This window comes from Anguilla anguilla, chromosome 3, assembly GCF_013347855.1.
Source record: "Anguilla anguilla isolate fAngAng1 chromosome 3, fAngAng1.pri, whole genome shotgun sequence".
In the NCBI taxonomy this organism is placed as follows: Eukaryota; Metazoa; Chordata; class Actinopteri; order Anguilliformes; family Anguillidae; genus Anguilla; species Anguilla anguilla.
In genome coordinates this window covers 25,264,306-25,408,484 of record NC_049203.1, presented here as the reverse complement: position 1 = coordinate 25,408,484, position 144,179 = coordinate 25,264,306, and the positions used below count along the sequence as shown (strand labels likewise).

Sequence of the window (144,179 nt, the reverse complement as noted above, 5' to 3'; positions counted from 1 at the left end):
TATATTCATACACACACACACATGCACACACACACTGATATATATCTCCATTTCTCCTGTTTCCCAATCCAGATCTTCCAAAGCTCTCCTCTCAGGGATAAAGGATAATTTGCATAGGGCAAAAGCACACCATCCAGTACTTTCTGATGCTCCGGGCTTGTGTGCATTGTAATGTTGCCGGCTACTCTTCTGACAAAAGAAAAAAGAAAATGTCCACTAAGGTGCAGTGCAGATAAGATGCGCGCAGAAAGTCAGCACGGAGACATTATCTCTGGCCCTGAGCGTAGTCAGCGGCGGGCTATTTTGATGCAGCTACAGCACACAGCGCAAGGCCTCGTTTTGTTTGACGTTTTAGCATTTGTAGCAGCGGGCTTCCGAGGCGACGGCGGGGGCTTCTGATCTCGCTGCCCACGTCACGGCTACTCGAGCGCAGGACGGGGGCTGCTAACGAGCGCCTCTTGTACAGAAACGTACAGGCTCTGATTAACTCTGGAGGGAGAATAATAAAGCCAGTTTGAGTCCAAGCGGAGCACTGCATTCATTTACTTTAATGTGAAGTGCTGTTCACTGCAGCTCCTTTAAGAGATAGTGTGATAGATCCCTGGTAACTGCTCGTAGTTTAAAGACCCTATGCAACCCTGTTTCTTTCATCTGTATGTTTAAAGCTATGAGATACAGATGTGCCTATTTTTGTCAAAATTATGAACAAAAAAAAAGATGTGAACATTTCTTTTTGATGTGAAGTATGTCATTTTTAAACACTTGAGGTCTGGCTGCTTCTTAGTGGATATTCACTTGAAGTTCACTTCTGATTAGTGATCTGCTCCGATTCATGGACTACAATGGATTGTAATGTAATAGCGCTAATGTAATAGCTTTGATATTGCAGTCTAATAGCATTTATACTACAGTGTAATAACACTGATGTTGTAGTGTAATAGTAATGATATGATTGTGTAATAACATTGATACTATAGTGTAATAGCAGTGATACTGTAATGTAACAGCCTTGCTATTGTGGTGTTATAGCATTGATACTATCGAGTAATAGGGTGAATGCTTTGTTTTAATTTCATTGATACTGCAGTGTAATACCACTGCTGCTTGTATTGTAACATAGATGAAGGCTGCACATTCATATTTAGCTCTGGTTGACAAACGATCTGGTTGTCTTTTGGTCTCAGGTCTTCCTAAGGGTTCACCAGCCTTTGGCGCAGTCTTGGTACGCATCGCTGTTTTGAGGTAAGACATCCCCAGCATTTCTTCTTAGTTTTTAATGAGTTCTTAGGTGTTAGAAGAGTAACTTTATTAGACCAGTTAACTTTAACATTTTCTGTGATAGGGAAGAATATGTGTATACACATCCTGAACTTCAGCTGTCTTTGTAGAAGTGAAATACAAACAGACCATTCAGCCCAACTAGATTTGTCATATAAGTGCCTGTAGTCTAGAATATTGCATGAAGCATGATCTAAAACTATAAAAGAAACTATTCTTCCTTTACGTGTCCTTCTGAGCTCCTCACAGTGTTAATACCTTGATATACAGTGCACGATATAACAGTTCTGGGGCCATTATCATTTAGCAGTATTTCACTGGCCTCACTGCCCGATATTGATGATGACAGCTTGCTGTTTCATAATTTAGCAGAAATGCAAACTGTACCCAAGTTTCCACACTCATTGAAGAAGTAGATGAGAAGTGACATCAATTTAAAGGAAAGGAAAAATGTAACATTTAGTTTGTATGACAAAATATTTGAACTTGCGTACTTCATTATAAAGCAGGAAGCATGAACCTTGAGCTACCAAGTCTCTGTGTACCTTTACCCCATGATGGAAGCAGGTGCTTAAAACAGAACCCTACGTAATGGCCCAGATGGGGCCCATGCACAGTAAAATGACCAGTGTCAATTACGCTCTAACAGAGTTTATATGATTCCAATAGGGATGGACACAAATGTAATATATTTGTGTAAAATGTAACACTGAATAATTTACAGTATGCGGGGATGAAGTCGCTGTGGGGCTTGGGAAAAATGAAGGACAGTGATGGGAATGCTGGAATCCAAGGGAGGTCAGTCATCTGTTCAGGGTGAGCAGAGGGAAGAAAACAGGGAGGGAAAGAGGGAGAGAAGGAGTCAGCAGTTTCTTTAATAGAGAAACATAAGTGTCAAGTGACCATCAGCTGGTTAAAGTATGTTTAATACAGTCACAAGGTTTCAGGTATGCAGTTCCTGGAATGGAAGCCTGCCAGGCACTCTGTACTCAATTCCTCTACTTTTTTGTTTTCTTTTCTTAATGTCTCTACAGAAATTAATAACAATAAGCTAATGCATTTTAATACATTGCCCAAAGTGGTTTATGTTGGTGTATAAGTGTTGAAAGACTGTAGCCAAAGGCAAGAAATGACAAGTAATCATGCTTAATGCCCACAAGGAAGAATACTTCCAATATTTTTCATTTAGCCAGTGATTATCGGTATGTGAAAAATAAAAAAATATTTTTGCATGGATATTGATTCAGACGAAAGTATTCTTGCTTGTGGATATTGAGGGAGAGTGCTGTCCATGCCTTGCCTTCATAAATGAAGTCAAAATATTTTTTTAAAAATACTGACTTTTAATTTTTATTTCTTATTGAAGGAATTCTTTGCTTATTCTTTTTTAAATATGGCTTTTTTCTGGAAAGTGCTGGATTAACTGGTTTCCCAGTTTACGAACAAAACGAACACTCCTTGTAAAGCAAAAGAGAGATATCCCTGTTTGATAAACCTTGCAGTTGAGTGATGGCCCAGTGCTGGCCCACACTGTCCACTTCAGTTAGCCCACATTCTGCCATGGAATGATGGTGATGAACCCATTCAAATCTGCCTGCCAGAATGCAGCCGCAACTCAACCTTGATGGGACCATGTCTCAGTTTTGACATGCATCATGCATTTTATATTGGCCCGTTTGGCCCAAAATCCAAATGCAGTGATTCACCTAAAATGTGGCTGTACAATTATGCCACTTTTGTCCCAAAATTTATATGCTGCTCAAACCATACATGTGGTTGGTCGCTTTCGGGCCACCTCTGGCCCACTATACACTTGCCATCGCCATACGTAACTGCCCATTGAGTGCCAAAACTCATATTTGGCTCGGAAACATCTACTATCAATGACATGAAGCTAGTTCCATTTTATTTTGTAAGAAAAACCTTAACCTTAATATCTACAATGCATAATTATTTTATTTAATTTAATTATACATTTCATGCTAAAACATGACAAAATACAAGTGTAGTATTGGATTATTCATGTGTTATTTCTGTCAGCCTTTAATAGTGAACACAGTGAGGAACCAGGTATTGAGTTCAGTCTAAATATAAATGGTATGCATCCAGCTGACGTCACTGGGGACTTTCAAGCTGCCAAAATCTATGAAATATGCCTTGTATTTTAGTAGGAAACTGTCTAACAAGCATTCAGTTTGTAAAGAGTGTACTATCAAATTTTCATTTTTACATTTTTGCTTGACGCCTGTAGATGGTGGACAACCATTATTGCACGCAATAACATTTTATCTCAAATAATAAATCTTTTAATAAATTAAACCATGAATTTTAAGGTTTTGTTGACCCCCAGGCCCAAAAAGATGGACTGTTGCCTGCCACCATCTATCAGTTTATATACTAAGTACATTTTTAGTTGGTCCCTGTACCCGTTCCTTATATGTGTCCCTACAAGTGCTAAATATGTGCTCACAATGTCCTTTGGAGCATTAAGCTCTCTCTCTCTCTCTCTCTCTCTCTCTCTCTCTCTCTCTCTCTCTCTCTCTCTCTCTCTCTCTCACTCACTCACTCACTCACTGCTCCACTGTGATTGCTTCAGTTGGCTGCATTGGTCGAGTGGGTGTAGGGGCATGACGGTTGTCAGTAACAGTAGCTGAGTGGTTATGGCCCTTTTACTTTTTTTTCTTGATTGTCTAAAAAAGCTCCCTCCCCCTCTCCTTTTTTCTCTCTTCCTCTCTCTCATTTTAGAGCAACTCGGAGGAAGACTGGAGGCGAGGATGGTACACTGTGTTCTGGTGCCCATGAGTTGCTCAGTAGTCAGTGTAGATCCTGTGTTGCAATCAGTAGCTACATCTGGCTACTGGGTCTCTGATGGCATTCCCCACTTCCTGTTGGCACATTCCTCTCAGACTGTGTGGTATGTTATCACAATGTGGGCTTCATCCTGTGACTGGAGTGAGTGGGACTCTCTCTCTCTGTCTCCGACACGGATGTTAAAAGAGGCCCTTGTCAGGGCTTTCTTTCGGCCTCTGTCTCTCTCTCTAACTCACTTCGTGTAGAAGACCTCAAATCTCTTCATTAACTTGTTCATCTTTGTCTGTCGTGTGTGCTGAAATTTGCCCTGGGTTGCGAGGAAAACAATGATTCTGTTTGGAAAGTGACTACAGATTATCCATCATAGTATTATCACTGCTTTACCACAGAACGAACACTATCTCAATATTCATTTAGAAAGGTTCTCAGTTTAAGTTTTATTCAGTCTGATTAATACATTCGATGTGTAATATAATGTATTTATTATCTGATTTTGGTAAAATCTAAAAGGCACTGTACAACAAGTAGGGAAGATGTACATAAATGCAAATATAGAGATGTATAGACCTGCTTTAATGCGCCTTATGTAAGCCAATACAAAATCCACCTGAGCACACTTCAGCCATATGAGTCAATGTACTTAATTGCTTTTTTCAGGAATGCTTTGTGTATATTGTCTCACTCACATATATGCATGCAGAATTATTGTACACAGACAACACAGTAAAAAGGTATATCATAAAACATGATTAATAAGTACAATAAAATAAATTCATCTTAAAATAAATGTTCATGCAGAGATACATGTAGTGCATTTACATTTGCTCGTTCAAATGATAAAAATGACCTTTCTGTTGTCTACATCTGTGACCCTGGCTACAGTATGCTACAGTATGTTTGAATGGCTGAGCTAGTGAAGACACTGTTTAAGTACTATACACGTTTACTTGTGGAAGTGGAGGGCGAACACCGAACGTTGGCATGGCCTGAACCTGGCATACAATGTAGATTTCTGTGTTGTTCAAGCTACAGCTACATTGTCTGCTGGGTTTCAGGACTTCCAAACAAGCCACCCAGCAGGTTAGCCCCTATTGGACCACCATCGCTGCAAGCTGTCGATGTGCCAGTATTTTGGACCCCTGTAGTGCCGATTTGAAAAATGCTAGCGGTCTGATATCTGTACCAGCAGCTAGCGGGTACTGTATGTTTGCTGGCGCTCTCAAAAATGTTCTCATATTTATAATCTCTCCGCAGGTAAGTCAATATCCACTTCAATTTCTGACTCAAAAACCAATTTATGTATTTCATCCCTAAAAAAGCAATAAAAGAATAAAGCTGTTGAATTTCTGTTGTGTATTAAGTTTCTAAATATCATTCAATGTGATGAAAATAAAACAAAATGGAGAATGATTGTTATACTGGAAGCACCACAAGCATAAGGAAAGGACTGGTACTAATTTTGTCCCCAAAGACTTAGTTTCCATATGTACAATAAATATGTAAGAAAGGATTAACAGTATAACCTTGATAAAACAGTGTGTCCACAGTTTAACATTCCTTATCTTCTGCATCCATGTGTTTGGGCTCCTGAGAGTATTATTTACCAACACGTACAGACAGAGAAATACACACATACACACCAAGGGCTCACATACGCAAATGTGCATACGCACACACACACACACACACACACACACAAGACCCCATGTACACATGCATGCCCACACATACATGCACATACACTCAGATTTTTGCATGCACACACTTACATACACATATACACACACAAACACACAGATTTTTTGGTATAGTGTACAATTGGGGGAAATCATGTTATATTTAAACCCAAGAATGTCACGTGACTCCTTATTCAATTGAAATGTCTGTGCATTTGTACAAATGGATAGAGCCATTGCAAGGGCATGCTCTAGGACGGTCCCACTAACTGTGAAATTCATTCCACCGCTTGGCTACGGGGCTAACTAGCAATAACCCTCATTCCCAAGCAACCACCTAGACCCCACTGGCTATGGCTGTTGGCAGAACGGCAGTCTGGAAGCAGCAAGAATGTCCTTCAACTATTTAGCATTCTTTAAACAGCTGATCCTAATCAGTACTTCCTCATCTTGATTGTCAGCAAGCGGACCACCGTAGTGCCAGTTCACAAAATGCTGCGAGGCTGAGAGCAATGCCTATAGCGAGCCGCTAGCGGGCTGCTTTATGTTTGCTAGCTGAGCAGTGGCAGCTTCATCAGGGAACGAGCTTGTCTGTTGCATGTGATGTGCTGCAGAAATGAGCACGGCTGATATTATTTTCCTTTTGCTACTGCATTGCCACCAGGAATGTGCGTATGCAAAGGTATTTCACATTGAGAATTTTATGATAATGTCTCCCTTTTATGAATGTCACTCAATCTTAAAAAAAGGTCAGGAAAAACCAAACATGTAACTTCTTCCCTTCAAACAGCAGCCCCCCCCCCCCCCCCTTCAATAAACACACACAAATAAACATGTCCAAATGTCAAACATGATCATGAACTACATTGCACACTACAAAAGTGCTGTGATTCAGTTCAACCATTACTCTGATGTACTGTCTGTTTAGGTGCAATACATAACAAATGTAAAAACAATTATCTTATTCTTTTAATCGGAATTTGGTACAAGCAAGAATGATAACTTTTTTTATTAATAAAAAAACATGCATATAAATAAGTATCTGAATAATTTCATTGGTTAAGTATGATCTTTGTGTTTAAAAAGGCTGAGAATGGCTTGCAATTGACAGAAATGCCATTTAAGTGGCCTGTTAACTACTATACGTCCAAATGGGGAGTGTCCATGGTCAGCAGCCTGAGAGCCACAGGAACGAGAGCCACAGTGATCCTCAGTGATCCCTCAGTGTGTTTGCTGGCTCTGAGCCTATAGCAACATCAACGGAGAATTCATCTTACACTGAAAAATTGAAATGTTTGATCAACTTCAAAATTCTTAATGTTCAGATTGAAAAAATTTTGTTTTGACTCCCTGACGAAAGCTTGATGCTGAAACGCGTCGGAGTTTGTTTTTTAAAGGTTTAATATGACCGTGCCACAACAATAAAGGTATTTTAATTGTTAAAAAAGAGAGTGCCTTGGAGTTTTCTTTGATTTTGATGTCTATACGTATCCCATCCAAAGAGCACCTCAAACAAACTCAATTTTGCGCTCCTACCAAAACATTGTTTGATCTAAAAAAAATTATTTGACTTGACTAAGTTAAATTAAAATGTTAAATAAATAGGTTCATTTAATTATATTTACCCTAGTTTAGTGAAAATATAATTAGTTGAACCAACGTTTCACTTTTTTCAGTGTACCATCCTGCATGTCTGTGTCAATTCCCCATTGCCATTTACATAAGCCTGAATGTAAAAATGATAAAACGGCGGCACAGTCTAAGACCGGGGGGCAAAGGTGAAGGCGCCGGGTTGGGTTCACGCACGGCCGAAAAACGAGCTCCTTCATCGCGCCGATGGCGGTTGACAGCGCTGACGCACTCTCCGTAGATGCGCTCTTGAGATTAAAGGGCGAGACATCACAGGCGTCCTCCCGCGCACGCACGCGCTCGACTCCGACGTGTCACCGCCGTGACAAATGCGAGCGCGGCTGACGTCAGGGCCTTTCAGAAACGCTCTGCTCGGGAGCCTTCTGCGCACCAGCGGGGGCGGGGATTTAAATAACGGGCTGGCGTACCGGTCACACGGACCCGCTTATCTGGGACATCCCTGACCTTTTCATGTCCCTGCAAAAAGGGGATCACACGGACGTTTACTTTGGGTGTTAGAAATGTTTCCCACTTGCGTAAAAAGTCCTGTCGTCTGTGTCACGAGAGGATGGATTTTTGTGCTGGTGTACGCTCTGGTTATCTCAGAAAACAATACTGAACTGAAGCTGGGAGTTTGTCACTCAGCTGAAATTGTGAGGCCATTGTGGGTGGGGGGGGAGGGCAGTGCAGCGATCGTGGATCATGAGGAGGTAGCATTTGTGAATGACTATCATGAACACGACGCATTCCCCTTGGTTTGCCCCCCGTCCAGATGGTTGGCACCGCCCCCCCCCCCCCCCGAACAAATGGTGCCCTAGTTCAGTGGCAACCAACCTTTCAAGCCCAAGATCACTTTTTATTCCAAAATGTAAGCTGAGATCTACCACAATTAAAACCCCACCACAAGTGAGACTGTTCATTGTCATATTTATTTTTGCAATTTATGTTACAACAGGCTCAATGTACGTGCATACATACACACAAAGAAAGACACAGTTATGCAGTTATCTGTTCAACGCACAATATTCATATTTACAGTATCTCTTCAATGCACAATATTCATATTTAGTTTCTCAGTTCAATGAATGATATTCATATTTACAGTATCTGTTCAATGCACGTGAAAAGAAATTCATGCTCCCATTCCGGGTGGAAATAATACGTTTTTGATTTATTTTTCGCCGGACCCTCAGCCATATCGATGTTGTCATGTTAGTTAAGGTTGGCATCACTCGCAACTCCCACTGTACAAACTGTTAGCATTAATGTTATTACTTCCTCTACCCTTTTTTTTTACCACACCCACAATTGCATGCAGCCATTCATAGACCTCAGCGTATCAAATAACCAATTAGAGATTATAAGTTAACATATGACCTATGCATGATTCAAATCAACGAGCCAGAGTTAGGTCTAAAAAGCTTGTTAAAACAACCAACCAACCAGACCATGAAATTTTTTTTATTTTTATTTATTTATTTTTTTTTTGAAAATGCTAGGGATCGACCAGTCGATCGCGATCGACCTGTTGGTTACCCCTGCCCTAGTTGACTGCCTATGTTGCCTATGCCTAGAACTGTGCAGAATCCAGCTTAGAATTATTATCCACTTTGCCTGTCAAAGTTTCAAACATCATGTGGAGACCATTGCATGTACACGTACTGTAAATGTACCTGATAACAAAGAATTTTGAGCAACAATTATTCCTCTTAAGCCCTGTCAATTATTGGGAACAGATCATTCACTTTCCTCAGAAACATATTCTTACCGATATCTAACTGATTGCTTTAAAACAAGTTACGCAAATTATGCCATATCAATTGTAATATTATAACATGTACACTATGTAAATTGTATTATTATTTCAGGACTTGCCAAAGTTTTTTTGCCAGTTGGCCAGATAACTACCAAACATCATTGAGCTGGTGAATGCTAGAATGCTGAGGTAGTGGAAATAAATGAAGAAAATGACAGTTCTACGATGGTAAAATGCCGTAACTAGGATACTGCTGTTTGCCTTGGTTTTTGCTTAATTTCTTTTTGTAGATATTGCCAAAGCTACCCTCCCATTTGTGGGTTATGGGGTGAAATTGATTCAGGAAACCTCAATAGCACATACATAAGATGCATTATAGGCAATCACACCAGGGGTGGAAATGGGTGGGAACAGGTGGGATCAGTGATCCCAGAGACAAAATACAGACAGACCTCCATTTCCATTGAACTTCCAAATCAAATTTTTTTTTTTTTTTTTTTAAATCACAATGTATTCTTTTACAGTTTCTGTTTGCATAAGACATCACAAATGCCCAGGGAACCACTCACAAGACATAGAGACCCAAATGATAAGGCTGAACTGTTGGAACAGTGAAATACTGGTCAGTTATTGATCAATTCCCATTCAGTTTATGTCCTACTTGCAAACAGTATAAAAACTCCCCATACTCCATTGAACTTTTAACCCATTTTAAATTAGTAAAATTATTTTACTGGCTAGCTAGCTAGGGCCAACTGTGTAAAGTGACATCCAATATTAGCAACCAAGTCAATTAGCTAACTAGCCAGTCAAAATGCTTTATTTTTAAGCATTAAATACTTGTAAAAGTTATTTTTGCATGCTAGTCAGCCAGTTTCAAGTGAAAACTTTCCATTTCCACCCCTGGTTACAAGTGAGTCAGTTTTGGCAAAAATTGCAGTTGCTGCTGTTAGTCAGCCAGAGATGAGTCATCTACAGAACTGATCAGCAGGGGGTCTACCAATGCCAGCAATAGCAAAAAAAAAAAGACAAAATACAAATGTGTCATCTTTCCACCGAGAAAGTCAAAATCATTAAAAAGTAAAAAAATAAATAAATAAACAAAATCACACATTTTTGTTTAAAAAAAATAGATTTTTGGAAATTACTGATTTATTTTTTTAAATACATCTGACATTATAAAACTAGTGTCTCAGAATAAACTAGAATACAAAAAAAAGCTTAATTACTGCATAGTCATCCTCTCAGATCTGTAGTCTGGTTTGAGGGCTCTTGCTTCCTAGTATCTAGGATCCAGCAAAACCAACAGTGTGAAAATGACCATAAAGATTGCATGTGATGATATCATCATCTCAGTGAGGTGTTCTTTTCTCTCAGGTCATACCCTCTCTTTGATATTGCTTGTTGTGTTTGTAAGTTCTCGCTAGGTCAGAAATCGCAAGCTGAGAACTCTCCAGAACACCATCAGTATTGTGCTAAAGCAGCCCAGCCTGCCAACCGAATAAAGGCAAAATGATCTTAATATTATAGCAGTGGGTCTGGTGTCGGATTCAAGCCATGCCTCTTGCTAGCTCCTCCGCACAAGAGGTATATCAGCCCACAAAGGCTTGATAATCAACAGATGACATCACCTCACTATTATCTCATTAGACGATAATGCTTAATCAGCAGTCCAAATCAACAAAACACAGTAGATACTTTACTGTTAAAGAATTGAATTTATACTGAACATTTTTCAGTGAACATATCACGGTCAATCAAGAAGGATTAAATTATCTAAGCCAAAGCTATCTAGTCTCATCAATATCTAAATCTTTATTTTTGTAAATATAGACACATGCAAATATAGAATGATAACCGTCATCTTTGACTCAGTCTACAATATCTTGATATATATTTTTCCCAGAAAGTCTGGGTAAATTTACATTTTTGTGTAGCGCTCTCTCACAATGTGATTTCTCCATTTCGGACAGTGTGGGTGTCATTGTGCTAATAATGGCAATAGAAAGGCAGAAGGAAGACAGAAGACAAAAAACTTTATCTAGCTGTATACCACCTTAAATGAAATGAAAATGAAACCCAAACCCTTAAATTCAGTATTCGTTTGATAACAGGGTTTAGGACTGAAAATGGGACTACTGGGTAAACAACATGGGGAAGTGTCTTCAGTGAGAAACAGGAATCTCACATAGAGGACCCAGAGTCTCGGTGGTTTGGTCGGTTCGGAGCATGTCTTCCTCACAGAGTGGCCAAACCCCAGGATGATTCACATGGGGCAGGTGCAACACACAAAATGAGGTTCGGTTTCTGAGGGTTTGGCTCCTTCAGAGCCTCGGCGTAGGCGTAAAAGCGTAGTGACGCGGTTGCTCAACACCTTCCCTTACGTAGGTCTCTGATAGCCAAGATACGGTCCCTTCTCACGCAGACAGGTCGAGTCCTGTCACGTGCAGCGAAGTAGGATGGCCCAGAATGCACTATTCAGAGTTTTGATCGCACACGGGCATGCTCAGCTCGTGATAAGGGGGTGCGTTAGGCACAACGAGGTACGTGGCAGTTTTGCGTCCAGCGGTACCTGACTGCGGTCGAACAGAGGAAATGACAGAACGGATATTACAGGCTAACCAGATGGCAGCAGGCAGCACAAGACTGGAGAACGGATGCAGGGCTTAAAGGCTCAGATAGGCTCACAGGTTGGCAACTCTCTTTGGATTGAGACACAAACTTTCAGGCTCTATGTCACACTCTCGCAATACCCAAGCATGTCACACCAAATAAAATGGGTGTAAAGCAAAAACAAAGCTGCACCCTCGTTAAATAAATTATGTATCAGCTAGCAGAACAAAACAAAATAGGTTACCTATATTTGACACATATAGGTGTGTCAAATATAGGTAACTTATATTTACCTATAGGTAAATATAGGTTACCTACATTAGGTAACCTATATAGGTAACCCCTCCCCTACCAGTCCGCAATCACAATACCCCATAAAACCACACTGCACCAGCCAGCCAGCTGATGAAAGTTGGCAACCCTGGTCTCATATCTGCCAAACTCTGGTGGTTATTTTGGAAGATGCATTAAATTGGAATATCAACAGACAACAGACATCAATGAACTTTCAGTGTCATGAGTTATTATCTGGTTAGTCTATGATAATATAATATATGATAATACAATATAGTCTATGACCCCACCTCACTAGTATGTTCACAAACTGTAGTTTTGGTGATAAGTGATGATCAGTTACCCAATACCTAAACCAGCTCCCACGCACTGAAATATTCAGGTAGTACAGAAAAGATGTTTTGGTAGATAACCAGACCACATGGTCATGTGCTATTACAAATATTGTATTATATCCAAGTCTCCCTTGCTAAAGAGATTTTAATCTCAGTGAGACTATCCATCTATACTCACTTATTCCAGGTCACAGGAGGTGCTGGAGCCTATCCCAACGCGCACTGGGTGAGAGGCAGGAAAGCATCCTTCCCAAGGCACACACACCATTCACTCACTCATACACACACTCATACCTAAGGGCAATTTCTCTCCAAATAACCTAACCTACATGTGTTTGGACTGTGTGAGGAAACCCCCACGGACACAGACATGCAAACTCCACACAGAAAGCCCTTGACCGGGATTCAAACCAAACACAACAGTGTGAGGCAACAGTGCAACCCACTGCACCACCGTGCCACCCTCAATGACTAACCTGGTTAAATAAATAAACTGTTTAGCAACTACATATAAATGTTAAATTAGAATGTTCTGAATTCAATTAATTGGAATCTACAGTAAGGCAATTACATTGTAATTACACTGTATTAATGATACCTTTAATTTAAAAAAGTTGTATGTGCAGAGCACAAGTTTGTGTTTGGTGCAGTGCTGCAGGCACTTGCTAAAGGAATAGACTTAGACCAGTTTTTTTTTTTTCTTTTTTTGCATAACCATGACCTAATCCTCACCTTACCCTAACCCCTAAAACAAAACCATACAGTAAGTTGCTTAAACAGTGCTGCAATTGGGTATTTAATGCATACTGGGTGTGCACCTGAGCCTCAAAGGCTGCACAACTCGTACATTTAAGATGCAGAACGTGATGAATCTTGAGTTTTTAAGCTGTATCATAAGCTGTCTTATCTAGCAGGCTAGATAGACCTAGCAGCCCCTTTAGCAGACTGTTGGCAAGGCCCCACCGTCCAGGGTTGTGTCCACATCCCAACGGAGTGGGTCATCTCACCTCTCCTCTTTCCGCTCTCTCTCTCTCTATCCCTCTCTCTGTCTCTGTCTCTGTCTCTGTCTCCCTTCCTTCCTTCCTTCCTCTCTGATTTCCATCACAATCCAAGGTGTTCCACACATTCCACACAGTCCCTGGAGCAAACTTTCTGTCAGCCTGGATCCCTCCTTTTACTCTCCAACAGCTTCACACAGCTGTTACAGAACCAGCTGCGAAGGGAGAGACCAGAGGAACACCAGGACCTGGTGACCGGCTTCCATGCTTCCGTTCCATTGAAATATCCGTAGAATTTATCTGTGCATATTTACCATTTGCATCATGATTGGTGGTTGGTACAGTTAACTACTGGTTTAATGATGTTGCATATACAGTGTCATGATTATCCATTATTGCATATTTGTCACACTGAGGCTAGAGAGGTTCTCTGGATGTTCTTCTGGGATCTTTTATAACTTCCTGGATGAGTTTTCGCTGTACCCTTAGATAAATTTTGACAGGCTGGCCACTCCTGGGAGATTCACCACTGTTCCAAATGTTCTCCATTTGGAGATAATGGCTCCCACTGTGGTTCGATGGAGTCCCAGAGCCTTACAAATGGCTTTATAACCCTTTCCGGACTGATATATTTCAGCTATTTTTTTCTCAACTCTCCTGGAATTTCCTTTGCTAGTGGCAAAGTGTGCTTGTTGAAACCTCGTGGTGAATAGTTCGCTCTGATGGTAAGGATCAATATGAGTGAGGTTTAGACTAAACCGGGCTGGTTGCAAACAACCCTGGCTGTGTTCAATCAGCTACTGTAAATCTAACAATCAGTTAAATTGGGTTCATTGCTTGATTGATTGACTAAGGGGGCAATTACTTAAAAATGTTTTAATGTGTTTTGCGTTTACTCATTTTCTCTTTGTCTAATATTACATTTTGTCTAAATATCTGAAACCATTCAGTGTGACAAATATGCAATAATAGAGGAACTCAGGAAGGGGGCAAATACATTTTCATGGCACTGTACACTCACTTGGCTAGTAATGTTGATTGCCAGGTCTGGCTCATATAACTCAGGTGAATGCATCTATGCTCTTACATTGTAAGTCTTCTCCAGAGAGCCTGCTAAATGATGAACTTATTATTGAACATAATGTACCGTCGATTTAAATTAAACCAGTGACAATGGCAGAGAGAATTAACATGTAAGGTGGGGGGTGGTGGGAGAGGATAGATTTCATTGAAGAATCATGTAAGGTAACCAATTTTCAGCTCACCAGTCGCCGCTTCTAAAACGTTATGTAGCCTATATGGGAAATATTCAATCCTAGCTTAGCTCTACTGACCAGCAACCCGATTTTGCTCAAGCAATCAAAGTTGTTAATAATAGCCGGCGTTCGTGGGGGCTGTTTATTCATCTCTCTTTAAAATGTTGCATAGATTAAATTACATGTTAATGAAATTACCTACCACGTCCGCTTCCAAACAATCAAGACAATCAACAATATTTTTCTTTCTGTGCCTGTCTATATAAACTCCTGTTCCTCCTGAGTTTTTTTTTTCTTCGGATTTTTGATTGGTTGAGCGAGTAACTGGCAAGAGGGAACACATGGACTGGAGCATATGAAAAATGGACTGGATTGTCATAGTTATTTGTAAAACTGCCAGTCAAAATTATTTATTTATTTACCGAAGATGTGTGGATGCCGTCCACCCACGTCCACCCCCAATTTAACCCCTGAGGATAATACATTTTTTCAACACTTTTCAGGAGTAGTAATGTTCAATTGTTGTCACACTAGAATTGAATTTCTCCCCCAACACTGTAATAACAATAACAGCGACGATGACAACAACAACAATTATATTATTGAAAAATGAGAGAGCCAGTGTCGGGAATATTGTCAGAACTGTGCAGAATTCTCACCTGCTGCTTTCATTTGGAAACTCTTTGGGATTGAAGACCCATAGATCCACTGGCTGGTACAGTGCTTGCAGGTCATGTGACCATTCTACAAGTCCATCAACCATGCCACGAGATCACGTTTCACCATGTCTTGCTCTGATATTGGTTTAGAATTCTGGAAAACAGATAAGGTAGATAATCTTAAATCCATCAATCCATCTGACCCCTTTGGTGGACAAAAAGGAAGCTTCAGTGTAATTGGGGCAAATGACCATTGGTAGTGTGGGCAGAAAAAAGAAGAGGGAGGAAAAGAAATAGACAGCACATGACCAGAGAACAGCAAATTGTCCCTCATCTGGTTAGAAAAAGAAACACTGTGTCAGCCCTTCATTGATATAATTATATTAGGAGCCACCTGATGTCAAAAATGTACCAAGGCTATTATTGGCACCAATCAGCCTAATGACTCACTCGGAGATGCATGACATTTGTAAAACAACCTTTTTCAAATATCATGTCCGCACAGACAAAAATGTTATATTTTCTTTCCTTCTCTTAAATGTTCTTATTTTATTAAAATATTTTACTGACAATATCACTGGGTTTTCTTATCCTTGATTTGCAATATTTTTTAAACAAGCATCCCACATAAAGCTGAGAGTGAGTTTGGAAGCCTTTTGTGACCATTACAGTCGCCAAGCAACAGCCTCGCGTTACAGTTTGGCTCTTTCTCTGTATTCCACAATTAGCTGACTGCACTTTTCCACCATGATGGATGCATCGGCAGTAATCTCTTGTGAAAACTCGTTCCACTCATTAAATCCAGGAGCAGCTCTCCCTTTCACCCATTTGCGAGGGAGAGCGTTACCTGCGGGGGGTTGCTTGTTTTGTGTAACAGAGTGTGTAGGCTACGTGTCCCAGCTGCCTGTGGGAAAAAGTCACAAGAAAAGGCAGCCCTGACACGAGGAGGCCCAGCTTACCTATTGTGGGGGAGGTTTGGGCGTGAAGGAGGCACAGCAGCACCCCTCTGGGGCAGGGAGGACACCTTTCCCAGCCGAGCCGCACCACTCTGCCAAAAAAATAAAAAATGGGACAACTGAGCTCTCACACTACTCAGACTTCTGGGTAAGAAGATCTCTCTCCAACTCTGTCTTCCAGTAAACTTAACGGGAGTACAATAATGATGATGTAAGGAAACATTTAAGTACAATTGAAGCAGAAACTGTTTATACAAGGATTTAATTTTTTATGCACCTCCACAAAATAGGAATTTTGTTTAACAAATCTACTCAAATATCGTAATATCATATGCTATTCCTACAATTAGAAATACTCGATGTTTACACATTCACATTTCCATCTCCAATTTCTGAGTTGTGATAAAAAATAATTTAATTTGTCTTCTTGGTGCATAGATAAAAAACTGACAACCACAATAAAACCGCAGAACAATGTACAAAAATAACGACCATATAGATTCACATGAGATACGCATATATACAGTACATGCCATAAGAAAGGTTGGTATGCTAAAGACAGCTGAATACAAGCCAGTAACCCACAATGAAAGCATAGCTGCAATGCATCACTGTCACCCGAAAACCTGGAAATTCTCTTCAGCGCTGTACTGGAAAAATTGTAGGTTTGGCAATTTTTTGAAAGCCAAGTAAATATTACAGGGCTGCGATACATAAACTGCCTACCAGGATCTATAGAGCGATCAATTCTAAATCAATACGTGTACAGTATAGCCACGAGGGAATTTTTGCCAGTTTGGCATTTTGTCTTGTTTTAGGGCTTCTTGCAAATGGCTGCTTTGAGAGCAGACAGACAGCCTGGATGGGAAGCTATATGTCACATTCAAGGAGTTAATCTTGCTCCAAAAGCAAACCGTTTGCACAGAGAGTGTGGCAGGATGAGGACAAGGGCCGGATATTCTCACTTCTGCAAATGAACACCCCCCCCCCACTACCACCACCATTACTACCAAAATTTACACCCCCCACTGCATTGCATTTGGAAAGGAAGTCTGTTGACAGGAAAATAAAAAAAACACCTGGGCACTAAGCAGTTAAATTCCACTGCCAGAGATGTGAAACTCGAGGCCCCATGGAGGAAGAGGAAAACAGAAATGGGGGAGCTGGGTTTTTCTGTGGGCTCGAGGAGCAACTCAGCCCCCCCCCCCCCCCCCCCCCCCCCCCCCCCCCCTTCATAAAGAATGTGAGACCCGATGGGCCAAGCTCAGCTGAGTGACCACTTCATTGTTCACGGTTCATTAAGGACGACGCTGCTCTCGCCTGACTCCTACAGCGCCGTCGCGAGAGACCACAAGCACCGCTCCATTTCACACAACCACAAACGGATCCCGGGTTTTTTCTCTCTTTTCGCTGCTCAACTGTCAAAGGTCCGACTTCCCGAGCAGAGCTGATTCAGCCTCCAAAAATGCAGAACGCTGAGTCACACTTCCTTCTGTATATGACAATGCCTCTTCCAGACACCCCCCACCCCATGCATGCACACACACACCTACACACACACATACACCCACGTGCACGCACGCACACATACACACACTTGCGCGCACATAAACACATACACATGTCCACACACACACATACACACATGCATACTTGCACACACAGTGGTACATGCAACCAAGAACCTACACACATATATATTGTTCCCCTATTGTTTTTGATGCACTTTGACTTGAAACTTGGACTCCTTTGCATGTCCTATGTGCTGCCCATCGTAAAAGTCATTGGACATTTGCCCATTACCATTTTTCTTTAGCTGGAAACTAACAGTAGCTATAAAAGGACACAGTGAACTAGACACACTTGCTTGATACATAAAGCTCTATTTATAATGCTGACTTTGCACTTTGATTTTAACGATCACGTTTCCCTCTGTATCAAACCAAAATTTTCTGTGTAAATACCTCTTGAGAGGTTAGTATCCCGTCATTGTCGGACAGACAGAAACACAATGCCGGCAGATTTAATGGCTTGGATGATGATGATTTTGCACTTCCCTGGATAAAAGGCTGCATTACACATTCAAAAATGTTAAAATTTTACATTGAAAAATGTCAATCTTTTTTTACTTTAAAACTTAATTTTTATTTATTTACATAGAACTTTTTCATATACTGTATGTCTTTATTGCAAAGTGCTTTACGTAAATAAAACATTAGAATGTTCTAAGAGGATTCTGATCATATACTTGCGATCATACACTTTAATGGATTAAAGACCCACTCAGTAATTTTGGCTGCTAATGGCCAAAAATTATGCAGATGGTAACTAAATACCTACAGGATTTAGTTACCATCTGTGGATCATGGTACTCATAGTTTTTAGCGTCTTGCACTAGCGCCTTGGTAACCTGGGCAACAGTTTTATCTTAGCCTTCTGAACCATTGCTACTATTGTAGTAACCACAGCTACTATAGAATTGTAAGGCTATTGTGACAATGTCAAATACATCTGAGGTACAGTAGTTAGGCATGATTTGTTTGGCAAAACCTTAGCTAACTATTCCTTCCAATATCTTATCTGACTAGTGAGTGATTAGTTTGTTTCCATGGTGATGAGCTGTGCAAGGACTACAAAAACACACATATATCAAAAACAAAGAAGAAGAATAAAATGCGGAAGATAGAAGATGAACGAGGAATTGTTTATAAAATAATTTAAACATTTTTTGCCTAGAAGTGCTTTTGACAGGGATCTTAATTGTTATTTTTATCTTAACAAAAACATGTTTTCAATGTACAAAAATGCCAAGTCACTCATACATACAAAGCACTGTCTTTAAGTCATTAATTAAAACTTGCAAAACCAAATCCCTGCCCAGCAACCAGCCAGGGTATAATACTGCTTCTCACGCAATGCACGCTGGGATAGGCACCAGCACCCCCCATGGCTCTGACCAGGAATAAGCAGGTATAGATAATAGATGGAAGATCTCATTGAGATTAAAATCTCTTTTACAAGAGAGACTTGGATATAAAACAGTATTTGTAATCACATATGACGGCGTGGTCAGGTTACGTTAATGAAAGATGAAGTGTTTGTCATATTTTTAAATGGAAGTGTTTAAAAACACACACATATGGAGAATGCTTCATACTTGTTTGCAATTTTCATATTTTTTGAGTATAAAAATAGAATTTTCCATTTTAAAATCCATATACAGCATTGAAATTCTTTCCCCAAAAAAGAAAGCAAGCAACTTCACAAATGTAATACTAATCAGTATTCCACTCATACATCAAAAGTGATGTCATTTGAAAGTGTTTGATGTGGAACAACTGAATATCGTGAAATTCTAGGTCTATTTGCAGGATGAATGATCTTTTGCATGTATTTTGTTGGGGGGGGGGGGGGTTGGGTTATTCACCACTTCTGCATATTTTATCTAAAATCAATTCACCCAAAATAGGACATGCTTACTCTCATCTTCTCTCAGTCCTTCTCCCTCCATAGCTCTCACTCTTTCTCTCACTCTCCCTATCACTCATAAACACACACACACACACACACACACAAACACGCACATACACACACCTGCATGATCATTAGCTGAGTCGCAGCAGCTGTATCTTATTTGTAAAACTCATCAATGATGCAATCAAATGAAAGAAATCACAGTAATAAGCCCACAAATGACTCCAACGCGGTAAAGTAGAAGTCTGCAGTTCCATCGCAGCACATTTCCAACACATTCACAGATTTACATGCATTCTGGGACACATTTAGTTAGGAAATACCTAATTAGTATATTCCCTGTTAAGAAATGCAACTGTTATCACAGCAGAGAAAATGTTTTTAAATTAACAATCCATACAAAGTTCACATTTTTATGTTTTGGCTGCGTCATATTCATGATTTTGGAAATGGAAAATGCTACGGTATTATACAATTTTACAGATTGGCAATAAGCAGGCATGTGCACACACACACACACAGAATAAGCTGGGTCCTGTTTTTTAAAGTACACATGATAAGCACACACTTGTTTAAAATTTTCTTTCCACTCAACACAAAACCTTCCTTTGTGATTTACAGTAAAACCTCATTAACACCAATCATGGTCTGCCCATTCAACCGAATGGGTGTTGGAACCAAAATGAGCATATGCTACTAGATAACACAAGCTCTGTATTATCAGTAATGCAAAAGAATGTGAACCTTTAAAGGAAATGAATGTCAAAATTAAATGAATTTCAAAATTATAAAAAAGGGCACTATTGCTAAAGAATAGAGGAAGCCTCAGAACTATTGCCTAAGAACAAAATGTGGAAAATCTATTGTGTTTCCTATAAAGGGCCAGAACAAAACCAGTTTGTGAAAGAGCCCATAATAGCAGGTTCCCCTACAGTTTAATTTCTCTGTAAGTTCTATTGGTAAACTGTGTGAACAGTAAGATCTGTGACTCAGTGGACATGTTTCTTTTTTTACATTTTATTTATCCTTACTTTATTTCTTATTTATTAATTTTTTTTTTTTTTTATGGAACCCCAGCCAAGTAGATGCAGCATAAATAATTCCACAGCATGAAATACAACACAGCACAATACAATACAAATAAAACAATGAACATAAAACAGGAGCCTTGATTACAGGTCTAAAGGCCGTTTTCTATTAAAGTGAGGCCACAGTTGAGCTTTTATGGTTTGTAACAAACCTTTAAAATTAAGCAAAGCAATAACGTGCTGAAGCTGAGCTTTGTTGGAGCAAGTTCCAATATCACAAAGCATAGTACTGTAACTAAGAGTGGAAACATAGTATATCTTCCCAAAGTTAATGTCCCCTCAAAGAAGAGGGGTGCAGTGAAAGTTCACCTGTCAGTGGTGTGGGACAAGCGTGGGATGGGATGGGACAGGGAGCGGGTAGTGGGAGTGGCCACGGTTCATCCGGGCGTGTGCTGATGCTGGTGAGCAACTGTAGCCCTGCCCTTGGGGAAAGCAGCTATGGTGATTCATCCTGTGCTGTGGCTCAGACCTCAAACCCATTATCTGAGCTGCGGTCCACCCTTCATTCCTGGCATGTCAATCCCATGAATGGATCCGGCGTCTGCCCGCGCTGCGCCACCGTGCCGGGAGTCAGGTGACCCAGTTTTCCCTGGAGAAGGCGTGAGGAGGCGGTAACTGAGCCGTTCAGAAAACAGCTTTCTTACACAAAGCAAAAATGTCAGTGTTCAATGAACTCTTACAGGTTTCAACAATAATGCTTTCCCGCCTCCCCGCAGCAAGTAAAACCAGGTTACTGACAGGTAAAACTGCTCGGCAGCTTACCCAATCAGGCAAGTGATGATTCACATTCACATCTCTGCTTGGTGACCCTAAGCTAGTACCGAAGTCCTGACACGTTGAGTGTGAGAATAAAAAGGTTACAAGGCCAGGGTCATGTCGATTGTCTACTACATTCACCAGAATCACATTATTACAGTAGACTTGAGCATGAATGTACAACATCAAAGATGTAGTGACATAAAGCAACAACTTAATGGAGACAAACAGTCCAAATACAATAGCATCTTACATTAGTTCATATGGTTGGTATCTTATCCATTTTTAAAGATTAGGCTTAACTACAATGCAGGAAACCTGAATACCTTTCATTTAATTTATTGTTGCTATCTTTAATGACTCACTTATTAACTAAACTGATGCTGATGTATAACGCTAATAGGCTACTTGGCTTACAAAGAACACTTAATCCAGCTAGCTAGCTAGTTGATACACAGAAACATTAGAAAGTATTTTCTCTTCAAATACAACAGATGAAACTGAGCTCAAAATCTAACTCAGACATGTTCATGTGAAAGTTCATTTTATAAATGTTAAAAAAAAAAGATACTCAGTCTAAGATTTTTAAAATTCTCCTAATATTTGATAATTTAAGATAATGAATAGCAAGCTTAAAGTTATTGCAGAGGCTTTTTTGTCACTTACTGTGATAGAAAGACCAAGCCAATCATCTACCCAGCAGAAATGTATTAGATCCGGACAGCGTTAGCCTGTCAGGATTCTACCATTGGGAGATATGAACAGCTATTAAAGTCCATCACTGACAACCTGCAAATCCTCACCGTAACCAATCAGCGCCATCCAGCAGGAGACTCTGCATCTGCTGTGACCTTCTCTCCAGAGGCAGGGAATCGCCATCCTCAGAGTGAGCCACAATTGCATGCGCCTGAAAGATTTGAAGAACAGTTGGATGAAGGTTGAGGGTTTCAGACCCAGTGCTCATTGGTGTTTGAGTTATAGCCACCTATGTTTCCCACAAACTGTGGTATATATTATTTTCCCATTATCAGGTAGAGCTCTCGTCAGCACTATGGCACTTTCAGTCCCCTGGGTGTTCACACATTCAGTTGTTCATTCAGAAGATGAAAAAAGTCTTTAATCACCCGCAGTAGAGAACAGGAGGCTGCCAAAAGACTAATCTTTCTCTGGCAGGGGGGCACTATGACCGACTACAAAGAGTGAATGGAATGGGGACACACTGTCTTTCAGCAAGGGCTTTCTGACTTCCTAAAAGACGAGTTAGCATACAGGGATCTGAATTCTAACCTGGATTTGCTCATTGACCTCTCCATTCGTATTGACGGTCATGGTGAACGGGAGAAGGAGATGGTGACAGCTTTGGGTCTGGCTGCCCAGCTTCCTCATCTGTCTGGACCTACCTCCCAATATTCCTTTGAAGGTCCCTGAATCACTCCTCAGGCTCCTAGCCCTACTCAGCTGGGTAGAGCCTATGCAGCTGGGTAGAACCTGGCTTTTGCCTCTGGAAAGTGACCGGTGCATTCAAGTGCTGCATTTACTGGTATGACCACTTTGGTGTTTCCTGCCCTGAACTGTAATGAAACGGGCAGACTCATCAGGGATCGGAGACTCATGACGCGCCAGCTCAGTCCTGGACACTCTATCTCTTGGACTATGCTCCCCACCAAGCTAAACTTGACCAATACTCATTTGAGCAAGTTTTCACTGACTCTGGGGCCTCAGGAAACTTTTTGGAGCACTCTCTGGCAGTCAAGTGGAAGTTGCCACTAGTTAACCTGTCTGAGCCCCTATTGGTTATGGCCCTGGATAACAGACCTCAAGGATCTGGAAATATTAAACTGCTAACCTCCCCCATTCAGCTTAGAGTTGGTGATTCTCATCAGGAAACTATCCAGTTCCACCTTGCAGATTCCTCAGAACTTCCCTTGGTTCTTGGACATTCATGGTTATCACTACACAGCCCTCACATTGATTGGTCTTTGGGGTCAGTGTTTTCATAGGGCATAGTTTGTGCTACTAACTGTCTCACCTCTCCTTGTGTTCTGAAACCTGTCATCCAGGTTCCACCCACAGTCCAACAGGCAAACAGAATGTGTTGACCATGACTTGGATATGATCCTGAGGTTCCAGGTGTCAGCTAATCCCTCACCATAGAGTCGACTACCTGGGCTGAGTACGCACACAATAGCCTCCAAAGCTCATCCACAGGCCTTTCCCCCTTTGAATGTCAGTTTGGGTTTCAGCCTCCTCTATTTCCTGAACAGGAGGGAGAGGAGGAAGAGCCATCAGCCCGAGCCTTCATGAGTTGCTGCTTCCGGATGGGGCTACGAGTTTGCACGGATCTTCAACAAGCATCGGCCAGGCACCAATACCAGGCCAACCGCCCTTATCGCCCCTGCTGCCCTATTTCAACTCAGACCAGAGGTTTGGCTGTCTATCCAAGATCTGCCCCTGTAGGTAGAATCCCGAAAATTGGCATCCCAGTTCATTGAATCTTTCAAGATCATGTGCAGGGATAATCCTGTGGCCTACTAGCCCCTTCTGCCGCAGTCCATTCGCATCCTTCCCATGTTTCATCTGTCTAGCATCAAACTGGAGTCCCCTGGTCCCTCCTACCCCAGTAATACCAACTCCTTACAAGATCAAGGGTCAGTCGATGTACACTGTCTGCTGCACTCTGGCTAAGTGCTGGTTGAGACGAGCTACGCCATGCCTGGTGGACTGGGAGGGCTATGGACCTGAAGAACAGTCCTTGGTACCAGCACAGGACATTTCTGAGCCAGAACTCATCCGAGAATTCCACGGGCAGCATCCTAGTGATCTTGGGAACATCAAAAGCCAGTCATGGGGGGGGGCGGGGGGTTCTGTCACCGCGTTACTTTCTCTGACCACCAGAGGTCACCAGTTCTTACTTTTTCCCCTTTGTTTGGATAGGTCGCCAATCTATTTCAGGGCATGAATATAATCTAGGAACTTTTTTGTTATTCATTATTTCTGTATTACAAGATTTTCACTTGTTTGATAAACAGAAATGAATATTCTGGTGCAAAGTAAGACTTGCAAACAGGTGTAATTATACTTATTCATACTTATTTTTTAACACAATTTCATATGATTTTGCAATCAGAAAAAAAATAAACGAATTGGCTTTATCAATTGAGAATAATTTATTTTGGAGCAAAAAATAAGAATTAACACAAAAAGAACAGGTCTGGCTTGTAACAACCACACTTCCATTTGCATTTAAATGAATTGAAACAGTGACCTTTCACCTACTTTATTTCACATGGTTCACATGTGTATTCATGCAGCAAGAATGTAAGCTTAAACAAACTACTGAATGACTTAAATAAGCAAGGTGTGCTTTCATCTGACAATTATCCGTTTCCAAAACCTACTGCTGAAAACTAGATCTTATAAAACGTAATCAATACAGAAGAACTGACATGATGCCAAGTTGTCGTCACCAGTGGTATTCACATCTTCACATGATTAAAAAAAAAAAATTCTATTGCCGATGTTAAATTGAAAATGGGAGAGAAAAACACACTCTGGCTCTTTCACCGACGATAGCCTTATTTGACATCAGGGACATGAATAATGCAGTACAAGAGAGACCACACGTGCATTTTGCCTCAGTAACATGCAGGTGGAGCTACTGCCCCCATGAGGTCTACTCTGGAAATTTCATGGTCTGTCATCTGAGCTTCAGTGCAGAATGTCCACAGCAGTCAAACAAAACTCGTCTTGGATTTCCGTAGTTATGATTCAGCCTGGGCGTTGTTTTCTGGTGGGATTAAAAAATCTTCAATCAGAAGTCTGAGGATCTGCAAACCACAAAAAATGACAGTTTGTAGCTATGGGTACAAAATGAAAGCGGTCCATGCCTGCCACCCACCCCCCTCCTTGGATGTTTCCTCAGACCTTTGTTTGTATGTTATATTACATTAATTTTGCTGATACTCTTATCCAGAGCAACTTACAACGTAAATGAACATAAGTGCATCCATATGAGTCATATAAGCAACAGACCTGGCTAACAACACTCCTTGAACATACACTGCGAATGTATATTATTGTTAAAGTGCTAATGACTATTATCTATGCAAACTTAAATCCATGCAATTGCATATAATACTGTCATAACAACAGCTATTATCTATTATTCTGTATTATTACTTACTATACTCTCAATAGTTAGCATCATCAGAGGGATGCATGCTGACATTGTGCCTGGACAACAGCAGATGCATTTGAATTTTTTTTTATCTTCTTGGTGACAAAAGGGCCAGGAATGGCAGGTGACATTCGACCCTTGCTTTACTTCACTTCCACAAGCATTCAGATAACAGCTTTGTCTTAAAAAGCCCCTTTCTAGTCCAAACTTTAATTATCATTAAATTATTCCCGAGTATTACCATACATTACTCCCCCTCCCCCGAGCATTGATTATTTCTTGTTTTTCTGTGTTGCAAAGTAAAATTAAAATATACTGAAATGCGTGTACTGTATGTATATATGTAAATATTTTGATTCACTATTCATTTTTTTCTACTCCTATATACGTTACTCTGTATAATGTCAAAATGAAATTAAGTACTTAGATGTCTTAAGAATTATATTCAAAACAATACCCTGACAATGATTTAATTGATAATTTTAAAAAAAAAATGTTATTTAACCTTTATTTACCCAGGGTAGGTTCACTGAGCACGGATGCTCTTTTGCAGGAACGCCCTGCTTCACACTCATACACATTCATACCCGGGAGCTGCCCAATACAACCACAATCCTCTGTTGTTGGCCACTGAGCAGCTCCACTAAGTATAAGTATTTACCTCCTTTGTATTAACAACTTAAACTGGGTCAGGTGTATTTCCCTTTTCGTCAGCGACACTCAATACATTAATGAGGTCCACTTATGTTGATTTTGAATCCACCTGTATTGAATTGTACGATTGCAGAATAAATGATTTCAGAAGTGCATCCAGTCATATAAGCAACTATGTGAGGTCTCACAATTGATTAGCATAATCTAGACTCAAGAAGGGCAATCTTCAGAGAGGTGATCAAGGTGCCAGCTACAACACAAAGTTGCAGAGCTCATTTGCTGAATTGGGAGAAAGTGTCCACAGATCAACAATCTCTTCAGCACTTCACAGATTTGGCCTCTTTGGGAGAGTGGCTAGACAGATGCTACTTCTGAGAAAGGCCATCAGGGAGTCACACGTGTAGTTTGCCAGACACCATGTGACAGTCCCTGAGACCTTCTGTAAGAATATTTTGTATTCCGATGAGACTAAAGTAGAGCTCTTTTGCCTGAAAGCGAAGTATTACGTTTGCCAGAACCAAAACACTGCCCATCACCCGGGTAACACCATTGCTACCATCGATTGTGATGATGGCAGAATCATGATATGGGGTTGCTTTTCAGAATGAAGGAATGGGAAGCTCATTGTCATCAAGGGCAAGGATGGCGCCAAATGCAGACAAATCTTGAGGGGAAACTGTTTCAGTCTGCAAGAGATCTGAGTTTAGGACTCATGTTCCAACAGGACAATGCAGATGGAAACTACAAACAAATGGCTTAAAAAAAGGAAGGTCGGCATTCTGGAATGGCCCAGCCAAAGCCCAGACTTAAATCTCATTTAAAATTTGTGGAATTACCTAAACATTTCTGTCCACTGAAGTTCTCTGTCCCACCAGGCAGTTGAAATAAATTTGCATGGAAGAAGAGCCAAAGAATCCTAAATCTGAATCTGCAAAGCTCATACAGACATATTTGAGAAAACTGTATATAATTGCTGCCAATGGCCAATCTACAAATTACTGCCTGAATTCTTTCTCAAGGCACTGTATGTGTAGTAAAGGCTCTTAGTAAAATGTTTTATTGAATTTTCATAGGCTACACAGATAAGTAAAGGGTAAGTTGAGTATTAATTCAAGTATGGCATTCTATATTTATCATCCATGAATTGACAGCAAACTAATGTATATTGTAGCGATTTAAGCAAGAAATAAGCTAGATGGATTGCACTCCTGAGCCATTGCACTCATTTATTAACGCCAAAAGAAAGCAGCTTAGACATAAGCACAGGAAAAACAGAACTGGTGGATGCGCAAGCTGTTTTCTCTTTTTATACCCTCCCCTGCCACCCAAATTCAAACCTGCCAAACACAAAACAGAGAAAACCTAACTGTTTTGTCTTCTCAAACACGCATAACTATACACAAACTATACGCTAATTAACCCGCCAGCCCCCACTACACATATATTGCTCTAACAGGATTGAGTACAGCTTTCTACTGTAATAGGGGTTCCTTACAATGAATCCTAGAACCCACAGAAATAGAAATGAATGTGCTGTGGTTCTTGATGCTTATTGAAAATTATCCTCACATACTGCACCAATGTCAGCATTTTTTTTAACTGCCAAAAAATACATTTAAGGGAATATTACTGAAACAGTTAGTATATTACTGAATTCAGTCCAAAACCATTTTCCGAGTTCATAGGCATGAATGAAATATTTCCTTGAGTCTGTAATTATTTTCAGTTTCCATGTTGCCTGGGTCAGGGTGTGGAGCATCCTGGTAATTGAAGGTGAAGGTAAAATATCTAAAATCCCCGTTCTCTCAGAGGATGGACAGATGCACGTGGAGCAAATACACATTTTTTTTTAATGCTACTGGTGGTTTCAAGCTAATTCAGATGTAAACCGAATCTTCCATTCAACAGTGAATATCTTAATGTGATTGCGCCCCAGACATTCTATGTCAATGACTCAGAGGAAATAATTGTGGGGGCCTAAAATGACCTTTGACCTCCCCTGTTCTTGCCATGGTCTTCACGCACATTAAAATTCGAAGGAATGCACAGAGGCAGAGAACCAATCGGAACAACATGTGGAGACAATATTCCTGACGGAGACCCAGGAGCCCCGTGTGCAGGCAAGAGCAGCGCACGGGGCTCGTTTCTTACCTTGTTTAAATCTCTTCAGTTTGGGGCGAGCGTGTGTGCAACGGACCACAGCCAGAAACATAACCCAACACTTCCCGTGACTCACTCCTGCGAGCGTGTCCATTCACCTGACAAAAATTCTGGGGGATTTCTGCTCCATTTATCTGTACTCCATTATCACCAGGTTTATCCCACTATGAGTGCCCATAGGTGTGTGCTAGCGGCTAACCCTAAACCTAACCCAGGTAAGATCCTATTCATCATCTTGGATGTGATGCTAAAGCAAGATCAAGATCCATCAGATTAATGGCAGACCCGTTAATAAAAATTTTTTTAAAGTGCTGTGGGGGAAGTGGAGTGTGGTGTGCGTCTTCGTTCATCTTAGTGCCGACAAAGAAACCAGCATTTCTAGACATGGATTTCATGAAGTGGAGGTCGGTTTAGTCACTCAAGGCAAGACACTTATACTTCCTTGAGCTCTCAGAGCCGACCACAGCATCGATGCTGCATGACTCATCAACACAAATGTATTATAAGCAGTAGCCTATATACAGACAGAAACAGTCTGGAACACATGGTGAAGGACAACAGTAGCATGCTTGACTCAGACACAGTTACAGCCGAGTAACTTGAGTTCGGTCAAGGAAAGGACTCAACGTCATTGAGTTAAATGTTTGCAAAGTATTTATTATGGGGATATTTTGAACAATAACAAGCGGAGGTGCAAAGCAAAATTATGGCTGTGTCTATACATTTATTGGTTTTAGCACAGTTATTCTACATTTGTAGCCACATATTCACCTTAAATAGCAAGGTAGTGGTATATTAAATGCGTTAAAATGCCATCATAAAATTAAGATCACTCGTAAAATCTGGTCAGTCATGGAATTTGTACACAGTAAGATTTTCAGTGTTAAATAAACACTTACAGAGTATATATGGTGCTGCTCTGGTCTGGAGTGGGACCATATGTTGTCTACTCAAGAGCTGAATTAACACTGGAAATTGTACTGTGTTGCTGGCAAAGTTCCAGCCATCTGTGGCGGAGTGTTTCAAACTAAAATATAGCTGCAAGCAGCGATGCACAGGGTCAAAGCACAATGAGAACTTTGTATGAACTTTCTTGCTACATCCTGAAATTGATTGGGCTATTGTGGCCAAATAATAGGGAGAAACAAATATCTTCTCATAACTTTTAGTTATGGGATTCCAAAGATGCTGCATAGGTGTCCCATCTTTTGACATCTAGGCATCATAAGTAACGGCAGGTAATAGTCTAGAAAAGATTTTGTCTGTTTAGCTGATATTTCTTGAAAATTGCTGTTGTTTTGAACAAAAGTGCTACGATATTTGACTATTATTAAGCTGAACATTCTTAAAGTTGAATCAATAATGGGGAATGAATATAGTTCATCAAATGTTTGCACATTTTAAATAAAGATGAAAAAAATCTGTTGTTAATTTGTGCTTTGAATGTGTCTTTATTACATTCCATTATTATTGAGCAAGTCAAACAAACAGAAGTGTTTATTTAATTAATTTATTTAATACAGACATTATTCTGATACAGTTTTGGATTGTGAAATCATGTTGCATTTATGTGTTTTGATATATTTCCATTTTTTTTTCAAAACGGTTACATTTACATTTACATATTTGGTTTAAATTGGCTTTAACTTGGTCATTGGTTCAAGTTGTCCTTTTAGACAAGGCAAACACAACTGGAAAATGTTCAACACATATTTATCTTTATATATTAATGCCCAAGCCATGCTGAGTATTTTGAAGGCTGATAGTAGATGGTAGATGAACCAGATACACCAGAGGACACTGGACTATGTATGGTGGCAGAAGGATTACTAAACAATAACAGTGGAAAAGTACACAACACCACAAACTATATTAAAATATAATGGCTGATATTTATGTAATATATGTAGGTATAAAATAATACACACACAAACAGAATGTCCAACACCCTATACAGGTAAACATAACTTTTGTTAAGTGTCAAGTTTAAGCAACATTGAACATGAGCATATAACACTGTACTTGGTACCAATTTACCACTGTTTTGCATGTGAATCAAATCATACAGATATATTCATACTGGGAAGATTAGTCAGGGGAGCAGGTTTGAAAACATTGATGAAATAAATGAAATAAAATAAAATGAAATAAAAATGATGGCTGTCCTCAGGATTGAGCTATCAAGTTTACTCTCTTTATGTCAAACATTCTTGACTTCATTAGCTGTTTTAACAAGTAGCCAATCTGTGCCAAAATCATGCAGTGGCCAAAGGAAGGTACCCTGTACATCTGTGTCAAGTTGCATAAGTCTCACCCATGTGGTTAGGCCAAAACTGGGGACTGAGAAAAATGGTTAATAGCATTTCCAAAATGGCGGCAATCCAAGATATTGGCAACAAATAAGATACAGATATATGTTCCAGATGAGGAAATTGATCAAGTTAAAAATTAACAGCAAGTTAAAAAATTTTTATGAGTTCATAAATTAAATATAAAGCCACCATGTGATTGGGCCAATACTTTAGGGTTGGGCTCAAGATGTGAGTGCCAAATTAAACAATTTACATCAAACTGTTTAGAAGTTAACATTTTTGACCGCATGGCAATGTGGTCAAGAGCTATGGCTTTTTAAATATTGAAAATTCAGTTCACTGATATAGCGTCACCAAGTGGCCAATCGGTGCCCAATGTATTCCTGCACTATTCTATATAACCATCTACAACAATGCTAATTATCAATAAAATCTGAAAAGACCAAAATATTAAAAATGAGCAAAACATCATAACTCAGAATACTAGTAATTACTCCTATCCACTGTGGCCCCCTAGTGGTGATATATATATATATATATATATATATATACACACACACACACTCCATTTCAGATTCTGCGAGCCACAGTGTCTGTAGTATTTGCTTCAACCATGCACTATACAGCACCTGATTTCACTAATTATTTTACTGAATACTGATGGGGCAGAAAACTTCCCCTCAAACTGATTTATTGCCTTATTAATCATTCTACTTACAGCCATATATCGGTCAAAGCTAACAAAGAAAGAAAGCTGAGAACCTGAAGCGCCTTGTCTTAACAATAAAACCATGCATACTTATCAATAAGTGTCCTTTAGTAACCTTAGCAACAATGGAACTAACTACGTAATGATTCCGTAGAACATAAACATTAAAAATATTCTAGTCAACCATAAAAGAGTGCCAGCTGCCTATAAATAATGCAGAATATATAGGCTACTTTTCGTTCTGTGCACTCACAATCAGAGAACATCGATTACAAAGGTCTACAATGTGCAAATCTTGAAACGTAAGGTGTGTAGCCTTTATAGAAGGTTGTACTGAAGGCAACAGTGGTAGATAACAGACTGGGTGCCTTACTTCATTACATGTACTTAGTGACTAAAACTGTTTTTCTAAATTGAATTAGTCATTAATCTCCCAAACATAATGTGAAGAGAGAAGCTGCATGCTAACCTGCAAATGGATCATTCAGATCATTGGCACACTTGCTAATCATTGAAAATGAATGAAAACAGGTTGTAACCAACGATCAGTTTAAAGGGGAGGTTTCAGCCTTGTCTGTTTTCAACTCAGCTACTGCCACTGTCAGGAAGTAAGCCCATTGGTGAAATCTGGTGGTGTACTGCATGGTTGGAGCAAATACTTGCAGACCCTACGGCCTGCAGGACCTGGAGTTGAGTAGTGCTGATATTTATTTTAATTTGGCCAATGTAAATAGGCTTAAACCCATCCAAAACCATAAGGTTCTAGGATGGACACAAATTTAGTTGTAGTAGCAAGCCAATGAATTGCCAGTAAGCCAATTAGCCAAATTTAGAGTTAATTAACAAAATCTGCATAATTTATGCAGGAATATTTTTTATTTATTTAACACTGCAGCTATAATTTTCTAGATAGAAACTTTCTTCATAGACCTTTAAGAGAAAGAATAGATTGACCATGTTAGCGCAAGTTTGATCAAATTTTATCAGCCTGAAAAAATGAGGAAACCATAACAAAACATAATAGCAATAAAACCTATTAAAACATTAGGATTCAAGTAGCTTTTCAGCTTGGACACAAAATTAGCTGTAGTTTCTAATTCTTTTTTAAATCTTAAAACACCATTCAAATTTTGTTTTATTCAGACTAATGTGCCCTACAAAATTAATACAAGCAGCAATCCTATAAACCAAGTCTAGAACTAATGTATGAAATTTTTCACATGGAAACTTTCTTCACATTATTTTTAAAGAAAACTGTGCTCTGACAACAATAATGCACGCTTCATACAAATTGTTCAGTTGCCTTCAGAGGAGATGCTGTTCAAGCATTTTTCAGAAAGTTTTTGTCTGCCGTAAGGAGAGTAATCAGTAGTCCGATTGATTGCTATATATATTATATAATATGTTCCTTATTATTATTATTATTATTATTATTATTATTGTTAATATTAATAAAAACAATAGGGTTCCAGCACCTGCAGTGCTTGGACCCACAATAATAATAATAATAATAAGAAGAAGAAGAAGAATAAGAAGAAGAAGAAGAATACCAAGCCAAATAGAAATGCCCTGTTTAATATAAAATCACAAAAATAATTGGATAACTGCGCTGATATCTGAGTAAACCCCAGAACTGCTCTTTTTACTTCAGTCCATGTTCCTTTTTGGTAGGGTTCCAGTTTTTACTCAGAGCAGTTATCCGGCTAGGTCAGTAATGCAGCTTTGTGAAATACCCCCAGTGCATTTCCTTCTTCTCCTTTAAACACATATGTTTTTGAATATAGGAAGTAGCAATGCGTCACAGAAGACAAACTGCATAAAAGTACAACACCATTGGGGCTGGTTAAATCACATGGATGGAGGAGGTTGAATCACATGTACGAATAACTTGGTTGGATGCAATCTTGAACACGCAGCTGAGATTTTAACTCAAGACTGAGATTTCTGAATCAATTTGAACTGAAAACCAGTGCCATAGTAAGTATTTTTGATGAAGGGCGACACCTGCTGGCCATTTACCTGATCCCTTCTCCCCATCCAAAAAGTTGCAGACACCATTTAAAGATGTGAAGTACTAATCTTTGGTTTTGTCACCAGTCACACAGCAAGATTAGACATGATTCACTGAACGAGCTTGTGTAAAAAGAGACAAAAGGACTTATGGAAGTGTATTGTTATGTACAGGAACTCACATAGAAGTAATGCTATACAATAGTAATTCTTTAAGCATAATGTGATCTATGCTATTTTTTTCCTTTTTGGTTCTTCATAACAAATCCCATATCAATGTAGAATCAATTGTACGGATACCAAATTCCATATTTATGGGGAATCTAATGAACACCTCAGTCTAATTTGACTGCAGGGAACATGTGTACCCTCTAATAAAACTGAACACCAATTTGCAGACAGCTGCACAGAAAGTGAGAGTTATTTGCAGTTACCACAATTTCGGGAAAGCATGAATTCTTTCTGTAAAAGTTGCAGATTCTCTTTACTGAAGATGTCTGGAGGATAAGGCGTCCAGCAATACAGTAAGTACATTTAACACCAACTGACACAGACTGCTGTGAACAGTGCTGTGGACATGCACCCTTAGCCTTGCAATTCTACCCAGCATGCCTGCATTTAGTGACATCATCTAAAAATAGGCCAGCCTAGGCCAGGATATCCCACCTTTGTGGGGGCTGTTATCTGGCCTGTTTCAGGAGGGTGGGACAGACCTGGGCTGGCAGGGTGTGGGGGGAGGTGTGCAGCAACATCTGTTGGGGGGCCAGGAAGCGTCTCCGTGGCAACGGGGTTATCTGCATCCTCCATGCGCTTCCTTGCGTCGGGTGGAGGCGTAGCGGAGGGTGTAACAGAGCGAGAGAGGAGCCCGAAGCTGTGCGGTTGTGTTCGTCTGTGTGCAGAGGGGAGCCTTCGCATTTCGGGGAACCCCCCCACTACCCGTCCCTGATCTCCCCTCAACTCCTTGTCCCGAAGGAAGCGACCTGTTACCATGACCCTGGGATGCCCCAGGAATAGGGCAGCAGAGGTCTGTGGCGCACTGGCCAGGATCTGGGTCCTGTTTTGGGCGCTCGGGGCGATGGGGTCTCCCCCTTCCCCTGCGGCCCCCCGCAAGGCCTACACCTTTGGGAGAAGCTTCCTGGGTTTGGATAAATGCAACGCTTGTGTGGGGACCTCAATCTGCAAAAAGTTCTTCAAAGAGGAGATCAGGCAAGTTAAGCGCAGAAACTAGCTCTTTGTGGAATAATCCTGGTCAATTTACTTTTATACAATTGAGAATATATCAATATTATAAGTTATTATACACACTGCATGTTGTATATTAAAACTTCTTAAGCTGTGTTGTTTGACTTGATTATTATGATTATAGTAATTATGGTATCCTAGTGTGTCCAACGGGCACTGAGTAGAAATACTCCTCATTATCAGGCCAAGATAGATAATTATCATTGGAACTGTAAGTTGACCCAATTTTGTATTTTTTTTTTGTTTTTAATCTTAAATGATCATATCCCTCCTATCAATCAGACATTCAAGCAAAAACCAAACGATTTCATTCAATTGTTTACAATGAACATTACTGTATTAGCTGACCCAGAACAGAAGCCACTCCCAGTGGAGTATAAAAACAACATCATCTTTCAGCCCTGGCCCTAGTGAATTGAGAACAGACACTGAAAACAGGTCCCTGGAGGTCATCACCCATATGGAAACTGAAAATACAGCAATATATTGCAATATCTGAAAGTAGCAATATTTTTTCTGTTTGCCCATACATCATGAAGAGTTACAATACCTTGATTATGTACTTTACTTGAATATACTGGCTGTGCATTCCATTCCGCATTTACTGGTTAAACCTAGACAACTTGTTTGTTTGATTAAGGAGGTAATTATGAAAAGGAAGGTTACACACTCATCTCTCCGAAATCAAATACAATTAGGTTTAAATTATATTAAATTAAGTTAAACTTTTAACTTATGGTAAGTCTCAAAACCACTTTATTGCGATTTTAACTGCATGGAGCTAATGCAGCAATGATATCTTCTGTCCCTAGATCAGATGTAAACACCTTCATTTATTGTGTCAACACTGAGGTTGATAATGATGATGTCATAATGAAAAATTAGCATACCAGGTTAAAGCAGAGAGGAATATGTGGCAAAGAGCAAAGTTTTTGAACTACCACAGTACGTAAGAGTGCTGTTCTGTTTAGAATAGGGATCAAAATGATCTTTTCCAATCTTTCACAAGTTAGCTATTGTTAAGATTAAACAAGCCATATTTTTAATAAGTGATTACTAATGTGTGGATTGTAAATAAAATATTTTGTTGAAATCTCATATGTAACAATTTTGAAGTCAAATCAATTTTGAGAAATACAAATAATTTTGTATGTCATGATTGCCATGGTACGCAGTGCAAGCTCCGGAACATTAATGAAATACGTTTGACATTTTGTTAAACAAGTTATTTTGCCAAATTGAATAACTAAAGTTGAATGAAGGATTGAATAAATCCATTCAATGTTGAAATTCATTCAACATTGTTTGTGCTGTCACAATCCCCTACATCACCATCAAACAGACAGCTAGCTTTCGATCTAGTTCACAAAGCCATTTTTTACCACGTAATTATCACATACAGCATGAATATTCATGCAACTTTTCATATATTTTATTAAGATTGTTCTGTACTCATCAACAGTGTTACCTAAGGAATGGCAAAGTGATGTCACATAAAATATGGCTGCTAAAACACATGAATATTAAATTCAGTGGTGGACTATGCTATTGATGAAAAACATATTTACATTGCTTTTTGTCAATGTTATACATTTACTTCAATAACAGTTATGACAAAACAGTGAAGTCATCTAGCTGCAGGGGTGGCCTGAACACAGGATTATGTGTCCTTTGAGAGAAAGAAAAAGAAAGAAAGAGGACCACAGATGTGTTCTGTGTTATCAAAAGGCAGGTTTACAGTAGATCTATCGATGTGACTCACATAGAACTTATCCTAATACAAAATACACACAAAAAAGGAAACGTCACAGGTGTCCTGGTGGTATGCAATGCCTGTTGGTTTCCAATGTGTTTAATCATCGTAAAGAACTCACAAACCTTATTTTCAAGGCCTTAAGTGGCTGCTGTTTGAAAGGAATACCTGCAGGCACTGTGGAATTCAAGGTTGAGTTGTGACTCTGCCCAAAACAACAAGAGTAGCGTTACCACAATTTGTAGACTTTTTGGGTTTTGTCTGTGGGCATGCCAACAAAGTAAATGCACCAGGAAAGTCTTATTTTGATCTGATGCGAGCAACACCAGAGTTAACAAACTAACTACTAAATCACAAAATATTTCTTAGGCTAACCAACTAAATCCCAAATTGTGTTCATATTAACCCTTTCACAAAGCCCCCAAATGGGCTAGTAGAGATTATTAAGACAATCCTTATTCCTGCAACCAAACTATGAGTGGAAACAACAAACTCTGTGTTTTAGCTTCATTAGTACACAATACACTACAACAATGCTAAATGCAGAGTTCCTAAGTGCTACCATTGTCATGTAAGTCATCCATTTAACAAGCACCCCCTCCCTGTTGTCTAATCTGCAACTATACTCCCCAAGCATGACACACTGAACAATAATGTCCATCTGGGAGTTCATAAAAATATTCCTTCACCACCAAAAATTCTTATTCCATCATAACAAGATAAAGCCAACAATAGTCTGAAGGTATGCTAATACAGCTGTGAAAAACACTGCTCATGGAATAATGAAATAAACAAGGGGGGGGGTGTGGAATTATACCACATCATTCTAATATCAATATCTATGACTAAATCTGGAAATATGGAATAAATATACAATCGTACCATAGGTTTTACACGGAAAGATGTCCCTTTCAAGATTCATTTATTGTCTTGAATAAACCATTTGAAAAAGAAATATGCACATAGAAAGCGGGGGTAGGCACTTATAGTACAATGATCACATGAAAAACTCCATTCGGATTTTACACCGATATAACTCCTTTTAGTTTTAGTATGGAATGGAAATTGCATGGAAAATACTCATTCAAATTTACTGTGTTTTGATATGTGCTAAATTAAAGTAAGTATCTCATAATAGACTAAATATGTCTCATCCCCATGAGACACAAGATTACATCTTGTAGAGTATAGAAAAACATAAGTGTAAATGATATATTTAGGCATGTGTACCACAGTGTGTCACAATGTTTTTGCATTATTTTCAAATCTGACATAAATTTTTCATCTTAAACCATTATTTATATGAATTATAATGGACAAAAAGCATCTTATTTGGAGAGGATTTGAATAGGTTTTTGGACCCATAAATATCTTTGACCCCTGTACTGCTGAAAAGATAGTAATTCTCACTAGAAATATATGATTATTTTATGATTTATAGCAATGCACAATTTAGATATTTTGGATAGATTTGGAGACAGTAAGGATCACCAGGGTTACATTTTGCTTCATAGATCTTTGGTAGTTCCACATATCACCCTAAGGTTTGGCTTCATTTCAAACTGAAGAACAACTTCATTTTTGTGGGACTTTTTTCTACCTAAATTATGGATATAATCTAATATAAGTTAGTATTGTAAATGGTATAAGTGCCGTGCTTTATTTAAGCCATTTACCAAGTATCTGTGACGCTCATATCTGGATGTTAGAAATCCTTAATTAGAACACCCCCTAAATGGGTGAGGATTAGCCATATTTGGTGCAAAGGGTGCACTGTCACCTCATATTACTAGTGCATGCATGAAGAGATAGGTACTCCTCTCACCCATTACATAAACTATGACTGATAATGTTAGTTTAAGTTAATATATTGACACTTAAAGCAATAAAGCTAGCCAGTTTAGCAATCGTTAGGGTATAATTAATTGTTTTATTAATAATAGATTTAATCATATTGTTAGTGTAATATTACATATGTTTAATACATTAATACATTTTATTCTTTTGGCTAGAATGCTAAATGGCTAGCAGTAAGACTGTCATACATTTATCTTGGTATAACAGAACTGTGTTCTGTAGCTTGCTAGTGGTGTACCTTATGCTATTTAAGGTTAGCTATTCATTAGCAAACTAGCAAGCATCAAAGAACAAACAGTCAGGACACTTACATGCTTAGAAACACTTCTTAATAGAAACTGGGTATGAATTATGACACAATGTGGGAGTGAATATCAGCACTGGACCAAGTGATAATGATTTTTTTCTTCTGTTTTTTTAATCTATTGCAATGATGTTATTTCAACTAGAAGTGTGTGAAACAGTTCCAAAATTTGACAATGAAGCGGAGGTTTAACCACCGCCATCCCTGGTCATATCCGAATGAGACCCCTGATCAAATGATATCTAGTTCTGATGGACTACCAACTGGCTACAACTCGCAGGCATTTCTTTTCGTTATCTGATTATAATGAATGCATCTTGTCATATTCTCTGCCATCTTTGGTCAAAGTATGTTCCACACCTTCTCCTCCCACTTAGGTTTGAGAAGTGGCTGTCCCCACAGCTGATGCTGCCCCCTGTCTACAGGAGGTGGTACCTGGCCAACTACACGGATGACTCTGAGAACTGGCGGCCTGTGGTCCTGTCGCGACTCATCCCCCAGCCACTCCACGAGGCATCGGACCGCTCCATCTGCAGCTCGGCAGGGCGAGCTCACTCCTGCAGCATCGAGGCCGTCCTGAGGGCCACGCCCCGTTTTCAGGACTGGGCTCGATCTCACCTGCTGCTGCCACGCATGGTCCAGGTTTGACCCACCACCGGTTTCACTTGGCATGGCCACAACACCTCCAATACAAAAGAACATCCCAGAACAGGCCTTTGTGTGGGGGGTGCCCACACTTTTTTGGCTTGCAACCTAATTTTCCAATGACCAGCACAACCTGATCTACTGGGCGGGTCCATCTTGGAACCGATGTCGGAAACCGGGTGGGGGGGTGGATGACGTCGGACCACAGAGTCATTGACACGCAAATTCATTACAAACTACTGGTCTCCCATCAGTTACTCATACCAGACATTAGAAACCCATAGCTTTCTAACTACACTAGTACAGCAACATATAATATATATATAAACATATAATAGCAAACTGAACATAGCTTTTCACTATGTCACATCTACAATCAAAAAGTACATCTTTGGACAGTGGTTGCACGCAATATTATTCAGTAAGCTGTGGTTAAGGGCTAGGCTACAATATGTGCGCTAGTGGTGTGTCGTTCATGTACGAATCGTTCTTTTAGAACAAATGTTATTAGTGCACGACAGGAACTCACCTCCATGTAACGATTTGTTTGATGTAAGTTAGCTCTGAGTAAGTTGTGAACTTGACATTCACTGAAGCTGCAGCTACTTCTATTTACAGTTTTCACCATTGGGCTCTGTAGTAGCATTAGCCAATGACAGTATTGATCCTCTTGAGCAAGACCCTCCTGTCAGTGTGACCATAAGCAACAGTTCCTGAACTGAAAGTGGTGGTGGTGTAACTGCAGAGATGGCATCTCTGCACAAGATGCATCCATTCAGTTCTGGTGCAGCTATAATTTGGTTGCATCGACCCCTAGGGAAGTGAAGCGGAAGTTTCGGGAATAATTCAATTCAATTCAATTTTATTTGTATCCATCATGCTTTTTTGAGTGTGGTAGTATATCTAGTGCTGGGCAGAGCTTCTACCTTAAATACATTTTCCAGCAGGCCTACTTACTTAAATGGCCGTGAACTGTCAAATGTATCGTCATCTTGAGTCTATGCTTTGACTGCCGCATGTAACATCACAAAATGACAAGGCTGCCAATGCACCATGCTCTTGTTTTGTCAAGTAGGCTAAATGTAACTGTTATTGCTGTGGGCCTACGACTGATGCTAGCTATACAGTACTGAATCCAGTTAGTTAATGTTAGCTCCAGTCATATAAAGTTGTACAAAGTCATACAAAGATTCACAATGACAAAGCGAAAACTGACCGGAAAGTGTTAGCGATGTTACAAGAAGTGAGTGAGATTGAATCAGATGCCGGGGAGGAAATGAATGTCAATGACACAGTGCCTGGAGAGTGACAGTGAGCCAGAGATATGGAGGCAGAGCAAAGAAAGTCATCTTTCAGCTATCAAAACAGTGATTCTGTGTAGCTACAGCTCTTCCAGTTAGCGTTATGCTGTCGACGTCAAGAGATTCCATAAAAAAATTTCAAATAAATAAGCATGGCCTGTGGCAACACTACTAAAGTATTATTTGAAAAATTGTTAACGTTAAATGCAATGTTTTACACTTAAGGTAGTATGGAATTTAAACAGTTCCAGTGCCTTGTCTTATTCCAATACTTTGGTTAGCCAATGCTTCCAAATATTATCCATGAGAACACAATCGAAAATGTGTTTGATATTAATTTTGATTTATTTGAACTACTAATATCACTTTAGGTCAACATTTTATGTCAAATTATTGATTGATTGCTTTCATAAGGTAGCCTAATTAACCGTGCAATAAACAGGATAATTCACTTGGAGGTGATCAGCTGTCAAGAAACAATGACCTTCATGGTAAAGGGTTCTTCGCTTCCACGTTGGTCACGATTTCTCAATAGCTATGTACGTTGTTGTGGATTATCACTCACTTAGTACATTACATTACAGGCATATAGCAGACGCTCTTATCCAGAGCGATTTACATAACTTTTACATAGAATTTACATTGTATCCAATTATACAGCTGGATATACACTGAAGCAATGCAGGTTGCTCAAGGGTACAACAGCAGTGTTCTACCGGGGAATCGAACCTACCACCTTTAAGTTACAAGACCAACTCCTTACTCATTATACCACACTGCCGCCCCCACATCTTGTTTCTGTAATGATACAGAATGCAAAGTTGGTAAGGATCAATCATTATGAAATTCCCTCATAGATTTATGAGCACAAAGATGATCTGGAGAAAAGCTAGGTAATTTTACCAAGGGAATTAATTTATTAAATTATTAAAAATGTTTAATAGGAGCTCTCAGAACTCCAGTCCTGGGGGGCAACAGTAGCTGCTGGGTTTTGATGCGTTTCAGTAGTTAATGCATCATTAACTAAAGTAATTGATTAGCTAAATAGTCCAAACATCACGTGTCCAAAGTCTAAATTGCCTATTGATTGGAAAGAAATCACCTGCAGATATCACAGCCCTCTAGGACCTGAGCTTGGGAATTAATAGTCTAGTAGTGCTGTTTCAGTTTGGATTTGTTTTTATCACATATTCTGCCAATTTATGCCTCAGTCTGTGTTAAAAAAAAAACTACTTCCTGATATTAGTGCAAAATTTGTTCCCCCTTATGCAACTTACAGTATTTATTGTATTGTCCATTTTGTTAATAATTATATAAGCTTTTTAGGAGTACTTATGTATGCAATATAAAAGGCATTCTGGATACTTAGATCTGTGATCCACAGGTCAGGTTTGTCCCAGGGTGTGACATAATGCACACACAAATAATATTTTGTGTGGTTGTAATGCATTAAGTAAATTTTTTAAAAATGTTTTAATTCATTTTAATCTGTATTTTACCAAGAGGATGTCATCAAGCAAGTCTAGTATGCTCGTAATGATTATTTATGGAAGATCTACTCTCTTGCACACCTAACATGTTAGAATTTTATCACAGAGAGAGTAGTCAATGTGTTGAATAACTTGCCAGGTCAAGTAGTAGAGGCAGAAACTGGGTATTTTCAAGACTAGGTTTGATACAGTGTTAGATACTATCTAGTCTGTAGGTAATCAGACCACTAGGTACAATTTAGTCCAGAAACTGGTGAGCACTGTTGAGCTGAATGGCCTGTTCTCATCATTATGTTATGTAATATTACCATTGAACAGCAGAAAAACATAATCTCTAACACGCACATATGATTGGTTGGAAGAACATCCCCACCAAAGCGTTAGCATATTGAAACTCCATTTACAGATTTCTGGAACCATTTACATGTTTGTGGAACTATTTACATGTTTGAAACCATTTACATATCTGTGAAACCCCATTTACAGATGTGTGGAACTATTTACATATTTGTTAAACCCCATTTACAGATTTGTGGAACCATGTACGTATTTGTGGAACTATTTACATATGTGTGAAACCACTTACATATCTGTGAAACTCCATTTACAGATTTGTGGAACCATTTACATATTTGTGGAACTGTTTAGATATTTGTGAAATCATTTACATATCTGTAAAACCCCATTTACAGATTTGTGAAACCATTTACATATTTGTGACTTTTGCTACAAAAATATCTCCATAAAAATTGTTCTGCTGTAGCCTTGGATTTGTGAAGTGCACCCATTGCATGATGGGAGAGATCTGATCTTTACTGATCTTTTGATTTCAGCCTGGAGTTGTTTGTGAGTAGTCGCACAGTGTTGGCCGTGAGGCTTGTACAGATTCATCCTTTACGGCAATGTCAAGGGCTACATTTCCATCAGAGGCCAACACTGCTGGCCTTTGAGAGAGGTTGAAAATGCTCAGAGCAATTTAGAGTTGATGTACTGAATGTGTGAGAATTTACCCATCCTTGTGCACGGGTGGTGTAATACAAAATGGCAGTGTACTGTAATGTTTAGAGAAATGAGCTTGTAACTCTGTGATTACAGATGCAATTCCCAATAGGGCACTGCGGTTGTACCTTTGAGAATTACCCTGAACCGATTTAGCAAATACTATTAGATTGTATGCAAAAATCTGCTGAGATGTCTACCTTCCAAGGGAGCCTGACCAAGGGAGCAGCATTCATAAATACAAAGCCTGTGACAGTGACATTAAAATAAATCAAATAAATCTTTCAAACCTGTTAAGGCTGTCATGTCATACTGTTACTTTTAAATGAATTATGCATTTTATTTATTGTATTATTTGTATAGCACCTTTCCCTTAACATTTGTTACAGTAAGCTTTACACTGGGCCCCAGCTTGAAACCCACACAAACATAAGCCAACGGTAATAGTGTCAGAGAAGAACTCATAAGGAAAAACCAGCAAAATGTATCACTATCTTACTAATTTTATCAGTTCCCATAAGTGACCATAAATGCCTAAATGTGAACGTGAACAGCTGATGTTGAAGCATGGATCCTGTGGGAAAGGTTTATTCACAGGTGAGAAGCATTACTGTAAAACAGTGTGTGTCTGCAGGGTCTGGCCACGCCCATGATGCGCTGCCCCTCCCAGCGGCTGCTGGACCGGCTGGTGCGCCGCTACGCCGAGGTTACGGACGCCGGGAGTGTGCAGATGAAGCACTTTGCCGAGCGGGACAAACTGCGGCTGCTCTACACACTGGCCGTCAATCAACACCCACTGTTACTTCAGGTAGGCCAATAAGCACCCGCTGTTGCTTCCGGCAAGCCAATAAGCACCTGTTGTTGCGCCATGTAGACCAATCAACACCCATTGGTGCTGTTGCATCAGGAAGGCTAATTGGCACCCACTGTTGCTTCAGACAGGCCAATCAATCAGAACCTATTGTCCTTGCTGCTTCAGGCAGGCCAAACAGCACCTGGCATTTCTGTTGCTTCTGGTCAGCTAATCAGCACTCACTATTGCTTCAGACTTTTTCTGTAGATGGAAGGGAGGGAGGTTTGGTTTGAGCTGGCATGATAGGCACCGCCAGGGGTGTAGGAAGTGGGGGATAAGGGCGAGGGGGGGGGGGGGGGCAGTATTGGCCACATTTACATCGCCTGGTAATAGTGACCCAATTCCGATTTTTTGCTCACATGTGGCACAAATCAGATATGTATTATGAACGTGTAAAGAGGAATAAAGCACATGGAATCGGATATTTTCAGATCCATTTTGGGCCGCATTCATATATGTAAATAAATCCGATAGGAATCAGATAACTGCCAATGTGGCACTTAAAATGTGATATTCTCATACTTTGTTTTGCCTTTGAATGACGCTTAACATACACCACATCCACAAGCACTCTCCACTGGTAATGGTAGGCCTAAATGTTAAAGGAAGTTGAATGGAAGACCAGTGGATCCAGTGGAGAATACCAAGGCTACGTGCCTTTTAAGTATATGGGGCGAAGAGTTGGGAAAGGCCAGAATACAGGAGATGTTTGATGCGGACCTATATATATATAATATCCGTGAAGCACAGTTCCTGTTGATTAACCTCTTGCCTCTGACCCTTGACCATAGATGTTCCCAGGCACGGAGGGCTGGCCTTTTCCCAAATACTACGGCTCATGCGGCAGGATGATGGTGTCGGCCACCACCAGGCCCATCAGGAGCACGTACGACTCCGCGCTGGAGACCCGAGCGGACATCGCCTACCAGCTGCTCCACGTCGCCCAGGGGCTGAGCTCCAACAGCCTCCGGTTCCTCCTCTACTACACGCGCGTCTCCGAGGACATGTTCGCCACCTTCGAGGACGGGAAGCTCTTCATCGTGGACGCCAGTGCTATCGGCATCATCGACCTGCTGGAAGGTACGTTTGCCTCTTCTTTTGAGTGGCAGACAATCGCACAGATCTTCAAATCTAAAATCGAAATTTGTGAGGTGTGCGGCGTAAACTGTACTTCTGTTTATATGTGTTTATATCGATTTTGCCAAAATTACGTTTGAAAATATATCAATGTCCCTTTATTTCTGTCAAGAAATACACCAATTTTGCCTAATTTTCATCATATGTGCAACATATATGAATTTCATCTAATGCCCGGTTAAAAATATTTAAAATTCCCGTTATATAAAAAAATAATATTTAAAAATGATCTTTACAGATATATCTTATTCTCTTCATTTCCATTTTTAAATATCTAATTGTCTCATTTTTCTTTAAAATATACCAAATTCACTGCCTAAGCCCTTCAAAAATCAGCATGGTTCCTTTTGCTGAAATATGTGAGATTTTTGGAGCTGGTTGTGCGAGTGTGAGTTTAGTTCTCACACCTGCTGCATGGAACTTGAGATCTGTGAAGATGTGGTATACAAGTGCACCTAAAATAAGTCTTTATTTTGTATGCATGCCTGTAGAGGAATTAACATAACCTTTTTTAAATACCCAGGGAAGAGGTTTTGTTGAATACATCAAGACATAAATCAATATGGCAAGGGCATATTTTTCAATAAGTTTTATTAAATTGACCATTTATATGCCTGTGACATTAATTGTATGGAAATGCCACTGCGGCTGCTACAAACATTAATTTCAGAAATTTCTCAGATGCAGTAGATTACAGACAAGTACCTGAACCTAAAGCAGCTAGAGTTCCCATTGTTATAACCAAGCCAAAATCTAATTGGTTAGAGCTGTTGCACCTAGGTGAGTAGCACTGAAATTGCTGCTAATATGAATTATCAGGTCCTCAGTCAAGCGGTTGTGATAACAGTCCCCAGTACAGAGTTCCAGTTTGCATTTGTATTCTTATGCAACACATGACTTCTTTACAAAACCAATAGGTGTCACATTTCATGACTGCAGCATGAACACAAGAAATCTGATATGGATCCGATTTGAATTGTATATGGAGGCAGTCCAGGTTTGATTCAACCAGTATCATATCTGAATGTAAACACTCCAGCATGCATCGTTATCCATTACCAACCATCTACCAACAAGTAAGCCATAATAAGCATGCAGTAGTTCAGCGTGCAAGATACCCTGCTGTAAATGTGTTCCTCAAGGATGGAACACTGAGAAATGGGATCTGAGATTAAATGCCTGGAAACTGATATGCATAACACATTTTTAAAAAAATCAATTGCTAACAGATGGCACCACATAAATGGAGATACATAAATACAATTTATCAGATATTAATGCAAACAAGACCAGAAGGGACACTTTGTGGCTTCCTCTCAAGTTTTCAAGTTATTTGATTTTTGAAGTAGAAGAGGATTCTACTCCAGGTTGTTTCTCCCAACTCACACTTTGCCTCAGTTCCAACAAACGTACCCGGTCCACCCCACCCCCCACCCATAGAGATAGACAGTTGAGTTTTTGTTCCTTGTTTTAGGGGCGTCATACTGTAGAGAGCATTTGTGTGACGCCGTTATTCAAGCAAACAGGAGGTTATGAAGATAATAATAGAGCAGAACTCAAGGGATTTTGGGGGGGGGCGTTGATTAAGACAGACGTGTGCAAATGCAGACAGCACAGCTGCATGCTTGCCATTTAATGGCTAATGAATACCAGCTCCACTCCCACTCTGCTGAACAACAAGCGTAAAACAGAGAAACATGACAACGTCTGAAGCTCACGGAATAGTCAATTTGTCGAGTTCTTGTTCCTAACATGGGTCGTTATCCACGATGGAGAGGGCTAACAAAAAATGACCTTTGTTAAATTGTGGGATTCAATCTATAATGAAGGTTTGTTTGAAGGACAATTTTGAGCAAATGGTTGTATCGCATACTATATGCTGCTCAGTACATTTTTAACATTGCTTTCAATGTTGCACTTATGTGCTGCTGGCCAATTCTGAAAGTATAAATGTAAATGTAACAAGTAGGCAACGGGAGAAAAATGATCTGAATAGAGAGCGTCTCCCCAAGATGCTTCTCAACAGAAGAGTCCAGAGTAAGAACTGCTATTCACATTTTGTAGTGCGGGTGTACTAGATCTTTGCAAATAGGTTCCTCTGTGAAAATGATTACTTCCATATTCTACTCACCAAACGTGTTGTACTGAATCCCCCTTTGATTTCTTTTTAGCAGAAAATCAAGTTGGCAAGAAGTACAGATGATAGATACCAGCACAGCAGTTGCACTGACCTTGAGCATAAGGCAGTCAAGTAATAAAGAAACAGCAAAAACTTTCAGATATTGTTTTAAAGGGGAGGATAAGGCAATGCATTCTTACTGCAAAGAAAAATTTCTGCATTCACAGAACCAGTCAAGTCTCCAGTGCCACGCTGTATGCTCGACATATTATTTCATTGTAGGAAGCAGCCAGCATTTCCTTTATCCCAAACTGTAGTGGTCAGTGCCCAACCCTGTTACTGGAGATCTACTGTCCTGTTGGTTTTCACTCCAACCCTAGCAAAGCACACCTAATTCAACAGCTAGAGATCTCACTGAGCTGCTCATCAGTAGAATCAGGTGTGCCAAATTCGGATTTGAAATGAAAACCTACTGGATGATAGACCAGGAACAGGGTGGGCAGCCCTGTATAAATAAGGTGACAAGGCCAAAAAACAAAGGATCTCACATGTACAGAACATTAAAGAATTCTCATTATTTGAAGTTTTTGAACTTTAAATACAGTGTGTAAAAAAAGAAAACATACATGAATTTAAGTCTGCAGTATATAAACAATCAAAGGGCAACAGGACTTTTGAATAGTCAATATTAGGCATGTGTACGTATTCAGTATTTTCAGTTTACATATCTTCCAGTGATGAAAATGAAGCTAATGCTAAGAGCCAGTGTTTGCTGAATGAACTACAGCCCTCACACAGGAGCAGACACTTCACACTGAGAGCATGTGTCTCTGCATTGCGTGCAGGTGTCCCGCCCGACTCCGAGCCGGAGCGCGAGGACGTCTTCTCCTGCCTGAGCACCTCCTGCGCCCGGCCCCCGCCCTGCAGCTCCGTGCGGCCCTCCCAGAGCTTCTCCCTGCTCTGCCGGGACCTCCTCCCGAAGCTGCTCACGCCGCGGGACACGCGGGCGGGGCGACTCCACGGGGACGCGGCCCGGCTGCTGGGGGTCTGCGCGGACGGCGCGCGGGCGGACCGGAGCGTCGCGGACGCGGCACGCGGGCTGATGGGCCTGCTGAAACCGCTGCGGCCCTGCAGCCCGCAGCTGGCGTACCGCTACCCCGAGTGCAGGTACGGAGACCAGTTCTGAGCTCAAGCGCCGGGGACGCCTGGGACAGCCGGGGATGTCTGGGAGGACCCGAGAGACATGGAGGACATCCAGCCAGAACTTAGGGACCGCCAGGACTGAGCTCCAGACGAGAAAAGGGGAGGAACTGCCTCCTCCCACACCCACCCCCCAGTGATGACATCACCTGACATCCACTAGGACAACAGGAAGAGCCACGCCTAAACTAGGCTGCATTCAGATGAGGAAAAAAATCAGTTGGCTGCAAACTGTATTCATACACTGAAAAGGTGCTGTAGATTAAATGTCCGGCTGCTGACAGGCTGTACGCAGTTACACTCATTCTTAATTACCCCACTTGTGGTTATGGCCTACCTGCTCAATACAACACCCCTGGGAGAGGGTCAAGGCATCGCGACCTGCAATGGTCCAAAATACAAAGGTACACTTCAAAACTAAGAGTGAGGGAGAGATGCAATGGGACACACACGGGGGCAAAAAGATGGAGACAGAAGACGAAGAGGCTTTGCAGCAGCTGATGGGATGGGACTGAACGTCCAGTCGCAGCAGACTGCAAGTATGGTGACGAAGAGGCTATTTGCTGTGGACCTTTACATGCTCTCTCATTGTACTGTTTCCACTCCACCAATCTACTGGAGCAATCATTATTGTCCCCTCAACATGGTTTTAAAGCCTAACACATCTTGAGAAAACAAGACTGAACATTCCAAACTTAAATATTCAAAACTTAACAGTTTGCCTAAGGAATAAGCCCTGATGTGTTCCTTTTGAAGAGCAACTTGCATCTATCATTACAGTGTCATATACAAGCAAATGTCTCAACATTGCAGTTTTCTTTAGTCCCATATGGCAGCCTGCAATTCAGTTGACATCCACCGTGTGTCACTAGCATACTTTTCTAATTCAAAACAAGTGCATTGGCTATGATAAACCCCAAGATAATTCAGAGCAAACACAGGTTTATCTCATGGAAATCTGGGTTAAATGCAAATCAAGAGCCGTCAGAAAGTCCCACAGACACATTCTCATTACTTCCTTTAACACCTAGTCTTGAGTGTCACCCAAATTTGATGCGCTCAACAAAAAAAGAAAATTATAAATGGTCATCATCAATCATTTTTAATGTATGCACCAGTTGCCTTGGCTGTATTTTTCAATGATCAAATAAATACTTTTGTAAATAATTGAGTGCAGTCCCCCCAAAAATTATGCATATTTGCTACTGCAAGATGAAGGAAATTTGTTTCTTGGGCTTTCTTGGCTGTTAATTTTATGTACAAGAGTGCCTTGAAAAAGACTCCAGTATGGTTTTGACATAATAAATGCACAATGAGGAAAGTCTGCGAGACCTTTATTTTCTTGTTTCAGATTGCACCCCATTTGTCAGCACCTTAAAAAAAAAAGTTAGTGTGTGAGATCTCCTGCACCTATATGGAGCATGACAGCAAAGTCTAATGCCCAACAGTGATATCAGAACTTCAAGCAAAGACAACTAATATTAAAATTCTCAGGTATTTTAATTAATATAAGACTTTTTTTTAACTCACTAATAAGTCAAGGTGAATGATACCAATATCGTGACAACATAACCACACCTACTTTAGGTAGTCTTATTGACTGTGAACCTGGCCAGACTTTTCATTTTATGGCCAGGGACATACTGTCAAACAGATCAAATTGGTGCAAGTACACCTCCGGCGCAGTTCTGACATTGCTGACCTGCTGCAAAGGTAGGCCCGTTGAAATGTGGCAGTTCACCAAGTGTGCAACGGCTTATATTATAAAATGGCCCTTCTCCAAGTGTGCTGTGTCACAGTCAAGTATATCCACTGGTTGTGTACAGGGCTTTCTATAGTGTACCATAGCACAGGCACTAGTGTTGTGTACAATCGTTAAACAGTGTGTAGTGCAAATACATAGAAAGTAATCATTTGGATAATATGGTAACAATTTTGGTTTAATAACTCATAAAACATCCTTCAAACAATAAAACAATTTTCATGTATCTGTACAATGCTTACTAAGCAGTTTTATTTATATATAGAAAACATAACAGGAGTAATAAAATTGCAACTCCTTAAAATTTCATGGCAGGTACTCTGGAAAAAATAACAGCATTCCATCCACAAATATTTTCAAGCAATAAATATGTATTTATAAATAGTGTAAATTTACATCAAGATTAGAAACAAAACAAAAGAAATCACAACAAATTAAATTGTCCTTAGTCTATGTGCAACTCGTTTTTCTTTGAGCCTTGGCTGTTATTTTTTCGGATTTTTTCCCTCTTAAACTAACAAAAAATAAACATCAAAATAAGACAAACATAAAAGCCGTAAAAAAAAAAGATATCACCTAAGTCTTCACATTACAAAAATTTCTTCTTTTTTTTTTTCCTTTTTTTGATTTTGTTGCCCAAAGAGACTTCAAATTTCTATCTATCATACAAAAGACCAGCTAAGCTAGTACTCATTTGAAGGGGAAAAATTTTCAATGAGGAAAAAAGGTAATTTCTCAGCCCATAAACAGAATACAAAAAGAGAAAGTCAGTAGTCTGTGTTGTTGCCAGTTGACATAATATATACAAAACATTTTATCATATTTTATTTACTTTTTAATGTAAGTAAGAGCTGAACCAGCTTTGAAATAGTCCTGGAGAAGGAGCAGTACCCACTCCCGTCCAGTAGGGGTTGACACTGCGCACTTGGCAGGTTGCATAGACACAGAGCTTTCAGCCAGCAGCCTTGTGGGATAGCTACAGAAACCAGTGGTGCAGAACCTGGTCCCTTCCTGAATATCAGAAATGGTTCATTTAGTCCGTGTGTACTGCCCACAGAACGATAAATGTTAATGTCAAGATGAGGATGAGGGCAATGGAGGAGCCTGTGGAGAGAGGAAAGGGAAATCAGTGGATGCACACACTTTTCAGAGTTACCAGACTTTGTCGGCTGCCGTGACAGACCACTATAAATTTAAAACTTTTTGTCTTCACAGGCATTTCTTAAAAATGTAGATGCATTGAAGACCACACATGGACAAATATAACCACAAAAGCAGAAAAATGGGAGTATTATGTAGATCCTAAAACAAAAAACTAATCTAGTTCAGCAATTTCCAGTAATGTGTGTCAGAAGGAACGCTATGAATCTATTATCCAGCATGCTACAATACTACCTGTTTTAATGAATGCACTAATAAAATCCACATGGCATGGTTTTAAAAGGCTGCAAAAAGTGAGATTGCCAAATAAACAGGAAGTAGCGGCAGTTAAGGAAGTATGGGAACCCTGTTAGGGCACTGCATTGCCATAAAAACAGCATTTGTGATGTGCAACAGCCCAATGAACACACTGTGCAAATTCTGCCTTTTAACCACCCCCATTTAAGCTCTATAATGTGCCAGCCTGGGAGCCAGCTACCTTATAAAATAACTCGGGAAGCCATAATAACACCGGCTTCGTAAAGACAGGAAGGTACCAGCAAGGTACCTACCTGCTACCAGCTAAGCCCCCTTCACAAAGGCGAAAAGGACTCGGACGGGAGCAGAACTGGTAATAGTTTTCTTTTTGAAGTTGTTTGAACTACAGTCCAACTGACATGGGATTTTTGAGACCGATACAGATACCGATTTTCGTTGGGGGGGGGGGGGGGGGGGGGGGGGGGGGGGGGTGGGGGGGGGTGGAGATTCACCATGGCGATCGATACTGTGAATTTTTGAGCTGGAATGAAAATAAACCTTTTTCTGTGTTGATTGTGCACCGATATGACTATGCACAGGCACTCAGAAGGCTGCTTGGTTAAATTAAAGAATATTATGGTTATTAACACTAACACTGTCAACCAATTTTACATTGCGATCCAAGTAAACACCAGTGTGATGAACTTCAGTCCACTACTGTCCAAGAATACTGCCAGTCATTTAGTGACACATGATAAAGCAAGAAGCATAGCTTCTCTGCATTTGCACCTGCCAGGGAGCTCGTCTTGTCCTCATAGATGCTCCACATTGTGCTAAAAATGATCTTCACAAAAGTAACATCGTATCTGTTTCTATGTTTTAAATACATTTACTCAAGGCTATAAGAGAAAATGAGCGGAGGTCCGACAGTAAGCCTGCAGACAATAATCTGCGATAAACAAGCGGCGAACGAGCGGGCATCTACCTGAAAACGCTCTGAATCCACCAGCGGGCCACTGGAAAATGAAAATGAGCAAAAATACCAGAGAACCGCTGGCTGATTCTGCCACTGGCCCTCAAAATTTCCCTCCAGTGGACCATGGACCACTTGAGACTCATTACTCTCTGCTATAGAGTGCCATTAGCTTGCTATCGAGAAGAGGTCTGCTCCAAGCCTGCTGTCGGCTATTTAGCCGTCTACGCCACAAAGTCAGCGGGCTATATTGACAGCACCAAAAAAGTTAAAATTCATTCGTTATTTAAAAAATATATATATATTATTTACCTCACTGCACTGTCGAGAGTCGCTGGTTATTCTGTTAATCGCCCCTTTATGACATGGGCTCTGCAGACCTAACATCAAGCAAGTCCCTCAAAATCACCTAAACGAGTCCACACAGATCGCTCTCTGAGCTGTCAAACCGTGCTTCAAACTAGCATTGTTCGTTCCCCAAAGAATACTAGTATACTCAAACTCCAGGCTTGCAAGCAGTCCATGGCAGGCCTTCCCTGAACTAAAATGGCAGGTCAGTTTTGTTTTCGAATTGTGTCATCGTTGACTGTATTTGACGAGAAAGGGCTGAGGGGAAGGGGGGGGGGGGTGGACAGAGGATAGAGGCGGAGTCAGAATTTATCTGCTGTGACGAGTCTAAATGACAATGTCTGCAAATAAATCATTTCGTCTACATTTATGTATGTATTTTGGTTGGGCTCCATTTGAACTGGGCGAGAGATTCTGACCCAACAGGCATCCAGCAGGCCTAATTCAAGATGAAGGGAAATCTTCACCGGTCTCTAAACCCAGACTGTTTAACAGGGAAATGAAACCGCAGTCCAAGAGGGCTGCAGAATCTGCAGGTTTTCGGTGACCTTCAGTACTTAGGTCCTTAACTGAAGTCAATGATTGCTGCACAAAGCTCATTATCAAGGCCAAACCTGGCTACTGATTGGAAGGAAGCTTGCAGACTCTGCAGCCCAGCAGACAGCAGAGTTTCGTGCTCCAAACCGAGACGGGGGAACTTACTAATGTGAACTGGTCGTAGACCTGCATCAGGTCCTCCAGCCTGTACTGCTCCAGCACCACGAGGGAACTTACTAATGTGAACTGGTCGTAGACCTGCATCAGGTCCTCCAGCCTGTACTGCTCCAGCACCACGGGGGAACTTACTAATGTGAACTGGTCGTAGACCTGCATCAGGTCCTCCAGCCTGTACTGCTCCAGCACCACGGGGGAACTTACTAATGTGAACTGGTCGTAGACCTGCATCAGGTCCTCCAGCCTGTACTGCTCCAGCACCACGGGGGAACTTACTAATGTGAACTGGTCGTAGACCTGCATCAGGTCCTCCAGCCTGTACTGCTCCAGCACCACGGGGGAACTTACTAATGTGAACTGGTCGTAGACCTGCATCAGGTCCTCCAGCCTGTACTGCTCCAGCACCACGGGGGAACTTACTAATGTGAACTGGTCGTAGACCTGCATCAGGTCCTCCAGCCTGTACTGCTCCAGCACCACGGGGGAACTTACTAATGTGAACTGGTCGTAGACCTGCATCAGGTCCTCCAGCCTGTACTGCTCCAGCACCACGGGGGAACTTACTAATGTGAACTGGTCGTAGACCTGCATCAGGTCCTCCAGCCTGTACTGCTCCAGCACCACGAAGCTCTCCAGGTCGGCACTGGCCTTGCGGGCGCAGCCCTGGCAGTGCACCACGTAGGTCTTGCGGGAGTTGCTCTCGCTCGTGACGAACAGCAGGTTGAAGACCTCCACCTGGGAGAGGGAGGGGAGAGCAGTTCAGGAATACATTCGGATTTTTGCTTGTGTGTTTCTTTTTTCCCCTTCCCCTTTCATCTTGTAAGCCTCCTTGAAGGCACTTGCTTTTAAATTTTTTTATGCTTGTTTTGTTTTTGTTCTTTCTTTTGTAGTTATTATTGTTCGTTTCAACTGATTGATTAATACTAGTTGAGTACTAGAAGTTCTTTTGGGCTTTTTTTCCCCCCACACCTGCTCAACCAGTAAGTTGCTGTGTCTGTAAGTTTTCCTTGTGTGAATAAATGAAACAATAAAACAAATGAAACATGGGCTCAGAAGGTGCTTCCCGTGGTGCCTGGCGGGCGGGGCAGGGCGGGGCAGGACTCACCTCGCAGATGCTGCAGTAGTGAGCGGGCTCATCTTTGGCCCTCCCGTGCCAGACCACCTCCTTGCCCACGCCCAGGAGAGCCTCCTTCAGCATCTGGAACTGCTTCAGGGTCCTCAACAAGCAGAACCTACAGAGAGGGGAGGGGAGGAGAGAAGGCGGAGAGAGGAATGAGTAAAAGGAAGAAGGGAGAGGGAGAGAGGGAGGGGGGAAAGGAAAAGAAGAAAGATGGCAACTTCTTAACCAAAAAACAAGAACTCCTTTGTGTTCTTTTGACTGCAGGCTGCACTGTTGCCAACCACAATCCATTTGTATCCAACACAATTAAATCAGTTACCAACAAGAACAATATTAAATAGAAAAATGCTGATCAATATATTGCTCCAGGTTAAATGCTGCCTCTATGGATAAACAGGTACTTAATAAAGATTTTAGCCAGAGCTATATTTCAAGCACAACTTACTTGATCATTTCAAAGAGCTTGTGGTCGGAAACCTTGATGTTCCTGGCCATGTTCCATGAGAGGTGGATCATGGGCACGATGGATTTGACATTCTGCAGCTTGTTCCACTCGTACCGCTCCACCGCCAGCTTGTACTGGTGCGCTGATGGAAGGGAGAGCATCGCGGGTTAGATTTAAAGAAAAACGGGACCGTTCATAATACGACTGGTGGGCAGTTTCCCCACCTTAAATTTCCAAAACTGAGTACCTTCATTAGGGTTTGCTTCCATTTGCCACCTCTTTAAATTTTCCAGTACTTAGTTATATTTAATTTATCATGTGTCAGAGTAGTTTTTCATCTCTGTTTTAATCAGGATATACTGAATGAGAAAATGAGAACAAACAACACCGTTTCGTTCTTCCTTTTCATATCCTCAATTGATCTGTACTTTTAGTGTAATTGATGGCACCTATTTCAGTGGCCTATGTCATTGAAACTGACCAATCAACAGGCTGCATCTACGTTACATTATAAATACATTTAACCACTTTAGGGGACAGTATTATCCAGAGTGACTTTTAATACCCGACACCCTTTTTTAATGAAATCCATTTCTAAAGCTGAATTGTTTAAATAAATTATTCAGCTTAAGTACCTTGCTCAAGTGTGCAGTAGAAGTGCATGCCCCACGTTCCAGACTTTGGCATGAAACCAGTAGCTTCTGGATTATTACAAACCAAATTCTCTAACCAGGACGCAACGCTGTCCCCGGCGCCCGTGTGTGGGTCCCTGCTGCCTACCGAAAAGACCAGGCGATCTGAATGAAATGGCCAGCAGGGGGCGCCCTGCTTCGGCGCTCACCTGTTAGCGGGCCCACGTTCCAGGCGATGTTGTTGCACCAGCCGATGGCCTGCACCCAGTGCACCGTGCCCGTGTTGATCCACACCAGGTCCCCCGGCCGCTGGATGAACCGGTAAACGGGCACGTTGGCCTCGTACAGGTCCTCCAGGTTGGGCCACCACGAACCCATCAGGAAATTGATATTATTCCTGAAGAAATGTCACTGCAGGTTAATGTCCAAGAGCTGACCCCAAGCGTAAGAATGTAACTACTATACTATACTATACTGAGCTATACTATACTATGCCTTTAGTACCATGAACAAATACAAACTCAAGATATGAATAAAATACTGATGGAGAATGTTAGATGAACGTGACAAACATTTAAAGTAAGCACTATCATGGCTATAAATAGTATAATTTTATTGCGATAAAGCGATCATACTTTTCACAGAAATCGTTCATGACGCCCCAGTACAGCTCTGGCACGGCAAACCATTCACAGTCCCCTGGTCCGATGTTGATGTTAACCGAGCAGAAGTTGTTGTTTTCTTGGTGGCCTAGCAAAAGAATTGAAGACAAATAGATTAGCTTTGATAATGAAAGAAGGCAGCGACAACTGAACAGAAATAGGGGGAAAAAGCTTTCGTAAACTTTCAGTACATCCAAAACAATGTATGTTGTATTTGAAGACTCTTTGTTTGCTCCATTTGATTTTTCTCTGTGTATTGAAAAAAAGAAAATATATATATATATATTTTTAAAAAAACATGACGGTGGACAATAGTGAGTGTGTGCATGGGTAAGTAAATGTGTGCTAATGCATTTAATGGATTTTTGCAAGAACAATACCTGTGTAAATCTCTGTGTGCTTATGAAAGCATTTCACTGCGTGTTTGCATAAATATATGCAGGTGTGTTTTTGTGTGTGCTCGTGCATGCATTTGTGTTTCGGGGTGTGTGTCAGTGTGTCTGCATGTGTCTGTGGGTGGGTGCATGTGTATGTGCGTGCAGGTGCATGGTTCCACCTGCAGGTGTGCTGCAGCTGTACAGACCTGGTGTTCTGCTGCCGGGCACCTTCATGTAGAGCTGCACGGTGTTCATCCCCAGGATGGTGTGGCCCACGTGACTCAGCAGGTTCCCAGCAGACACCACGCGAGCGAAGGCTGGGAGCTTACTCAGCTCATGCAACTGCAGCTTCCATCTGAGAGAGACGCCAGAGAGAATCGCACCGTCAGCACAGGCTGTTTCCCCCACTTTTACACACCACACAGAGCCACACAGTTAACACAGGCTGCGTTTCCCACTTCTACACACCACACACAGCTTCACCGTGAACACAGGCTGTGTTTCCCACTTCTACACACCACACACAGCTGCACCGTCAGCACGGGCTGTTTCCCACTTCTACACACCACACACAGCTGCACCGTGAACACAGACTGTGTTTCCCACTTCTACACACCACACACAGCTGCACCGTGAACACAGACTGTGTTTCCCACTTCTACACACCACACACAGCTGCACCATGAACACAGGCTGTGTTTCCCACTTCTACACACCACACACAGCTGCACCATGAACACAGGCTGTTTCCCTCTTCTACACACCACACACAGCTGCACCGTGAGCACAGGCTGCCTTTCCCTCTTCTACACACCACACACAGCTGCACCGTGAGCACAGGCTGCCTTTCCCTCTTCTACACACCACACAGAGCCACACCGTGAGCACAGGCTGTTTCCCTCTTCTACACACCACACAAAGCCACACAGTTAACACAGGCGGTGTTTCCCTCTTCTACACTCCACAAAGAGCCACACAGTCAACACAGGCTGTGTTTCCCTCTTCTACACACCACACAGAGCCACACAGTTAACACAGGCTGCGTTTCCCTCTTCTACACTCCACACACAGCTGCACCGTGAACACAGGCTGTGTTTCCCACTTCTACACACCACACAGAGCCACACAGTTAACACAGGCTGCGTTTCCCTCTTCTACACTCCACACAGAACCGCACCGTGAGCACAGGCTGTTTCCCTCTTCTACACTCCACACAAAGCCACACAGTTAACACAGGCGGTGTTTCCCTCTTCTACACTCCACAAAGAGCCACACAGTCAACACAGGCTGTGTTTCCCTCTTCTACACACCACACAGTTAACACAGGCTGCGTTTCCCTCTTCTACACTCCACACACAGCTGCACCGTGAACACAGGCTGTGTTTCCCACTTCTACACACCACACACAGCTGCACCGTCAGCACAGGCTGTGTTTCCCACTTCTACACACCACACACAGCTGCACCGTGAACACAGACTGTGTTTCCCACTTCTACACACCACACACAGCTGCACCATGAACACAGGCTGTGTTTCCCTCTTCTACACACCACACACAGCTGCACCGTGAACACAGACTGTGTTTCCCACTTCTACACACCACACACAGCTGCACCGTGAACACAGGCTGCCTTTCCCTCTTCTACACACCACACACAGCTGCACCGTGAACACAGGCTGCCTTTCCCTCTTCTACACACCACACACAGCTGCACCGTGAACACAGGCTGTGTTTCCCACTTCTACACACCACACATAGCCACACAGTTAACATAGGCTGCGTTTCCCTCTTCTACACTCCACACAGAACCGCACCGTGAGCACAGGCTGTTTCCCTCTTCTACACACCACACAGAGCCACACAGTTAACACAGGCGGTGTTTCCCTCTTCTACACTCCACAAAGAGCCACACAGCCAACACAGGCTGTGTTTCCCTCTTCTACACACCACACAGAGATGCAATGTTAGCACAGGCTGCCTTTCCCTCTTCTACACACCACACAGAGCCACACAGTTAACACAGGCTGCGTTTCCCTCTTCCACAATCCACACACAGCTGCAATGTGAGCACAGGCTGTTTCCCTCTTCTACACACCACACAGAGCCACACGGGCCGACAGGTGAAATTAGAGGGGCGCCTAATGTAAAAACCCAGACATCTGGCCACTCACACAACCGTTTGTGACTAAATGAAAGGTTCAAACAAGCCAAACCGGTGTTGTGTTAAAATATTAAATTGCGATCAACCTAACATGCTTCCAACAACCTAAATAGATGATTATCGATTGCTATTATTAATTGATCAAATGCTAAATGCAACAAAAACCAGCATACACAGGCAGCTGAGTTTGAAAAACACTGGTCTATGTGCATACAAGGCGTTTCTTTAGAAAATGACTCAATAGAAGTCATGTTTTGTGGTCTCTGAACACCCCATTAGCACAACCACAATAAAGACCATAGATATCTAATTAACCCAAGACCAGAGTCAATTCAACTTTAATTTGGGCAATTCAGGAAACGAAAAGAAATTCAATTCGTGAACTGAAAACTAGTCATAATGTTCCATGGGGGTTGTCCAAATAAAGTGAATTTCAACCCATGAGTTTCATTTTGTAGCCAAAAACCAGACCAAGCAGTCACTTACTTCCTCTCGTCTGATAGGTCTATGTTCGTTCCAAACTTGATGTGTTTAAATGGACCTCTCCTTCTTCGGGCAACACTACAGGAAGAAAGCAGGGCATTGTGGGTATTGTAGTCAGTTGGAAGCAGGGGTCATAAGTGTTCTAATGGTAATGTTCGCTTCTTTATCTAGTGAACAGAAACTTACTTCTCTGGGGATGTGGATTCATTATCCGAGTGCTCTTTCTGCCCCTTCTTTTCGTTCTCCTCCTGAAACAAACAAGGGAAAGCTACATCGAATCAGGTTCACTGCCACCTTTATTTTGATAACCGAGGTTACACTGCCAAAAGTTCAGTAAAATACCCTCTACTTTTACTAATGTCACAAAGCTGACTTTTTTAATAGGGCCTCAGGGGGTTCTAGGCAGCATTACTCTGCACAAAATACAGTCCATTTGGAATCTAAAAACAAAGTTTTCTTGCAGTTTGGAGGTGACAAACAGCTGTGAACACACATCTTAAACGCAGCCTGAACGTTAATAGCAGGGCAGACTGTCACATCTTTCTGGTTGCAGCTCTGACAGCGCACGCCATTCGACAGAACAGGGTTTGAGTTGAGACAGGAAACCGTGAAGGTTGTGGTAGGGGAGGGGTTCTCACCCCCCCCCCCCCCCCCCCCCACTCCCCACAACACTATTAGGACCCATGCTTGGCTACACCACACCACTTAAATTACATTCAGACCCCTTCTTATAATAATAAACTGAATTCTCTCAAATTCTCAAATTCGGCTCCTCGTGAGCAGAAGTGTGTGTAAGTCGCTCTGGATAAGGGCGTCCGGCTAAGTGCCTGTGATGTGCGAAGGGGCCCTACTGACCCGCAGCGACTCCTGGAAGGAGGACGCCTGGTACTGCGCGTATTTGGCGATGGTGGTGTGCGAGCGGCTGCTCTCGCAGCGCCACATCTTCCTGGTCCCCGACGGGTCCCAGTTCTCGTCCGTGGGCTGGGACATCTGGGTCCGCACCTCCACCAGGTGCTCCGGGTTGGCCTCCACCAGGGTCTTGGTGGAGAACAGCCCCAAATCTGCAGAAGAGGAAACACGGATTCAACACACGACGCACATTTAACGCATTTATTGCATTTATCAAATACCACATCCTCAAAGCCAATTACTACTGAAGCGCGTCACCGTCTATTTCGCTTTTGCACTAACCACCGAAATGTAAAGTGTCGTAGTATTTATAGGTTTACGTACCGACTAGCTCACTGCCACTGATTGTGACACTGATGACTTAAAATAGTCTCGGGTGGTTGCCTGTACCTTCATGCATACACTTATTATTTTAGTCCCGTCTGAATCTGCCAGGTCAGTAACTTTAACTGACTGCACAGTCATACACCAGTAAAGATTCTAGCATCTTTTACCTACTGTTAAATGTGCCCAGTAAAAATAACCCCTCGTTATAGCAATCCCATGCAAACTGACCATAATAGGAATTACAAATTTAAATTACAGATGTCCTGTGATAGCAATTATTTTACAGACACCGTCGTGGAAACTTATCCCCATCAAAACAGAGCTTTATACAGCAGCTTAAAAAGAAACAAATGTGAAGCTAATACCACAAGAGGTTTCAGGTTCAGGGCATTAAAATTACTTACAAAATACTTTTTTAAATAGCTCTTTCATGTCAAAGCCTGTGATACTCTGTAGCCAATTAACTTTGGATTTTTTTATTTTTATCATTGCACAAAATAGTGGAACTAAGCAACCATCATCAAGAATCAAGACAATTCTATGAGCAGTAAAAATGGAAAAATCATTTTCAATAATATCGAAATTAGGAAGAATATATATATTTTTTATTAGTGCTAAAAGAACAAATTAGAAATTAACCGAAAACCAGCAGGGCTTGGAACAGAACTGCCCGAGTGAGTTTAGAGACCTAGGTACCTGTACAAACAGGATGCTGAATGATGTGATATGCAATGACTTTATCTGCTTGCAGGTGGTGCTGTTGTCACATGTCAAGTTTATCCTGACACCAATTTGCATGCACACAAAAACCGAATAAGCACACACTCGCACGCACACACAAAAAAAACACATAAGCACACACACTCTCCCACACACACATACACAAAAAAATATCACACAAGCACACACTTGCACACGCAAAATAAAACGAAAAAACTTCACAGGCACACACTCGCACGCACACACAAAAACCGCACATGCACACACTCGCGCACACACACCCAAAGGTTATACCAGGCCTCTAAAACGTGTCTTCAGTGGAGTAGGCAGTACATATGGTAGCATTTTTGAAGAATGTGAAGAGTTTACCAAAACCCAGACTGATTTCCCTAAGCAGGGTTCTTCCTGCATTGTGGCGGTTAGAAATGGCCCCTGAATGTATTGGTACAACTCAGTCCTGAATGATACTGGATTTCAAGTTTTTTAGGTTTTGACTTCTTTCAAGTTTACGTGCAATCTCAGACATGCTAAATTAACTACAGCAGAATCTGATTAACTGCATGAAAGAATAAAACAGACAGAGTGCCCACAACCCCACGTGCCACTCAGCTACCGACGTGATTTTAAACAGAAACCTCACACCTTCCTAAAATTTTGCACGCAGTTTTGTATCTTTATTACACAATTGCTGGTATATTTATGCCACATCTGCTGGCTTTCAATGTATATTCATAGATCATTATACAATGTAACAGGACATAATTTCATGAGAATATCGAAAATATGCGATAACGGTTTATGCAAATATGCAATATCTTTACAACGGAATGAACGAGAGATGGTTCAGGGTTCGGCAAATCGATGCAAATACCAAAATTATGCGACAATCTGTTATGCAATTAAGTGGATTCTACTGTATTAACCTACACTGTTTTCGCCCACACTAGTGACAAAAAGGATGGTGCAAGCATTCTTTGAGTGAACGTATAAAATAATTTACATATAGTAAGCTGGCCTTTGTGTGTGGTTCAGTGATATTGTTACCCTACATTTTGAATGACAAAAATGAAAGTCATTTCATGACACTTTGCATTTCCAAATACTACTATTCTTGTAGAATGACCCCCTTACAGTATATCCTTATATGCTTCTTAAAAGACTATATCTCTCTCCCCCCCCCCCAAATTATGGAACTTACAATATGTAACCGTTCAATAAATATTTAAATAGTTACAATAATATAATAATAGTTTTTATTTTTGTCACAGATTTAATTTGTTATAGCCTACATCTCAATGCACTGTGGTGGTCTCTTTAAGACCAAAAACCTTACATTCTAAATGTACCTAAAGATAAGGAGACAATGCACTGAGGTGATGGCGGCACTAAGTCGCCGTCACACAAAGTCACCGTCTAAGCCCTGTTTAGAGCCAGGAAAAACCCAGCCAAGGCACTGGCTGTAAGAGTGAGGGGGAGAGGCTCACCCAGTTTGAGTGCTCCTGCCAGTCCCCGGATCACTGTGACAGGGTTGGCCGGGTTTGTGCAGAACTGGTGCAGAGGTGGAAAGAAAGCGTCTCTCTTGTTCTCCAGCTGCAATGATCCAAAATTTAAAGAGAAAAATCATTCAACACACATCCAGAACAGTAAATTCAATAGCAGCTATTCCAAATAGAGTCTTATTCTATTTTATTCCACCACAATTTCTTTTAGCTCCTCGGCTACTTGTGTACGTGCTCACAGTCTCTCTGGCACGCAAGCACGCACGCAGTGCCATAAGAACAAAGCTGTGCGCAGCAGCTAGGCAGCGGTATACTCACATAAATGCTGGGGGTGGGGGGGTTCAACTTGTCCTTTGGCAGTGTGGGGAAGGGGGGGGCAGGGAGTCGCGGAGGGGGACACTTGTCCAAAAAGATGCTACTGTTAGATAGACCATTCTTTCCCAGATTTCTGAAATAAAAGAAGGAAAAGACATTTTTTTTAAAGTAATTGATAATAACAGTTCTTATGTACTGCAAATATAAGCGAAATAATTACCATCCAACAGGGGTGTTGCTAGACAGAAAGCTCTACTGGGGCACAGGCCCCCCATTACTCAAATCACACAATTTTTTTCTTGAATGCCTGCTGCGTGTATGAAACGTGCTATACAATGTGCTCTATGAACTTCCATTGCTTAGCCCACTGTTACTGCCACTGCCATACTGCTGCGGATGAAACTGAAACTACTACTACTGGTAAAGGTAAAAATGTAAAGATATTAATCTTTATGAAAATATTTATTTCAACATACATTATGAACATTCTCAACATGTTTTTTTTAGGCATAAAAGTCATACCCTGCATATGCGAATAACAACAACAGAACCCGACACACGGATTGCTGTGCGCGCGCCGCGGTGCACCGGCTACGACATGCACACCGCCGTGCACGGACAGTAATGTGCAGGCCGCGGTGTACGGACCCGGACCGCAAAGTGTGCACCTCAGCTTGTATTTTGGGTTAAACTGCATTTCTTTGACATTGTGGATTAGAAAAAAATCCATTCTTTTCCCGTTATTATCGATCTAAATGAATCCACTGCCAAATACAGGAGCTTGTTAAAACTCGAACGTGAGATTTTACTGGGGCACAGCAGATCGATACTGGGGCATGTTCCCCAGTAAAAGGGGTCTAGCAACGCCCACGCCATGCAATGGTTTTTGCATGACTAATTTGTAGGACAACAGCACAGCAGGAAACACATTTTAAAAATTCATTCTTAACCAAGTGTTGGGAGGGAGAATTCTTCACAGTTCATCACTTCCAGCTGAGACAGATGGCCTGGCCCAGCCAATGACAGAGGATAATGTTGACCATGTGATCAGCTGGTCCTGCAAGAACCAAGGTCCAGGTCCTTGCAGCCATTTTTTCTATTTGCTTTCGATCATTTATACTTTGGCTCCAACTCTTTTTATGGATTCACATTGAGTATTTTTTTAACAAGGATTTTATGGTATTTTAAAGCAAAAATATCAAGTCGTTCCATGAGATGGTCTCAATAAACACTCATATATCTCATCAATCTGCTTTCACACACAGAACACCGAACATTTCCAAGTTAAATGGTAAATGGACTGCATTTATATAGCGCTTTTATCCAAAGCACTTTACAATTGATGCCTCTCATTCACCCATTCACACACACACTCACAAACCAACAGTGAAAGGCTGCCATGCAAAACGCCAATCAGCTCGTTGGGAGAAATTAGGAGTTAGGTGTCTTGCTCAGGGACACTTCGACACGCCCAGGGTGGGGGATCAAACCAGCAACCCTCCAACTGCCAGACAACCGCTCTTACCTCCTGAACTACGTCGCCCCCATGTTAACCTTCTAGCTCCAGTGGCTTTGCGTATTCACGGAACCAAGGACTATCCAGTATTTCACTATTCATACATCACAGTGCCAGTAATGGCTGTCCGACCATGTGGCCGTCAGACACTCCAAAAATGCCAAGGAAGCAGATCAAGAGCATAACCAAGACATACAGTATACAGTCCAAGGCAAGGCACAGTTTTGCCAACTGTGCTGTACTCACCATAGAGGCTAGTTGATGTTTGCTAAGTAACATGCAAATAAAACAGTATTCATAACAGCTAATGCCCTGCTACAGTTTAAAATTCGTGTACAGCTGCTAACTTCATAAACTTTAGTATATGACAAGGGATGCGTGATGATTACGGTAAGGTAGGCTCACATTCTTACATGCATTTACTTTCCTATTTTTTGAAACAGCAGGAGACAGTACAGGTCAGGATTTCCCCTTCGATACACCAGGTGAGGTGGGCTGCCCCACCTAAAAATATAAAAGATATAACATGGCAACGTCATTGTTTTAAAACTAATTTACTGACATGAAAATCAGTGGAAAATGCATTTCTGTATCAGTGTGTGATATATGATCAGTCTTCAGAAATCATCGATGATTCAACAGATTTGTGGGGTGTGTGGACTCCCCTCGGTTAGTAACCAACTCAAAGGATGAAATTACAGCGCTTTGATTGGTGGTTATCTCACAACGATTGGCTGTTTGGCAAACAGTAGATTTGAGATTTAATGTCATTTTCAGCTAACAAAAGAAGCTTGCCACCACAAAAATGGCCAGGTAAAGATCCCATCTTTCTTCCACACAAAAGCAAACAAGATCGGGGAGAATGGTGACAGTGGAAGCCGTTTGTCAGAGAAAGCGGATGATAGAGGTACAGCCAAGCATTCAAAACACTGAGTCAGTATAGAACCTGGCTTAGCTTAACCCATTAAGACCGGATGCAACATTTGCGTGTATATCCGTTTAAGACCGGGCGCGACGTTTGCATGCTTCTCCCTTTAGAGCCGGATGTGAAGTGAGCGCGTTTTAGATGCTGTCATCGTTTTCAAGACACGTGACCGATGACATGCATCGTGATTCGCAAATACACGTTGGGAAGGCGATTATATATCAACGCAGCGAGAGCGCAGAGTATTTTTTAAAAGCTTGAATGGAATCATCCATGTACTGACACTACAGACAGCAAATGCAGTGTGCCCAAAGTTAACAGTGAACATAACAGTGAGCCCTGTTCAGTGAGTGAGTTTCTGTTACAAGAGTGTGAACAAACTGTGATATAGGCTAGTTATTGCACTACCACTGCCAGTTTGTTTGTTTTATTGAAAATAAGGCTGGAAACAACAAGCACATTTGTCAACATTTTCAGTTTTATTGCTTTTTTTATATTAATGAACAACTGGGCAAAGGCATATTTTCCAATTAAAGCCAAAGGTTTAAGCTCTCAAAAGGTTTTTATTTCATGTTTCTATCTGCTACAGAGGCTGAGAAATAAAGGTTTCAGTGAACGTTGACAAACCTGTCAAGTTTTTCAGAAAACCCTCAGGTTTTAGGTTGTTTACAACAATGCCTTAGGTTTTAGAATGTTTTTTAGAGGGCGCCTTAGGTCTAAATGGGTTAAGGACTGTCACCTTAAACCATGGCTTTATAAAACAAGAAAGAGAGAGCAAATAATTCATAAGTGAGTGATCTTTGTTCCATTCCCTTGCTTTGTGGAGTCTGCATGCATGTCTTAATCCTGCAGGTGAAGCTGTTTAGGGCTTGATTGCCTGACGATGCGCACCTGTGTCCACCTGACAGTCAAGCAGATAAAGCCGGAAGACACCTCAGTTGCAGATGGCTTTCAGAGATTCCATTTGACACAGACTGCTTTTAAGACTCCCTTTGCTTTCTTGCATTTTTGACAATTTGCAGCTACTACGTTTTGTTTTCTGCTTATGTTTTGTGTTGCAGGTGGACAGGCAGTTTTTCTTACTTGTTTTAACACGTTTTTAGACAGGCCAGAGTAGGAAGGAAATTTGCCGGAAGACTCACTCCTTTTACTTTGCCCCAGTAGTGAGGTTTTAGGACCGCTTTTTCTTTCAGATAAGGAGTAGCCTACCTCTGTTTTCTGCCTGAGCCATCCTGTTAACCTCCACACGGTAATGTGTTCTGTTTTTTGTATTAATGTTTGTAATAAACCTTACTTTGGTTAATGTATGCAGATTTTGACTGCTTGTTTGGATTTCGGCATTTGTTGTGTAACTGTCCATTGTAGTCAACGGTTCTTAGAACTCCGGTTGGCTTTTGGGACATAACAATCTTCATTAGATAATGAAAATCCTAAATATACAGATCACAGAGCAGCATTTAAATAATGCTATTTTAGCCACTTTTACTTTCTTCTCTTAGTTTGGTGCCTCGCAGACGGCCCTCACGTGACCTGTGTAATACGTTACTCCTATTTCTCCTTTATTTAATCCTTCATTATTTTCCACTCTTATTTTGAAGCGCTCGCACTGATGAAGCTGAATGATATAACGGCATTTACAAAATAGTTATGACCACTGTCGTAGGGGTGCACTGCCACTTGTGCATGCAACACAAGCAATCCGTGAAGAGAGAGACTGCAGAAAGGAGTTTTATTGAGGAGGCTTACTCTGTACACACAGCGGGAAAAAAAAAACAAATAAAGAAATGGGCGCAACATATTACACTGGTCACGTGAGAGCCATCTGGAAGGCCCCAGACTAAGAGAAGAAAGATAAAATACAAGCAGAGCCCCACCCCGCAACCGGTCCAATCTCACCAGGACAGCCGCACACCCCCGCCCCCCTCCCCATACCTGGGGCACCACCCCACCCACTAATAAATCTTGGGGGAAACACTGAAGCTAGCTTAGTGGAAAAAGTTGAATTCTGTCTCACTTGTATGATTACCTGACCTGTGTGAATACCATCAAATCCAAAAATAAAAAACCTGTTACAGATCATCATTCTAATGGCAAATTCATCTGTCCACAGCTAATATTTTAAATCAAGCTTGCCAATTACAACATACCAATTCTAGTTGTCCGAGACCCATCACGTAAAAATGTGCCTGTACGACGTATTTGCAACACCTGGACAGTCACACCCACTCTAAAATAGGAGGCGCATTTGGAATTTGCTACTGTATATAGAAAATATACACAAGATATGTATGCATGCATGCATACATATTTTATGTAATTTATGTTCTATAAAATGATTTATATAGCCTAATGCATAAACATACACATAGATACATATTTAATTAGCTTTTAACCTTCCAACTTTGGTGTTATCAATACAATAACAAGGATGTACAACCAGGATGTAGTTTCCCTTTAAAACATGGTGCTTGAAATGCTTATGGTCGAATGAAACTACAAGGATGCAGAGTGCCACTGCTGCAGAGGGTGAGGTAGGACCACACAGGATGAAGCCAAAAGTGGCTGGAGGAGTCACTAGATGGTTACAGACTGGCACGCATGTGTGACATCCAAAATCAATGTAGGGTTCAGAAAAATTCTAAAAACAGGACACTGAAAAAAAAACAATCACGCAAATGTCAGTGCTGGGAACAGATGACTCTAATGCATCAACCCTTTCGGAAGTAAGTGCTAAGAGCTGAGTATTACGACTGACTATAACTAAATTTATAAAAGTTTCCGGCTTCAAATAAATATTTCTGGCGTTTCTTCAGACAAGGAGCATATGAAAGCAAACAGAGCCGCCCATTTAGGAATGCTCTATGAAGGGTTGTGGGGCAAACTGAGGGGTGGAAGGGGCTTGGATCCATCTTCAAAGCAGACTGAAGATGATATAGAAAGTACAAATCAAGTGAACAATCAATTTTGCAGACAAATGACTTCAAAGGCATGACTTCACCAGAGAAGAGTGATATCGCAACCAAGATCTAAAGCTGATCACCAGAACCCCCCCATACAAATTTCCCTTGAAGCAGATCAAAATTTTATGAGATTAGCATCATTCTAATAATTCAGAACACTCAAGCCAGAATGAAAGTAACCAAGTGAACAAGTTCATCATATAGCCTACAAAGGTAGAAAATCCCCCCCCTCCAAACTTCAGGCTCTCGGCACACATTCAGACCAATGTAAATATTGAATACTTGGGTCCACAGAAGAAGAATACAAGTGGCTGGAAAGAAACTACAATATCCAAACAGCATATGGTAGTTCAGCAGCGGTCCCCATAATACCTTCAGGACAAAGTAACTGAAGAAATGGTTCAAATTTTCAACTCCCGCCCAACACACCTGGCCAGACTGCACACACAAACACAACAGATCATGCTAGCCGCATGGTGGGCGGAGCCAATGCATAACAGGCCAGGAGAAGTCACTCAAACCTATAACAATAAGGCCAGAGAAAGAAAGGCACCTGGCTCAGTTTAGTGCACTTAAAACCAAGAACACAAAAGCAAATATTCGCACCAATCATGGAAAAACCAACTTTTGTTCAAAACACACTTTTCCCAACACATGGCTCAAACAGCAAGGTTCCCAAGCAAATCCATGCTCCAACTGCCACTTAAGCAAAATCTTTAAATCTTTTAAAAATCTTTAAATGAAACCAAAAATATTACTGCCACCCATTGCACTAACTGACCACACTCGTCTTTTGTTGCTTGAAAGGAACCTTCTGTATGCACAGTGTAGGGATTGGCTCAGCCATTAGCAGGAACTTCAGGCCAGTGGCACTGTTGCACTTGGTCCAGACCCGTTTTCATTATTTCCATTTGCTTTTAATCATTCATATTTTGCTTTAACTCTCATTATGAATACACAGTGAGTATCTGAAGGGTTTTATGGCATTTTAAAGCAAAAACATCAACGTCATTCTATGAGATGGTCTTAAGAAACATGGACATATCTCAAACTGCTTTCACGGTTGAAAGGGACCTTTTAAATGCACCGTGTAGCGATTGGTTCAGGCAGCAGCAGGAATTTCAGGCCAATGGCACTGTCATTCTAGTCAAGAAACATCACAATTTCTGAACAAACCCCTGCTTTACTACTGCACCTGACAGCAACAGAAATTATAGCTTTGTGTGGTTTTTTTTTTTGTACAAATTCACTGACTAACAAGCTTTAAAGAAGGCACTAGCACAGAAGCTCTGATTACAGTGAATTCATTTAAGACTTGGCTTAGGTCCTTGTGTCACTCAGGATTTTAAAAAGGAGGAAAAAGAAAAGGAGAGAAATAATAACAACCCAATTATGCACAGGTGATGAGTAAGGGAAATTATTTCAGGAAAAAGAGGTCAGATTACAAGTGCACTGAACAAACAATCAAAAAAGACTGGAAGACTAAGGCTCAGCTGAGGGGAGGGAAGCGGAGAGAAGCAGGAGGAGGACTGTCAGCTACACTTCGGTAAAATACCAAATTCAGTTAAATAAAGGGTGAAATCTGAACTAAGCTCAGGCAGCAATAAAAGGAAAAGGACAAATTTGTTTTTTCCACAGAGGGACTGTGTGTTCCCATTAGCAGCCATTACTAATAAAAACCAGAGTAAGGATGACATTTCGTTACACCCTATACCAACTGCCATCTGGAGTCCCCTTCACTCCTCAAAATGCAGAGGTGATGTCAAAGAAGAAGTTTTAAAGGAAAAGATTCACCCACTAATGCAAAACTTTTTTTTTTTTACCATCTGCAGATGGAATATATGCACCCAGAGCACAACATAAGCAATGCCCGGCTTGACAAGACAGCATCCCTTAGATTTACACAAATCACTTCTGATGGAAAACCTGGACACGACACCATTCCCGTTTAATATTATAGGTGTACGCCGGCCTTGTCTGTCTTACTTGTCATTATCTTTACAATTTCAAAATAAACCATCTACACATGTGCGTGTGTCCCCAGTCAATCAAGCAATTCAGCACAATGTTCCCATCTTTTCAACTTCACTTTGAAGGGGAGGTTATGCATCCCATGTTTTCACTGCCTCAAGCTCCCACATTGCAAGATCTTTGTCCATGATGTCTATGAGATATTGGAGAAACACTTGATGGGAACTGTATTATAACATCAAACCTAAGGCCAGTTTTACCAAGCACAAAACAATTTCACATATGCTTTATAACTTACATGGGAGCATTCAAGCAGCATTTATTTGAAATACTACCACATACATAAACAAACAACAGCTTACAGAATTAACTAAATGTGGTGGATTTCTCATAAACACTCCTGCCCTCGGGAAGGTGAATCTCACTCATCCCAGAGTGGTGTGCTTACAGTAGCAAGAAACATGTGTGCTATATTTCCATTTAAAGTATAAAGCCTAGGCTTTTAAACAGCGGGGTCTTGAAGGCCTTGAAAATCCTTGTAATGCTGAAGACAATACAGTGAACCCCCGGCCAGACTGGATATACAATGACTTCATACAGAATTAAGATTTATTTTTCTAGAAAAACTTATTAACTTACGATGGGGGTCACCCCCTGGATGCCTTTGAGCAGAAAAGGTTGAAAAACCTTGAATGTAAAGGACCAGAAAAGGCACAAAAAAACTTTAATTCTTTGCTGGTTTCTAGCAAAATCTCTGAACCCCTGGAAGGGGTCCACAGCACCAACCTTCTCATTCTCACATCCCACATTTCTCTTCCCCAAAACAAAGCAAATCATTACTGTGCCTGAAGGCAGGGGAGGAAAAAAACAGGTGGAGGGGGAAAAAAAAAAACTGCTCCGCCCAACAGTCTACTTTGGTTAACGGCCCGTGAAAGCAAATTAAAACCAATCTCTCCATTTTACAGGGAACCGCTACTGGAAACGAAAACCAAAAATGCAGAGGACGGTGAAATCCATTTAACTAAATCTCGTTCGGTTCCCCTTTCAAAATGTAATTTGGAAACATTTTTTGCCATTTTTTTCAAAATGCAATGAAGTTTCACGCTTGTGCTTGCGGCACTGAGGCTGGGGAGGTTCGGTGGTAGAAGTATAAACGGCAAACGACACCCAGCCAAAAGCACCACGGCTTTCCAATACTGATGGCTCAGTGTCGTACCGAGCGCACAGACAGAACGCGACAGAGCCGAGAGTGGAGAGGAAGGGTGAAAGGCGCTTCCTGCTGGAGGTGTGAAAACCGCCTGTGGCCTCCCGCCACCCCGACTCCTCTTCCTCCCCACACGCAGTCGGCCCGTCGGGGGGGGCGGCCGTCTCACCTGCACGCTTTGAGCACGTCCGCCGAGCTGGGGTAGATCGACACGGAGGACCAGGACGCCAGGGGGAGGGGCCCCGGCTTGTGGACGTGGACGGCGGGCGGGTCCGCCTTCAGGGGGCTCTGAGAGTCCTCGGGCCCCGTGCCGTTGACCGTGGGGCCCGGGCCCGACCCCGGGCCGGCCTGGGGGCTGTGGGGCCCGGCCTGCTCCGTGGACTTGGGGGACGGCGTCGCGGTGGACATGGCTGAGACGGGCGAGGAGGCCGCCGAGCTCTCGTGAGTCTTTGGGCCGTGCAGGGCCGGGTGAACGTTGTTGACCTTGGCGGGCGTCCCGCTAGCAGCGCCGCCGCCGCCGCTGTTGGCTTTCCCCCCGCCCAACAAGGCGGAGAGCTGAGGATTGTCTGAACTAAGTACACCTGGTGACCTGCAGTCCGCGCGGCTGGGGCTGGCGAGAGCATCTGCCGTCGCCCGATGGACGTGATTAGGGAGTCCCTCTACAGCGGCAGTGCTGTTAGGCGTCCCTCCGGAATGCCTGCTGCCCTCAGGCCCCGGCGGAGCGGCGCAGTTTCCTGAAGGCCTGCTCTCTTTGGTTAAGGTAATGCCTTGCTGTCCACCTGAGGTAGCAGTGTGAGGAGGAGGAGGAGGAGGAGGAGAGGACAGGTGATTGAGAGCGGCCCCCTGCGGTAACGAATCGCTAGGCGCGGTGGAATGTCCGACCTGATTTTGAATACTGGTTCCAGCTGCCTGGAAAGGCTGGGCGGAAGTCCCAGTGGAAGAGAAAGGCCATTCGCCATTGGGACCTGCCGAATGCGAACCTGGACCTTTGTGAAGCCCCTGTGGGTCAAGAGAAAAAGAAAAATAAATATAAACATAAATCACTAAAAAATTCCAACACAAATGGCAACACATCACAAAACTTTACAGAGCCACTCAACTCCCTCTTAGCCAACATTTAGTTTTTCCCACTAAATGTTTTAAAAAAGCTGCATCGTACAATGCACAGTCAAGAATTCCTTTCTCTATGAAAGAAAGAATCCTATCGAACCTACAGGGACTTTATAAGATCAAGCACTTCAAAGAGTACATTAGATTTGTCAACTGGATGGAAGGTTTCTCATAGAAAGCATGCCCGTATTGTAGAAAGAAGGGGTGTCTGTATTGACATTTGCCTGAGCAAATTCAATAGACACCCCCTTCTTACTTTCATGTGCTTAGCTACAATGATCAGCTTCACTAAACCAAACCCTAAAACCCGCATTACACAGCGTTTTTATCCATTAAATTCATTTAAATTAAAGGTCAGCACTTCATACACTCATTTCAGTGCATTTTCAACCTCGTACAGCAGTACACCTCGTTAGGAATCTCTTTTCTACACGGCAAAGGCAGATAACACAACATTATCAGAAACATCTAGTTTTTATTAAAAAAAAACTTTGTGAACTTCAATGAGGCCGACTTGTAATGTTAGGTTTATTAATCTTGAGCAATCAAAATTAGAGTCAACCTCACAGTCTCAGTCACAGTAATGAGTGAATTGAAGTCAAACTCATTAACACTGACCCCCTCCCCCACAGACAGACACAGACAGACAAACATAAAAGCTGCATGCAGCCGGTAGGCATTAAGGCGAGGCGGCCTACCTGAGTGGAGTTAGCGTGTTGGTTTTTCCACAGCTCCTCAGCGCTGCCGCTGCTGCTGGTCGGGGTTGTGCAGTTGTGAGGTAGTGCGTTTAGCTGCAGGTAAGGCACGTTTCCGTTGCTTCCCATTCCTGTCGTGTGATTATTGCCTACAGAAATAGTGTCTGCGTTACCCGGCTTCCCAGCTGTGCTGCAGGGGGCGGAGCTGGCCGGAAAAGGTCCGTTGGCCATTGGCTGGCCGGTGCAGGGGGGCCGGACTGGCTGTGGCGGGGTGTGGGGGTGCTGAGCGGGAGGCAGGGGGTTTGTAGGCAGTGTGGAGCTGGGTGTGGGGCCGTTGGGAATGGTGGGTCGCACCAGTCCAGCCGCGTTTTGTCTCATCTGTTCAGGGGGAAAAAGAAAAGTACATTACATTATTTAGTACTGAATAAAGAGGAAAACTGAATTTAAAAACTACAATCCAATGAAAAAGAACTACAATATCCAGATGGCACAAGACCCATCCTCACCTGCTGCTGGTGCTGCTGCATGTGAGCAAACTGGCTCTCCAGCTGCTCAAGCATCTGCACCTGCATTGGCTTCAGGCTCGCCCTGTTTGTCCGTAGCTGATCCAGGAGCTATGGGGGTGACAGGCGAGATGGTGAAGCGCTCGGAACAAAGGTTGTCCTGTCTTTTTAAATGCATGTGCAAAAACTCATTTCACGTACCTGTAGTTTCTGTGGTGTCAAGTACCAGTTAGGGACCTGCTGTTGCACAGTACTATTGTTTGCCCAGGAATCTGTAGAACTCTGTTTTTTTGTGGGTGAGGGAGAAAATTAGGTAAATTAAATGCAACAAATGCTATTCACATTGCACAGCAGAATTAAACAGTTCAGCGTAGAATGAGAAATAGGAAGCTATTAGTCACTAGTCAGAGCTGTATTTTTACTGAAACGTTCAGGGGATTACAGTGAACACAACTGCTTTGTTTCCATGTTTCTTCCAGTGGCCACAATTATAAGTTAACATTGTTCAACCTCTCTGGCCAATGCTGGAACTCGCTCTTCCTGAACGGTCCTGGGTTACCTTGGCTGGGCTGGACGTGCGCTTCCTCTTGGCTGGGCTGGACTGGTCGTCGGCCTGGCCCGATGGGCCCCCGTGCACAGGCAGCGAGTGCGGCGGCATCGGCGGCTGGCCCAGGCCCCCCCCTTCACTACTCTGACTGGGTTTGCAGGCCTGGTGGGGGACAGGGAAGCAGAGAGAGGACAGGCAGTGAGGTTTCCCCCTCTCCCTCCAACAACCGCCCAAAAAAGCACTCCATCAATCACCACAGGAAGTTCTGCCCACAAGGCCGGGGTTCATGCCTTTCAATGCAGACAAAACACTGAAATTCAAGTCATGAATTATTTTTTTAAATCCATAATTCTGAATAAATTGAAAAGTATGAATATATTTTTCAAATTCACAAACTGAATTTCAACTGATTTCCTGAACTGAGTGAATTTAAAGGTAACTAACCCCCAGTGCCGTCTCCTGCAAAATAACAAGCTTTTTATTTTTATTTATCTTTTTATTCTGTGTAAACTTTAGGGTTTAACTACCATGTGAAACAACACAGCTAGCTCATTCACCCTAAGCCCCAGTCCCCATGTGGACCAGTTAACACGGTAAGAATGATTAATTAAGCCAGATATGAGCTGGGAATCTGGTCGTGAAACAAGGCTGTCTGAAATACGAAGCCATTACATGTTCCAGCATGACCAAAAATACCCAGTTAAAAATCCCTTTGGTGGTACCGTCTCCACAAAGGGGGCAATTAAATGTAGTATTCGACTCAGTGGTAAGATAATGACCACCCCATCACCAGTAAACACATGCAAATTTATCCCACTGTTACAATCATTCTTAGTACTTAGTACTTTTTAAACACCACAACCAGACGTATTCTATGCAGCATCACTTCCTCCTTATAAACATTACATTTTTAAACACATCACCTAATATTTTCACAAATTTTTCGACCAATATTTCGTTTTGTCCTGCGCCCACACGGAGTAGATGAGACAATAATCATGAGCGCAGGAGGCAGCGCACACACAACATTAACGAGGCGTGGAGTGCAATGAATTACAGGTGGTGTCGAATCCATTTGCGCACAATTAATTTGCCGTTTACGAAGAGCAGGGTACAGCGATTCAAAATCAAATGCACAAGCACGCGAGAGCCAAGAACAGATGCTGGGCGTTACTTATTTTCCTTTCGGTAAGAATGAGAACCAACCTCCATTTGCCTTTAAAGCACTTTTACCCCGAGGTGGTTTTTAATGTCACATAGACAGCCAAGAATAAAAATAAATAAATAAGAGACATTTGCTGAGCCAAGAACTCGAGTCATTTATCATCTGCGAAGGGAAGAACTCGCGGGTGATTCTCAGAACAGCTCTGTCAGTAGTGCGAGAGATAAACACTGCGCTGCCCTTACCACATTTCACACCAAAGAAATAAGACCGCTCGCAGGAGCGTTCAACACATACAAGCATGCATTGTTCACATTCAACGTAACTCACACTGTTTAACTCAATCATCTGCAATCAGTCAACCATGATCTTTTTTAAATTAAATGGGTAGCAGTTGCCTGGATGTTGAGAAAATGGATGAGTGAGAATTATATTATTTGGGTTAACTGATTAGCTCAAAGGTTTCAAGTACAAAGAAATTAAGGTCAACATTTTGCTTGAATCACGTGCTGTAGAGCTAACATGCTGTGTTCATACGCATTACATAACATGCGTCATAACCCTTCATGGCTGCATATTACAACTTATGACCAATTGCATAAAAGTCATAAAATACAAAATATATTTTACAAATAAAAATGAAATAATTCGTATTTAATTGATTAAGAATGTCCACTTCACATATTCTGACAATGTCATGATGTTCATAAGATGAAAGACTGGCTATGACAGCTGTTATGCCATGCATCGTAATGACAACCTTGTGCTATACAGTGAAGTGTTTCCAGAAAAAAGTTACAAGCTCAGAAAAATGTAATGTAGTAAATGTAGTGCAATGTTGTGCGCATCACACCTAATATTAACTTAAAATGTGCATCCAGAACTAAACCTTACACTTTGCAAAAGGATGTACAGCAAGGCACTAAATAACCAGAAACAAACAATTTCATTATTTATATCTAGAACAGAACACAATGGCACAACCTAGCAAATCACTGAAAAGGAGAATAAAAACGTCAAATCATACTATGAATCAGTTGTTTCTTAATCAATTTTTCTCTTACATGGACAGCCTGTGCAATTCCGTGTGGGAAGATTCAGATGGCTTCATAAAAAGTGATTGTAAATATGGTTGAAAATAGTCAAAAGTATAACAGGAACAGGCCACTTTCACTAACCATCACCTTCAGTGAGCATTTATTTTAAACTCAATGAACTCTCCGTATGTTCTTTCTCCAGTTGTTAAAAAGGAGAAACAAAAAGTGCAAAAATATCACATCCACCTGTACGGCAGAGAAGAGTTAACCAGACTCTGCAAAGCTGGACAAAAATGTACAGGGGGGTGAGGGAGGGGTGCAGAAAAACAAGGCCCCGCCCCTTTTTCAAATCCAAGCATAAATATCAGAATTGCACAATGACTTTACTTTATTTTGTTTCTCCTTGCAGAAAAAGAGGAGGTGGAGGATGCTGGGAAAGGAGGCGTCACTGGTGTAAGTGTTTAGTGAGGTTGGCCGTGTTTTGGGGAGGTTTCTCTACGGGACAGGCTATCTCTTCTCACCTGCAGTGCTGAGTTCTGGGCGCCCTGCCTGGAGGTAAGTTCTGCTGGGATTGGTAGGCTCCATGCCTCCTCAATACTAGGAAGCATTTTACTTTTACTCGGTAGACTAGTTTGTTGAAGGTTACACAACTGAGCCTAGGAGAAATTGCGTAAAAACACATTTAATTCTGATCTACTGGAAGGTCACATCTGCCGTTCTGCTGCAACTACCACTGTCATATGATAGATATATAGAAGATATTTAAGGTACTTCATTCTTAGTCAAGTAAAGTTAAGCAACATTTTAAATGAAATGATCAAATTTAACAAAAATATATCAGTGGGAGGAAAAATAAAATGCTGGTGCAGTCTTAATTTCATGAAATTATGTTCACTTTATAGGGTGAAAATGTTCTCACTCATACAGATTAATACGAAAACTGTTTCTGTGGAAATTTAAAAATCAATTAAATAAGAACAAAATGCATCAGAAATAAATATAAAATTAAAGTTATAGAAGCGTGTTTTAATACAAACAGCAACACTGCTCCCAAACAACTATGTGTACGCACGAGCACACACACATACACAGACACACGTACACACACAAAGTATATATGTACTATACAAATACACAACAAACAAAAAAAAAAAAAAAACAACAACAAACGAAAATAAAACACACAAGACGAAAGGTAAGAATCTGAGGCTGCAGACAAACACCCACGCTCGTACCTGCAGGCATTTGATGCGGGTGGCGAGCGCGGCGCCGTTGGTGCAGGACTTGCTGCGGGTGGCGTTGATGTAGCATTTGATGGCGTCCTGAGGCTGGCTGCAGGACTCGTAGAGCGTGCCCAGGTCCATCCAGGCTGCCGCGTGGCCGTGGTCCAGCTGAACCGCGCAGATGTACGCCTGCAGGGCGTCCATGGGCTGGTTCTGCTGCTGATACAACACACTGACACGCCAGGGGAGGGGAGGAGGAGGGGAAGAGAGAGAGAGAGAGAGAGAGAGGAAAGGAGGATGGGAGACAGACAGAGACATAGGGAAAGATGGGAAGACAGGAAAAGAAAGAGCGATAACGTCAAATACTATTAAGATTCTCCCAGAAATGTGGTCTGTGCAGGAGCTATTTCCCCATGACGCCTTATAAAGTTTCATGTGACTAAGAGTGAGCATGTCTAAATGTTAATTAGCCCAGCTTACAGGAATGTCTGCAACAAATGAAAAAATGACCACCATTAACACAACAAAAATATAATCATTTGATGATGCAAGAAAAACAAGAATTCAGCAACCATTTTTAAAAAATAAAAATCTATCAGCAACACAACTATTGCTGAATAATCATTCAAACACAACAGTCAATAAAAGAGCCATTTAGCAGTACAATACAAATTGCATTCAGTAACAACAATGAACCACTGGCTAACACAACAACCAATGAAGAACAGCCCTTCTCTAGCATAATGACCAATAAAAAAAATAACCTTTTAGAAACACAACAACCAGTGAAAAATGACCATCAAGCAAAAAAAGTTGCCTTTTCTTTGAAATCAATTAGAAATCTGGGGGACATGCTAGACACAACGAAAGTGAAACGTAAGCACCAAGGCAAAAGCAGACATTACTACTGTTGACCTACTGAGTCATAAGAACACCAGTGTTCATTTGATCCACATGAAATCAGGCTACTTCCACAAACAGCACACGGAGCAGAAGAGGGCTGGCTGCCACAGTCTGCATGTCACTTCATGTACACACTGCAATTAATCTCTCAACTGTAAAGACATTAGCCAGCTCACTAAGTAATAAGCACAGTCATTAGATGCCAGTGCTACACAGACCTGACAAATTAAAGTACCGCTCAATATGACAACCTTAATATAAAAATATGTTGGTTCTGTTTAAACTAAGCAGTTTTGTGATTAAACCATTTCAGGACCAAGGAATCCTCCTGTACAGACTGTTTATCTAGTGAGGGTCTGCGAACGCCGTAATGGTTGGGGAAAAAATGAGCCACTGATCTTCAGCTCATTTAAACCTATGCACTTTTCCTGGAAAACACAAGACGATTGGTTGAAAATCACCAATCGGGGGAGACTGTGTGGCTACAATCTGAATTTTAAAAACGCACACAGGCAGAAATGTCTGCTCTCACTTTTAAAAAAATAAATCACCACAGCACTGATAGTATTTGGGCCACGTCCCAATTTTGACTTCATCAAACTTTGCTCTCCCATCCCTATTTTGATCAAATAGGAAACCAGAAAGTGTGAAGAGATCAAGTTAAAAATAAATACATTAAACAAAATCAGACAATGGAACCACACCCATTTCAGGGGACAAAACAGTCTTTGAACTGATGGAAAAAAAATAAACAGCGGAGTGATTTCCCAGGTACCCTCGGCGCTCCCTCTGGGACAGCCTCACTGAGCCCACCCTTTGTCTGCGAGGGCCAATTTGCCCCTTGTCCCGCCTCCCTGAAAAGCTGATTACGAGGCGGGCCCTGTTCGCCGGCCCTGGGGGGGCGTGAGCTGGCCCGGGGGGGGGGGGGGAGGAACGGAGTGCAGTAGGCCGAGCGCGCCCCCTGGGGCTCGCGGCACAGAGCTGGGGGCACGCTGGTCCCGAGGGCCAGGGGGGCTCCCCAGAACAGCTGCTGTCGGGAGTGAACACGGCGATAAAAAAACAGGCTGTTTGTTACCAGGCCAGGTGACCTTTTACAGCCCTTATGCTGCCCTATTTAAGACCACATCACTAGAATAATAATAATAACCAAAACATCAACAGCTGCAACTACACCAACAACTACAACCACAGCAACATCAACAGCAACAGCAGCAGCAGCAGCACAAAACCATCACCCAAACAACAGCAATGACAACAACCACAACGTCTCGTTACGATGAATGTGCTTCTGGGTTAGTAGGACTTCCGCAGCGGGGAATAGATCCAGTCCCAGATGGAGGAGCCAGGTCCTTACCCTATTGAACACCATGTGTCCGCGCTGGCTTCTGATTTGTCAATAGACTGCCTGTAGGAAATGAAGGCATCCTGGACCTTCCCAATACTTGAGTAGCACCTGCAGGAGGGGGGGGGGGGGACACAAAATGGAAGTTCATCACTGCACCAAAGCTGATCCTTTAAAAAATAGCTTACAAATCATCGCCTAATAAAAAGACATAAACAGCCATGAGAATGACTCATTGAACATAAAGAAAACCATGATATCAATGCTGTAAAAATATAGAAATACGAGTGCAGAAACTAATATAACGGCGTGTTTACGGCAGCCAATTTTATTATTGCTGCAGACATATTAATGTTTCCAGGTTACAAGGTTACTAGGTTTCTTTTGCAAATCAGGCCACAAAAAAAAATTGTTTGTCCAAAATATTCAAAAGCATTTAAAGGCATTAGTTGGGCATTTCAAATGTCGCACACAAGCAGGTGTTTGATAATTTTATCTTCTGAAATACCACGTAATATAAAAACCAGGTAAGCGAGGTTTCTGGAGGGTGTACATGAAATAAATCGCCCCAGAACTCATTAAAAATGAATATCACTGCTCCAAACAGAAATTATTTCCCTCCCTGATGTATAATGAATCGTAACTCTTGCACAAACCTGTATGTTAGAACTGTTTACAGGTATGCAAAACAGACTTTACCAAAACTAATCCATACCAGAAACAGAATATATTGCACTATAGTCCAATAAAATAAGGGGGGCAGACAAATCGGTAGTTCAAACACAAATTGTTCTGTTGTGGATTACCAAAGGGAAGCCCAGGGGACAACCAGTAAATCTTCTGTGAGGGGGATGAATACATTTTACAAAAACGTAACTGGCCGAGATTACGAATAATTTTGTTTGGATGACCTTTATTTGGTTCTCCCTAGATTAAATAATTAGGAGCGAGTTATTGACTGCACCGAGAAGCAGTTTGACATGAGAGCGAAGCTAGGATTTATGAAATTTCCATTTTTATCGAACGCAAACTCAGGCAGTGGTGTTTTGTCTTCACGTATAAAAATTTATATCATTAGCATTAAAGTAAAAAAAAAAAATGTTAAAATACTAAATATTATTTTTCAATCTGCCATTTACCCACACTAATAAGAATATCTTATCTTGGCTAAGGAAAGTAAATGTTTATAATATTGCTAGCCAACATTCTTAAACTAAATTAAATGCTTCTATTTCCCCAAAAGCTAGTTCCCCAACCCCTTAAGGGGCCTTACATTCTTTGATTGTTATCCAGCTAACTTGTTTACAGTTCAGGCATACCATGCCAATGACAGCTGGAATGGCTAATGGCGGCTAGGAGGTAGAGCCTTCTGACATTTGATAATTTAGCTTGATGGCAATTCTTGCTAGGAAATCTGTGAGTCAGCTGACGCACTGCGAAGCATGCAGAGGGATGAGAGCAGCGGAAATTTCAAGTTCACAATATTTCATTACAGTGTTCGGAAAATACGGACTTCCATAAGGGATCATTTTAAGTTACTACTGCACCCATGCTTGGCTCTCCCTCTTCTGCACAAAGAGCTCTAAAGGACTCCCATCTCCTGTTGCTAAGACACATACACATTTGTTATGATGACGTGAGAACAAAAGTAACCCTTGGTGTGGTGTAAGATAGCGGTGTTGAGCGCTACACTCCAAACATGCTCTGACTGAACGCATAAATTAGTCAGGCCCAGAGATGTCCGTGTGAGGTTCACTGCAGAGGGAGAAAGCCTTTCTAATGAATTTGGAGGGAGTTCCCTCCCCTCCCAGACTGGCCTTAAATGACCTGGGCCAGCAGGACACAGAGGAAAACTCAACAGTCTCTACAGGCTGTCGGCACAGAAGTCATGATTTCAGCATTTGCTAGATGTGTTACAGGGTTAAATAATTGTCTGCCTGCATAATACACACACATATATATATACATACATGTATATAATACAGGCACACAACTCTTTAATATGTGTATTCTTAAAAACAACAGTTTTGAAAACACCCATTCTCAGAGAAAGCACCTCATATCAAAAAATTCACACATCATCCAATATTGCATCAAAGCAATATTTGAACAAACTCAGATTCCTCTTCAGAGCAGAATTCAAAATTTACACACAATTTAAGTACATTTATGATTAACCCATTTTAAATAACATTTAAAAAAAAAACTGTACAATGTTTTCATAATACTTTACCTGCCAAGGAAGTACCAGGACTGTCCAGAGTTGGGGTCTGCTTCTAGTGACTTCTGCAGACACTGTATAGCGTAGCTGTCCTTGTTGGCTTTATCTCCCAACTGATCCACCGTGTGATGCATCCAGCCTGATGTGGGAAGCGCAGGAAGGAGGAAGAAAGAAAAAAAAAAAAAGATCGCAGGCAATTACTGCTAATTCGCCCTAATCAGCAGGCTGTTTGATAAATCTTCCTGATTAGCACGCTAGTCGACGTCTTCCTGAGTGCAAAAAGACCCCAAACTGAAACGGCGAGATTAGCAGGCGGTGAAGAGCAACGGAGAGAGGCTGGAAGCTGCAGGAGGAGCAAAACCTGGGACTCGCTAAAGGAGGAAATGTTTCGTCGGCTGCACCTTATCAGGTGCCGGCAAGAGAGGGACAAGAGAGGTGATGGTGGTGGGGTGCATCTCTTGTAGTGCCGCTTCCAAAGCCCACCCCTCCCCCTTCACATGCCACAGCCATTGTTAGGGAACAGGGACGCTGCCCCCCCCCCGCGCCCCCAGAGCGCCGTGCCGCTGAGCCACAGTTCCCGCGTGCGTTGCCGCCAATGATCCCCAGCACCTGTGGCACGCCGCTCGGGAGCCGCTCGCCATGGCAACGAACAGTTGTGAACAAGATGGGAAAACCGGTTTTTGAAAGCCGCCGCGCTGTCGCCTAATTTTAGAGGCTCGGAGAGGTGGGTGACAACGAGGAGGTTAGCGCTGGGAGCAGAGTGAGGTGGCGGCTCGGGGGCACATGCGTGTGTGTGCGTGTGTGTGTGTGTGTGTGTGTATTTGTGTGTGTGTGTGTGTGCGCGCACGTTTGTGTGTTTTGGCAGGGTTTCTCCACAGCTGACACAACGACACTGAAGGATTGCATCATGCAGACCAGAGTAAACTCAGGAGGGCTGGGCTGGGTCCGTTAAGGAAAACCGAGGAGAGAAGCTGGAGAGGAAAACTGGGAACAGGATCCGAGGCTTCGCACGGTGCCGCGCGCATGATGCAACACTCGTGTGCGTGCGTACCTGGCTCTATGCAAACTCGCAACATATCATTAAAACTGCTACAGGCGATTGCGAAACCGCAGCGGTGTTCAGAAGATCTTTCTCAACCTACTACGAGCCGACAAAGATGAAGTCTAAACTGCAGAAACGAACGAATTTCAAAAATAAAGAAAAAAGCACTAATTATCGTAACCCATATGGTCAACAGCATACAGATAAGGCAACAGCTTCTCTAACCCGAGTTCTTAACTCTTTAAACAAGAAAAGACAAGCAGTAACATAAAATACCTCCAGAAAGCTGAAGCATGAAACATGACTCCAATTCTGCCGAACCTCTCCTTTATTACTGACGTGTCTCACGTCTCCGAGCTGACAGAGCGTGTCGGGCGGCGGCAGCGGGAGCAGCTTACCTAACTGTTGCAGGGTGGTTGCCTTCACCTGCGCCGGAAGGTTCTCCGTCTGCAGAAGCGCCTCGTACGCCTCTTTGGCGGCGCGGTACTTCTTCTGCAGGCAGAGGGGAGGAGAGAGTGAGAGAGGGCGAGTTCCTGGGCGGGAAGAGCCACCGTGTTTAAGCGGGACGCGAGGAACCGTGCCGCCGCCGCGACGCGCGGGGAGGAAGTGACATCACAGACTAGCCTGGCCCCCCGAGAACTCGGAGACTGTTAACAACAGAGAACTTTGAGACCGTTACCAACTGGCCCCGGAGACCTTGTACAACTGTACAGGTTAGGATGACTGCGTGGTGCTGTCCCTAAACTAATACGCCCGTGGGCCAGGGGGTTCGAATCCCTGCCACGGCACTTGGTGGCATGGTTTAAATTTTAAAAACATTTCCAAATCAACATGCCTTCACAGACCTAAGAGTCACCATCAATAAAAGCCTTCCCCAAGGACTCAGTCTGGCTATGCTCAGGAAGGCCAGCCATAGATGCATCTCAGAGCAAACAGAGCTTCCGTTAACAAAAGCAAACAGATCAGGCTCAACACGAGCATTCTAGATCAGAGTTTCCCATTCCAGACCAGTATTTACACACCTCAACCATTCAGCTAACTACACAGCTGTTAAGTAGCGAGAGGTGCTTTGGTTGAATAGAAAGCAAAGATGTGCATTACTGTTTGCCACTTGTTTCAGCTCGTAGGTACTCACACAGGGTTTCAAAAGATTGTTATTATTTTTAACTGCTAGCCAGAAGGTCCAACTTAAAAGCCTGTTTACAAAGGAGACCTGTATAAAGCATTTGCTTCTAAAAATATGAGTATACCTGCTCCAAAAACATTTGGAACAGTAAAGTGTGATTTGTGAACATAATTTGCAGGTTGTAATCGTAAATCACATTCTGTAAACGCACAAGAAATATCTTTACACATGTACGCACTCAAAGCAGTTCAAAGTAAGTGAATCGGCTTACCTGAATTTCATACAAATGAGCGATGTGAAACTGAACTGTGGAAGGGAGAACGAAAAAGCATTAGAGCTCCAAAAGAAAAAATGGAACAAATACAAACAGACATGCTGGGCAGATGTTAAGCCAACCGATGATCGTACGGATTTGTTCTTTGCAGGACTACATTAAATCCTAATTTAAATATCTAATTTCTCTAAGCAAGGGTGTTATCTGCCCAAGCCGTTTATAGACTTAAGAGATTAAAGAAAAATTATTTGAGGTTTTTCAGAGATTAAAATAGAACAGGAGAGGTTTGAATCTGCAATATGAATCCTACAGTGGTCTGAACAGCATGGCAAAGAGAGACCGTGCAGAACGACTGGTGAAATGGTTACCAGCGTTTCCTTGGTAACGAAAATCTTGGGCACATATGAAATGGCAGCTCTATAAATATGAGGGAAGTGCAGACACGCTGCCTTTCTATATCCGTCAAAAAGCAACCAGGAGTGTGTTACGATTTCATAACGCCGCGTCTAATAGTAGGGTGCGCCTTGCGCTGGCCGAGATTCGGCAAGAGACTAATCATTTGTTCTTTGCATCAAATTCAAATTCATATAGCTGACGCTCTTATGCACAGAAACCTGCAAGGGAATGTGTGGACAAAGGATACCTGCAACACAGAACCTATTTCTTATGGTACTTACTTTCAGCTTTTGACAAAGTGCAGGGGGTTGAGTCAATCAAAGCCAGCTGAAAATGCTATGAGCAAGAGAAAGAAAAGGTTGGCAGTTAAAATCCATGTGACATCAAGCGCAGATAAACCAAATTCAGCTGTAAAACAAAATTTAAAACAACGTCTTAAGAATCTGCTAATTATCAACTCTATGTTGGTTACAGGATACTGTGATAAACCCAGTTCGTGTTCATGTCCCATGCAAGTACCTCAAACAGTGACCCATTCAGCTGTACTATTCACTATATATGACCCAGCTTCTCAACCTGCAAAAGCAGGATATAGAGTACAAAATCATTATGCCTCTAAACTGTATAAAAGCACAGACTGTACCATGTGAGCCCTGTCAAATTACTGTATGAAAGCGCATGGACGTTCCTGCAAAACTCCAGCCCGAGGGTGCAGCGAATCCAAAAGAACCCAAGCTGACAAGGGAGCGGTGCCACTCTGCTCCGCTGATATCAGCTGGAAGCAACAACAGCTAGTCTCCCATACCTATGCCTAAGCACCAGTAATACTTCACAAATTAGCAGAGCATGTGGTATTCACTCATTCTGAAATGTTTACATCAGCTGGGATGCAAGCAAATAGCCATTGGGCAGATATTCATCTTGCTTCCTTTTTTTTTTTTTTTTTTAAACAGCCCAAAAACATCTGGAAAATGGCTAATTGGTGAGGTGGAAACTTTTTAAAAACAAGTACATTGAACAAAAAACAGAAATCACTGTTTATCTGTGCCAGGGATCAGATGGATTGGCTGAGGATGCTTAAGAAAAAAATAAAAAAACAAGCAAATAATGTTGTCCCCCACCAATGATGCAATATCACCATGGGGGACAATTACTTGACACTTAAGGTTATTACCGTTAAGCTAAGCTTTTAATGGATAAACAGCAGACCAATTTGAAGTGGTTAGCTAAAATTGCACAACATTGTACCAAGAAAAGTAGAACAGCACCATCTGCAATTGACGAATGACACGTAACAGATCAAATGACCTGGCAAAATATTCTTGCAGCCACCCAATTGGTCATATTAGGAGCTGCAATCCAATTGCTAAAAAAAAAAAAAAAAACATCTGCCTACCTAGCAGTAAATTACTTCACAGGTAATGTTACCTAACAACATCAGCTTCATTTAGCTGACGACCCTATCCAGCGCAACTTGCATTGTACATTGTACTTGCATTGTAAGGGGCTCTGAATAGGACTGTCTGTTTAAAGCATTCGCCTCATTAATAGGAGGAATTGTACTAACAACATTCTCAGAACAGCATGTAAAGCGGTGGCGAATAAAACACCACACTGCTGAAAATTGCATCTTAAACCAGCCTAAGCTGGTCAAACTGGTTTAGGCTGCGTTTTCAACACTGTTAGCCGGTTGACCAGCTTTCCAGCAGCTGACCAGCCAATAGGCAGCTAGTCCACCAGTTGGGGCTCCAGCTAACTCTTCCAGCGTAACCAGCTTTGTCAAGCTACAGACTAGCCTTAACAAACCAGGTAGCCTATAACCAGCAAGAAACAACCTTACAACCCTAGTTGGTCTTAGCTGAAATGCAAGTTAACTCAGGGTAACCGAAAACCAAAGTACAAATTATGACTTTGGGTTTTTCCTGGCTCAGAATAGGGGGTGACTGCATGTGACAGTGACTGCGGTTGGTCCGTCTTTACTCCCACCGTCAATGCGTCGTCTCCCTATATTTAGCTACATTTAGAATGTAAAGTTCTGGTCTTCAAGATGTCACCATAATGTAAGCTATAAAAACGACCAAAATAAAAAAATTGGAACAATTTTAATACTGTTTGAAGGGTAAAGTATTATAATCGCAAGAACTGGGGGAAAATACTGAAGGATTTACACCTTCTAGTGGCAATCGGCATACTGTCATTCTTTTATGCAATTAAGAGGATTCAACTGTAGGAAACTGAGCATGTCTAAGGTTGCATTTAAACTTGAGCCTTGAGCTTTAAAAACTTGAAATGTAGTATTATTCACGACAAAATTATACCAATAAAACATTTGAACGCAAAACCCGTACTACGTAAATGGTAAATGGACTGCATTTATATAGCGCTTTTATCCAAAGCGCTTTACAATTGATGCCTCTCATTCGCCAGAGCAGTTAGGGGTTAGGTGTCTTGCTCAAGGACACTTCGACACGCCCAGGGCGGGGTTTGAACCGGCAACCCTCCGACTGCCAGACAATCGGTCTTACCTCCTGAGCTATGTCGCCCCGTAGTTAGCAATGAAGGGTAGTTATAGATGTGACACTAAGTTTTTTATTTGGTGCCTTTTTTATTTTTTAAAGCAAAGTGTAATAAATCTACTTCTGGCTGCTACTTGTATACTTTTCTAATTAGCCTAATAAAAATGAAACCAGTTTTTGACCTGCCAATTAAGATGCTGGCATTTGCATTTTTTGAATGCTGACAAGTAGGCTAGTCCTAACTGGAGTGAAACAAATAAAAGGAACGATAAAGCTTAACAGGGATAAAATATATATATATATATATATATATATATATATATATATATATATATGCAGTACATTCATATATAATACATTCGAATCTGTGTTCTTCTCAGAAATACAAAAGAGCAATATCACCAACAAGGCACATGAGGGTAATGTATAACCAATGAGTGTAAAGCGAGAGCAGACCAACCATTGGAATAACAAACACAAGAAAATTCTGCACAACTTTACACGGCTATACCAGTACCATTACTATCCTACAACACATCTGAGGGATTTCCAAAAGAGAAACACTTTTTTGTGGTACAGATTCTACCCAGGAGCTCAGAAACTCCATTGAGAGCATTTTTACATGCAGTATTCCAATGGTCTCCTTTCACCTTCTCATGCACTCCTTTGGTGCAAAATGAGATGAGGACAAATTCCTTCTCAATTTCAGGCCATTTAAATGCTGAATGCTTTCTGAGATTGAGACATGAGACTGTCTCCCATTTCACCTCCAGCCAAAACGCCCTTAAGCACGAGAATCACATCCTAATCCTGCTTCGCTGGTACAGTTTCTCCCAATGTTGACAGGCCAAGTTTAAACCCATGCAATGGGAAATGCCATGGGTACAAGAATGTGAGCAAATTTGAGGGAAATTACAATGTTCTTGTAGCTTTTTATATAGATATGACAAGCATAAAGAAAAATGACCACAGTAAATTGGCTTCGGCTTAATCTTTTTACAGTAATCCATACATCTGTAAAAAGACGGTCCTTGTTTGACCCCACTCCCACACCCAACCCTTCCACACTTCACCCATTCAGTGCAGCATGCCATCCGTTTCTCACAACCATCCCCTCCACTCTTAGACAACTTAAAAAAGCGGACTTTACTTACAGTCAGTTTTTGTGTGCTTAACAGCAGCCAGTTAACATCTGTTGCGGAGGACATTCAGGGGGTTATATCTGCTGTTGCCATCTGAGGAATCTGAACCTAGCATCTGGATTTGACGTTTTTTCGCCTTACAGCTGGCATTTTAAATTTTCATCCATAACTCCTTGGAATATTCGGCTGTCTTTTGGTTTCTGAATTTTGATCTTGGTTTTCTTGGGAGGCTGTGGTTTGGTATTTTTTATTCAGTAATTTCTATTGTGACCAGAACTTGTTATTCAGTATTTGAGGTAGTTTGAACCTTAGTGTTCAAATTAGACGTAATCTGTTGTGACTAAATTAATTTCTTAATTTTAATCTGGCTGAGAGTTGTACATTCTGATAAAGGTTGGTCCAACAGGTTGCTCTGACAATCAACAAATTTGGCAATTTAATTGATCATAAATATCTTAAGATAAAAAAAAAAAAAAAAACATTCCACCCCCTTCATCCAAAGTCCTGCCCAAAACTCATAATGTCATCATAATGAACGTATACAATGAACACAGAATATAGTTTTTATTTACAGCTACGGGCTAACGTCAGTCAATAAATGCCATCACCAGCGTTTTTACTTGTATGAGACCCGGACAAAGTCACGAGAGAAATGTTGGTCAAATAAATATTACTAAATGCATCTGGAACTGGATTGTGCGATTACAAGCCACCGACTTGAACAGCATAGGTAGCCATAAACACAGCCAGCTAGCTACATATAAGCTATAAGATAACACCGAAACTTGTCAGCATTGCGGACAACGTCCGACATTGTGATTCTTGGGAGTGAAGTGAAGCATTGGGAAAATACACGATCCCAGGCGCCCCCCCAGCAACAGAAGAAAGTTTTCACCCCTTCTAGGTCACTATCTTGTGAAAGAGGCAGATTATCGTATAATTCAGATATTTTCATAAAATAGCCAAATCCCAAACCATTTCCCATGTATGCTATTGTTAAGACATCTCATATCTGCATAGTGGATATTTTGGAGATTTTCATGGACTTATTTTCAACTAGCCTACATCTCAAAATGATCTATACGTTAAGTCAGGAGATGCAGCATAAATAAACCAATAACTGCCCAATAGACACCAAACGTGCAACCTTAGACACGGTTTCTGTTAAAATCGGAGCAGACACCTGGGCGGCAGGTGCAGTCAAAGGCACACCCAGTTTCATTCTTCTATCCAATTAAGCAAATTCTACAGTACATCATTTACCGTGTCTGAAGTCACACGTAAATTTGTGCATGGACCATTTCGTATAACTTTAGAGGACGGCCAGGGCTATAGGCGGCTGGAAAAACACGTGGGCGGCCCACCCAAGACATTTCAATGCTGGAAAACCCCTGTATACGCATAGAGGCACATTGTTTAATGCAAACGTGACTGGGAAAGTGGCTTATGCCAGGTAGAGAATCTTTAAAATAAAACACACATAATGTTTGCTAAAGGTTCATTTTCACTAAGCAAAGCCAAAAGCAAGCGACCTATGCTTTATAGTAGGTCCTATATCCCTCAAACTGGAGAAGACGCAGGGCGTTCTGGGTTTTAGTGCTTAACACTTAATGGATCAATTAAAGAATCCGATTACTCATCGAAAACAGAAAACAATCTTGCAGCTCTCTAGGACCAGGACTGCAGAGCCCTGCTTCATAGCCATTACAGCAGCTAAGTAGGTGTTGAAGGCTAGGATCACCAATTGCCCAATATAAAACAGCTGCAGGTTGCCTTATAGGCTATGTCCACTTCGATAAAATTATTTTAAAAAGTGAGTCCCACATCGACACTCAACAGTAAACGCATGCGGATGCATAAAACCACATCAGACAGCATTCAAAACCAACAAGCCCAGTGGAGCAGCTGCCCCAGAGAGCCACGGTAAGGTTCCCATCAATAAAGACACGCAGGTGTGCATCCTGATGCAGGAGCCTTTCAAACGCAAGGCTGGCCTGCCTGGGAACAGGCTGGGAACAGACTGTTCTGTGACCTTGCTTACGGCATGTCATCGAAGAACAAGCCGCTCGGAGCAGAGGCGCTGTCGCGATGCTGCTCCTTCCACTCGCACAGCGCTGCCCTTCACAAACCGCTGTCATAGTAACCACCAGCCGGCAAATCCGCCAGATAAAAGCAGCTGTAGCGGCAAACAGAACGGGAAGCCCCCCCACCCACCCCACCCCTCCCCTCCCCTCCCCCAAAAGCAAATTAGCCTTCAATTACGCTGTCAGCTGGCTACACTCAACGGCCAGTCACCTGTTCAGAGATGCCAATCCAAAAAAATAAAAAGTTCCACAGTATGACGAGAGAACAAAATGTAACAGGAACATGCTTGAGAAAAATGCATTTTTAAACCAATTACAAAACATAAAATAAAACCTGATCACAAGTGTACTCTGGGTACTGAAAGCATAAATGTCTGAAAGCCAGACACCATTTAGCCAATTCAAAACACGTCAACCTAAAGCAATACTATAATGTTCTCAACAGAATTAAAAAACAAAAGAAACAGAATGGAAAGACAAAGCCAATAATAATGCAAATAAGACACATGGAAGCCTCAACCGAGTGCTGAATTCAATAACCTGTCCTGCGTTAATAAATAAATGAATGAATGAAAGAAAAGCCACATGCCGATATTGTGTAAATAAAATCCCTGACAGAAACAGCGCTCTTCCACACCCGTGCACTGTTCCAATCCAAAGCGAATCCGAGGCACGCACAGCTAATCCACGCTAAGCTTTCCGCGCCGCAGATCGCCTGAAATAACGGCGGTCGGGCGACCGGGACCGCCGGCGTACGTTACCGGACACGGAGCGCCTGGGCGCTGGAGAGGTGACTCCCCCGCAGAACGGACCGTTCCTCCGCCAGCCTTATCGCAGCTCAGCCGCCAGTCAGGGATTGCAGTGCGAGTGCCGGCTTCCCCCCCCCCCCCCCTGCTGCCCCCCCCCACGCTGATTACTATTCAGGAGACAGCGGCAGCTGCGAGATGACACACAATACCTCCGGGTGGACGTGTTCACCTCCCCTGCGCGACTCCTCTCTCCTGAGCGCGAGCACCTCCTCGTCTGAGGGCTACAGCTCGGAGCGGGACCCACGGTAAAATAAATCACGTTTTTAAAAGCGCCATTAAGGCGCATAAAAACACCTCCTGACAGAGGAGGGAAGCGCCGGGACTCTCGCTCTCCGAGGTCACGCTCAACGCATCCGTGTCCTCCCCGGTTAGAAACGTGTACAGAGACAGACCTGATCATTTATTCATGGATGAAACAGTATTCTGCTTTGAAAGGGAAAAGCCACACATTACAGGCTGCACAGCCTGAACCCCCCCACCCCCTCCCCCTCCTCCCAGCATCATCCCCTAGGCTTGTCTGTGGTAGGGGGTTGGGGTCATTCCAAAAATTACAGGCTACCAAACTTAAAAATGAGCATCATGTTTTTTATGCTGTTTTAGATTCTCTTTAAAATGGAGATTACAGGGAGGCAGAGAGGAGGACCCCGGCTTTGCCTGTAACCATGGGGGCCGAGGCAGCCTGGCGCAATCCCCTCAGAGCTTCCTCAGAACCGTCTCTTTGTTCAGCGAACTGGGACAGGGTGAGTCGTGCGTAATCGCGGCTATGGCAACCTGCCAGTGCCGGCTCTGTTATGGGGGGGGGGGGGGAAGGGAAGGTTGGAGGACGTGCCACACGTGCAGCTGGATCAGCTCATCAATGTGCCTTTTGGGGTCCTCTTAAATCGCTACGCAAGAACAGAAACGCCTCGCTAAGCAAAGAAAAAAAATTTCTTGATACAAAATAAACCGTTTATAATACACACATTTTCCTGTCATTTGTTTTATTCCTTTTACGAAATGTATTGAAAAATAGTGATACTGTACAGCATCACTAATCGACACGTTTGTCAGATGTCTGCAGTAAGCACTGAATCAAGCATACTATCCTCTGATTCCCAAATAGCTACACCTTTCCTCCCTCCTTAAACACACTAATTAGTAGGGGTGCAACGATTTTGTTTCAAATTGAAAATTGAAAAAATGAACTAGGGATGTGAACGAGACACATTTCTGACCGTCGATTAGTTGCCATCTGAAACTGACTAAAATGAGATTAAAATGTTTAAAAAGGAAAAAATAAGTATTGATATATTTTTCCCAGAATGATTGTCTGCTGCTTTTATCACTGCACATGTTAACACATGACAGTCTTCAATGAAACGGCAATTTTATATATTAAAAACAAGAAAAGATTTTTGATTATTAAACATTCGACATGCGTGCTAGTGACTGATAATTGACGAATCAACAAATTCAGATTCAGATCCCTAAAATAAACATTTGATCAAGATTCTCTCTCATGCCATCACTCTGCCTTTTTTTTTTTTTACATGGAGGCAGAAAGATTTCGTTCAGCCAGAATTTTGGCTCTTCCACTGGGCAGGCGAGAACAAGTCATCACTCGGTGTAATCGGTGCAGGAGTGAGGTGCTAGCAGAAAGCATATACATCAAAGAGTTCACTGGGTGCCAGCAGCGAGATGCACACAAAAGGAGGGACAGAAACTTGTGCCAGACATGATGGCCATTGCAGAAGATGAAAAGAAGGAACTGAAAAACCATCCCCTTCGTTTGGGTCAGTGGTATGGCAGCATTTCACTTTCCCCGTTAAGTATGGTGAAAATTGGCAACAACTTTGTCCTCGTTGACACACGAGTATTCTATCACCCATAAAATCCACTTCTTTGCATAAAATAAAGAAATAGACAGAGTACCGACGACAGCGTGCGTGATCTCCAACAGAAACCGCCTACCTTCCAAAGTTTTTTTGCGGTTTTGTGTTTTATAGGGAAACTGTCAGTTTCTAATGACATTTAACGTATATTTGTAGATCATTATGCATATTTTTGTATTTTGTATTGTCCTTGCAGAAAAAAAAAAATTTAAACTGGAACCTGGGAAAAAGGCAAACTTAGTTTTGCTAATTTATTTTGCGGAGGGGGTGGAATAAATTTGAAAATACACCACAGAAAGATGTAGCCTATTGAATGATGTAGAAGTGAATGCACTGAGCAGCGGTTTGTTAGCTCAAAGTGTTGGAAGGTAGGCTAGTTTTTAACCAACCATTGCTCAGCCTGTTTGTGCTTTCAAAGAGGGCTCGTTAATAAAAATAAGATAATCCACAGAGCTTTAAACAATCAGATTATTTAGTGGTCTTGCCGATGAAAATGCACCTATTTTATAAATGAAGTTGTAAGCAAGCCTTTATTGCACTTGTACTTCAAAGCTTCCGGTGTTCATGGCGTTGTGGTGTTCATATCCCTTCAAGTTTAAACTGTTACGCTATCTTTTTGATTAGCTGATTTTACTAAATCTGATCATTTAAATGTTTTGAAGTGAATAACAAGACGACACGGGAATTCCCAATGGTTGATTACGGATTATTTATTATTATTATGATCATTACATATTCTTCATAAAGTTGGCACGCTTGTTAACCAAGAAAATACATTCATACAGTTTGAGATTGATTATTATGTAGGCTACGTTGCGATTTAAGCTTATGGTAATTCTTTTAAGCGTTTATTTTCTCACGTATTTACATGAGTTAACAAAATATTACCAAATTAACAAACTGAAAAAGGTCTCTCACCAAGTATTCACTTACCCATAATCAACAGGCGTGAACAAACGTGAAATACACAATGTAATCCCACTGCAGACTGCGAGAGCTACTAGGAATATAGAGCTTTAACCAAGCCTTTGCACGACACAAACGCAACCCGCGCCGTGCTGCTTCGCCGTGCTGCTTATGCGCCGCTTGCGCTACGCGTGCGGTGGGTGCCCGGCTTAAGTTTTGAGTGACAAAAACAAAATGCATTTCAAGACATATTACAATTCCAAGTTTTTTATGTACTATGACCCCCTTGCAATGAGTAAATAGAACCCTGAAAAGTGTCAAACTCTCGGTGCTGTATAGGTATGGGGCATGCCCCCGCCAAGGCGTAACTTGGCGGGATGGCATACCTGCCATCCCAATAGGCTGTATTCCCCCCTCCCCCCAATTCTGGAACCTACAATATGTAACCCTTAAATAAACATTTTAATTGCCCCAATATTTTATTTTTGTCACGTTTCATTTTTTGTAGCCTAAATCTCAACGCACTGTGGTGGTCTCTTGAGGACCAGAACTTTACGCTCTAAATGTAGCTAAATTGAGACAGCACGCCAAGTTGACGGTGGCAGTAAAGCCGGACCGACCGCAGTCGCTGTCACACAGTCACCCAGAGCCCTATTTTGAGTAAAGAAAAGCCCAGAACAGGATCCACTGCTCTGACCTGGTGTCTGTTATTTCACGACGTCTGAAAATCGCAGCCCCAGGGCTCATCCGAGCCAGTTTAAACCGGGGAACGGAACGCTCTGGAGAACAATGCACGCATTCACAGGTGCGCATTTCAAGAGGAATGACCACCGTTCCTGGTGGCAAAATGCACCAGCGACCCAAGAATATCACAGCTTGGATTTCATCGACCCATTGTGCTTTCATGTTACTCCACCCCACAGACAAAACTAAGAAAGTACATTAAATAATTAAATAATTTACAAAAGCCAAGCCACGACAGGCCTATTCGATGAGGATGACAACGAAATGCACGTACAAAATAGATGCATCACAGTGCAAAGCTCTTGCTCAACCCTATCCTGACAGGGCCGTGGTCCAATCTGTTAAGACACACCCTGCACGTGCGTACACTCGCCAGTTCTACTTGGGGGAATCCCAACAGAACCCGGAAGTTGTTCATTCACTTGTTGAGCACGATCCAATCCCTTAACAATACAAAGGAAGTGCTCAAAATTAGTCACTCCATCCTGCATTCGAGCAAGTCCCATTGGGCAATGTAACTGCCCAGAGTCCTTTGTAACGCCTAATACAATGTTGTTGTTTAAAAAATAATGGAACAAACATCAAGCCTAATTACATAGCCAGCTAGTTACACTATCCATATTACTCAATATTCACAAACAGCAATCATCATACTAGGCTGTCAACCACTGCCAATAGCTATATAATCCAAAGAAGCTGCATTGCAGAATACATAAAACCAGCACACAGACTCATTTCTGAGTGTGGTTCAGTTCAACTAATTCTGCTTCCTCCCTTCCTGCTTCTGTCAATAGAGTCTTAAAGTTAGCAGTCCTAAATCCCATAAGTGAGTTAGCATTTTGGAGCCATGGGTTCCCTCAGCAAATTTCAATGCTTTATCCGCATAGGGATTTCAATTTCTATGGAAAATAAGTCACTTTTTTTTCTACAAAATAAATTACACCCATTATCCACCAAATATCTCGACCGTGAATTTTGAAGCTGTTATGTGCTTTAAAAAAGTATGTTCCTAACAAGTTGTATTAATGCATTGAAACTACAACAACGGTCGCTTTCTGTCAAATGTAACACAAGATTCCATACTAGCCGACCTGCACGCCATAATCATTGTAGTTTCAATGAAGCAACTTAATAGCAATTTACTTTTTTAATCACATAACGGCTGTAAAATTCATGTACGAGACATTAATGCATGTAATTTATCTTGTAGAACAAAATGTGACACTATCTTAGGCTTACATTTACCACAGACTTCATTTTCCACAGAAATCCAAATCCCTGTGGGGTAAAAAGCATTGGACATCTGCTGACGGAACCCATGGGGGGTTGGCCTACAAAAAGACGTCATCACTGTAACACTACTAACAAGCATGTTCCCTGGTGCTGCGTCACATCCTGCTAAGTGCAGTTTGTGAGGGCAGAGCATTTAGCGAACTGGCCAACACGCGTGCCAGGTTTCAGGGCTCAGGAAGTACCTTTAGGCTTGACTCGTAGTCTGTGATAACCTTGAACATCACACCGAGCCGCAGGTGGATCTCCTTGGCCCGGGAGAAGCTGGGGTCGATATAAAGCACCTCCTGAAACGCTTTTATCGCCCTGCAGGGGGGAGAGAGAAAAGAGGACGTCACTGCTGCTGTGAAGAAAAGGGATGAGGGTGCAGAACCAAACCCAAAGTTGGAGTACAGTTCTTCCCCAGCATTTTCTTCCAATCAACTGGATTTGCTAATCAGCACAATTCTTCAGACAGGAGTTAGAACTAATTAGTGGGATCAGCTGGCTGAAGGCATGGATGGAAGAAACACATGACAGGACTTTTACTTTCTGACCCCTGGACTTTCCATCTGAGGCCAAATAAAATAACATGTTAATTCTAATGTGCTTTGTGACTTGACGAAACGCATAAACAATAAATAAAATTGAGGCAACAGTTGCATGTGTAGGAGGATGGGATAGGGTGGTCCGATATGCAGTTCAGTCGTAGCACACAACCCTGTGAGAGATGGACAAGATCTCAAACCGCCCCCAACTCCTCAGTATTGGCCAGATTTGTTGAGAATGTAGTTATTTTATCCGTTGGTACGTGCAAGTGGAATGAATATGGACACTTTCCCTGTGACACTATTTTGTATAAAGCACATTGGATTTCCTTATGTATGAAATGTGCTATATAAATAAACCTGAACTTATGGTCTGCTGGTCAGGCGGAGGGGAAATCTGCAGGTTTGATTCCTAAGTTCCCTGTTGAACCCTTGAGCAAGGTACTTAACCTGAATTTCTCCAGCATATGTCCTTGATGTATACACTGATACTATAAAAAAAATACAAAAATGTGTGCATGTGTGTATATATCTGCTAGATAAAAATGGTGTTACCATGGCAATGCTCTCCACTCTGTCACATGCATAGGTAACCTGGTCTACATCAGGGCCAGGTAAAGGACCACACCTCAAAGCCTTTGATCTCACTGTGTGCAGCACGCACACACACGTATGCTTTCCAACAGAGCATGACAAGCCCATCCCTTTCCAGTGGCGCAAAATGCACGCATCTTCAGACCAGCTACATGCAATTTCACTAAAGTTCTGTGGAAGACGTAACAGATTTGGTAATCTCTAAAAATTAAATGCATTACTCAGTTTTAGAACTTGAATTTCATTAAACAGAAATGATTTTGTGGGTGTTAAAAGAGAAAGTACATCCCTTTAGAGAAACTCACTTCCATTACTCATTACTGTACACAACATTACTTGCATCCTTTCATATTTAAAATAACAAGCCAATTAGATAATTACTGAGCCCATTACTCAAATTGTAGCCATTTGTCAAAACATTCATTAGTACAGAAAGTGTTTACAAGCTACAAATCACACATCAGACAGGCTATAAACAAAACACAACATTAGCTAAAATATAATGCAGAAGGACAGGCATACTGCTAGTGAAGATAGCAAAAATTAATTAGCCACCCAGATGTTGTAACCTAATTTCACACACATCTGTCCAGAACATAAAAGTTGTAGTAGTTTGTGTAAGAATGAAAAACAGCAGCAAAGGAGAGCACTGTCTAACACGTCGGATAAAAATGTCCCATAGGTGTTCAACTGGGTTGAGATCTGGTGACTGCAAAGGCCACAGCATACAAATCACCTCATTTTCATACTCATCAAACCATTCAGTGACCCCTCGTGCCCTGTGGATGGGGGCATTGTCACCCTGGAAGAGACCACTCCCACCAGGATAAAAAATGTTTCATCATAGGATAAAGGTGATCACTCAGAATATCTTTGTATTGATTTGCAGTGACCCTTCCCGGTAAGGGGACCAGTGCCCATGGTTTTTGCACCACTGAACTCTCAAATGTTCATTTGTCTTTGTAATGACGGGTTTATGCACTGCAACTCTACTATAATATCACTGTATGTAGTAGTGGACGTACTGTTCTTGTTCACATTCCTGTATTGACATTCTCAGTCACCTGAGGAAGAGTTGCTCTTCTGTTTTTCCTTACACATCGCACAAATTTACGAGCATCACGGTCATAGAATAATCTGACCACAATTTCAGACCTGATTTACTGATGTCTTTCCCATCAATATAAATGTAGATGAAACACTAGCCAGCTGAGCAGTCTTTGTGACTGAATCTCCTGACATCCAATATTGAACCCCCTTTCAAAGTCATTCAGATCTTTTCCTCTCGGCATCTTAGTCCATAATAAAGGTCAACTGGGCCAGCATTTTTATACATGCCACAGAGCATGATAGAATGTCAATTGCTTAATTGTATCATGCAGTACACCTGTATGAAAGCATCTGCATGTTTTTTTTCCCTCATCTATTCAGGTTTTTCATTTAATTTGTCAGCAGTCTACACACACATTGCTGCCAATTTCTATAAATACAATTCTGTACTTGAGACTATACTACACACTCCCCTGAGCATTCAGACTACACTACACACTGCCCTGAGCATTCAAAAAAGCAATCAACCTATGCAAAGAAATAAACCTCTTATAATCATAAGGCAAAATAAGTATAGGAAACACCACCTACTGGAATATGCAGTCCATACAATGCCTTCCTAAATCACTCTTACAACGTAGGTGCTATGTACTGCAGCGAGTGTTCACATTCCAATGCGCGTCTTATTCCCTCTGCCAAGTAAAATCTGCAGTACTGTTTACACAGCAGGCCTGACCCAGGGTGGTGAGTTCCTGCTCTGGGGGGTGGCGGGATAACATGTGGAGTTCACTCATTGGACAGTTATGGAAAAACATTACCTGCTAGGTGATTTTACATATTTTCATATGGACACATGTTTTATTGTACATATTACCAGGTCACAATAATAGGTAATTTGCCTGGCATAGGTAATCTATTAGTGCTGCCAATGGAGTGACATTTTAGCACAGCAATACAGACAGTTTGCTGTACCAACACCCACCTTCATTGCTGCTGACCCAGCCTGTACATCCCAACAACATCATGCAAGTAGACTCAACGCTCAAGTAACTGCTATCAACCAAATTTAGCAGAACTACTAAACATGGAATTTTCTTTCAAATATTAAATTGTCAGCCAGACCTTTCCTAATGAAAGCAGCATTGCATGTCTGGACAGCATGGGCCTTAAGAGAAACGGTTAAACATGAATTTTATCAATATTAATTAAAAGTTTGGTTATGTATTAGTGCTCAATATCGACAATAAGGCAAACATAGCTTCTTAAAGTCATCGTGCCTATGAACACCTATGTTCTGTGTCCAGATTGGGGCTTGCAAGAATTTTCTTCTTTTTTTTTTCCTTCTTTTTTAAAAATTATTTTTTTTTTTTAATTTGTGGTTAACATCCACAATTAGCCAAGTCCTAAGAATCCCTAATAAAACCAACATTTCATGCCTACCTTCTCTGTCCAGAGTGGGCATCAGTAGAGGAGGGCTGCACTGGCCTAGATGGGGGAAAAAGGGGACCTACAGTAGTAAATACCAGGAAAGGGAAGTAGTCATCTTCACTACTTCACAGCCTAAAGGGCCTAACTACTTATTAAACAGCATTCAGGCAACACAGGGTGCAAGCTCCATCGTTCTCAAAATCTTCATTAGAAAGCTTTTCTGGGAATATTCTGAGAAAATTAGCACACACTAGCAGATGCCTCACAGGTTTTTGAAGAGGGTGTAGTCGATAGATCAGTATGGCAGCATGTCAACATGACAAGGAATAAGGATGCTCAAGTTACAGCCATCAGAGCATCTGTGTTGGAGGAAAATTATTGGTAGAAATTAGGGCAAATAATAACACTAGTAGTAATAGTAATAATAGTAATACTAATAATGACTCATAATAATAATTAATACAGCTGCAAGCAGCGATGTTGGGGTCCAAGCCAAAGGATATTTTCCCTGAGTCTAACCACAGTTTGTTATGCCCCGCGCACCACTTAATGCACGCACAGTGACAGGTCACTAGTGCTCAACCTTGAGTGCACTTGGTTAGTCTCGCACTGAGGTTCTACCCTACATTTACATTCTACATTCTACCCTACAGTCGAACTTACTGCAATGGCAATTATTCTCAATAATTGCCTTCCCCAGGTTGGTTCAAGATAGAAATTAGAAGGTATAGTGATGCTATGAATAAAATGTATTCAATAAAGCATTGACACGCTTACAATCAAGACCATAACATGAATCTTTCCCCAATGTTGCTGTCGTGATTGGAATTTTATTTTTAATCAAATGGCCTCGAATGGTAAATCTTTTCATGTTTAAAAATGTTGACCTGCATGGAAGACGAAAACAAGACATCTTACAGTTTTCGCAGGAATATGAGCAGTTTACAGCATGACGCATGTAATCCTAATCCAAAGACCATCCATATCAACACACTATAGCAAGTTTTAAATGTGTAAAATTCAACAGTAATTTTAAAGGAATTTATGAATTGAAAAAAAAAAAAAAAAAAAAAAATATATATATATATATATATATATTTTAGTGCTCTACAGAGTTAAATGCAAAACTATTTTGCATATAATTATGTTCTCTCTTCTTTGACTCATTCACAAATAATGCACTCTTAATTTAGTTTCATGACACTGAATCATACCCTGGTTCACTTACACAGGACATAATAAAATGGCTATCCCTTCCTTCACTGCACACTCCAAGGTCAGCTCTCAGATTCTAGGTGACTTATTCACATGGGACAAATTCTAAAGTCCAAATAAAACTGCAAGTTCATGTATATGCTTACAAAAATTACCATAAGCATCATGTGCATTTTTTAAGTGTGACCGACACAGACAATTGAAACGGTTGCTGTGATGTGAAAGTTTTTTTACTTTCACAAATAATCTCTCCCTCTAGCATTTCATAGGCACAAACCAGGTTTCACTGATTACAAGAGATCCTGTATTTTGTCCAAGCCCACGGGAAACCAAAAGATGGAAAATTGTTGACTGATATTAATACAATGCAGATTAGGATTGGGTGGCACACTCATTTTCATACCATCATTAAAAAATATACCATATATCACTGTTGTTAGTGGCAGTGCTTTATGAAGGGACAATGTTTAAAAGCTGGGATGGGCAATTGATCGATTAAATGGCAGGTTTTCATCGATTTCATCAATCAAATAAAATATTCTATTTTTAGAGCGTATAGTATAATAGGCTGTAAAAGCCTGCACCAAGAGGCCGGAACACAGCCAAAACAATAAAATACAATAAGCTCATAGGCTTTTGCTTATGACAGGTTGTAAATAAGCAGCTCGGCCATTGCATACAATGCATTTAGTATTGTCTTTAAGACAATGAAAGGTCATCTAACATCCCAAGAACTTAAACATGTTAAAATGTGGAACAAAGCCACTGGTGGCTTTAGAGACTAAAAGAAAAAATCCTAAAATATAAAATTATTAATCAAAATTACGAATCGCAAAACTGATCTGTTCATGAAAAACCCAACCTCCCGTGCCAACCCTCCCGGCCGATACAATCGGCGATCCCTGTGGGCCATATTCGGCCAAGATAAACATAGACGATTACCCAGCCCTAGTGTGAGACTCTGACATAACCATGTTCTCCATCTCTCATTATAACATTATGGGTGAGGAAATCAGCAAGTCCTGATTAACTAGGGAAAAATACAGCTTGGTCAAATCATACGTGTGTTCTGCAATTTCTCCGCATTTCAAAGTGAAGCATGTAAGGCCTGTAAATGAACCACGTAACACCTTCACAAAAAATGTTGAAAAACTGGCCTTTTGGTTCACCTCTACAGCCTATGAAACTAGCTTAATGTAACAGACCACAAGTCACAATATCCGTGGAACTTTCCCTACTCTTAATTACAATTTAAATAGTATAAAGCCAAATGTTTCCGTAATGGCTTACAAGGGTTTTGCAAACTAAAGGATGCATTTTCAAAATATTTACTTACAGCCAAGGAAGAAACGGTACTTACCACTGAAATGCATTGTAATGGAAGTAAACCATCCCAAGGCCATACAAAAAGGCAGCATTCTGGAAAAAAAAGTGGAGGGAAAAGAATATGTTAGTCATATATACATTTTTAACAGTTCACTCAGGGCCATGGTTAAAGCAATCTAAACAAAGTCCAATAATTTTCATCATCAATAATATCAGCTTGAATTCTAACAAGCACTAAACTGTCCAGACCCACGGCGCAACTTGGCGAACTATATTTTTTGGTTGATTTTAAGCGCTCATATATGGCAGTTGGTTGAAAATGTATTGAGGGTGTGACAGAAAAATTTGGTGCCACTGACTGTAATCGAATGTTTTTCACATTAACCGTTCGATTGAGCAAGTACCATTCACAGTACATTTTTATGGGTTAGTGCTGTCAGATTGTGCTAGCTACTTTACATGAACCTTGTATGGCGATCAATAAAGGCGAACAGCACAGTGCCACTTCTTGTCACTTGTACCCAGGGTCCAAAATTAACACTCGCCAGTCGCTAAATGCGGGTAAATTTAGTCTTTGGCGAGTAAATTATGGAGACCACCCGCCACTCTGGCCAGTAGAAAAAAATGAATTTCGTACATGCGCTGGAGAAAGCTGCTGGTTTGCTGTCACTTCAATCTGCTAGATCTGCCATGCTGCGTGTGTTGTGCGTAGCACGTAATTGCGTCAGTCATCAAACCGCACAATTTATTTTGCTACAGTACGTGAGGTAGGCTACATGTTGTCATCCCGGCAGTTGAAACAAGGTTGAAACAAACACGGCCATGTGGAGATTTATTGTGGGAGTGGAGCCCCCAGGAAAGAAAACAGGCCAACTTCAGGCCGAAGAGACCACTAACGACAAGTTGGCTAACGTTAACATTTGGTTACGGTAGCTAACGTTAGCTAAGTTAACAATAATTAGCCAGTTAGTTAATGTTTAAGCTATCATTCTATCATAGCTTAACGTAGCTATCATATAACATTAGCTACTTGCGGTAGCTAAGGGAATCATAACAACCACGTCATAAGACAGTTCAACTATGTTATCAACATCAAATTTTGAAATAAATAGTTGAAAAAATAAATAAAAAGTTGAATAAGAAAAAAAGATTGTTATGGTTGTCTTCTGGCACTACATTTTAAACTAACCATATGGACAAAAACGATGTCCCCGACTATAAGGTTAAATGATATCAGTGAAACATAAACAATGAAACAAAATTTATATGGTGAAGAACGTGCTCTTTGGTTGGTAATATTTATGAGTACTGCTGGCTGTAGCCTCCAGCAACAATAAACTTAAGTCTTGATTTGGCAAATTTGATATGATTGTTATGCGCTAACTAGGTATATAAATATAAGATACAAGATAGATATAACCTAAATTCAACCACTGAAACTCACCAGTAGGGTTGGGTCGGTTTCCGGGTTTTGCCGGTCCGGTCGGGTGTAGGAGCTTAAACCGGTTTGATTTTATGCGAAACGACTGAACCGGCATTTGTCTTTATGAGACGTAGCCTACTGGCAAATTAAAAAGTAGCCTACATCAGCAACCTGTGCCGACGGCGCCAAATCAAACTTGTATTGCATTAGTAATAAACAATATGACCACGTGATTAACTAATATTATGTTTGTTTATAAACGGAGCCACTAGTGTGTGCGCAAAAAAAAAAAAATGCACGGATTGCATTTTGCACGGATTGCACGGATTGACAGGCCGTGCGCAATTTAGTGCCGAGACCGGCAACAAGGAGATCCAATTTCATTTCATTATACAACGGCTTGGCTGAATACTCGATTCTGATTGGTCCAAGGGTGGGCATTATTTCTCAGTAAAGGGACACCTTGGCTTTTTAACAGTTCTAAAACCAATGTGCTACAAAATCCAGCATTCTAAAGCAGTTTAAACAGCAACTTTTGCTTTTGAATTGTTGTTACATCCCCTCCCGTTTTCAATGTCCAATTTCACAATTGATGGCAATGTTGAATCACATTTCTAGTTACTGTTGCTAGCTTTACAAAACGGAATAGTCCCTTATTTGGATAGTACAATAGGCGTTACACATTTTCATTTGTATGTTTGTGAATGATTGCGTTTATAGTAACCGCTGTTTTGAATACAATTCAATAGTTAGCTAGCTAGCTAGCCGGGATAACAAGCATGCAGTGAGATCATTCTGACCTAAAATCAAGAATTTTAATATTGGCTAGGTGACAAGTGATGGCGAACCAATAATAAAGCTAGCTGGCATTCAAAACCCATTTCAGAGGTTCATAGAAAGACGTTAAGTATACAGTGCGCGACCACACCATTTAAAAAGCAAGACAGTGCTACGGAGATTAATTTGATTGACTTATGGTTTCATGCAGCTTTATTAAATAATGTAATGACAAAAATGACCACAGTTGGTGCTAATTGTATGGTATAAGACGAGAAGGAACTATTTTTTTTTGATAGCATCATTGTTTTCATAGAATTAACAACCAGAGGTTTTTGCTTAACAACAGTGCAAATAGAACTACCAACCAGAGTTTTTGCATAACAACGGTCCAAATAGAACTACCAACCGGAGTTTTGCTTGACAACGGTAAAGCCACTGCACTCTCATTCATGGGCTCTCGTTATGTTCCACTCGGGAGCGGCTAAGTCACGTGCGACGCCTAGTGGTAAAATTCAGTATTACCGGTCCGGTCCGGTATTTGGCTTAATATCAAACCGGTTTGAAAATTTTTACATCGGCCCAACCCTACTCACCAGTGATTCTCGCTGCACTTAGTAAAGACAGTCCACGACTCAAAACTGAAATACAAAGGCAAGCTTCCTTACAGGATTTCTATAACCGAATTCTATTTAAGAGCCCACAGTTCTATGCTGTTGTTTAACAAAGATTAATGAACATTGGGGCAGTTTTGTTAATTTGTATAAATCATCAAGGTAGCTGACAAAATGCTAATCGAGTTTGCACGTCTTGCACATACCATCTTGATGGGGACCATACTATTACTCCATATGAATCCCTGCCAGTATAGAAAAAATAAATGTTTTTTTACAGAGATATACAGCATCTGACCTGCTCTCAAAACAGTGGCTTCTTTGAATGTCAACACACAGGGCTTGTGGCTCAGAGTAACCACATCCTTGTTGATTTCTTAATCTAGGCTACCGCCGATGGTATAGTCCTGCACATCACTCGTTTCCATTTGCCCTGCAAAGCTAGCCACACGTGGGGCCAGTTAATAAGTTAAAATGGTGGTTTGCATTTTAGCCAGCCAATAAAGTTTTTGGCCACATGGCTAGATCTGAGGAAGCTATGATCAAGAAAAAGCTGACATTTGTAATCCCTCCAAAATGAAGGCAAGATACATAGGCGTACAGTCATAATTCAAGAAGAAAACCCCAAACTTCCTGTCATTGTCAACCTGGATAGAGATGGTTGCCAGGGACTTCTGGTAGCAGCTCTTTAAAAGCGTGCATTTATTTTGGAAAAAACAGTTGCTGAAACATCCATCAGTAATGTCAAAGAATCTACAAGTAGAATAGCCTAATTGAAGCATATGGAAACGCTTGGGTTTGAATTAGTAAGCCTGTTATCTGAAAGCAGTAGGCCTACATTCTGTGACATGCCTTTCCACAACATCACATTACTGAGGCATAATCAATGCCTATTTATCATTTAGCAAAAGTGCAAGCAGAACTTCTGCCTGTTTTTCAAAACAGTTTTGAAAGAAAATAAAATTATGTTCATTTCACTATACAGGTAAAACCATTTTGTATGAATTGCGACTATGCCTTCAACCATGAACAAATGTGGTTCTGTTTGCACAAACAACATCAAGTTCTTCTACCTCGATTACCTAGTTACATTTCTAATTTGAAACCCTGTATTATCCCACAAATAAAACATCCATTTCATAAATGTGAACAAGCCTTCAAACAGCAGAATTGGACAGCACTTAAAACCATCAGCAGCGCTAGTAAGAATGACATTCTAAAAGCCAAACTGAACTACAAAAATAAATTTAACTGGAATATACAAATATGCACACTAAACAAGCTTTAGGTACAACGCAGTGCCTTGTCTCCTCCACTCACTGCTACAACAACATGACACACCGGGAAACTACGCCAGACTACTATTCATTAACTTCAGGACCACTTGTTTTTTCCAATGTTTACAGTCACCAAGAGGGATAAACACTTGTCAATCACACACACAGCTACCAAAATCACTGGTCTACCCACTCCCAACCAATCCAGTCTCGTCGCCACAGCCATAACACATAAGACACACACAATTGTACATGACACAGAACCTCCGCTGCACTGTCACTTTAACCTTCTCACCTTGGATCGCAGATACACAACACCCATGAGTAGGAGGGCTCTCTTCAGAAAACGTTTTGTACCTTCCGCCATACAGAAACTTAACAAGTCTCACCACCGATCTCGGTGTAACTTCAGTTCAATATCTCAACTCAATGTTCTGTCGATATCAATATTTGCTGTTAATGTACGATTCAACGTGTTCATGTTTTCCTTGCCGAATAATTTCCTGATTGGGGACAATAAACCATCTATCTATCCATCTACTTATCTATCTAAAATCAAGCTAAAGGTCAAATGAAATGTAATGAAATGAATGAAATGCAACATGCAGGCTATATACTCCAAATCCAATAACTACAATTTAATAATAAATCATGATGTTCAGTCCAGTGCTCCATGCAGGATTTAACAAGTAGTCTGTTTCAAAACTTGGAATGCAGGACATTTCAAAATCTGCGTTTTACACTAATTCACTCGCGTTCTGATAAAATTAACAATTTTTGCCATAATATGCCAACTCACAATAAAGACACAAGAGTATGCCATTCATAATTTTCTTATGACAGTTGTAACAGTAGCCCATATTAGTGGGATGAAATAAGCTACAAATAATGCTGTGGCATTCTGATAAAAACAAATTATTGCCACACAGTATTTAAAAAACAATGGTACCTAGGCTAACTTGGGGTTTTTTCCTGCATTCTAAAACCTTTGGTGGGCCACCTACAGTAAAAGCAACTTCGAGTCACCGTTGGTAAAATAAAAAAATAGAATTTAAATTGGCTAAAAAAAGGCTTTTAAACAAAAGTCTATTTTATATGGGTGCAAGAGTAGATTGTGATGTAAGTGCCGGTAGTAATTTCATGATCATCTGTGAAAGTTCTGGGTACATAAGTGTTTAATCCTGCTTTGCAGTATACCCCTCTGCCATGTCTTGAGTCAGACCATCTCTTAGCCTCACTCCTGAAATAATATAAGCAATGTCAGTGGCACACTGTCCTGAAAACCTATAATAATGCCACAAAGAACAGCCAGACATCTGTTTTGTTTTCAAAAGCTTTCCTTTTGCATTATATAGAAAGCCATACTATGCTGGTCCAAATGCACTGCCATGCAATCTATTTCTGACTCATGTTTCCAATGGGAATCCATTTTTTAACCGCACACGAAGACATTCAAATGAACACTCACCTTCCAGTAGTCAGACTGTAAACTGTAGTACCTCTGGTATGCTGATAATGCTGTGAGAGAAAAAAAACAAATAGTCATTCAGGACAAATGCTTAAAATGTAGGCACTAAACAAGTTCAAGCAGAACCAGACATCTTTGAATTACATCGAAGGGCTCTCATTTTCAATTTGACTGACAAATTAATTTCTGAATAACTATGTGGACACAGACTCCCACTGCAAAAGAATGCTTTAAAAACTAGGAAATAGGTTTTTATGAAGTACCTTATGTTAAGGTACAGGAAGAGCAAAATAATCGCCTTTTATTACTGGATTCACAAAAATCAATGTGCACTACTGATCTGCATAGCCTAAGTTCCCACAAAGGACATGCTAAATATTTACCATATAGGCCTACAACCTGCACCACACAACATATAGCATTGCCAGGCCATACACTTTTTTCATTTCCAAAACTCAGAAAATTGACCCAGATTGAAAAAGAAGTCCCCCCCCCCCCCCCCACAATTACCCAAAACATGAACCTTGAAGCTGCCTGCACTAGCAAACAAAAGTAAATACTCCCAGACAGTTATTGGCACAAGATCAGTTGAGAGTCCCAAGAACTTAAACATGTTTTTGTTTTGTACCAGTAGATTAAACACATTCTTATGAAGAAACCTGATAAGCAGACCTTTCAATCTCTTCAGTTTGCCTAGTTCTGAAAATAGTTCCAAGTGCTGCTGTCAAAGCAGAAATATTTTACGCTGCCCCGCCTCCGAATCTCAGAGCGTTCCATTCTTCTTGGCCCTGTGCCGGGCTGCTGCCACCGCCGTGGACAATGACTTTCACTCATGTCAGTGTGAACCTCCCAAGGGGTTTTTGTGAGGGGTTCTGTGAGGTCATGCAGTTTGTCCTCATTCAGTTCAGCCAGTTCTGAATGAGGTGAGCAACTAATGGTTACCACCATTTAATGACCCTCTGGTGATTTTTTGTGGGGGATTTAAAGTGCTCATTAGGCCACAAAATAAAGATGCATACTTTTTCTCAGATATATAACCGAAAAACAAAAAAAAAATTTGCATTTTGATGTAAAGTATGTCCTTTCAAACGTCTGTTGTTTTTGCTGCAAGTCAGCTCTATCGATTGGTAGCCCACTAAACAGACTCACTCAGATACGAATCAGTTCATTTGGTTGGTTACCAAAAAAAGGACCGGATGAGTTCCTGGGGGGGTGGGGGACTATGCTTTAAAAAAGGGCTGCAATTCCGATCACCCGATATGGAGGTATACCTTCAAATTAGAGTCGTAAACACAAATCTAGCGCGCTGGATTACAGAAAATATCAATAAAAACTGATTATTTTAATTGAAAACAGTAAGGCTATATGTATTCAACAGTTCAATATTCAAAAACATCAAAGTTCACGGCCTGCACTTTTCGTTGGCACCTGAGAAGTGACATGGCATTAGAAGAGATCTCCTGAAAACAATACCCTGTTGAGTTAAAGAACTGTGAAATGCAGTGAAAGTCACCGCGATGCAAAACTGTTCTTTGAACAAGCATAGATTTATCTCTGATCGAGAAACCAAACAGCTTTGATTTTGCTGGCTATCATAGAAACAAATAAAAAAAATTATTTTCACAATCAAACAAAAACAGCAGAAATGACAACAGCTTTCTTACGCAACATTAGTCACTACAAAACACAACAAAAACAGAATGTCACCGTCATATCCATCACTAAGCATCTTCGTTTTTGTTCAAAAAGAGAACTCCGTCCACATTCTTCAGTTTCAGACGGGACCTGAAATGATTCACGATCTGCCCTGCCTTACCAAACACCCTTTTGGAAGGCAAAGACGTGGCAGCTATGCTTAAACACATTAGCGCGCTCTGTGTTCCCTTTTTTCCACCACATCAGAGGCTCAACCCGGCTCTGCGGACAAACGGACTCATTTCACGCTCAGTGGTGTCTTCTCGGGAGCTTCTGTGCGCAGGGGTCTGACCCCGACTCAGTTTTGGTCTCTCTCTTCGGAGGCTGTTCTTCTCGTTCCTCCTCCTCTGTGTGCACATTCGCTAGGTATGGCAGACAAGCTCTCTTTGCAGCCAATAGAACGCTAGCTCTGTGAGAAAGTCAAGGTTTCTGAACCTTGGGTCAATGAACAATGCCAAAAGCAGTGGCATCAGTGTTTCATCGGGAGGATCTAGCTTGTCTAGCTGGAAACAACAAATAAGACCGAGCGCCAGTGTCTTCTCGTTCTCAACTGCACTGGTTAGTGCAGCGTCACCCGCATCGTCAATATTTCCCAGGCGCACTCCGATCCCAGTCACAACAGACACTGCAAAGATTGACTAAGAAGAACAGTGGTCAATTCAAATGCCCTCAACAGTGGAGTCATTTCAGTCATAAAGTTCCATTGCTCTGTTTTCATCGCCAAGGTAGCAGCGAGTGATATCTTCACATCAGGTCACATATCAGGGTTTGACAACACTGCAACCACTGGCCACCGCACCTCACCTTATCGACCCAATAGGCAGTTTTGGAAAAGCGGTATATCCAGTTTTTTTTTTTTTTTCTCCAATGGAAAATGTGACTCATTTCCTATTAATGCTCATTTCTTGCATCACTGATAAGATAATAAGATTATCTCTTTATTGTGTAGGCTAATAAGGATTGTGAAATTGTGCAATTTTTTATGGTTCTTCCAGGTCCATACCTGTACAGCTGACAAACTCAGAGATTTGTATAACTTCATCACTGCACTTTCCTTTGTTAAAATGAATAATTAAGAAAATAATGCTACTTTCTTTGGTATAGCCTGTGATTTTTAAATGAGGCGGTTTGACACCACCATGCATGTCCGGCAATGGATATTCACTTTAAGTTTACTTCTGACCAGCAACTCACTAACAGATCATGCTATTGATTAGTCAAAATGCAAATCCCGCAAACATGATCTCTACAAGAGCAATATTGTATCCTTTTTAAGTGGGCAGCGTAAGAATGTTGTTGCTTCAGACACGTAAAATCACAACTCAATAAAACAGGCTTAATACCACAGTACATTTTCTTTGGTTCTTTATATAGCCTAGCTTTTTTAAATATAGTCTCCCCCCCCCCCACTTTTGATTGATAAGACATATAGGCTAGCTAGAATAATAGCTTAAAATGCATTTCACATTCAATGCAAATCCACATTACATTTAAACAGAGAGGATGTTCTAGCTCCTGAACTCACTAGCTGTCCAACTTCCAAAGTCCCAAGCTTGCAAGCAGAGACAAACTCTCTTGGTGGCTTGGTACCAGTGGCCTTAAGTTGGAAATTTTGGCAAGTAAACACTCATTGTAATTTTATTTTCATTAATTTCCAAGATTGCAGACTGGCTGTCAATTTTTACATTACCAATTCATCGATGTTCTGGCATGTCGCAATGGTGTAACCACCCCCTGAAACACTCAGTAAGTGACTCTAGATGGAAATATTTTGTTGATATTTACAATCACTTTTCTAAACCTCCAGCAGCTGTCACATCATTTCCTTTAGAACGGACAGGACAAGAGATTTACTTTAAATCCGTTAAATTTCATCCTCACACCTGAAATGTTTTCAAATACTTGTGTTGGGTTATTTTTTGTTTGTTTTTTTGTTTGTGAAGACACCTGCGGAGTGAAGCACTCCCCTCAGTGAGTGGCAGCGTGAGCTTTTTGGTTGAGGTCAGAGATACATTTTGTTTATCAGTAAGTGTAGTTACGACAGATACATTGTGTATTTATTACCACATGCCACTTGCAGTTCAGCCAATTTCACCATCCCCTCTCACATTATCCCCACCCCAGATTCAAAACTGCAAAATTTTCTGAAAAAGTTTCCAGATTAAAACCCTGTATAAACAGTAGAACCAGCCCTTTCCCAGCAATAAAGGACATTCTGGACATATTGGTTCAGAAAATGCCATTAAAAAACATAACTGATTCATGCACCATTAGACAACGGCAGCAAACCAGTGTGGCAGAATCCATTAAACCGTATAAATGAGAAAGAAGAGGACAACTAGGCCTAAATGTTTCAACAAAAAAGCTTTAGTCATAAACCCAAAAATATTAGAGGAGAAATTTATCAAAGGTTTATCACATGCAACAATTTTTCACACACGCAACAAAAGACAAAAGAAATTGATATCAAAATTGGACACTAGTCAAAGGTAAATGGTCAAATTGTACTTTCTTACAGCACAAGCTGTTCTCGAATCAGCATTTTTTCCATTAAGATGCTTCAACTGGAACTGAAAAGGCCATAAAACTTACCTTTTGGGTAATCCTCCAGGAGGAGGTTGAAGTGACCTAGCTGGCAAAACAACTCTGGCTCAACCTTTCCTTCAGCTTTCAAGATGAGAGCATCGTAGCAGCGAACAGCCTGAGGGAGAAAGTGGGAGAACGGACGGAATTTTTAAAAACACATCAGGAAAACCTTCCAGGCAACTTTCCACAAAAACTTCACCATTACATGGCGGGCAAAACCCAAGAACAGTAGTTCCACAGCTGGGAGCTGTTCCAAAAAACTAGTTGTGTTGTTCGCACACAAGTTCTACCTCTACCCACTCTACTTTGGACAACATCTATGCAGTGTACACAAGATCACCAATATACCATTCCCATGAACAGTTAAAGATGCAAACATCTTCAGAGCTTAAATGTTCGTCATCAAAAGCAGCAAAACGCATTTTGTTTGTTTTAATAACTGCTCAAATGTCCCGAGAGACCAATGCACACTAACTCAATAGCTTAAGGTGAAGAGTAAAAGAGTGTTGAAACTGACAGAGTGAGACTCGCACACTTGATAAAACATGCAGTATGTCACAGGTTTAAAAACCGCCAAGTAAATTTCTTTTTTAATCCAGTCATAAACTATGCACACGGATCCTTATTTTCTCTGTGAGACTAGCAGAAACCTGAAGTTGAAACGCTGACTGAAGGAAGCGAAGAAAACGTGAAGTCAAGCACTGAATGTACACACTGCATTAATTTTGCCACTCAGTCAACACAGTCACAATTTGAGTGAATTTATCATCACAGCGAGACGCAGTGTAGCATAGCGCACAGCACGTTTTTCACATGCCAGCCTCAGCTCAGCTGTCTGAAATTAGTCTCCCTTGCACCACTGCCCCATTTCTTCAATGGGAAAATGGTCACTACTAGGTTACTAGGGGGAAAAATACCGATTAATACAAAGTTTAGTTACATCCACATTTTAGTTTAGTTGACTCATTCATTGAAGCAATTCAGGTTAAGGACTTCGCTGCAGGATGGCAATCACTGAATTACAAGCCTACTTTCCAAACCTTCATAGAACAGTACCTTTATACAGCAAAACTGGGGTTCACGAGGGGCCCACTGACTGGGTCTGAGGGCACCTGGGTTGCTACAGCCCAGCACAGTCCTCTCCAGCAGTGAACACAAGTGTGAACATAACCATAAGCAAGAACCACACTGGCCGTGCTGACAGTTACAGGAAGGTTTTGCATGATGACAATCAAGCTAAGCCCATCGTTTTACAACATCGTTTCAATAATGGCATTCACTCAGCGAAATGCTATCCACAGTGTTTCCATACAAAGTGCTGGAAAACTAAAAGCAAAAAAAGAGAGCAAAAGCATGAAGAATTCAATCAATTTGGAATAGCCAGTCAAAAGAAAATTGAACAATCCTTATACACTAGCACCTCAAAAGAAGCTGAACACCGCAATAATTTATTTTTATCATGTCTCAAGGAAGACTTAGAATTGTACTGTAACTCCAAACGCTGTTAATTGAATTAGATCCAATTAATTTGCTTTAGGCCAGGTGAATATAACATTTAAGTCTTGTTTACACTGCACATACAAGCCATTTACTTTGTCAATCAGTGGAGCTGGCCCAGAGTAAAGGCAGATGATGAGGTGTTGCACTTTCTGTTGTGAAGCTTTGCAATACGAGTCTGTTCGTTACTTTCAGCTTGCGTTGCATGATTTAAAAAAAACCTGCACTAAAATATTTAATGCATGAGATGTAATGTAAATTGCATCATTTTATTTCTGCAAGTGTGTCCCCGGCTCCCTTCAGGAGATACATTAATAAGCGGATAAAATACTGAAGAACGAGCAGTCTCATTTTCTTACCATCCAGGAAGAAAATTAACACGGCCCTCCGTTTCGCCAATTTTGTGGAGATGCAGGGTGATTTTGAAGATACACAATGTAAATGCTGATCAAATGGCAAAGTGAAGGGAACGGCAGTGGTTTCAGTTGGAAATGCAGGAGGTACGATCATAAACTTTAAACTGCTGCTCTCAGCCAGTTTGGTTTCTCAGATGTATAAAATGCACTAAAACAGCCCATTAGGGTGACCCATGAAAATGCTCTGATTTTGTGAATTTGGTGAAAGTTTTCCTCCAGCCATTATTGCACTTCCCCTTCAAAGCTTGAGATGCTAATGATGCAATTTGTGCTCGTGTTAAAAGGTTTACCTTTATGATGACTGAACTAGTTTCACTAAAATTGACTCTTAACTTTCTTAAGAAAAAGAGAATGATACTGCATGAAATGGGAATGGGATTTTTTACTGGATAAAATGTGCTCCAATGCTTAGCACAGAAAAGCTTAGTTTTGTATACTTGTTTTTTTTTTTTTTTTTTGTTAGTTTGGGTGTTATATTTGTTGTAGGATTGTATGGGCTTGTTTTGTTCATCTGAGAGTAGCCATCAACCCTTATACTAGACTGTTATGTGTTTGTTGTGTGCTTGTTCGGAGCGTTGTTTTTCAGTGTTGCTGCTGTCCCATTTTCTTTTTCTTATTTTTAAATGCAATTATTCCCTGTATTAATATTATTTTGTGTTATATGTTAATTGCAACATTAAAACTAAACAAAATTAAAAAAATAGATGAACAACAAAAATGTACATTATTATTAAAATTTGGAGGAATAACTGCTACATGGTAACTGAGCTTTTTAGTTTGGTGGAAAACCACATTCAGAGAGTATTTCAAGTGTTGTTTGTGTGGTCTTACAATGCCATAAAGAGTTGAGCAGATCTTGAGGTGGCCAAAAGCTGCACAAAGAAAGAAGTGACAAAATAAATTAGAAAAAATGGGCCCACGTTGAAGAAAAAAAGAAAAAAAAAAACTGAAGCTACACAAACACACAATAGAAACTCTTGCTAGATGTTGTGGCGGCGCAGTTTCCCCTACATTTTTTTCCGGCAGCAGCCACATGGGTTTCGCAAGGGTTCTTTGCTTTTTTTTCACGGCTCTACTCTGCGCTGCGGCCGCCCGCACACGCGGCTGATTCTGGGAACTTTACTACAACCGTTTCGCCTCAGCTGATTCACCGATGTTCGTGTCAGCAGGTCATCCGCACGTACCATAAAGCCAGTCATCCGTCACTCGAGCGCGTTTACCACTCGCTACAGATGAGCTGGGGTAGCTAACAACACCGCTAGACGAGCGCGTTTACCACTCGCTACAGATGAGCTGGGGTAGCTAACAACACCGCTAGACGAGCGCGTTTACCACTCGCTACAGATGAGCTGGGGTAGCTAACAACACCGCTAGACGAACGCGTTTACCACTCGCTACAGATGAGCTGGGGTAGCTAACAACACCGCTAGACGAGCGCGTTTACCACTCGCTACAGATGAGCTGGGGTAGCTAACAACACCGCTAGACACTCGCATAATGCAGCCTGAAATGACTAACAACGACCAAAGACGGTACACGCAAGTCGACTTAAAAGCAAAAGTAAATGAGCGCAACCATCTACACAAGTTTCTTGCCTGAATATGAACAATAGGAAAAAGATTCATGTTTTTCTAATAGTAATGTTGAGGAAAACAGTTTTGTAAAATACTAGGCCGAAGCTTCACTCGTTCGTTTCAACAAAGCGATTCTGTACGAAGTCCCATTTGTCGCCAAGCATAACTTAAAAATAAACAAATAAATGTATTCAGATTCTAGTAGCGGTGCCAGAAATTCAACCTCTTTGTAGGAGAAACACTGGGAGCAGACTGACAATACTCTAAGAGCATGACAGCTGACGTAATTGGGAGAGGGATTGGCAGCTACTATTAAAGGATAATTAAAAGTGATAAAAAAGGGAGAATACAAACAGCTTGACAATCAACAAAAGATATTTTTTTAAATTCTGCTAGAAATCCCATTTCCATGGACCATCTGGTAATTTTGCAAAGAAATACCATAATTATTAATAATAAAATTGATTATTTTTGCTACTTGCTTCAAAACTTGTACTCATGACTGAAGCAAAATACAGCTGTTTAAGCCCACTGGAAACCCATTGAAGAAATCAGCCAAGTGACTCTAGGCAAATTGAACTGGTCTAGACACACAAGTGACATGCTGTGCAGCTTTGAGTGCCTTTGCGCACTGCGGCCGCTACGTTTGTGGTGCAGAGGAATCTTCGAGCCAAATGAAGGCAAATTCCATTTAAAAGAAAACAACTTCAGCCCACCGACACTCCCAAAACAGTGGAATTTGCCCGTGAATTAACATGAATGGGACATCTGAAAGACTGATTTGGTATCATTCCTCAACATGCTACGTCTCACCTCCGATGACAAGTTTGCCCAAAAATCCAGAGCTATGTATGCAATACGGGGATACTGCAGAAGGGCTGACAAGACAGAGTTACAGATGGCAATTAACAGAAATTATGATATGGACATTCTCACAAGCCTCGAGACTATCAGTGAAGCAAAAAAGAAAAAAGAAAATAAAATATTCACGCCTACAACAGCAAATGCCAACCTCCCAGTGACGGCAGGCTATGACCAGACCAGCTGGAAGACTGCTTTTTAGTTTGGAATTAATTCTTAATCTAATGTTCATTGGTGCTTGCTCTGACAAGTTGTAATCCTTGATATGAGAAATCTGCAACTATTCCTTACACTGAAAGTGCTATAGTTTCTCCCAAAATTTTGCAAATGGACAGATTAAAATTCTCAATAGACCACTTGCTCCTCAATCTTCCCAATACTAGTAGTCTTAAATACAAATAAATGTAATTTATGAAACGGTATAAACGGGAGGTATAATGCTATCCATCTAGTTGCGACACAGCACAGTCAAGCCCATTATCGCTAGTTCCTGCACGACCACTAACAATCCAAGAAGCTTCTACATTTAGGGTCCTATATAGCCTAATTTTTCCCCCTAAATTCAGTTTCTTTTCTCTCCCCTATTTGAAGTATTTCATTTTCCTCATTATCATGCAATACATGCACTTATTTTTCTTAGCTGTACTCACTTTATTCTTTCATTTGTATTGAACTTTTATTTTGGAACAAAATCCCCCAAGAACTTTTATTTTAAAATAATAACCCCTTACCACTGAAGGCAAATGGGAAGTCAAAGCCATTCTACACTCCTCGTTAGAGATCGGACACGAAAGAGAAGGGGGTCCATAAATTTGGAAGTGTATTCACAACGATCTGATTAATAATAACCAAGCTAGAAACAGTGAAATGAATCAGCTTGGTGTCGTCTGACACCATGGGACAGAAAGCGTTAAAAAAAAAGTGTTCTTTTTTTTTTTTGGAGGGTTGCAGCAGGCAGTCGCTTCAAAATGTTGCTGCTACAGCGTGACTCAGATGAGCCGGAAGCTGGGATGTTCGCCAGCTGAGAGCTTCACTAGGCATCTGGATTCCCTGTTATTACTGAATCCTGCAATTCTGTCCACATTCACCGCCTAGCAAAAGACATGGGGCCCCTACACATCAACTAAAGCCGAGTTTCCACCGCAGGAACTTTACCCCGGAACTAGGAACCTTTTGAGGAACTCAGTGCGTTTCCACCGCAGGAACTAGGGTCTAAATTTAGTCCAAGTTTTCGTTCTATTCTTGTCATTTTGCGATTAGCCTATATGGAATTGACGATGAGAAAGTAATCAAACAGCAAATTGTTTACAACGTGTGCATGTTTTCTGCTGTTGTTGCCAGTTAGGCTATATTGGAAATGTGAATGCATTCTGTCGCCTCGGATGTCAAGACATGAAAGTGAATGTTCACATAAAAACATAATGAATGTGTTTGAGAGGATATATAAAACAGTTACAATCTGACTATTGGCCTGTTATATCCTATTTGTTGCATAACAACGGTCCAAGTTCAACTACCAAAGTTTTGCTTGACAACGGTAAAATATGCCCAAACGGCTGCAGAAGAATATTTCAATTCCAGGTGATTAAATCGATAAAAATCAATAAATACAAAAGTAACCATAGTCATTGTTGGTAACCCATTGTATATAAGTGGAATAAACCCCTCCGGGCTGTCCCGGTTATTAGAAAATAATGTAGGCTACTTCAGTGGTAGTATGGGGTTACAGAAGAAATCATAGGACAGATGGACCGACGACAACGTCGCTTTTTCATACGTCAGTGGGCTAATTTGCCTAATCTTCGCGGGACTTTAGACCGCGGTGGAAACACAGACAACAATGGGCTGAAGGAACCTTTTAGTTCCTTGAAAAGTAGTTCCGGGTACTTTTGGTGGAAACGCGGCTTAACTGCATGTAGGGGAGATTAGAAATTCACCTCTTGCTCATGTTCTGTTTCGCTGTTTATTATTCATATGCTATAGAAGTTACAATTGCAGGGACACTCTTTACCTGAAAACTTAAAACATGTCTTCACAAAACAAAAACTGCTGCCCTGGTCAATAGGCTTCCAAAATGGACAAAACAAATTTATCTGGACCAAAAAGTACAAAATACAAAAACTTTTAAAGGGCATATTATGCATGCACACAGACATGGTGAAAACTACGGTCTAGGGACTGGCAGGACAATTTGCAAATCCTGTTTTGTCTAAAAATAATAATGAAAATGCCATGAAACCTGCCAATCACAGACCTTTGTAATAAAAATACAATTTGTAACTTGGGAAACTGCATGCATTGAATATTTTGAAAACTTCAGGGTATTACCATTACTTTACTTGCATGAGACGTACGTTGTATATCGCATCCTTTGCAACAGAATAATATTAAACCAAGACGACTGGAATACTTTTTCCTTGCAAAAATTGAAGAGCTATGTTCGGTTTCACCTCCAAGGATTGAAACCCATAGCTAGATTACATTCAATTTTATTAGCCGTTAGACAATTGTATATTTATGTTTTTCTAGGTTTTGCCACACCATCCTAGGCCAGACCCATTTGAACCCAATCCTCTCTGGCTAAGATTACTTTCTCACTGCAGTCACTAGCTGTTGCAAAGAGCCACCAAAAAGGCTTCCATTCCATCTAGGCAGCAGTTCTGCTCGGACCATTGTACTTTTGTTATTGACCAGTTTCAGCTCAATTTCTCCAACTATTGACCTTTCTTTAAAGTATACATAATACCCCCTATTTTATCCCCATTTTTTCCCAACCGCGAACTCAACCGAATTTTAAAATCTTCCATCAGTAACCCCTCCTCCCAATGTCAGGAGGAGATGGGAGGCACGTGATAAGGAGGTCAGCACATTCTCAACATATCCACAGGCGCCCGGTCTGACCAGGAGTGGCAGATGGAGAGTGATGAGCCCAACGGAACTGGCCGGCTTACCCCCCCCCCCCCGTCATTCCCTGGCGAGGGGATATGGATCCCCGGCCATAGCCAGCAAAGGTGAGATCGGGACTTGCCGCCCACTACATTAAGTTCTATGGGCAAGAAGATCATTGAAACAACAAGACTAAAATAAAGTCCATAAAATAAATGCACATCAACAGCCACTGATTTAGTACTGGATCTATACTGCATTGTTAAGGCCAAGTACAAACATGACTCTCGTCCTTCAACTACTGGAAATGCATACAACACTGAAAGGAGCAGCCAACCAGAACTGATGACAGAATGATGAATCTGGTGCTGCACCGGAAGTTTCTGCCCTGTGACTTTTTATATGACGCAAAGGAGATACAAGCAGGAACCAATCAGCACCGCTGCATTACAGTGCCCAAGCCTGTTCTGAGAGCTCAACCATTCCCTGCCCCGCCCACCTCTACCTCAACTTCTCTGCATACTCAGGCTCTGTGCCCCACCCCCTCCATGAATTAGTGCACAGATGGAAACGGACAGAATCACACTGCAATCGGTGACTCAAACTGTGACAGAGGTGATGCCACTCAAACATGCCTAACTACAGAGACATTTTGCAACATAAACCATAAACCTTATGAACCATTTAACAATTCCCTGAATTACTTTATCTTCTACATTAATTCAAACCTTCAGTTAAATCAATGTCATTACGTACAAATCAGCTTAAGAAAGACTCCCGAGTTTGATTTGATTTTGTTAATTGCAAGACCAACCGCTCCTGTCCACATCTGAACCAGTTCCCATTCTAAGACTCTCATCACTGCAGCACTTTCCTGTAACCCAAGAAAACAAAGAGAGTTTTCCTGCTGATGCCCAGAGAAGCACGTTAAAAGGAGAAGCTGATTAAAAGGGGGATATCACCCTAGTTAGACAGGTAAAGTTTTTCCTGAATTAGTTTGATGTAGCCTCTGTTCTAAGGTTGTCTTTATGTGACGCCTGCCAAGCCCTGCATCTGAAACATGCCTCTGACTCAGCCGTGCGTCGCTACTACACTGAGACCGGCTGCCGTGGTGATGCGGACTGCTCATTTTTCCAGGACGGGAGACTGATATCCAGAAGACTGGTATGTTCAGATTGTCATGCCGTCTCGCCATATTACTGGCAGACAGATAAACTAACTATGGTTGAAGTTCAGCACCCCTTTAAATATTTGCTCAGTTACTTGCAGCTTGGCTTGGTTATATGGCAATGTATGAATGTATGGAAAAACATGAACAGAGATGACATAACATCCATTTCCATTCCTCCTTTTAGAAGAGCAAATCTCATCTATGTCAAGACCAGCTATGAGACACACAGAAGGAAATGCAGGAACAAATAGTTTCACTAATGAACAAAAATTGCAAAGAGAAGATTAGTGGGGAAATAATTGTCATGATAATCTCACTGAGACATCTGGGATCTATTTGCATTTCTTCCACTCACATGTTCTGCCTCCAATGCAAATTTTAAAATATATTTTTGTTATCATTTTACAATATGTTGTCATATTACACATAATGCACACCGTATTAGAACTACTGCATGTCGGTACCAAACACGTGTGAAAAGCATCTACCACAGGTCTTATCATCATATTTATCTTTAATTTAAAAATGGGTGGGAAAGGAGGGTGTTATCTCTTTTTGGATTTAATGTAGAAGAACTGACAGTTCTTGATAAGCTCATGACAGCTGAAGACTCTTATTATGCCCCCATTTAAAATGTAGATTAAAGCACATTAAAACAAGTGAATCAGCGCTGATATAGCCTACAGCTAATCATCTGTGCCAGGGCAATCAGTGGAAATAAGACTACACACATGCCAGTTCCCCACCCCATTTAAAAATGAAGAGGCCAAGCCAGTACAGATAGTGTGTTATTAATGCATCAAACCGACCACAGCAGAGCCAAGCCAATAGAGATAGGGCGTTACTTACACATCAAACCACTCAGAGCACAGCCAAGCCAGTACAGACAGAGCATTACTTATGCAACAAACCAACCAGAGCACAGCCAAGCCAGTATAGACAGAGCATTACTTATGCATCAAACCACCCAGAGCAGAGCCAAACCAGTACAGACAGAGCTTTACTCACACATCAAACCAACCAGAGCAGAGCCAAACCAACCAGAGCAGAGCCAAGCCAGTACAGACAGAGCGTTACTTGTGCATCAAACCACCCTGAGCACAGCCAAGCCAGTACAGACAGAGCATTACTTATGCAACAAACCACCCAGAGCACAGCCAAATCAGCACAGACAAGAGCTTTACTCACACATGAAACCAACCAGAGCAGAGCCAAACCAACCAGAGCACAGCCAAGCCAGTACAGAGAGAGCGTTACTCACACATCAAACCAACCAGAGCAGAGCCAAGCCAGTACAGACAGAGCGTTACTTATGCAACAAACCAACCAGAGCATGCTATGCCAGTACAGACAGAGCATTACTTGCACATCAAACTAACCAGAGCAGAGCACAGCCAAGCTAATACAGACAGCAACAAACTATGGGGCTATTATTGTCTCATAAATCATTAAATAAATACCATAAACCTAGCACAAATAAAATAGAGATTCACAAACATTTGTATCAAAATAATTGGTTCACAAATATGTTTTGGCCCTCACGATCAAATCTCTCCTGAACAGACAAATGCAGTAATACATTTTTATTTATTGATACTCATTTGTTTGGAAAAAAGATTTAACAATGTATGGGCATTCATTTGACAATGACTCCAAAATCATCAATTAAGATGTGCCAATTCATCCATAAAGAGGTTTTTTTCCACCCCTGAGTCTAGTATGGCCTATCAGATGTTATGGCATCCTAACACCTACATTACTCTGATCCATCACTGCACATATGTGCTTCCTTGTAAGTAAAAGTAAGCAATGTGAATTTAAAAAACTAGTTTGCTTTACTATCTATGCACAGCCAACTGGCAGGGGACAGGCTCCCTTACCAATTAGTACCACTGCAATGACAATGCAATGCGGTGAAAACATTGCATAGCTATGTCAGGCTTGCTAGAAGGCTGGCTATCCACCATCCAATCCAGCGACCACTGAATCTTTATGACCAATAGCCATCCAGCTTCTCGAAGCTAGCCAAACACAAGGAAAGCTGTTTTTGACAGCAAGTGACTTACACACCAGGTACTTTATTAGGCACACCTGCTCATTAACCCAATCAGCATGCTCCCCCATACAGAAGATCATGTGGCGGAAACTCAATATATACAGCCTGCAGGCTTAGTTCAACAGAACATTGGAATGGGCAAGACGCATGATCTGAGTGACTTTGACTGTGGTCTGATTGTTCGTGCACACACAACAATCACCCAACGTGGTGGTTCCAGCAACTCAGAAATGGCTCCCTTCCTGGGATTTTCACACACTACCAGGGTACCAGCACCATGGTGAATCCATGCTGCAAAGAATACAGGCTTTTTGGAAGCAACTCTGGTACTAGATGGGTGTACCTAATAAAGTGACCACTGAGTGTATTTCACCTATATAATGGAAAAAAAGCAATAAAAATAGGTATGAAATATTGATACAGGGATGCGACTTTTCACTTCTGGGGAGGTTTGTCATAAGCACACACATCCACATCATTTGCACTCTCAGAGCCTATAGAAGGACAGAATTTTCAGCAATAAATTCCACAGCCGATGCTGGCAGTTCCAGAGACAGGCAGGGTATAGAATCCTGCATTTCCTCACCCCTTTATAACACGCACACACGCACGCAGAGCTGACATTTACCTAGCAGCAGGTTTTATCAGCTAGGGGGATGACACGGCTAGCTAACAATACATGTGCAGTCACTGATCTCTGCTTCAGAGCAGGGTGCAGACTGACAAGAGCCGACAAAATTGAATGTCACACCCAACGTTTCTTTTCTTCAGCAGATTCAAAACCGACCCATTTCCACCCAAGTCATTGATAAACTTGATTAGAAATCTACAACCTAGTCATTGCGGGGACGTTGCTTACGTGCATTTGGTGCCACTTCGGAGAAGGGGAAATGAGAAAGGGCAAACGCGTGCACGGCGTCTGTGCGAGGGGCCTATGAGGTTCCTCTGCAGACCCGTTTCCGCTTTCAGTGGGGAGGTCAGAAACGTCAAGAGGCCAAACTGTCCGAACACGAGGGAGGGGAGCTGCCAGGGACCCAATATTCATTTCCCCTTTTAGGAGCAGTAACAATGTTGCAGGGTCAACATTGTTTTAAAACATTACATTGCGGTAAGCAGAGGATGAGCCATGATTTTTTTTTTTTTTGGTATCCTTTCAAAGACACAATATTGATCTGTATTCAAAAGCGTGAAAAGATTTGCTGCAGCAACTGCATTGTTTGAATGGCATCTTTTCTTCTCCTTCAGCCTATTACGGTTCAGAAATCACACATGGTCAAATCGCAATTTCGATTTGAATTCGATTCATCATGCAGGCTTACTGGCTGGTTGTCAGCTGGTGCTCCGCTTCTTTTTCCATTCCATCATCAGAATTGTACATCTACATCAAATAGCCTAGTTATTTTGATTACCTTCAAGTATTTATGTTGAGCACAATCAAAGGTTTTCCAGGCAAATTCAATACAAATGTAATCTTGACAGTTAATGGGATCCATTACAATTCAAAGTCAGAATTGAAATAAATTCAGATTTCAGAACACGTTAGGAACCACAACAAATGAAATGCAATCCAATGCTTTAAGTTGGCTAGTTAAAGGGAATTCTCAATATATACCACTGAAAACAGCAGGTCATCAGAAACCTTTCTAAACAACTGAAATATCCTTCATTGCATGCAAAAACTACCTATTCCAATTAAAACCACACACTAACCCTGAAATTCTTCTTTTCTTTTTTTTTTTTTTTTTTTTTAAAACAAAAAAACAAAAAAACCACAGAAAGTAAACTCTCGCTTTGTTTTGACTCATTCAGGAAAAAAACATTTGGCTCAACTAGCCATTAAGAAAGTAATTTCGTGAGAAAGGAAATGCAAGTGCTTATTCATATTAAAATACAATCCATTAACCTGCAGCTTTAACTTATGCAAAGAGCAGACTTTCTGCATTTACAAGAATCTGAATGAAGTCTTGTGTGTCCTGAAATTTCATGGAGCTGGCCGAGGTTAAAGATTTAATACACTGCATCGATGAGGTGGGTCTAATGTCACAGTTCACTGGTTCCAAAAGACAAGAGAACTGGCTGTTACAACACTACAATTGCTTATTCTGAGGCATAAGCAACTTTCAAGAATGTGTTTCTAATCAATTATGCTTTACTAAATGGCAAAAGAAAATTATTTCATGCAGAGGAGGACCAGAGTGAAGCTTCCCAAAGTCAGAACATAATACCGATATGGCACAAATGGGTCATAATAGCCCATATGACCAACTAATCAAACACTGCTAAAGACTGGATTAGGCTACAGTTCTAGGACGGGGCCAACTCGAGATAACAGGATTACTAGATTTCCCATCTAGACTTCCCACCAATGCCTTGTTTTCAATGGCAGTCCTGATCTAGCAATGCTGTGCAAAGACCGGAGTTCAGTTTCATTTGCTTTGGCTCTGTGCATTCTGCAGTGGTTAAGAGCTCAGTGCACTGGGAGGCTAGCCGTTAAAACACTGTGGCAGATTACTGTGTGTTGGAACTCAGCTCCATGTATTAATTTATCATACCATATGCAAAAAAAAAAAAAAAAGAAATGCATTAAGAGGATTTTTCTTCACCAAATATGAACAGAATAAAGCAAATAAATATTTTGAAATGCATGCTTTTGATTGATATTATGCTTTTTGTTGGCGAGCCGTTGTACAAGCAGGATAATATCGGAGGGGCTGAGATTAACACGGCTGGAATGCCCTATGCCAAGGGAAATTGCACGAGGCGAATTGACTACCTCCCTCAATTACAATGAAAACATGCGTTTCGAAATATACAATTCCATTGCGACAAAAATGTTACTTAAGTATTACAGCAAATACCACATACCATTTACCACTTAGCAATGAACCGGGTTACCTAATATTAAAATTAAACTTGGTTGCAATGTTTGTTATCACACATAGCTATCTAGCCAACTACTGAATCATTCAAAACAGAGGCTAAACTATAAACACATTCAAGCTGTAACTTGACCATCTACTCTATACCAGTGGTAACCAACCCTGTTCCTGGAGATGTCCCATCTTGTGGGTTATTATTCCACCCCTAACAAACCACACCTTATTCCGACAGCTAGAGATCTTGTTGACCAGTAAGACGATTAGAAATGTATACCTTAAATTTTTGTGGTTTGTGCCTGACAGTTTATTTATGCTGCAGCGGCACAACTTCTAATGTATATTTATGGATCATTATGAGACATGAAAATATCCAAAATATGTGCTAATGGTTTATGCAAATATGCAATCTCTTTACAATAGAATGAATGGGAAATGGTTCTATGCAAATACCCAAATTATGGGTATATCGATTTGGAATTGAGCACATTATGCGATCACTCGATCTGCGAAATAACCGAAAATGACCACTCTTATAGGAAGACTATCTGTTCCCAAATCATGCAGGGACCACTGAAATCATTGCCTAATCAAAATGGTTTAACACAATCTATGCTGTGTGAGCAGACCCTGGAAAATGGTGCAGCAAGCAATTTCTTGAGGTTTTTTATTTTAAATGCCAGTTTTGAATTTCTAAAGGATACTGACAGTTTCATCAATGGAGACAATTAAGTCTACGGAGACCATATTAAAATATCTTTAAAAGGCTGTATAAGGTGAACACATTGTATAGTTAAAGATACAAGCAAATCAATGAATGGAAGCTAGTGATGGGAAAGCATGGTATGTCAAGCTTAAAACCTGTCCAATATGTTTGGAAGAAATGGCATAACAATAATAATTTCTACTTTTCAGCAATGAACAGGGCAAAGCCATGTGCAATCTGTACAGTTTATATTGGTCAACAGTAATTTACAATGGCCGTTTACATTCACACAACGAACAATGTGTACCAAACGGCACTGGAAATGTACTTTGAGATAACTAGAATGCCGTGAAGGCACCCAAACTGCATGTTGTATAAAAGGAAGTAGGGGTTGTGCAGTACTGCAAATAGCTGTATTTGTTCTGGAACAAAACTAATGCATTTCTACTACTGTCATACTTCTGCAAATTGCAGTATTTCCCCTACATAGACTCATCTGTGGCATACCGCCACAATATCACCACAAAATAAAAAGGCGGCCAATAAAGGGATCCATTTACGAGAAGCGTGTCTGGAGATGCAGGCATCACAGAGGAACGACTGAAGAAAATCACTGACATCAACATGGTAGAGAAAGGTCATTTTTTCATTATTCACCCCCCCCCAACCCCCCCCCCCCCCCCCCCCCCCCCCCCCCCCAGTCCAAGATTGCAGACATCCACCAATCCATCCATCCAATGTCTGTTTAATACAAGTGTCCCATTAACAACACTGGCATGTAGTTTGTCATGTCCAGCTAAATCCCCCACCCTGGTCAGCTGCTGCAGCCAAACCAATCAATTTTGATCTGGTCTGTGTGAATGCCAGTGGAAAATGTAAGCCAATATAAACCTTTTTCCCCATGCATCTTCTCATGCACCTCAAACCTTCCCATGACCCATGAGTGGGTCCTGATTGCCATAAGAGGGCCACAATAAGCAGAACTTCAGGTGAAAATGGCCTTTTATTCCTGGACAAGCATGGACAATAATTTGGAGCTATGGTCTGCTAAAGAAAACCTGCATGACCACACAACATGCAGTCCAAACCACACACAAACCAGGTGCAACTTTCCCACCCTTTATTTTCTTCAAAAATGCACATGTGTTACAGGAACATTCTGTCAAAAATTTCCAAGTATACCAACACCGCTTTCATTTGTGCTTCTGCTTGACAGGCTGTCACACAATGTACAAAACCTTTTTATTCCTACTCTTTTCAGCAATCCTTTTTTGGGGAAAGGAACAGCTAATTAGCATAGCAGTCACCATTGTCAAAGTTAAATTGGTTACACAATTCTAGCCCCAAGTTCATTTCTACAGTACTTCTTTCAACTCTTTTCCACAGCAGAATTTCATTCCAGAGAAGGACGCTGCCTATTATTTCCAGGTAATAAACAAAAGTTGCAGTCAGCGTCCCACCTGCAAGCAGCATCAGCCAATGGCAGGGTGAAGAGCGGAAGTCAGAGTTTTCCTGGCTCAGAATAGGGCATAGGCCTAGGTGATGACACTGTGGGACAGTGACTGTGGTCGGTCCGGCTTTACTGCCACCGTCGACTCGATGTGTCATCGGCCTGTGCTTAGCTACATATACAATGCAAAGTCCTGGTCTTCTAAAGACCACAACAATGCACCGAGATGCAGGCCATACAAAATTAAAAGCGTGACAAAAATTAAAATAAAAAATTTAACAATTTAAACGTTTAATGAAGGGTTACATATTAGAAGTGTCAGAGTTGCAAGGAAAATATAGCCTATACTGAAGGATTTACACATTGTGAGTGGGTCATTCTATAGGAATAGTGATAATTCATTTCATTTTTGTCAATCAAAATGTAGGGTATAATACTAAACCTTTAAACTTCATGAATCCACACAAATGGCAGCTTACTATATAGCCTATATTTATACATTCATGCAAAGAATGCTTGCACCATCCTTTTCGACACTGGTGTTATATGAACCCTACAGAAAATTAAAACGCTTTACATGAGTATTTCTCAGATCAATCTGAACAGATAGGCAAAAACAAGTGTAGGTTAATACAGTAGAATCCACTTAAATGCATAACGGATTATCTCATAATTCAGGTATTTGCATAAAATTGCCAAATCCCCGACCATTTCCTACTCGTTCCATCACAAAGAGATCACGTATTAGCATAAACCATCAGTGCATATTTCTGATATTTCCATGGAATTATATACAGTTTCATTGCCTAAAGATCTATAAACAAATGTTAAAAATCTGCAGATGTTGCAAAAATAACCAACAATTGCCCTTATAAAGACAAAACCACTGAAATTTACAATGGTAGGAAAATCACATCAATAGCGGATGCCTCAGTGGTACACACGTTCGGCCATCCGATTCGTTAATGCAATTAAGCCAATTCTACGGTTGTTAATTTAGTGTGTCTAAGGTCCCTTGTCGACGGCCTATACCCCAGTAGGGGTGTCAGGCATAAGTAAGTAAGTAAGGTTTCAAAGACATTTCAATGCAGGAAAATCTTAAGTAAGGGTGGGGATACGGGTGTCATATAGCCTACCTAAGGTGTGATTGTTGTGCGCACAAAATACCACTGAGGTTGAACATATACCATCGCGGCTAGACTTAAATGCATGCCTCGTCTTTCCATATATTCATCTCCCATAATCAGATGAAAATTATTGTCTTTGACAATCCTGCGCGTTACGATTATTTTAGCCATGCACAGCTCCATATTAATTCATCAAAATGGCAAAGCTGCCACTTGCTCACAGCATTGTGTGAGCATAAATTGAGGTAACACCCGCTCCACCGGATGCAATTATTCAAGTTCCAGGGTGGACAACTCTTGACTACATGCAGACCACCTGCAGAGCAAGGTAAAAAGGTTTTCCATCAAAATTTTCTCCCTTATTTCTTCATTCGACACAGGTAAAGGCACATAATCTACCGATCAAAACCAGAATCTTAAACCTGATAAGTGACTTTATTCTCAATTAATTTTGCATGCACTGAAGAAGTAATTGTTGTATACATCTGCATAATCAGAAGCAAACCTCAGCCTGCCATCTAGCAGATCAACCGATGACAGCTTATTGCATTCAACAAAACCCTTCCATGCAGCAACCTAGCAATAAACACCAAATCTGGTAGTTTACGCATGACAACCAAGCCAATGAGGACAACTTCACAGTCTGAGTGATGTTTGTATTAACATTTAGAAAAAAAGTCCTGTGATCTTTGTATAACACGACAGGTTGGTAAACCAGACCAAATATTTTGCCAGCCTCAAGGGTCAATTGATTGATGTAGCATCCAATTAACCTGCATAAATGTGCTTATGGCTGCTCAGTTCTCAAAATGGTTGTTCGCTGACGATTCACCACTTGCACTAATAAAGAAATAAAACGTATGCATTGTGAAACAGCAGCTATATTATAAAAAAAAACAGCCATGATCTATTGAAGAAAGAATCAAAACAAGAAATTGAGTTTTTCCAGATTCAATTTCGTAGTTCTTAGATCATGGTTCCATTTCTTCATCTCAAACAGGACACTGCTCATTAGAAGCTTCAAACAAGATTTTTATTTTTTAAATCTAATTCTGAGCAAGTAAGTCCACTTGCAGGAAAAACACAAAACGGTAAATACACCGTTACAAAACAGTTTGTACAATAAGGCCAAAAAAACTGAATATTTCAGATCTTTATAATAGCGTCTATAAATTCCAAAACAAGAAAAATCACGGACTAAAACAAAAGTCCTGCATCCATTTCAAAATACATAAAAAGGCTGACACACATAGTCAACCTACAAAACATTTTCGTTCAGTCTTCTAACAAACAAACAGACGTATGCATGCAGACATTTCTTTTGGTGTACCACGAGTGAGGCTGTAGTGGCCACTCTGCACTGGCAGAATTCCCAGTACTGAAGCTGAAAGAGCATTGTGGCAAACTCAACAGCAAAGCCAACGAGATTGGGTTCTCAGTGTGCTCTTTGGTTTGAAGAATAAATGGCCGTTTCAACATTTTCCCCATGCATCTCTGCTTACAGAACAGCATTCAGCAGCACATTTCTCACAACAGGCATGGCTCCATCATATGGTGGCTCTTCAACACTACCCACAATGCACTAACTGCTTTGTAGCAAAGACTGTTGACAATATCGGGTCAGTTATATGGCTCCACAAAAAAAATAAAGACAGGATTTCCTAAACTGTGTCAAACTAAAAACAGCAACGGTTAAACAGTGCAATTGAAAAATCTGTTGAAACAATTACAACAAAACTTGTTTGTGGAATCCAAGCCATGGAGAACGTAGAGGAAAACAAAATGGTGGTTTGTTGGCACAGTGAACATATAAGTAAGCATACGTGTAGCTTGGAGAAAGAAAAACATGCAGTATGCTTGTTAAAAAAAAACTGGATTGGAGAACACAACTGAATATCACAATGCTGATAGTCTCAGCAGTGATGTTCAATGTTTTTCATTGATCAGCAAATAAAAATTGCATTGCATTGATTCCAAATGATAATGTTACAAATGATAGACGTGTAATATCTAATCAAATTGGCAGTAAGTGAGCTTTGCTACAGGGGGATATTTTAAAATTCAAATGGCTGACACTCCTGTGATCTGAATCATGCTTTGAAGACCATGCTAGATAAGAGCGATTTGGGGGTTGTAACTCATAATCAAAGTCATCCTCCTGGCAGAAGCGCAGTGACAGTTTACAGAACAATTTAGCTATGAACAGTAGGAATCAATATCTCTCAGTCATTTTTCCAACCCGATATGGGTCCACATAGTCTTTAGATTGTACCTCTGCACAAGCTGTACCCAGTTGGTACCTGGGGACTTTCGATAAGATCATAGAATTTGTGTAGATTCTTTCAAGCGCCAAATTTCAAATAACTATACTGCAAACTTCAGCTAAACTGGACATTTTGCTTTATTTGGAGGCCTCATTCGAACGTAAATTCATTATGTAATTCGCTGCATGTCCTCATGCAAACCCAACCTCTTTGTTTCTGACTATCCCCCTCCCCCAAAGATCAGCTTAATAATCGAGAATGAGTTTGAGAATACTGGTGTTGCTGCATCATGAAATCAAATCAAACAAATACTGCAAGAGAATTAAGTTCTCATGACAGTTGCACCTTGCCAATTGCGTCGCAGGGTAAAACGATGGGATAAGCCCATTCCCATGTGAGGAAGTTGACAAAGGTAAGCAGTCAGTCAAATAGCAGGTATATATTCATCTTAAAAGCCCGTGCATTTCGTTTTTCGAGTGGAGTACCAATTATAAACGACGCTCTACCCTCCACTTAAAAGTTTTCTGCAATCTTAGCAAGGTAGTCTATAAAGCATACGGTCTAGAATCTATATTACAGATAAAAGATTCTAGTTGAAGCATACGGTCGTCTCTGTGACACTACAAACGTTAGCAATCTATCCGTAACACGGAAGAGGCCCAATTTTTGTTGATCTCTAGCATCATGCAAGAGTGATATGCTATTTTTAAAAGTACACCATGTTATGAATAATAACGAAAACAAAAACATTTAGCTACGACCCAAAAATCCCCTTTGTTTGGAACCCAACGCTACAGGTTGTGATGCAATACACAAACATAGGGGTGGAACACATAACAGTTCGCTAGCTAGCTAGTAAAGCCAAACTGAATAAACCAAAAGGTGCCAAGTTGTGAAAGACCGCGACAGCATAAAAATACGTAACTAGTCCAACTGCGTTCGGGATGAATTGTTATTTTAACACACAGTCTCTCTGCACTGCTTATTAGCTAGCTCAACTAGCTATCTTGTTGCATTTCTCTCACTTCTCTCCTCCCTGAATGTCCCGCCATCTTGGGCCGACCCGAGCAGCCATTACTAGCTAGCGAGCAAACCAACTGTTTTTTGTGTGACAAGTTTACCCCAGCCGCTCTAAAAACGCGTCATGTTTACACAAAACATGAACAATAAATGTCACTGACAACACAATGCACACAGTTAGCCTAAGTTAGCTAGACTATGTTGGTTTCAAATGTCGAAGGGAGATTGGTCCAGCTTAGACAAATGTGAACGTAACTTGAAAGCTGGTTATTGTGAAGCTAAAACAACTAACGTTGGCTAACGGTGTAGATTGAGTCAAATAATTTCCAACAATTCACTAAGCAGACAAGATAGGTACTTCCCACTTCCTAACTTTGTATTAATGAGCAAACATTAACACGGTGAAAAGGTAAACATGGCCTCTATCCACGTCCAAACATCTCGTTCCAAAAGCTGTAAGTTAGCCTAACGTTAGCTAGTGCTACTTGATACAATCACATTTCGGACATTGCTACGTTAAGCAAGACCAAATATACATTCATGTTGCACGTTGTAAGCATTGAATACCGATAACACAGCTAAACAGACATTAGCAAGGTGTTTACAGAACTAAATACATTGGCTCTACAGCTACCTAACAAGCGAGCTGTCAGAAGCATTGGAAAGTAATAGGGAACGTTAACGCTGGGCAGCCTACTGCACAGCTTTGCAGTTTACCAAGACAGCCCATCCAGTGAACACTGGATACATTGGCTAATGTATCTAGCTAGCAATCTCCTCACAGTGCAAGCGATGTAACATTAGCGCCGTTACTAGGTAAGATATAACTAGCGCAGTGCTTAGACTAAGTTACAAGTTCATTGTGTTCATGTGTGCCATCGGGCCAGTTCGACAGGTATCGTTTTATTTCCTAGCGAGCCACCTCGCTTTAATGCCTACGTAGGGTGTAAGCTGGTGTCATTTGCCCAATACAAACAATGTAACAAACGTACTGTTGCTGTACTAGACATTAGAAGATGGGTCGCTTTGCGCAGTAAAAGTGATCAGGGTACAGCCAACTATTTTGACACTGTTTTAAGGCTAGTTGTGGTAGTTGCTACAAGGAAAACTAGCCAGCTACATATGTTCTAGGAGAGGAATGAATGCACCAAACTGGATTGTTTGGGTACGAACCGGCTCAAGCTCTAATCTTGACATACCTTTAACAGCAAGGCCTTCGTTCTGGCGCCATCTTCATGAAGCCTCTGAAATCCAAACAGTCGGCTGCAAGCAGACAAGACAACACAGGCGTCTCCGTTACTTGAGGTGTTTTTGCATGGTATACACATTTAAAACCACGAACTCGTGCACGGCCCTGTCAGAAAACCCTGCAAGTTTGCGTAAGGTTGCGTTTCTAACCTGTCTATTCCGGCCAGGCTGCTCCTCTCCTGCGTTGTCAGCCTCGGAAAGTCCTCTTCGGTTTCACTCGCTTTTCCCGCCGCCATTTTCTTTTCCTCATCACCAGCAGCGCCGAGACTTCGAGCAGCGGCGCAGGCAGCAGCGGCGAGCGACACTCCGCACGATTTCATGGAAACGCAATGGAGGAGCAAATGAGGAACTCCACCAAATGTAAAAAGCAACCGAAAAATATATTTGGGAAAAGCAACTTTCCCCCAGGATTAAAAATGTGAAAGAATTGTTGCCAAATCCTTAAAGAAAACAAGCCCTCCGGACGGTCTTTTACATTGTTTTATACTAAATAGTAATATGCAACCTATTCCATGTGATGCATAGAGTGCCGTTGAAGCAGGGTTTTAAAACGGGGTGTTATTTGGTAATATCACAAACTTCCCCCAACCACCAGCTCAAAGTTGTTGTAATTGTGTCATCCAGGCAAACCCACGCCGCCGTCGTCGGAACGCCCTATCCTTCTCCTGCAGCCAATGGTCGCTGTAGATTGTAATCACGTGAATATTCCCGTCTCGGGGTTCCTTGCTCAGGAGCTTCGTTTCTCATATAAACTTTTAAATGGAGGATGAAAAAAACGCACTCAACTTTACGCACCCCTCCTGTTCGTTCCGATTGGTTTTGGCTCTTATATTATAGTGACGCAAGTACACTTTAAGCATACTTTGTTGGCTGCATTCCCTGTCGCTTACGTGTTGGCGACATAGGCGGGGTTTAAAGCAGCATGCTAGGTTGCAGCACTTATGTATATGCCATTGCAATGTTTGTGTCCTTTTTTCAGGAATGGGAGAGTTTGTGAGAATGGATTGGATTTATTGGGAAAAAATATATTATTTCGTTGTGGGAGAATGTGCATCTAAAAGTTACCTTATTATACTGCATTTTTATTCAACAAAGCTGTCGGAAAGGTCTCATCTTTATTTAAGTTTCTTGTTGACGTTGTAGCCTATACGGCTAAGCAGTTGAAACGCTAAGATTTTTAAAATACATGCATATTGGATTGTTCCCAAAAGTGTCCTTGAGGCATCTTAAAAGCGATGATAACTTATTGAGTAGTGAATTAGCAAACATAGTTACATATTTAGAGCCATTTAGGAGATACCCTTGGTCGGTGTAGTTAATGTTTCTGGGGATGTTTACAAGTGACACTTTCTCTTTGGCCTACAGTTTATGCATTTATTTAAACGTAAATACATACACATAAACACACCCACCCTTGGGGAGTTCATGCTGTAGCACCTTAAAGAGAACACATCCGTAGTGCACAATCTTCTGTTAAAGCTTAATTGCTGTGAGTGAGGCCATACTAGTTTTCCTCAGGCTGAGAATTGTAGCACATATCATCATCCAAGCGGGCATTAGTGTGTTACCTCAGAGAGCGTGGTGACTTCTTGCTTCTATTACCCATGACACGGTTGCTCTGTGGTGTGATAAGGATTTGAGTTTCCATATCCGTACGCTTACCAAAGTAGAATTATATCACTAACGTAAAAATAAGTGATGACTGGATGTCAGTCACAGCCACAAGAGAGGAAGCCATGGTGTATATGAGATGCAAGACAAGTGACAAGTAATACACTTGTGGTCCTCACTTTTATCTCCAGTCTCAAGTGGGTTGCATTCCCAGTAAAATATTAAGTGTTAAATCAACTGATGTAGTAATTTTATTCTGATCAAGTAAATTTGATCTGATTTGAACACAGTGGAATTACTGAACGTTTTGTGTTTCTTTATAAGAAACTTAGTCAAATATATTTCTGATACACGATGCACTATTTCATTCTGCACATGATTCTGCACGTGATGTGTGTGTGTGTGTGTCTACACGTTCCAAAATAACTTGAATGTGTAGCAACACTCCTATCAGTGCCTGTAGTAGGGTGCATTGCCTTTAGGAGAGAAATGCAATAATACATGGAGACTGTGCACTATACTTTGATGAGCCCTAACAGTCATATTTATTTGCTTGAAGGTTGCCAACATTATTTGCATAATAGCAGTGATCATGAGGAAGAGCCACTAGTTTGAAAGCATTTACCAGTCCAATTAATTTACAGTTTTGGGATATTAGAGTATTTGTTTGTTTAAATATAGATTTTTCAACCCATTCTGTAGCAACTACTGTTATTTAATGTACATCTGTCATCTCTTAAGGATGTCATACAATAAGCACACAAAACAATCAATGTAAAAACCAGGTATAGTGTCGGGAAAAAATCAATACTGAATTTCACAATTGCCCAGGTGTTTGTTGTAGGATACATGATCTGTTTGTACTGAAAGGTTGATTGTCTGATTGTTAAGGATGAAATGCTCATCTGTTCTTGCTGATGTGCTGTGTGTTGAACTTCATACCAAATATCTTCAGAATTAAAGGGCCTGTCCTTTCTTTAATTTACTTTTTGTAGGAAATGTCTCTGATTGGACAGAAACTGATGTAATTAAACTACACAGAATTTTAACCGTATTTGTATTTGGAGTCACTATACAAATCAACCAATAATGACAGAGAGAGATAGAGAGTATGTGTGTGTGTGTGTGTGTGTGTGAGGCAAGGCTTGTTGTACTGCAGTACTCAACAATAGTTGTCAATTTTGGCACTGTAAGTCTGTACCTTTTTCATTGTTATTTAGATGGTTTCTACGTTTAGAACTCCCTTGCTGCATTTTTTATGAAATTGTCAATCTCTGTCGATATGTGCTTGTTGAGTGGAAGAACATTGAAAATTCCATTAATAAGACAAAAAGTGCTTTTTACAAAAGGCATTTTCATAAAGCAGCTTTACAGAGATCCGGGCCTGAAAAACGTAAGTCTTAGGCCTAGGATGTGCCTGCAACCCAAGCAGGTAATTTTTTCCATAGGAATGGAGCACTACGGGAAGACTCTACCACCCTTGGTACTTTTAGCTACTCTAGGAATAACAAGACCTGTGAGTGGAGCATTCATGAAGAATTATAGGAAGAAAGAAAATAATTCACATACGCACAGTTTAGCCTATGTAAAGCTTTTAAAGTAAGGACAAGTATCTTACAATTATCCTAATTACCTTTAACTGGTAGGTAGTGGAGAAAAGCTTACACTAGATTGTTGTGATCAAATCTCCTCCAGCCATTACCTATTCCCTCCAGCCCATGGTCCCACTTCTTGATAGACTGTTGCTGGTTTGCTTCCGTCTAATGGGTTTATCACTGTTCTTATCTGTTGACAGATTTTCCAAGGCTGCTCTTTTTGTGCCCCTTTCTAAACTCCCTTCTGCTCAGGAAACTGCTCAGCTGGTTATTTAACATGTCTTCCAGTTGCATGGCTTGACTGTTGGCATAGTTTTTGACTGTAGTCTTCTTGGTGCCTCTGCTAGTCTTTCCTCAGTTTTTCATTCTCAGACTAATGGCCAGATGGAATGAGTCAACCAGGATCTGGAGGCAATGCTTCTGCCTACTTGTCTACCTGGAGTCAGTTCCTGTCCTGGGCAGAGTATGTGCATAACACTCTTGTGAGTTCTTCTACGGGGATGTCCCCTTCTGAATGTCAGTATGGCTTCCAGCTTTTGGTTTTTCGAGTCTGAGACAGAAGTGGGGTTCCCTCAGCAGAAGTCTTTGTGTGGCAGATATCACCAAACCTGGAGGAGAGCATGGTGCACGTTTCAGCGTAACAGCAGTTAGATATCTACAGCAGGCTAACCACCTCTGTCACCCTGTTTCTCTGTTCCACCCAGGTCAAAAAGTGTGGCTGTCCTCTTGTGATCTTCCTATTGAGATGGAGTCCCATACGCTCATGGGGCTGTTTAAGATTGAGAGGCAAATCAGCCCACTTACCTATCACTTGTAGCTGCCAAATTCCATGGGGGTTGACCCTATCTTCCATGTGTCCAAACTCAACTCTGTGGTCACCAGTCCCTTGGTACCCCCAACCCGACCACCACCTTGGGTTATCGATGAGCAACAAGTGCAAACAGTTCACCGGATCATCGCTAGCTAATGAGTCAGGCACTCGGCGCAGTACCTTGTGGACTGGCTGGGGTGCAGTCCGGAACAGTGTTCATGGGTACCGCCTCAGGGCATTTTTGATCCTACCCTCATTGAAGAGTTCCAACGACACAACCCTGAGGCTGCTCAGGGAACAACGGGAGCCATTCACCAGGGGGTTTCTGTGTATTTAAATGCCTTGTGTTTGGTAGTTCTTTGCTTGGTTCTAGTGTTTGCTTTGCTTGGCTGCCTCTCCTGTTCTCATGCTTTAGTCTAGGCTTTGTTAGTTTCTCCTGTTCTTCCAGTTCCCTAGTCTGTATTTATTTCTTGTGTTTATTCCTGTTCTCTTCTTGTTAAAATCCATGTTTTTTGCTACGTCCTGCCTCCTGTGCTTCTCTTCATTTGGTTTCTTGCCATGCCAGTCATGTCACTAGTTCCTTAGAAAGGAACAGAAGGTTTGAGAGAGGCGTATAGTAAGACAAATCATTTGTATCCAGGTTCGTCTTGTTAAGGAGGGGCTTGATGATTGCTACTTTGTGTATGAGGTATGTGTTCAGATGCTAAGAAAGCGTTAATAACTTGTAATAGTCGTGTGCATCATTGCTAAACAACTCCTCCAATACCTTCATAGGAATAGGATCTGGAAGATGCATAGTGGATTTACAAGAGTTTACTCTGGTATTAAATTCCATGGAATCAATTGGAACAAAGGGGTCTAAATAACTCCTTCTTTTCAGAAAATTGGAGGACTAACTTTATGTAGTAAGAGGGGCAGTATAAGAACTTTGAATCTTTTCCTTGATTTTTATCATTTTGCCACCAAAGAAATTCATAAAATCATTACTGCTAAATGATACTGGAACACAGGGATCAACTAATGTATGACACCTGGGATTGTTCCCGTTGTCTTCTAAGGTAGAGAAATATAAAGATTGTTTTAAGGAGAGAGCACACTTGCCAATAAAAAGGCTTCCTTTCCCAGGATGGAGGAATACTTGTAATTTTATTGAACATCAAGTTGGCCTGAGGATCGTTCTAGAGTATGTCATTATACCAAGGTACTAACTTAAGACAGACTTTCTGCTTCTTAAGGGGGGTGGCAGTATCCAAGGTTCTGCAAAGTATTCAATCTATATTGTCTGTCACCTGATCAACTGGGCCATTACATGAACTTAAGTACGCAGTTAAGCTTTTACTAAGATGGTCCCTACGGTGCACAAAGTGGTCTGGAAGTACAATAAAATAATTTACGGTGGTGGAAAAAAATGTACGACTACTAATGTAGAACTACTGAGAATCTGAGACAGACCTGTGATAACCTGAAAGTAATAAAATAGTGGTCTGATAAAACGGGATTATTGGTCATTGCAGCGTTTCTATTTAAGTGTCATTTATTAAGACCAAATCTAGACTATGATTATGGGAATGTGTAGACTGGCGTATTCGATGATCAATGCCAATAGATTCCATGATAGATTGGAATCCATATGAATAAAAATTCCCTAATATTACTACCTTACCTGAATTAACATCCAGGTTAGATAAGAAGTCAGCAAACTCAAGTAAAAACCCACTATATGGTCCAGGTGGCCTATACTCTATCACAAGGAAAAATTTATGGATGGCTTTTTGGTCAGGAAGTGCAATACTAAGAATAAGCACTTCAAATTAGCTCAATCTGAGGTAAGATTTCAAGGTAGCAAAGATTTTAGAATACAGAATACTACAGCTCTTTGGATCAGCAACAGTGATGGTGTTAGAGAATCAAATAGCAATGTTAGCACAATCACAGTGACTTTGATGAGTAAAAAACCATGCTCTGTCACAATGTCAGAAAATGACAGCTCAGATTAGATTTCCAATGGTTATGAGAGCTGAAAGGTCTGGCAAGTCTCACACATTTTCTTTTAAAAAATAGTGAGCTATATTGTGAGAGTAAACAAAGTGAAAATGTATATATTTTTTTGTCCCTTATTTATCCAAGTGAGTCCCACTGAAGTCTTTTTAATGAGCCCCCATCAAAGAGGCTGCTATGTTGCAGAAAATACTGTTAACATCATGTCTTGTGCAGCAACTAATGAATTCTGAAAACTGCATAATTACAAAGGCCACAGTTTTTGGATAACTATACCAGGGAGACACATTATGGAAATTGTGAGGGCAAATGTCAATAACAATATTGTAATAATTGTCTGAGCATGGTAATACCGATGCTTCCCTATTTAACCTTGTAGTACATGCTGCACCCAAGTTTCCACATTCATGGAAGAAGTAGGCTAGATGCATACAGCAAGTCAGCACACTTTATTTTAAGGCAGTGACCATAAGTCAAGAGAGCTGCTGGTCTCTATAGCTTTTGAATTAAAAATACCTAAGGGTACATAAAGAGAATCAACCCATTTTCCATGAAAAAGTTTTGTGCAGTACATTGACACATTATAGCATAAAATCCACTTATTGGAATCTGCCATAATCTTAGTATAGACTGATACCACTGAGTGTATTTTGTGCTATTATCATCTGATACAATACAATCCCAGTATTATTGTGCAACCTGAGAAAATGCGTAGACTGTATCCAGATTGCAACAGATTGCAGGTACATTATTTATTTATCTCTGACTTACTCTAAAGAACAGATATTACCTTTAATGATTACATAAGCTGTCACTTTTTAAACTCCAATGTGGGTCACTAGTTTGAGTGAGAAACAGATTTTTCATATTTATCAGAAAACGCTGATGTAATTATTGAAAATAGAATTTTTTGGCCATTTGTTTCAAATAGGCTATTTCATTTCATTATATCCCTTTAAAACCATAAGCAATAGTGCCCTCTATGGATGGTTTTAAAAGGCATCTACAAAGGATACGCACAAGGGCAACTAGTGAATCTGTTCTGATTTGCTGGGTATGATCAATTATCAAGTGTCACCTTGCACACAGAGAACAGTTTTTTATTCAAATGCATAATATCATGTGGCCATGTGCCCATTGGGTGAGTGACTATTTAACTTATTTATTCATTTCATTTCATTTCTTATTTATGTATATATATTTTGTGGTAAATACTGTTGTAAAATTGCATCACTTATTTACTAGCCCTTCCATCTGTTTTGTGGCCTGTTGTGTTTTATTGCAAAGACATTGCAGTTTCCTGATTATTTTTTGGAGCTGAATTATTTGGACTGGTATCCTCAGAAGCCCCATTAACTACATTTCAATTAGTGAAAAATAATTCAGAACTCATGCTTACTGTGCATCTACCCTGCGCATCGGTCTTTTTATAAGTCTTTTTTGAGATTTGTGGGTCAGGGCTTGAGCCGAAGTGTGGGTGAGATGGTGGAGGGAGGGGGGGGTATTTTGCATGATGATGATGATGATGATGATGATGCTTATTATTATTATTATTATTATTATTATTATTATTATTATTATTATTATTATTGTTGTTGTTGTTGTTGTTGTTTTTTAGTTATTCAGTATTTAATTGCATGAATGGATTGTGTCTGAAAGTTAAGCTATGTAATAATCAATGTTTGTGCCAAAAAAAATATAAAGGATTTGCATATAAAAGAGGGCAGATTGTTATCAAACTGTATTTATTTTGGTTAGTCGCACAGGCATTTTCAGTAATTGCCTAGAGTGATGTGAAAGCCTTCTTATCTAGTGCAAATGGCTGTATGTAGATTATGAAAATGTTATGAGTCATCTTGGGTTAGCTTCTTATGATTCATGCTCTTCTTTTTAGCTGAGCAATATTTGTTTTGAAAGTTCAGTGTAAGATATGCATTTCTTAAGGCCTAGAACCAATACCCAATCACTATTTTCTGTTCCTACTTTTAGATACTGTCACACGTGGATGTGACACCCCTGGGAGGGAGATGCGGCAGTACCAGGCAACACCGTTGTCTGTCGCATGGAGAGAGAGAGAGAGCACCCGCACAAACACAAAATCAAATAAACGGACCACTTCACCCTTCCCCCTCACGGGTTCCGGGCAAAAACAATAAACAAAAATAACAAGGTAAAATAACAAAGACAAAAGAAAATAAAACAGAGCAGCAACTTTTCAGTTTGCCTGCTCTGTAGCTGACCCGCCTTCCCGGCCAGGTCCAGCTCCTTCAGCATCCCAGCTGAGGATTGCTTTTTTTTCAATGCTCAAAATAAAAGGAAACGAAAATCATAATTGCCGTCTCGGTGTTAGCTCCCGGTCTTGGCCCCAAACTGTGGAGAGCAGCAGACCTTTAAGCACCTGGGCTGATTAGCTAACGCAGCCCAGGTGTGTGTGCTCTCTCCACCAGCCGGCGCAACCGAGACCAATCCGCTTCTCCGGTGGACCAACTGCTACAGATACATATCTGGAAAAGAAAACATTTATTGACATGGTGCCCCATTGTATATTTTCAGAATTTTTAAAGTGAAAGAAATGCCATTCAATAGTTTTTGGTTGACATCAAATGTTGCGTAATGTACAGCCATCTTGATGGGTTTTATCTATTGTCAGTTGTTGAAGCTTAGATAAAAACTGTGCTGTTTGCTTGAGATGTTTTTACCCCTACAGGAAGACTGAATGCTAAACATTATTTTCCAAGGAACTGCATACATTTGGGTTATGCTGTATAACCAATTCATATGCGATCTTTAAGGAGCTAGGCTGAATTAAACTCATATGTCTTTCATTGATTCTTAGCTCCTTAATTGAAGTGGTAGCGTCAGAAAAAATCAAGTTAAATTTTGTGAATACATTTTCAATGGGGCATGCAGGAGGGCCACACCACACTCAAACCAGCAGAACTTCCAGCTCTTCAGGATTTCTGTTGAGATTCCCTGGTCCTGGAGAGTCTGGTTCTCAGCAGGGTAAAGGGGTTCAGTCATGGTCACAGCTGAAGGTTATGGAAGTTATCAAAATATGCATATTGGCAGTCATCTTTGAATGGAAGTATTATGTTAATACCATGGAGGCATTGTATGAGCAGCCAAACAAGCCTGAAGTCAAAGTCTTTGGCATGAGGTTTTGGACATATATTTGTTCTGGCTGTTAGCTTGACTTAGGTGACCTGATCTAGTAATTGCTACAGTACATAGGTGCCATAGGTTGTAGACTGCACATGAGCCAAATGACTAATGTGTCAAAGTGATATCACTACAGTGGTTTGGCCTGTCGTCTCTCCCCTGCCTGCTTTGGCATCTCCATTCCTGGCTCACAGCCGTTATGCATACTGACTCGTCTGCCGTCACGTCAAGCTTCCCTAATGCAACTTTACCTTCCTCCCCAGTTGTTGCTGAGAGCTGATTAATTCTGAAAGAAGTTTAGAATTTGCAAGGTTTGTATTTACACTCTGGTGTACCCCAAAGGTGCTGTGGCCTTTAGCAAGAAGAGCACTACATGAAAAATTAAAGTGCACCCTGCCCCCCCCTCCCAACACACACACACATGCACACTCACACACACATGTGCACAAACATGCACACACACACATGCACATGCGCTCACACACATGCGCACACACATGCACACACACACACATACATGCACACGCATGCACATGCGCTCACACACACACACACACACACACACACAAACACATATCACTGCAGAAAACAGATTAAACATTACCTGATACAAAGGGGCACAAATCCTACTAGCTCAACTGCTGTTGCTCCAAAATGTTCCCATTCCCTAATATTATCCTGGAGAAACAGATGTTATCTGTTATCAGTGTATGCTTTCAGTGACTTACAGCCAAGGATGCTGAGGAACTTAGCAGGACATCTTTGTTGAAGAAGGTGATGTTGTTGTGGACAAAATCAGACATTTGACTATTAAAAGTGATGGTCAACACGTGGGCAGACAGGAGGTTATGAGAGTGGTCACTGCTGATAACGCCCTAAATATGTAGTTCTGTAATTATGGTGGGAGCTAGTTTCCAGGCTCCTTGGAATCACATGCCTCCCATTGGTTTTGCAGCCAGGCTGCTGATTGGACATTATTAATTGGCTAAATGGTACCCCATAGAATA

At 41.2% G+C, this 144,179-nt stretch overlaps 2 protein-coding genes across 10 annotated transcripts; one reads left to right on the top strand and one right to left on the bottom strand.

The window, feature by feature from the left end:
* Nucleotides 1-34,436: 34,436 nt before the first annotated feature.
* On the top strand, nucleotides 34,437-49,149 carry dipk2b (divergent protein kinase domain 2B). The gene is made up of 5 exons (XM_035411758.1): nucleotides 34,437-34,807; nucleotides 39,135-39,399; nucleotides 43,827-44,000; nucleotides 44,837-45,125; nucleotides 48,147-49,149. Exons 1-5 carry the CDS (start codon nucleotides 34,590-34,592, stop codon nucleotides 48,485-48,487), a joined length of 1,287 nt encoding a protein of 428 aa, XP_035267649.1. The 5' UTR covers nucleotides 34,437-34,589; the 3' UTR covers nucleotides 48,488-49,149.
* A 1,271-nt stretch (nucleotides 49,150-50,420) lies between these two features.
* On the bottom strand, nucleotides 50,421-134,748 carry LOC118224327 (lysine-specific demethylase 6A-like). Of its 9 annotated transcripts, none has more exons than XM_035411748.1 (31): nucleotides 134,149-134,748; nucleotides 133,950-134,013; nucleotides 112,853-112,961; nucleotides 108,566-108,615; nucleotides 103,041-103,099; nucleotides 100,478-100,522; nucleotides 97,052-97,172; nucleotides 85,786-85,840; nucleotides 85,106-85,140; nucleotides 84,107-84,200; nucleotides 82,679-82,805; nucleotides 80,458-80,556; nucleotides 78,213-78,432; nucleotides 77,499-77,633; nucleotides 74,791-74,940; nucleotides 74,433-74,513; nucleotides 74,235-74,342; nucleotides 73,732-74,106; nucleotides 72,093-72,922; nucleotides 63,351-63,480; nucleotides 63,018-63,123; nucleotides 60,433-60,638; nucleotides 59,764-59,825; nucleotides 59,581-59,655; nucleotides 57,139-57,287; nucleotides 56,529-56,643; nucleotides 56,103-56,290; nucleotides 55,262-55,403; nucleotides 54,802-54,928; nucleotides 53,685-54,431; nucleotides 50,421-51,367 (listed from the first exon to the last, which is right to left on the bottom strand). In XM_035411748.1, the coding sequence occupies exons 1-31, from the start codon at nucleotides 134,316-134,318 to the stop codon at nucleotides 51,338-51,340; spliced, it is 5,004 nt and encodes a 1,667-aa protein (XP_035267639.1). In that variant the 5' UTR covers nucleotides 134,319-134,748; the 3' UTR covers nucleotides 50,421-51,337. The 9 variants fall into 9 exon arrangements, with proteins under 9 accessions (XP_035267639.1, XP_035267648.1, XP_035267640.1 ...); XM_035411757.1 differs by having other exon boundaries at nucleotides 54,261-54,431; nucleotides 134,149-134,745; XM_035411749.1 differs by lacking the exon at nucleotides 100,478-100,522.
* Nucleotides 134,749-144,179: the final 9,431 nt, after the last annotated feature.

What these genes read in the sequence shown, in the direction of transcription:
- dipk2b (XM_035411758.1), top strand. Translation starts at nt 34,590, where the DNA reads ATGACCCTGGGATGCCCCAGGAATAGGGCAGCAGAGGTCTGTGGCGCA. An exon ending in TGCTGCCACGCATGGTCCAG is followed by an intron (nt 39,400 to 43,826) that starts GTTTGACCCACC and finishes GTGTGTCTGCAG; the next exon opens with GGTCTGGCCACGCCCATGAT. An exon ending in AACACCCACTGTTACTTCAG is followed by an intron (nt 44,001 to 44,836) that starts GTAGGCCAATAA and finishes CCTTGACCATAG; the next exon opens with ATGTTCCCAGGCACGGAGGG.
- LOC118224327 (XM_035411748.1), bottom strand. Translation starts at nt 134,318, where the DNA reads ATGAAATCGTGCGGAGTGTCGCTCGCCGCTGCTGCCTGCGCCGCTGCT. An exon ending in ACTACGAGTCAAGCCTAAAG is followed by an intron (nt 85,841 to 97,051) that starts GTACTTCCTGAG and finishes TCTTGCTCATAG; the next exon opens with CATTTTCAGCTGGCTTTGAT. An exon ending in CCCCCACCCCCAGCATTTAT is followed by an intron (nt 63,124 to 63,350) that starts GTGAGTATACCG and finishes GGATCATTGCAG; the next exon opens with CTGGAGAACAAGAGAGACGC.